The sequence below is a fragment of the Coregonus clupeaformis genome, chromosome 13 (assembly GCF_020615455.1).
Source record: "Coregonus clupeaformis isolate EN_2021a chromosome 13, ASM2061545v1, whole genome shotgun sequence".
NCBI lineage: Eukaryota > Metazoa > Chordata > Actinopteri > Salmoniformes > Salmonidae > Coregonus > Coregonus clupeaformis.
Window position 1 is genome coordinate 13,191,751 of NC_059204.1, and position 144,179 is coordinate 13,335,929.

Below are 144,179 nucleotides of genomic sequence, written 5' to 3' on the forward strand. Positions count from 1 at the left end.
AATGCACAAGGTGTATAACAGTTTTTCTCTTGTTATGTCAGTCACTGATAGTCACTCAATTAGCCCATGTCATCTAAACATTTTTAGATTGGTAAGTTAGTCTAGCGACCAGCTATCTAAACTTTTAGCAATCAAGGTCAAATTAGAACCCGGGGGGCCCCCATTGATTTTGTCAGACAGTCTAACTCAGATATCATATTAAAAACTGAAAAATATCTCTTTACCCTATGGCAAAATGTGTAGAATTTCAGGAAATTAGCTGTAAAACGACTCATTTTCCCCTCCGCCCTATGGCAAAATGAGTCGAATTGCAGGAAATTAACTCAAAAACTTAAACATTTGCATGAAATTAGTTATAAAATTGCTAAATCTTCTCTCCCCATGGCAAAATGTGTAGGAGGGGGGGTGCACGTGCGTCTGCATTCTGGAGGCATTAACGCACCACGTTAATCAAAGGCAGAGGGGAGATGAGATGAGATGAGGGGAGGGGAGAGACGTAGGGCCCCGCTGGGCGCAAAAGCAACCCCTCTGCTCCCAGCCCGTTTTAATTAGACTCACAGCAGGGGCACATTACTGACACACGTGCCACTCACGCATACACACACAAACTTTTTTTCTCTCTAGTGTGTGTGGGTCACCCTTTCGTCTCTAAGTCTCTGCTAGTGAGCTGCTGTCAAGTGGCCAACAGGGTCCCAACTCTGACCAGAGAAAATAAGACGTCCTGAGACCCTCCTTTCTCCCCAATGTCCAGTGTGTCAAAGCAGTGTGAAACAAAAGGATAGACTGCGTCATATCGCCTCATTAGGGAGCCATGGACAATTAGTGTTTCATATGACAAGGGCTATAATTTGTTATACGTTTTCAGAAAAACATGTGAGAGGAACCTTGAAATCTCACTGACCAGAGAAACAACTAAATAATGTTGATGTGCAATTTATCAGTTGCAGATACTTTTTCAAGTAGTCATTCTTAGACAGTGGTCATGTTTGGCCAGTGGACATAGAGAGGCTGCTAGCCATCTGCCCGCCTAGGGCCCTTCCGAAAGCGTTGACATTTGGTCAGGGACCTTTCACCTCTTTGTAAAATGTCACGACATCGAAAGTCACCCCGACACAAAGAGCCCTAAACCCCAAAGGAGGGAAACGTAGCTAACCTGACAGAACAGGGTCCTGCCCGCAATCCAGAATGATTCATTAGTTCAAACGTTTACTATCTACTCCTCGCAGAATGAGTGGCACGAGTGACTCAAGTCTAACTTCAGGTGTCATAGAGTGGCATTAAAAGAACGCTGGATCGAACCGTGCTGTCATAGCACAATAGACAGCCTCAACCCCAGAGCAGTACCCTGCAGGAAGTTACATTAATTGGGGACACTCAGCGAGCAAGGATAAGACCGGGCTGGAATACACTCGTTCTGGAGAAGCTCCAGTCTTTATTGCGGTTATCAATCTCTGGCACACAAAGTGAGGAGACAGCGAGTAGGCTAAGTTTCGCACGCCAGTCGCACTCATTACGACACAGTTGAAGGGTGCCGACAGCGAATTACCATGTGAAGATTCGGCAAGGTGATGTTGAAAATGGCACCCTCTCATCTGTTTCATAGATTTCAATCCCATTAGGGACTCAGTATGAATTCTCCTAGGAACTTTAAAACTGGTACTTTGGCCATCAAATAGAGCACTTGTACACTTTTAAAGCCTGAGTGGTACAAGCGGAAAGAAACGTGTCTGTCATAATCTAGGTAGACCCATTGAAGTTTTCTAAAGGTTTTCTGAAGTGTCTTTTTTACATTTTCCTAGCTATACAATGGATGTATTATCTTTAATGGTTATATAAATTACATTCGGGTACATTTTGAGTCAATAAACCAACTCAATGCCGTAGTTCAGAAGCCACAATGGACATTTGAGATGAAAACGTTCATAAATAGTTCTTACTTTCCTATACAAACCGTTTTCACACAATGCAATAATTTATCTGCAGTTCATTGAGGTGAAGAGTTCTGTCTTTCACTTTGAGTGAAAGTGACAAAGGCTCTGCAGCCACTTACCCAAACATTCTCTCCCAGAGTTAGCCCATGCAGCCAGTGAGAGTGGTGGTGAGCTCTAAGGGCAGAGCTGGGGATAAGGCTTAGGGCAGCTGCTGTGGGTAATGGCGTATTGAGCTGTGGACAGGCCTAAGGTCAGGGGGCTAGGGTCCAGCTGCCCCACACCTGGGTCCACTGGGGGGCCAAAGCCCTGCCCACTCGGGGCCACAGCCCCTCCTCCCACCACCCACACCGTGGAGTGGTCCCTTCATCACTCAGGCCCCGCTCTCACACACATCAATTGGGGGCTCGTCTTGGGCCCTTAAGTGGGACCATGCATCAAAGACGATGACCATTAGTGATCCTTCATTCACTTTCTCTCTCCGTTTTCCCCCTTTCTTCTCTCTAACTTTGACATCTCTGGATTAATTGCATTTGAATGAAGCACACAGAGTGAAAACTGATTTGTCTCAAATGGGATTTGATTTAAAATTGCTGACTAAGAGAACTGCATGTATATTTGGGAAGTAAAACGTGTACAGTATGTGTTAGAGCTACCTGATTTGTCACAGATACAGGGACATCTAACCTTCTGTCCAATTCCTTCAGGCAATGCACAAACCCTACATCCCAACCCGAGCACGCCATTCTGCCACCTCTGGTCTCCTAGCCATCCCACCCCTACGGGAGGTCAGCTCCTGCTCAGCCCAGTCAAAGCTCTTCTCTGTCCTGGCACCCCAAGGGTGGAATCAGCTTCCCCCTCATGCTAGGACAGCAGAGACCCGGCCCATCTTCAGAAAACGTCTCAAACCCTACCTCTTCAAAGAGTATCTTAAATAACACATCTCAGTCTTTTTTTTATTATATACAGTGCCTTTGGAAAGTATTCAGACCCCTAAACTTGTTCCACATTTTGTTACGTTACAGCCTTATTCTAAAATGGATTAGATAAACAAAATTCCTCATCAATCTACACACAATACCCCATAATGACAAAGTGAAAACAGGTTTGTAGAAATTTGTGCAAATATATCAAAAAAACTAAAACAGAACTACCTTATTTACATAAGTATTCAGACCCTTTGCTATGAGACTCGAAATTGAGCTCAGGTGCATCCGGTTTCCATTGATAATCCTCGAGATGTTTCTACAACTTGATTGGAGTCCACCTGTGGTAAATTCAATTGATTGGACATTATTTGGAAAGGCACACACCTGTCTATATAAGGTCCCACAGTTGACAGCGCATGTCAGAGCAAAAACCAAGCCATGAGGTCGAAGGAATTCTCCGTAGAGCTCCGAGACAGGGTTGTGTCGAGGCACAGATCTGGGGAAGGGTACCAAAACCTTTCTGCAGAATTGAAGGTCCCCAAGAACACAGTGGCCTCCATCATTCTTAAATGGAAGAAGTTTGGAACCACCAAGATTCTTCCTAGAGTTGGCCGCCCAGCCAAACTGAGCAATCAAGGAGAAGGGCCTTGGTCAGGGAGGTGACCAAAAATCTGATGGTCTCTCTGACAGAGCTTCAGAGTTCCTCTGTGGAGATGGGAGAACCTTCCAGAAGGACAACCATCTCTGCAGCACTCCACCAATCAGGCCTTTATGGTAGAGTGGCCAGACGGAAGCCACTCCTCAGTAAAAGGCACATGACAGCCCGCTTGGAGTTTGCCAAAAGGCACCTAAAGACTCTCAGACCATGAGAAACAAGATTCTCTGGTCTGATGAAACCAATATTGAACTCTTTGGCCTGATTGCCAAGCGTCACATCTGGAGGAAACCTGGCACCATCCCTACGGTGAATGTGGGGATGTTTTTCAGCGGCAGGGACTGGGAGACTAGTCAGGATCGAGACAAAGATGAACGGAGCAAAGTACAGAGAGATCCTTGATGAAAACCTGCTCCAGAGCGCTCAGGACCTCAGACTGAGGCTAAGGTTCACCTTCCAACAGGACATCGACCCTAAGCACACAGCCAAGACAACGCAGGAGTGGCTTCGGGACAAGTCTCTGAATGTCCTTGAGCAGCCCAACCAGAGCCCGGACTTGAACCCAATCGAACATCTCTGGAGAGACCTGAAAATAGCTGTGCAGCGACGCTCCCCATCCAATCTGACAGAGCTTGAGAGGATCTGCAAAGAAGACTGGGAGAAACTCCCCAAATACAGGTGTGCCAAGCTTCTAGCGTCATACCCAAGACAACTCGAGGCTGTAATCGCTGCCAAAGGTGCTTCAACAAAGTACTGAGTAAAGGGTCTGAATACATATGTAAATGTGATATTTCCATTATTTATTTTTAATACATTTGCAAAAAAATTGTAATTATGGGGTATTGTGTGTAGATTGATTAGGGAAAAAACTATTTAATCAATTTTAGAGTAAGGCTGTAACGTAACAAAATGTGGAAGAAGTCAAGGGGTCTGAATACTTTCCGAAGACACTGTATATAAAAACAAAACAAAACTTGCACTTGTCTTTTCCTACTAGCACTGACTTTGCTGACTACTTACTACGACTGTGATATGGTTGTCTCACCTATCTTAAGATGAATGCACTAACTGTAAGTCGCTCTGGATAAGAGCGTCTGCTAAATGACTAAAATGTAAATTCTATAGACATAACATTTGAGAGACTGATTGTCTAAGATTTTCGACAAAAAGCAAGGGCCATGACTGTACAACATTATTCTTTGAGACAAACATTCTTAAACATTTATTGTTTTAAAAAGTATTCCTTTGTTGTGATCGATTGATCGTACTTCCCAGTAACTCATATTGCTGCATGATAGAGGTTGTCTGTTTCCAATGCTAGCTACAAGGGTTGCTAGCAGTTGTATTTCCTAACAAAGTTGTAGCATTGACATCTGATGTGAGTATGTCATCACCCACGTGACCTGAATTTTCCACATATGATTTGCTGACTCTACCTGAGACCATGGTTGAATTAAGTCCTGCTGAGACTGAGGTTATCCTAATATGGACACAGTACAGTGGCTTACTGCAGCGACATGGCTTACGCTTGATATATCTCTTCATCTTCACTAAATGTATCGATCCCATTACAATGACAAAGACGGCAAAGTTATTCCCTTTCAGCTATCTGAAATATCAAAGACATGAGGAAATATGCTTGGCTCTGAGACAATGCGGTCTAAGACTTTGGTTCATGCTGATATAATATCATTACCAACCAATTACCCACCCCTTGATTTGTCATTCATGAGATGTTAATGAACTGTAGAATAACCCTAATTTGAAACGCTGTCTATAAAATGGTGCCCAGCTGGTGTTAAATACAGACCCTTTTGGGTCTCACAGAAATCTTCAATTGCTGATAAGTAAATAATTGTTTATCATTGTCCTATTTTCCCCCTAACGAAATAGACAGAAATGTATGGGTGTTTTCAGAAATAAACACATTTGAACAAAAGTTAATTCCAATATATAGAGATATATAGAAAAAGCAGTGAACAAATCTGCTAATTTCCTCAAATGTAGACTTCAGAAACGACATTACATTTTCATGAGAGCCTTTACAAAAAACCATTGGGAAACCATTGGACATAAAAAAAATTACATATTTGATGAGCATATATAAGTTCATCAAACGCACACCTTTGAACTATCAAGACAGCCAAGTCCCGTTCTTGACCTCTGCATCCCCGACACAGCCTCAATCCCCACCCTGCTTCACCAAGACATGAACTTGGATTCCCTCACTGCTCAGCCTGCCTCCATCCCTCCCTTCTTCCCTCTCTCCATCCCTCCCTCCTTCCTAAGCACAAAGGCATGACATGACTTTGGCCCTGACCCTGGACTACCTGACTGTTTTGTTATGAGCGGGTGGAGATCAGATGTTTTTGGTCATTACACCGCCTCTCATTAGGTTCTGGACTCGTCCACATCAAGCTAATGAGACAGTGTTTAATGTGGAGCCCAAGCTCCCTGGTGAGGGACTCGCGTGTGTTTGGGCGTGCCGGGCTGAATTACCCCCACGTCTGACTAGGGGCTGGCACCTGGGCCTCTGTCGCTCTGGGGAAGTTTAGCCTAGGGCCTGGAGCTCCCTGGGGGGAGAGAGGGCTGGACTCAGCTGGGGAAATACGCCAAGGTAAATTCTCATTGGGACGGTGTGGATGAAGGGATGTGAGGGCCTTTGTTTTTTGGGGGGGAGGACTTGACAGGGTTAGAGGGGGTCTATTGTTTGAAGACATGCGGGAGAATTCAGCGTGACTGTCCGACTTAATTGGAAAGTGGGAGGCGAATGAATTAATTTGGCGTGTGCTGTCATTTTCATTTATCTGTTTAAGTATTCATACAGCACATTGAGTCTGCCAGTCTGACATTTTGATGCATGCGTTCTAAAAGGAGCACGCAATGCTCATACAATATCATGACCTTTCTCAAACTAAAAAGCTTTTCCAGAAGCTTATTCAATGGCAAACACAACACTGTTACATTGTTCCCCTTTGTATCGCTATAATAATAATAAAACTGTAGTGGCACCAAGAACAAACCATTAGCTACCAAGAGGCAATGCAAGTACCAGTTACAACAGTGCATACTTAGTTTAAAGTTTAATTGAAGGGATTAAAAGTAGCCTTACACAACTAGCTTTTACTTATGTAAAGAAAATCAAGTAATGATCATAATATATTATTAGCCTTAAAGGGATAGTTTGGGATTTTTACAATAAAGGCATTTATGTACTTCCCCAGTCAGATGAACTCGTGGTTACCATTTGTATGTCTCTGAGTCCAGTATGAAGGAAGTTAGAGGTAGTTTCGCGAGCCAAAGCTAACTAGTGTTAGCGCAATGACTGGAAGTCTACAGAAACAGCTAGCATGCTAGTTAGCAATTGTGCAAACGCTAGATAGCAACTTCCTTCAAACTGCACGCAGAGACATAGAAATGGTATCCACGAGTTGATCTGACTCTGGGGAGGTAGATAAAGGGCTTCATTGCCAAAATCCCAAACTATCCCTTTAAGGCTAATACATTATGATCATTACTTGATTTTCTTTACATAGGTAAAAGCTAGTTGTGTAAGGCTACTTTATCAGACTACATTTAGTGTGTTGTGGTTAAAGTTTTTGAAGTTATATTTGGGTATCAGCTGAGGGTGCACATCTAAAAAAGTACCTTCGAGGTGTGGGGAGGGGGGGGTGCTCTTCTTCAACCCTGGCTGTGTGCTCGAGCTGGCATGCATACTGCAGGTGCTACAATCAGCACTGGTGATGAGCGCACGTAATGATCATTCACACCAGCTGGCTAATGATCTGATCCCGAGCACAGAGCAGAGGGAAATGAGATGAAACTGAATTTGATGTCGGGTTTGAAAAGCCCCCTAATACCGATGACTCACCCAGATAGGCTGAGGCTTCATAAAAAGCTGTGTGAAAACACCTGAAAATGTCATCTTATAAAGAGGTATGGTCAACCCTTTTCACTTACGTGCCTCATTCCTTTTCTTTTAGCACCTTTCCCTGTTCTTCATTTTCAATCCATTTATTTTTATCTCTCTTCACAATTGAGCAAATTGCACCATGCAGCCAAAGCAGAGCTTTCAAGTGAAAACACAGCCCAAGCATGCTACAGATGGTAGGACAACAAAGTGGCATTGGCCACATTGCCAAGGCTTTGGGACCCAAAGGTTGTCTTCAAACACCCTTTCAAATGAGCCCACATCCCAATTTCCAATAATTTACTACAAATGTATGGATATTTATTTTTCCATGTTTGTTTTTGCAGAATCCTTGTCCATTAGGGCATTATGCTAATAATAGCTGTGTATTTTCTGAAACTGTAGCCCTTCTCTGGTCAGAGGGAAGTGGATTGAGTAGGCTACGGAAATGGACAAGCCATCCAAAATACAATCTTAAGCAGGAAAACTCTATCTGAAACAAACCCACCCTAACACCTGCACTACACACGTCACAAACCAAAAATGGTGGCTGATTGAAAATGAACATTATAATATTCACAAGTATGATATCGTCTCTCCCTCTCAATCAAATCTCATCTCTCATGAATACCTTACCATTTTAATAAAAACACATTCATGAATAGACCATACTAAACTTAAAATTCTAATGGCACCACCAGGCTTATAATACCAGACAGCTTATAATTAGAAAGATATCAGTCAGTCTTCAAACTTCAGTTAATAAGACACTAGGTAAATGCCTCCAGTATAAACCTCATTGCCAAACCTTTTGTCCTGAACGAGTACAAATACAACAATCACCTCATTAATCTTAAATTATGTCTGCACATATATGGAGAATAATGGAGATCTCATAATGGCATATAGAAACAGATCCTAGTCTTTAGGACAGATTTGCATTCACGAATATCCAATCACCTATGGAGCTTTTAGGGCTGTCTTTACCTCTTGAAAATGTGCATTTGAGCTGCTAAACACAAGTCCATGGTTGCGTACCAAAAAGGCAGGCTATTCCCTTTATAGTGCATTACTATTGACCAGGGCTGCCTGGTCAGAATGAAAATATGCAGTATTATTCCATTGACATAAAGCACTCTTTCTGAATTCATAGCCTCTCCTCACAACCGGATGTGCAACCTGTCTTTAAAGGTTAGTCTGTCCACCTTCTTTCCTGTATCTGACCTTTACCACATATCAAACACATGGAGAGCGTCAAAAACCATGCCTACTGAAAGAAAAGGGTGGACAGGAGGATTTTCCTCCCCTCTGACCAGGTCATGACCCCTAGCCACACAAAGGGCAAATGCCCACTACTGGATAACAGCTGCCAAAGCAGTTTCTGAATTGAACGAAGTCCAATCAAACATTGTCACAAAGAAGATGAGCTCTTAGCAATGGCACACTCCACCAGGCCCATCAAAAGGCCAATTATACACACTATTTAGATTAACCGTATCTGCCTTATTTCATTTACAGAAATACTGTGCCTTCATAGAAACATAGAATGTTACATCAAAGACAATTCAGTGCAAGTCTGCCATCTTGTTAGTGTTAGCCATAACGCCAATGCAATGGTAACCATTCATTTTCAATGTGTTGTGTAGTACATTCTGGGTCAAAATATGAATGGAAGTCAATTGGGCAGTAGCTCAATTTGACTGGAACAAATTGCAAAAATCTCTGAAGCTGGAGACACTTATCTCCCTCACTAACTTTAAGCATCAGTTGTCAGAGCACCTTACCGATCACTGCACCTGTACACAGCCCATCTGAAATTAGCCCGCCCAACTACCTCATCCCTATATTGTTATTTATTTTGCTCATTTGTACCCCAGTATCTCTATTTGCACATCATCTCTTGCACATCTATCATTCCAGTGTTAATACTAATTGTAATTATTTTGCACTATAGCCTATTTATTGCCTTACCTCCATAACTTGCTACATTTGCACACACTGTATATATATATTTTTTTCTGTTGTATTTTTGACTTTGTTTTGTTTTACCCCATATGTAACTCTGTGTTGTTGTTTTTATCGCACTGCTTTGCTTTATCTTGGCCAGGTCGCAGTTGTAAATGAGAACTTGTTCTCAACTGGCTTACCTGGTTAAATAAAGGTGAAATAAAATAAAAAATAAATAAAAAAATGACAGTGGAAACTACTTTATGTGTAAATAAATTGATATAATAACCGTCCTATCGAAGTAAACTTGGGGTCATGCGATGATATGGTGTGTTGTCCTCCCACTACGACTCGGGAAAGCATGCAGTTTATTAGGCTACAGGGTAAATAAGTTATGATGAACTTCACAGGGTGGTGAAAGTGCACGGTGATGAGCTTGATGCACATTTCCAGTAAATATTGAGGGTCTTATTCTGGTGACATAGCTTACTAGGCACACTTGGGTTACACATTTAACACATAACAAAAAAAGGACGTGAAATGTTTTACATATACTTTACTCGCATAAAAAGGTTGGATGGAAACCTGGTTATTGTCACCAATCAACTGCATTACAGTTAAAAACGACTTTGACTACCACCACCGATTTCTGTATGCTAGCTATGCAACAAGATTATACAAACTGGAGTTAGCATTTAGCAGCCACTTCTTCTAAACCTGAAAAGGGACAACTTCTAAATATTATGCAGCGAAAACAGCCAAATATATCCAAATCGGACTTTAGTAACCACAGTGTGGGCCTGTAACAATACATCAATCATGACGGATTGACGAATATCCACTTTCTTAGATCAGATTTGTTGAATGTGCACCAATCCAGCATCCTCCTTCTATCCCCCATTGTCTGCATTCCATTGACCTCTTTATCGCATACAGTAGTAACTGTAGAACACACAGAAAACTGATATCTATGATTTCTAGTCTTATCAGTGATTATTACCGTTTTAAATCAATCAAATGTATTATATAAAGCCCTTTTTACATCAGTAGTTGTCACAAAGTACTTTACAGATACAGCCTAAAACCCCAAAGCAAGCAATTCAGAAGCACAGTGGCTAGGAAAAACTTCTACAAGGCAGGAACCTAGGAGGAAACCTAGAGAGGCTGCAAAAGGATGACACGCAAATCTGTGAAGCGCTCCATATTTTTAGCTTTTGTGCAGAACCCCCTAAGGTGTTTCAGATGCTAAGCTTATGGTAATGTTGCAGCAGTGTGTAGGAGGGTGATTGCAAGATGTGAGAAGTGTGTAGGAGGGCATGGGACAAAGGAATGTGTATTATTGGTGGAAAAAACAGTGTGTGTGTCAATTGTGGGGGTGCCCATGTTGCTAGGGATCAGAAGTGTCCGGTGCGAGAGAGACAGGTTGAGATTGCCAGGTTCAGAGTAGAACAGGTGTCATATGCTGAGGCAGTGAAGAGAGTAGAGGATGATGGGTCAAGGGTGAGTAGTAGGCCTAGGCCAATACAGAGTGATACGAATTTGTGCTTCAGTAAGTTTGGCTTCTTAGCATTCAATGCCATGGTTATCAATTGTACCACAGAAATTGAATGTAAATCACAGAAAATAGAAGTTGTGGTGGCAGCTTCAGAGAAGTAATTGGGTGTACGCAGGGCCGGTCCTTGCCGTTCAAAAAATGATGCCCCCCACAAAACTAGAATAGTCCCAGTAAGCAAAATGACGTTTAAAAAAATATGTCTAATAGATGGCTTTTCCAGACGTTTAAGTTAGGTAAAATTTAGGTTCTGAATGAAAGGTTAAAAGGTATTTTCCGTATGTTCAAAATACGTATTTTCCAGACGTTGAAATCAGGTACATTTTCAGTTCTGAATGAAAGTTGAAAATACTTATTTTCCTGATGTTGAAAATACATATTCTACAAACATTGAAAATATGTATTTTCTGGATGTTGAAATCAGGCTCATTTTTGGTTCTGAATGAAAGTTGAAAATAAGTCATTTATAGACGTCTATGTTTGGGCCAAATCAAGGCTGGTCCAAACTGGACCAAATCTGAACCAAACAGAGACGTCTATGTCCGTGGATGTGGAAATCAAGGCCGGTCCGGAACTGCACCAAAAAAAGACCTCCAAAAGGCGTCGGCGTCAGTCCATGCTTACTGAGGTGTAGCCTACAGTGTTGTCTGAAATTGAATTTTATGAATGCCCATCTATGTGGTAAGCCTACCGTTTGTAAAACACAAAAAAACAATGTCCGGACAGGATATGGTATAGCCTACCATGTCGGCCCACAATGGAATTTTATGAATGCTCATCCATGTGTAGGCCCACTGTTTGTAAAACAGGCCATTGTATTGGCTTTATTAGTCCTGATTCCTGTGACTAATCAATTTTGTCTATTTAAGCTCTGAATATCAGCTACCCAACTTTATCAGGAGTTATCGTGAGCCTATTTGCAATGTGTTTACACAGCAGGAAATGCAGAAGTATTTTCTTTTTCGCTATGAACAGCTTGTCAAAAGTTGATGGATACAAACTTGAAACCACTGATCATGACAATAGGGTGAAACTCCTGGACAACAGTTGTGATTGTCCATTCCATATTGTCCACTTTACTTTGACCTGTCCTGTTTTTAGGATATGTTGTTTGTTAACAAGACAGCTCTTTTTTATTTGATTGAGCGCCATTTAGGTTAGGCTATTTGATTGGTGAAACCTGCATGATGTAAAAGGTGTCCGTCTTATTACATTGTCATACATTTTATCTCCAGCCTGTAGGCTACAGAAAATACCACATACTCTTTATCAACGGGTGGCATCAGCGCTCACCTAAAAAGCCCATATTCCACTGGTTGAGGGAAATTGTCATTGTTTTTGGGCAGAATTATTTGAGGTTTTATGTGTTGTTGTTGTTGTTGTTGTTGTTGGAGGTGCGTCTTGGCCAGTTTAGCCATAGGCGGCCGCCTAATGAGTGGGCTGGCCGTGGGTGTACGAGGTTTTACTGCAGAAGAGTTACAAGGTGTGTTGAACTAAAAAAGTCCCATCCTCCCAGGGTCGTTGACCTAGTTAGGGTCAAAGTAGTGGAATGGGGTGGTGATTTTTATGAAATAGTGGTATATAGGTGTAGGGTTAGTTGTTGGTGCAATTTGTACCCTTTCCTTTTTATTTTTGTATCACACTACTACCGCACAGTAAGTGGCAGCATGCACAAACAAAACGTGCTAATTCCATGATACCAAAGAAGAAGAACCCTAGAGAGGAACCAGGCTTCGAGGGGTGGCCAGTTCTCTTCTTGCAATTAGTGGAGATTTAAGAGTACATGTGGCCATGAGGCCAGATCGATTTTTATTTGCATATAGGCTACTTTAGTAGTCTAGTAGGATAATATAAACATAGCTAGTGTTGCAATCTGTGGCTAATGTGAGCACTGCATTTTATATTAGCCCCCGAGGACGTAAAAAAATAAATCACTACCATTAAAAAAGTTTTAGACTGCTGACAGAAGCACATACATTCCCTTCTTGAAATGTCCTTTTCTAGTTCACTTTTTGGGGGTAATTATTATCTGTCGGCTGCCTGCTGGCTGCCACTATCCTTTTTTATGACACATTTCAAAATGACAAATAGGAGAAACATGTTTAATTCCAGTTTTAATACATATTTCAATACATCTGTTCACCTGCCAGTGCCACCACTATCCCGAAATGTACCCAATCTACACAAAAGACTTGTATCCCATCCCCCTCCCCTCAGTCTTTTTACGCCTGCTCCGTTAGGTTACCCTCCCCTTAGCAACAGAAGCAAGATGGCGGCGCCCAGTAACTCTGATCATTCTCCCGAGATATCGACGCCGTTAAAGATGCCGAAAACAGAAGTTCCATCACCAGAATTGGAGGATTTGAGTGACAGCAACCAATATCATTCCAATCCCTCTACACCTAATCGATTCTCACCTCTCAACGTAGGTATGACGATTTCTGGGAGCGCAGGCCGAAGTGGATCGGCCTTTGCCTCAAATAGCTTCACGGCTTGCCGAGGGATGTCGTGGACCCCATCCGAAACAAACGCCCTTATTGCGGTGTGGGGCAATGAAAGACTGACGGAGGCACGAATGCAGCAATTGGAGGTTGCAGGAACCGTTTTCTCTGGAAAGGCTCCTGGTCCCGCAATGTACGAGCGGGTCTCACGAGCCCTAGCAGAGCTCGGCTACGAAAGGACCCCATCCCAATGCAGGGAGAGGATGAAGGTAATTGGGGACAGAGTAAGCATGTTCATCTATCACATAGGTAGTAATCTATCAGATGCTTGCCACTCTTGCTAGGCAGTAACTTCGTGCTATGTTCAATCATGTGATGTTGTCCAGGGATGTTGTCAGTGCTACAGTAGCTTCCTAGCTAACGTTATGCCCATTGACTTAGCAAGCTAGCTAGTAATGTAGCTAGCTAATGTAACGATTCAACCTGTAGGTACATTTTTAAACACAGTCAGTGAATTGTCAAGCTAGTTAGTAGTTGTTTTTATCAACGCTGGTGTATTTACATACACTAGCCATGCTTTCAATTGTTTTGGGTTGCATAAAAACAGTCCGTGGCGTGGGAAGCCAGAAATGAAATATAATTCAATTTCAACTTAGCTACCGTGTGGTGGACAGGATGGTTGGTCCTTATGACGGGGGAATTTGAGACAAAATATCTGATGGATCGTATTATTAAACAGACTTTCCAAACGTGGGTCTGTTGTAGACAGTGCGGGACTTTTATTTTGACATGAGGTAAGCAGAGAGGAAGTGTGTTTACGACAGACTAGAGGTAAAGATGTTTTATAACTAACCCAAGATAGACCACAGCCTGTCATTTCCAATGGGAACAAATTAGTCATAGTGGGCAGAACAAGCAAGGAGGGCATAGCCAAGCACGAGCTATTGAGATCCTATTGGCGTGTTCGAGCATTTATTTATTTGCATATTTCCGTTAGGGAACGCCTGCTTTGTGAAGTGCGTCTGTGCAATAACTCAATTCGCCCTTGCACTACTTCTAAACCATGCAATTTTTTTTCAACTTTGGCAAAGGGTAAAGTCTACAAAACGCAGTCCACTCCGTTTGTTACAGATTCTAGTTTTGGAAACAGAAAACTGTATGGAGATCAAATGGTTAATCGATGAGAAAATCAGCATAATGTTGGCCAAAATCCATCTCGCTCCTACTGCCAGCCACTGGGCTTCCTCTCATCACCATATTTGGTAGTGAGTGGAAACGCCAACCGGATGCTTCACATTTATACATCTGGTGAAATATCTGGCTCATTGTTCTTTGTGTGCTAGAGGTCTTCTCGAGTCCAAAAGGTTGGACCCGAACCCGAAAGGACCCGAGGACAATCCAACCTGAACCCGAATGGACCCTACAACAACCAGACCTAGACTTCCGGGTCCGGGTCTAGACCAGACCCGATTGGACCTGAGTGACTAAATAAATATGTTTATCAGCCAACTTGCTCTTCTGGTTAAGGAATATGTTGGCTAGTCCTTCTATAAGTCAATAAATTCACCTTTTTAGTTTAAAATAAATATGCTATAGGCTATGCAGAGCCGCGGTAGGGTCCACTCAATCAAACAGGACCCGACCTGGACCCAAGAGAAAAGTTAGAATTTAGGACCCGGACTCGCTCAGGTCCCGGGTCGAGCCTTGGGTATTCGGGATTGGGTGGACCCATGAAGACCTCTACAACAGACCCACGTTTGGAAAGTCTGTTTAAGTAATAATGCCCTCGAAGCCGGTGTTTGGAGGATATATTGGCACGGGTGTTGAGACGAAGTCGAAACACCAGCGTCCATATCTATGGACGCGACCCTACGGCGGTCCAGAGAGGACATTTGAATCTAAAAATTATTCCCTCATTATGTCGATCACAACTTATTTATCTCATGACCACGACGACATAACAAAAGTTGTTTTGTCGAGATCACAAGATAATTTTCTCGTGATCACAACATAATAAAAATTATATATGTATATATGTTTATGAAAGACACCAAGAGACACCAAAAATACTATTTACACACTATTTATATATACTGTACATATTCATATTCTTATATACAGTGCAGTTAAATTAGATCTTTAGAAAGAGGAGAGGCGCTGTGATACAATGTTTTGTATCATTTTTTTTTTTTAACGAATCATCAGAACTAACATCAACAACATGCATGATGGTCTTTCATGATAGTCTTTCTGGTGGCAGAGTATTCCACGATGACATGGCTCTATACATAACTGAGTGACACATTTAATCTGTTTTTGGTTTGGGTACCACGAAGAAACCCATAGTGGCATGTCTGGTGGTGTATGTATGTACACTACCGGTCAAAAGTTTTAGAACACCTACTCATTAAAGGGTTTTTCTTTAAAAAAAAAAAAAAACTATTTTCTACATTGTAGAATAATACTGAAGACATCAAATCTATGAAATAACACATGGAATCAGGTAGTAACATTTATTTTATTTTATTTTTTACAAATCAAAATATATTTTATATTTAGATTCTTCAAAGTAGCCACCCTTTGCCTTGATGACAGCTTTGATCACTCTTGGCATTCTCTCAACCAGCTTCATGAGGTAGTCACCTGGAATATATTTCAATGAACAGGTGTGCCTTGTTAAAAGTTAATTTGTGGAATTTCTTTCCTTCTTAATGCGTTTGAGCCAATCAGTTGTGTTGTGACAAGGTATACAGAAGATAGCCCTATTTGGTAAAAGACCAAGTCCATATTATGGCAAGAACAGCTCAAATAAGCAAAGAGAAACAACAGTCCATCATTACTTTAAGACATGAAGGTCAGTCAATCTGGAAAATTTCAATAACTTTTAAAGTTTCTTCAAGTGCAATCGCAAAAACCATCTTCACAGCAACTTTGTCAATATGACTTGACCATGATAACTGACCATCCAATGTTACTCCTAGGAGTTCAGCTTCTTCAACTGGTTCAATGGTCACACCCTTTATGCACAACTCCAGTTGAGGTTTAGGTCTAAGAGAATGCTTTGAAACAAATACAATGCTTTTGGTTTTAGATGTATTTAAGACCAGTTTATTGTTAATTACCCATTTTGACACTGACTGTAACTCCTTGCTAAGAGTCTCAGTGAGCTCACTGGCTGTAGGAAGGCAACTGCCTTGAGGGATACCACACTGTACATATCTGATGTTAGAGAAGCTTCCATAGAAAAATTCTATTGGATAAGTAACTCTCCAACCATGTGATGGCTGGTGACGTAAAGTCATAACAGGTGAGTTTTTTTTTCTCCTCCAGATAAATTATGATCAATAACATCAAAGGCTGCTCTGAAATCTAACAATACAGCTCCAACTATCATGTTATTATCCATTTATTTTAGCCAATCATCAGTACTCTGAGTCAGTGCAGTACAAGTTGAGTGCCCTTCCCCATGTGCATGCTAAAAGTCAGTAGTTAACTTGTTCTTTAAAAAATAGCATTGTATTTGATCAAACAATTCTCTCCATCTGTTTACTAAGAACAGGCAGCAAACTGATTGGGCTGTTAGAGCTGTTAGAGCCAGCAAAGGTTTTTAGGTAGTGGAATTGCTTTAGCTTCCCTCCACGCCTTTGGACACACTCCTTTCGGCTTTGGTTAAAGACATGACAAGTAGGGGTAGCAATACATTCTGCTATCATTCACAATAGTTTCCCATCTAGGTTGTCTATACTTGGTGGCTTATCATTATTGATGGATAACAACCATTTTTCCACCTCTTCCACACAAACTTGACCAAATTCAAAATGGCAATCCTTCTTTATTAGATCTTCAATACACAAATATGATTGTTCAACGTTGTCATTTCACTTCTCAGTTTATCCACTTTACCGGTGAAATAGTCATTGAAATGATTGGCTGTATTAAAAGGTTTTGTTATAAATGACCCATCAACTTCAATTAATGATGGAGATTATTGGGTTTTCTGCCCGTACTATCATTTAACCAGTTAAATGTAAAAATGTCATCGAAAATGTCATCTACGTAATCCCCAAAAGTAATGATTTATCACGAGAGGGCCATAAACAATAACTAGTAATGCTGCATACTCAAAGAAAGGTTAAAATCTCACCTTTCTGGTAAAAATAGTTATAAATTGCTGAGGTAGTCACTTTTGAGGACACAAGCTCAAGTACACAGTACAAATATGATACAAATATTAAAATATTAAATATTTTATATGATGCATTTCCTATTCAACAAAACTGAATAAGGCTTGAAATGACATATGCTTTCTAAATATAGCATGATCAAATGTATAAAACTACTCACTATAGGATTTCACCTTCCTTATAACTGTAATAGACATATTTGTATGTTTAGTGTTAGAGAAAAAGTGCATATTTTCTAAAGGTCTCTTAATCAAAACATCGCTGTGAATGGCTCACAGAGCTCTAGCTTGGCTTCCTGAACTCGTTAGGAACTTGCCTTTCATCTCATAATAATCTTGTCTATGACAAACAAAAAGTGTATTTTGTTTAAAATCTATGAATTATTTTAGATTAATGGCTATAAATCGATCTCTGAATTGCAGTGCTTAGTTAGTGGCTGATGTAGGGTTCAGCCAGGAGTTGATGGACAGTCTGAAGAGCGAATGAAATGGTAGGAAGGTCATTGCAGTGCTAGCTGTGCCACTAGAGATCCTGGTTCGAATCCAGGCTCTGTCGTAGCCGGCCGTGACCGGGAGACCCATGGGGCGGCGCACAATTGGCCCAGCGTCATCCAGGGTAGGGGAGGGAATGGCCGGCAGGGATGTAGCTCAGTTGGTAGAGCATGGCGTTTGCAACGCCAGGGTTGTGGGTTCGATTCCCACAGGGGGACAGTATAAAAAAAATTAAAAAATAATGTATGCACTCACTAACTGTAAGTCGCTCTGGATAAGGGCGTCTGCTAAATGACTTAAATGTAAATGTAAATCCCATCTTCAAGTGGTTTCAGCTTTCACATCCTACGTCACACAGGCTCAGAAAAAATACTACTGTATCCGTTGGAACCATGGCTATCGCTCAATGCAAGCCATTTCGATCTACGGTATCCACAGATCGATTTATACGCGAAAATGTTGGTCAGAACCGGTACCAGAACCACGCAGGTCCCCTAAACAGCGGTCCGTACATCTATGACGTGCTCCAAAGTATTTTCTCATAGTTTCTTATGTCATTTATCTTGTTTTGGTAATATCTATATATATTTTAATTTTTTGGTTTAGTTTATTTATTTCTCAATTTACAGTATGTCAACAAATCACATGAGCAGCCTGACTTGTTTGCCACCTTTTTTGCATAATTTCTTTGAACCATAAAATATTTCAATTTAGCGTCGATCCAGGTGGCTCTAACAGTTCTCATAGTTAGTTTCTTAACAGGTGAATGTTTGTCAACAGTTGGCAAGAATAATTTACAAATACTCCAAGTGCTTCATCTGGATTCTCCTCCTTATACACATCAGACCAACATAAATATTTTACATCTTCAACAAAAGAGTCCTGAGAAAACATTTTGTATGATCTCTTATAAATAACTTTAGGGCCTGCCTTTGGTACTTTGGCTTTCCTTATTATTGCCACAATATTATGGTCACTACAGCCAATGGGAACTGATATTGCTTTGGAGCAAAGCTCTGCAGCATTGGTGAAGATATGATCAATACAAGTGGATGTCACAGATCCAACACTATTGGTATACACTCTAGTTGGTTGAGTGATAACCTGGGTCATGTTACAGGTGTTAGTCACAGTAAGAAGCTTCCTGTTGAGAGGACAACTAGATGATAACCAGTCAATGTTGTTGGATTGCGCAGTGAGATGGAACAGTAAATAGGCATTTCAACGTCATAGCCTTAGCCGGTGGTAACTTGTGGAATAGACACCGGCTAGAATGCGGTTTTATCCAATCAGCATCCAGGATTAGACCCACCTGTTGTATATTTAATAATACGATCCTTTAGATATTTTTTGTCTGTTTCCTCCCGTCATAATGCCCACCGGCACAGTAAGTTTTAAATGGAATTGTATTTAACTTCTGGCTTCCCACTGACTGTTTCTGTGCAACCCAATACAATTGAAAGCATCACTAGTGTATGAAAATGCACCCACATTGCTAAAAGCACCTAGATAGCTAGCAGGTAAGCTGACTGGAAGTTTGCATAAGGGTGCTGCATTTTGCATTTAGTGCAATTGTAGAGAATATAATATCCTCAGCTATTTGAATTTCAAAGCAAATAATTTCAGTAAATGAATGTAGCCATTCATTCATTTAGATCCTAGTCCTTTTGTGGGTGACTATGCCGTCTGCTGAATTTGTGGCATTGGATAGGCCTATAGCTAGCCTAATAGCTAACACTAACTTCAAGCTCTTCCTCTGACGTTCACGCACCCGTTATGACCCGCAGACGCTGCGCCGGTGCTACAGCCGAGTGAAGGAGCACGGCGTCGGCAAGAGGAAGAGTAGCTACTCCATCGAGCAGCTGGAAAAGGTGTTTGGCCAGGGAGGCTGGGACTCCCAGACGTGTGCCCCCGTCCTCATCAACAGTAGCGGCCTGTACCAGGAGATGGAGTCTGACGGCAGCACCATGGAGGACTTCTCCCAGGAAGACTGGTGCAACCAGGTGCTGGCCTCCGCCTTCCAGGAGGGAGAGATGGAAACTGGTGAGTGGTGGTGATGATGATGATGATGATCATGATTGTGGTGATGACAAAAGCAGGCAATAGTGAAGGGGTCAGCAGACTTATTTTTGTTAAAGGGGTAAATAGACTATCCAGGGAGCTGGTAGTTCTTATTAGGGGTAGCTATGGGAGTGTGAAACGTTTGGAAGCCCTGTCTTTAGTATGCAGGCTCTTCCTTCACTCTGTCAAAATGAATACTGTAGGAGTAATGAGCTTATATGCCTGTCAGGGTAGCTAGCATTTGATGTGTTCTTTTGATGGTGATAAAAAAATACTGTTCCTTTATTTCTTCAGAGGAAACACAGCCGCCAAAGAATGCCAGTGTCCCGCAGCTTCGACCTGAGCCCTCGGAGAAACTCCAGTATGTGTTTTTGCCATAGAATTAATGATACCTGATAACACTACATGTATCATGGATATAAGGTCAAAATAAATGCTTTTTACTGCCAAGATGTTATTGAAAACAAATCACTGACAGAGACTTAGTCACTGCATTATTCAATGTCCAGTCTTCATAAAAATGTATAATCTGTTCTCATTATCAACCCTCCACTGATTCCAACCTCATCTTGACCGTTCATGTATTTCTGTCCCTCTCAGGAAACAGGAAGTGATGCAGAATGTGGTGCGCATCCTGGAGTCTGTGCAGGTGAAGTGGGAGCACTTCCAGACGTGGACCGACTTCTCCCGACTGCACCTCTCCAACAAGCTGGCCATCTTCGGCGTGGGCTACAACACACGCTGGCGCGAGGACGTCTGCTACCACTACGCCGAGATCAGCTCCCAGGTGCCCCTGGGAAAGCGGCTGCGCGAGTACTTCAACCCGGAGAAGGCAGAGGGCCGTGTCATCATGACCAAAGTGCAGAAGATGAACTGGAAGAACGTTTATTATAAGTTCCTGGACATCACCATTAGCGAGGCACGCTGCCTGGAGCTGCACATCGAGGTGGACTGGATCCCAATAGCTCAGTCAAGGGTGACGGGTTGCAGCAACGGGGCCTCCCAGTACCTCCTACCTGGGGGCATCCCCAAGACTTACGGCCTGTATGCCATCGGTTACGAGGAGGTGGCGGCGGAGTCAGACTACACAGGGGAGGATGAGGTCCCAGACTCTCCGCTGCAGCACCAACACTCTGACCAGAGCTTGCCTCTGTCTGGATCGTCGGGCTCTGGCGGGTCTGGGTCCGAGAGTGTGGTGGAGGTGGGGGGGAGAGTGGGGGAGGGGGAGAAGACGGGGGCCAAAGTGACCTACTGCTACCTGGGCATCGCGGAGGAGAGGACCCTACAGCAATGTCTGTTCCAGCACTTTCAGAGCCCCGGCAAGAACTACAGCCGCAGGCAGCATTCGGCCGTCACACGCTTCCTCCAGGGGAACTGCAGTGGCACAGGGCAGCAGGCAAGGGAAGAGGGCCTCTCCATGGGCCCTGAATGCTCGGCCATCTACATCAAATTTATCGAGGTGGAGCTAGATTTCCTCTCCGCTGGCTCCCTGGTGGAATGTCTAGAAATTGCAGTTGGTTACTCCCTAAAGTACAACAACAAAGAGACGTTGTAACGCTTGTTGTTTCGATTCCCATTGACTGAAGGATTGAAAGAGGGCCAGAGGGACATGCAATATCTCTTTCCCCCAATTTATGTGCAGACCTGAGTTCAAATACTATTTGAAATCATTTCAAATACTTATTCTGGGCTTGATTGAGCTTGCCTGGGTCAATGGAACCAATAGAATAGTCGCAAAACTGCAAACCCCACCCACCTGACACTAGGCAGGTTAAAGCAAACACAAAAAATATTTGAAAGAGTTCAAATAGTGTTTGAACCCTGGTCTGGATACATGCTATCTTATCAGGGAATGTGAGAGGGAATGGCTAGTGCTGGATGCATTTCCCTACCTCGAGGATATAGCAGTGGATATATATTTATCGCAAAAAGATGGCTTGTGCGCTTGTTTAAAAACTGCCTTTACATTTCTTTGACTTTGGATGTCTATCGTCAGGTCTAAAGTGCCACAAAAAGATCCAGGGGTAAAGATCATGTAAGGAATGTGAACCAATTGAAAAGAGGGCCTAAAGGGGAAATATGAATGAATATATAAAATATTGAATCTATGTCTATATAGAAATTTATATTTAAGAATATAGAGTACCAGTCAAAAGTTTGGACAGGGTTTTTCTTTATTTTTACTATTTTCTACATTGTAGAATAATAGTGAAGACATCAAAACTATGAAATAACATATATGGAATGATGTAGTAACCAAAAAAAGTGTTAAACAAATCAAAATATGTTTTATATTTGAGATTCTTCAAATAGCCACCCTTTGCCTTGATGCCAGCTTTGCACACTCTTGGCATTCTCTCAACCAGCTTCATGAGGTAGTCACCTGGAATGCATTTCAATTAACAGGTGTGCCTTGTTAAAAGTTAATTTGTATAATTAATGTCCTTCTTAATGTGTTTGATCCAATCAGTTGTGTTGTGACAAGGTAGGGGTGGTATACAGAAGATGGCCCTATTTGGTAAAAGACCAAGTCCATATTATGGCAAGAACAGCTGAAATAAGCAAAGAGAAATGACAGTCCATCATTACTTTAAGACATGAAGGTCAGTAAATTCGGAAAATTTCAAGAACTTTGAAAGTTTCTTCAAGTGCAGTCGCAAAAACCATCAAGCGCTATGATGAAACTGGCTCTCATGAGGACCGCCACAGGAAAGGAAGACCCAGAGTTACCTCTGCTGCAGAGGATAAGTTCATTAGACTTAAATGCACCTCAGATTGCAGCCCAAATAAATACTTCACGGAGTTCAAGTAACAGACACATCTCTCAACATCAACTGTTCAGAGGAAACTGCGTGTATCAGGCCTTCACGGTCAAATTGCTGCAAAGTAACCACTACTAAAGGTCACCAATAAGAAGAAGAGACTTGCTTGGGCCAAGAGACACGAGCAATGGACATTAGACCGGTGGAAATCTGTCCTTTGGTCTGATGAGTCCAAATTTGAGATTTTTGGTTCCAACGGCCTTGTCTTTGTGAGACGCCGAGTAGGTGAGCGGTTGATCTCCACATGTGTGGTTCCCACCATGAAGCATGTAGGAGGAGGTGCGGGTGGGGCTTTGCTGGTGACACTGTCAGTGATTTATTTAGAATTCAAGGCACACTTAACCAGCATGGCTACCACAGCATTCTGCAGCGATACACCATCCCATCTGGTTTGCGCTTAGTTGGACTGTAATTTGTTTTTCAACAGGACAATGACCCAAAACACACCTCCAGGCTGTGTAAGGGCTATTTGAACAAGAAGGAGAGTGATTGAGTGCTGCATCAGTTGACCTGGGCTCCACAATCACCCGACCTCAACCCAATTGAGATGGTTTGGGATGAGTTGGACCGCAGAGTGAAGGAAAAGCAGCCAACAAGTGCTCAGCATATGTGGGAACTCCTTCAAGACTGTTGGAAAAGTATTCCTCATGAAGCTGGTTGAAAGAATGCCAAGAGTGTGAAAGCTGTCATCAAGGCAAAGGGTGGCTACTTTGAAGAATCTCAAATATAAAATATATTTTGACACTTCTTCGGTTACTACATGATTCCATATGTGTTATTTCATAGTTTTGATGCCTTCACTATAATTATACAATGAGAAAAGTCAATATAAAGAAAAACCCTTGAATGAGTAGGTGTGTTCAAACCTTTGACTGGTACTGTATATTGATGTTGTCAAGCATTCCAGTATTTGCGAACATATGACATTCAAAGAAGTATGTTCATGTTTTGGTGTTTTGATATATATATATATATTTATTTATTTTTTGGTTAATGATTATTGGTTAACACAGTCTTTGCATATTATTGTTTCCAGGTCACAGTCTTGTATGTTTGTTTACATGTTTTGAAAAAACAATAAACGGGGCACTGACCGTCATTTGCCACTCACTGATTAGTTTTAGGTTCCGGTGTGCTCATTTGTTGGTGTTGGGTGTTTATTTAAATTAAGAGGCTCCCTGTCTCTGCATATTGCCATCTAGTGACGACCTGTATGTCCTATCCTTATCAACCTTCCTTGCAGAAGAGCCAATGCTTCATGCACCACTTTAGTCACCAGATGGCAGCAGATAACAGGGTGTTGAGAAGCTACAGGCAGACGGCGAATCCCTGGCCTGCGACATTAGGTTAGTGAATCACAAACCAGCCCCTAATTTGGAGGGCATGTAGGGTCGGGATAGCACTCTATCGCCCAGGGTTTTTGCCCTAGCCCTACACAGCTGATTCTAATAATCAAAGCTTGACGATGAGTTGGTTATTTGAATCAGCTGTGTACTGCTAGGGCAAAAACCAAAACGTGCACCCGGGGGGCGGGGGGCTAGGACCGAGTTTGGGAAACCCTGCTATAGCCTGCAGCCTTGCAGAAGTGGCTATCGGAGAGTCTAAAGCAGGGGTGTCAAACTCATTCCATGGAGGGCCTAGTGTCTGCTGTTTTTTTTGGGGTTTTCTTTCAATTAAGACCTACACCACCAGGTGAGGGGAGTTCCTTAGTAATCAATGACCTTAGTTCATCAATCAAGTACAAGGGAGGAGCGAAAACCCACAGACACTCTTCCACACTGTACAACTGATTGGGTATCCCCCTTTCCCTCTGTGGAACGAGTTTGACACGTGCTCTAAAGCAGTGGTTCTCAACTGGTATTGCCACAAACCAGGTTGACTCAGTCGTGACCCAATATTGGCATCGCAAAAAAATATCGCCAAAATACAATATGGAAAACTATTTTTAATGCTACATTGATAGTAAATGTAGCAATTATATGACAAGGGAACAACATTACCACCTCTTTCATTGTCAATAATTACATTTTGCCTATATTCTTGATGAAAAATGTTAATAAACTTACTGGCTTGAGACCACAAAATCAACCAAAATAGTACTGCTCTATATTGAAAATACAATGATTGAAGGAAAAGTGTGTGTGTGTCTGTGCACGCTCACTGGCAAACGGAGTTCAAAGATGAGAGAGCTGTGCATTCTCCTTACCAGAGTTTTGTTAGGCTGTGATGCTAGCTAGTGATATTATTGGCTTTCCACTAGATGTTGGAACATTGCTGTGGGGACATTGCTGTGCTTCCATTCAGCCACAAGAGCATTAGTGAGGTCGGGCACTGATGTTGGGCAATTAGGCCTGATTTGCAGTCGGTGTTCCAATTCATCCCAAAGGTGTTTGATGGGGTTGAGGTCAGGGCTCTGTGCAGGCCAGTTAAGTTCTTCCACACCGATCTCGACAAACCATTTCTGTATGGACCTCGCTTTGTGCACGGGGAAGCACAGAATCGTCTAGAATGTAATTGTATGCTGTAGCTTTAAGATTTCCCTTCACTGGAACTAAGGGGCCTAGCCCGAACCATGAAAACAGCCCCAGACCATTATTCCTCCTCCACCAAACGTTAAAATTGGCACTATGCATTTGCGCACGTAGCGTTCTCCTGGCATCCGCCAAACCCAGATTCGTCCATTGGACTGCCAGATGGTGAAGCGTGGTTCATCACTCCAGAGAATGCGTTTCCACTGATCCAGAGTCCAATGGCGGCAAGCTTTACACCACTCCAGCCGATGCTTGGCATTGCGCACAGTGATCTTATGCTTGTGTGCCTAAGATCACCGCTTCAGCACTCGGCGGTCCTGTTCTGTGAGGCTTGTTTCTTTGCATTAGCCAGCTGAGAGATCCAAAGGAGCAATAGAACATGAACTGCAGTTTCGAGAGAGGGAATTCACATTTTTAGAGAACTGATTTTTTGGAGGTAGACTGTGCAACAATGTGTGTAGCAACAGATCAACTTACCATGGCCATTGTCTGAATAGCTTTATCAGCTGATTTGTGACGTTATAGACATTTGTACAGTCACTATTTTTTATTGTGTTCATTCGAAGGATTTGACTGTCATCATACTGTATCATGGCCTGCCCCTGTTGTGTATGCTCTCTGGCTAGCTAAATAAATCATGTATATGAACTGAATAAAGCATTTTCCACCAGCATCCAACAGTAGTTCTAAGTTTTAAGTTCACCCTTTATCGGCTAGACAACATACACATGGCCACATTCATAAAAAGTGCCATCTTTACATCATTACCTAGCAACGCACTACTACTTTTACAGATCCACTGTCTCATCTGCTCAGCCATACAACTTATAAACTTGATCTCCAATGTAAAAATAATCTAGACATTATTTCCAACATTTGCAACATTGTTATTATTATTCGATTTTCACTGTGTCCCATAATAATGAACGTGTCGGGAGTGGGGACGAGACAGCAGGGCCGGCTCCAGGCATAAGCCACATGAGCGGTCGCTTAGGGGCCCCGGCCGCTAAGGGGTCCCCGACCAAAAACTCAGTCGGGGTCTCAATTTACTGTTGAGAGTTAGAATATTTGAATACACAAGGTGGAAGTTCTAAATTTGTTGTGCATCAGCAGTTTTTCTCTTGTTTTGTCAGTCACTGACAGTCACTCAATTAGCCATGTCAGCTCACAATTTTTTGAATAGGAAGTTAGTCTAGCCAGTTACAGTGCCGTGAAAACGTATTTGCCCCCTTTCTGATTTTCTCTATTTTCTGCATATTTTTTTATACTGAATGTTATCAGATCTTCAACCAAAACCTAATATTAGATAAAGGGAACCTGAGTTGACAAATAACAAAAAAATGTATACTTATTTTATTTATTTAGTTAACAAAGTTATGCAACACCCAATTCCCCTGTGTGAAAAATAAATGGTTGTGCCACCTTTAGCTACAATGAGTGCAACCACATGCTTCCTGTAGTTGTTGATCAGTCTCTCACATCGCTGTGGAGGAATTTTGGCCCACTCTTGCTTACAGAACTGCTTTAACTCAGCGACATTTGTTGGTTTTCAAGCATGAACTGCTTGTTTCAAGTGCTGCCACAACATCTCAATCTGGACTTTGACTAGGCCATTCCAAAACCTCAAATGTGTTGCTTTTTAACCATTTTCATGTAGACTTGATTGTGTGTTTTGGATCATTGTCTTGCTGCATGACCCAGCTGCGCTTCAGCTTCAGCTCACAGGCGGATGGCCTGACATTCTCCTGTAGAATTCTCTGATACAGAGCAGAATACATGGTTCCTTCTATTAACCTCTATGGGATCGGTGTCCCGTATACGGGACGGTTGAGCTAACGTGCTCTAATGTGATTGGCATTACTGTTGAAAGTAACAGCAAACTTTCCAGGACATAGACATGGCTTATATATGCAGAAAGCTTATACTCTTGTTAATCTAACTGCACTGTTCAATTTACAGTAGCTATTACAGTGAAAAAAGACCATGCTGTTGTTTGAGGAGAGTGCACAACAACAAAAAACGTATCATGGCAACTGGTTTGAGACATTCACCTCTGAAGGTAAATAATGTACTTACATTCAGTAATCTTGCTCAGATTTGTCATCCTAAGGGTCACAGAGATAAAATGTAGCATAGTTCTGTTTGATAAAATCTATTTTTATATTCAAATGTAGGAACTGGGTTCTACAGTTTGAACCCCTGCTGTCTCTGGCTCCACACCCACCCCGCCCGGCCATCTAGATGTGTGAAAGTTAGTGTTTAAGCTAATGATCCATCATGTATGACATTCCTGGGAGTGTGTAAACTTACATTTTATATTACCATATCATTTTTGTATGTTCTCTATAGTTATGTACATGAAAATATATCAATTAACCAATTCGGCACATTTGGGCAGACTTGATACAAAATAGTCCAGTATTGCAATGCTTCACTGGATCAATCTGAAACTTTGCACACACACTGCTGCCATCTAGTGGCAAAAATCTAAAATGCTCCTAAACTGCAATATTATATTGTGGCCTTTCTCTTGCATTTCAAAGATGATGGAACAAAAAAAATAATAGAAGACATGTTTTTTTGTTTGTATTATCTTTTACCAGATCTAATGTGTTATATTCACATTTCCACAAACTTCAAAGTGTTTCCTTTCAAATGGTATCAATAATATGCCTATCCTTGCTTCAGGTCCTGAGCTACAGGCAGTTAGATTTGGGTATGTCATTTTAGGCGGAAATTGAAAAAAAAGGTCAGATCCTTAAGAGGTTAAGGCAAGTCGTCCAGGTCCTGAGGCAGCAAAGCATCCCCAAACATTCACACTACCACCACCATGCTTGACCGTTGGTTTGAGGTTCTTACTGTGGAATGCAGTGTCTGGTTTTTGCCAGACATAACGGGACCCGTCTCATCCAAAAGTTGACTGAAGTTTGCGAAAAAGCACCTGGAAGCACGTGGATGATCATCAAGACTCTTGGAAAAACATTCTGTGGACAGATTAGTCAAAACTATAACTTTTTGGATGACATGGGTCCCATTATGCCTGGAGAAAACCAAACACTGCATTCCATGATAAACTACTGAAGACTACCCTGACTACAAGTCGGCTTTCAAACCGAGGCTATGGAACTGTGCGACAGAGACACAGGGGGAGGTGAGCTGGGACTCTAGTGCGTTTCAGAAGGTGAGGACTCCGTACCCCTCTGCCCAGTCTTTTCTTCTCCAATGTGTGTTCACTCGTCAACAAAACCGACAATCTACAATTTCTAGACAAAAAATGATTTATCTTTCACCTCTGCTTTCTGTTTTAAAGAGTCATGGTTAAATGCCTCTATTCCCGATGCTGCTGTGGATCTAGCTGGTGTCCCGGAGCAGAGCAATAAATCCAAAGGAGGTGGTGTGTGTTTCTACTTAAACCAAAGCTAGTGCAATGATGTCACTATTTTGTCTAAATCATGCTCTCCAGATCTGGAATCTATTTTCATCCACTGCAAACCTTTTTATTCACCCCAAGAACCTGTGCGCACACAACGCAACAGCTACTGGCTGATCAAATCACAGAGGTGTAAAGGAAATACCCAGATTCTATTTTGACCATCATGGGGAATTTTAACCACAGCAGCCTACAACAAGAACTTCCCAGATAAACACAACTGGTGAATTGTTCAACAAGGCAAGAAAAAAATCTGGACCATGTTTACAGCACTATTAAAGGGGCACACCACACTGTCCCCCACGCTCCCCTGGGGAACTTAGACCATGTGACGCTACACCTCATCCCTGCATACAGACAGAAACTAAAAACAACCAAGCCTGTCAAACAAACGGTGCGGAAATGGACTGACGAGGCCATTGGAGAGTTAAAGGACTGCATAGACACCACGGATTGGAACATATTCAAGGACAACAATGCAAACATACATGACTACATAGACAGGCTCACATCCTACATCAGTATAATGAAACTTTTACTCTCAGAAAAGTGTACTACGCAATGTTGTTTCTCATGGTCTGAGAGTCCTTAAGGTAACTTTTGGCAAACTCCAAGCGGGCTGTCATGTGCCTTTTACTGAGGAGTGGCTTCCATCTGGCCACTCTACCATAAAGGCCTGATTGGTGGAGTGCTGCAGAGATGGTTGTCCTTCTGGAAGGTTCTCCCATCTCCACAGAGGAACTCTGCCAAAGAGGAACTCTGCCAAAATAAAGGAAACACTTGAGTAAACGAGGGATACCAATAATAAGTTATGGTGTGGGTTGCATGGTTTAGGTCCACTTGTAGATTTATGCCAAGTTGCATTGAAGCTGTTCTGGCAGCTCTATATTGGTGTTTCCTTTATTTTGGCAGTTACCTGTACAGTGAGGGAAAAAAAGTATTTGATCCCCTGCTGATTTTGTACGTTTGCCCACTGACAAAGAAATGATCAGTCTATAATTTTAATGGTAGGTTTATTTGAACAGTGAGAGACAGAATAACAACAAAATAATCCAGAAAAACGCATGTCAAAAATGTTATAAATTGATTTGCATTTTAATGAGGGAAATAAGTATTTGACCCCCTCTCAATCAGAAAGATTTCTGGCTCCCAGGTGTCTTTTATACAGGTAACGAGCTGAGATTAGGAGCACACTCTTAAAGGGAGTGCTCCTAATCTCAGCTTGTTACCTGTATAAAAGACACCTGTCCACAGAAGCAATCCATCAATCAGATTCCAAACTCTCCACCATGGCCAAGACCAAAGAGCTCTCCAAGGATGTCAGGGACAAGATTGTAGACCTACACAAGGCTGGAATGGGCTACAAGACCATCGCCAAGCAGCTTGGTGAGAAGGTGACAACAGTTGGTGCGATTATTCGCAAATGGAAGATACACAAAATAACTGTCAATCTCCCTCGGCCTGGGGCTCCATGCAAGATCTCACCTCGTGGATTTGCAATGATCATGAGAACAGTGAGGAATCAGCCCAGAACTACACGGAAGGATCTTGTCAATGATCTCAAGGCAGCTGGGACCATAGTCACCAAGGAAACAATTGGTAACACACTATGCCGTGAAGGACTGAAATCCTGCAGCGCCCGCAAGGTCCCCCTGCTCAAGAAAGCACATATACATGCCCGTCTGAAGTTTGCCAATGAACATCTGAATGATTCAGAGGAGAACTGGGTGAAAGTGTTGTGGTCAGATGAGACCAAATTGAGCTCTTTGGCATCAACTCAACTCGCTGTGTTTGGAGGAGGAAGAATGCTGCCTATGACCCCAAGAACACCATCCCCACCGTCAAACATGGAGGTGGAAACATTATGCTTTGGGGGGTGTTTTTCTGCTAAGGGGACAGGACAACTTCACCGCATCAAAGGGACGATGGACGGGGCCATGTACCGTCAAATCTTGGGTGAGAACCTCCTTCCCTCAGCCAGGGCATTGAAAATGGGTCGTGGATGGGTATTCCAGCATGACAATGACCCAAAACACACGGCCAAGGCAACAAAGGAGTGGCTCAAGAAGATGCACATTAAGGTCCTGGAGTGGCCTAGCCAGTCTCCAGACCTTAATCCCATAGAACATCTGCGGAGGGAGCTGAAGGTTCGAGTTGCCAAACGTCAGCCTCGAAACCTTAATGACTTGGAGAAGATCTGCAAAGAGGAGTGGGACAAACCTGGTGGCCAACCTCCTGAGATGTGTGCAAACCTGGTGGACAAACTACAAGAAACGTCTGACCTCTGTGATTGCCAACAAGGGTTTTGCCACCAAGTACTAAGTAATGTTTTGCAGAGGGGTCAAATACTTATTTCCCTCATTAAAATGCAAATCAATTTATAAAAATGTTGTCATGCGTTTTTCTGGATTTTGTTGTTGTTATTCTGTCTCTCACTGTTCAAATAAACGTACCATTAAAATTATAGACTGATCATTTCTTTGTCAGTGGGCAAACGTACAAAATCAGCAGGGGATCAAATACTTTTTTCCCTCACTGTATGTGCTTGTGATAAAAATGAAAATATTGATCCTCTGTGGCCAAATTATGAACTTTGAGAGTGGGCTCCTGTGGTTGATTATAAAAAATAAGAATAAAAACGTAATTTTGATTTTTAGCTATTCCATGCGAGAAATTGCCAAGAAACTGAAGATCTCATACAACGCTGTGTACTACTCCCTTCACAGAACAGCGCAAACTGGCTCTAGCCAGAATAGAAAGAGGAGTGGGAGGCCCCGGTGCACAACTGAGCAAGAGGACAAATACATTAGAGTGTCTAGTTTGAGAAACAGACGCCTCACAGGTCCTCAACTGCCAGCTTCATTAAATAGTACCCGCAAAATACCAGTCTCAACGTCAACAGTGAAGAGGCAACTCCGGGATCCTGATCTTTTAGGCAGAGCTGCAAAGAAAAGCCATATCTCAGACTGGCCAATAAAAATAAAAGATTAAGATGGGTAAAAGAACACAGACACTGGACAGAGGAAGATTGGAAAAAAAGTGTTATGGACAGACGAATCGAAGTTTGAGGTGTTCGGATCACAAAGAAGAACATTTGTGAGACGCAGAGCAAATGAAAAGATGCTGGAGGAGTGCTTGATGCCATCTGTCAAGTATGGTGGAGGCAATGTGATGGTCTGGGGGTGCTTTGTTGGTGGTAAAGTGGGAGATTTGTACAGGGTAAAAGGGATCTTGAAGAAGGCAAGCTATCACTCCATTTTGCAACGCCATGCCATACCCTGTGGACGGTGCTTGATTGGAGCCAATTTCCTCCTACAACAGGACAATGACCAAAGCACAGCTCCAAACTATGCAATAACTATTTAGGGAAGAAGCAGTCAGCTGATATTCTGTCTATAATGGAGTGGCCAGCACAGTCACCGGATCTCAACCCTATTGAGCTGTTGTGGGAGCAGCTTGACCATATGGTATGTAAGAAGTGCCCATCAAGCCAGTCCAACTTGTAGGAGGTGCTTCAGGAAGCATGGGGTGAAATCTTTTCAGATTACCTCAACAAATTGACAACTAGAATGCCAAAGGTCTGCAAGGCTGTAATTGCTGCAAATTGAGGATTCTTTGACGAAAGCAAAGTTTGAAGGACACAATTATTATTTCAATTAAAAATTCTTTCTAACCTTGTCAATGACTACATTTCCTATGCATTTTGCTATATTTCCTATTCAAACTCATTTCATGTATGTTTTCATGGAAAACAAGGAAATGTCTAAGTGACCCCAAACTTTTGAACGGTAGTGTGTATATATATATATATATATATATATATATACATACTGTATATATAACACACTGTATATACTGTATCTATTTCATTTTTATGTTTATTTTTGTATTTTGCATTAAGCCGGCCCTGGCTGCATTGTCTATTATGTATTTCCAAGGTAATGTACAGAACATGGGAGTTATCTCTTACATAATAAGTAGGCCTAGGCTGTGCAATATGCAATCATGTGTACCAATGTACCACGGTTCTATTTGGGATTATAAACTGGGTGGTTTGAGCCCTGAATGCAGATTGGCTGAAAGCCTTGGTATATCAGACCATATACCATGGGTATGACAAAAAATCACTTTCTACTGTTTTAATGAAGTTAGTAACCAGTTTATAATAGCAATAAGCCACCTCGGGGGTGTGTGGTATAGGCTATATATGGCCAATATACAATGGCTAATGGCTATATCCAGGCACTCAAAATTGCGTCGAGTGCAAGAACAGCACTTAGCCGTTGTATATTGGCCATATACCACATCACCTCGGACATTATTGCTTAAACAGAACTGCTGCACCTGTAGTGCGCTGCGATGCGTGCAGAACTCTGAGAGGGTGATGCTAATGATCACAGGTGTCGCTCTTTGAGGTGGCAGGGCAGAGTTTTCTCATGATGACAACTTTCTCCGTTTTTGATGACAACTGTTTTATCCAAATATGCAATGTCCCAAAGCGTAAACGGGAAAGTCGACGAAGGCATTTTTGTAGGCAAGCCTTGGCCACTTGCCGAAGTAGTCCACTGGAATAATTCCTTGCGCCCGATGCTGAACGCCAAACGCGAGGCTTTATCACGTCCACGTCAACTGCCGCTGAGGTCACATTGCCTGCTGTAAACTCGCTACCTCCTTGTCTTTTCTCTGGCGGTTCAAGGAAGCAACTTGAAAGACTTCACCACATTGACCAAAGTGAAATTGCGCACAGGTAACAGGGAGGCTGTATACATTACGACTGGAAACAGCGACTGTGGGTCACAGAAGGCGCATGCTGAACTATGGAGATGTATACTTCGCGGAAACTTGCCACCTTGCTGTCAATTGCATTTGTCTTGTTTTTTACAGGTAAGACAATGGTCATTTTGAGTTGAAGTAACGCATTTTCTTCTCTTAAGTGTTGGTTGTGTTTTTCAATAGCTTATTGTGGAAATTTTGCAAGGTGTTTGTAACCAAACAAAAATGGTCGAGCTGACAACACCTACAACATAGCAACAATGTTCTTTGTGACACTGAATGACAGTAGCCTACAAAACCTAATAGCCAGTAATACTGAAATGAATCATTGTATTGTCGAGTAGTGGACGATTAATGTTCCCCTATTTAGCGTTTTGATTTAAATCTGAAACACCAGTTTGTTTTCCATGGGATTTGAAACGAGTGTGTTATGCATAATTCTGCTGGCCAGGGGCAGGGAAGAATAATCCCTTTATTAGATGGACAGACAATGCCCGAACAGTGGGTTTACACTGTTTAGCAAAGTGTTGTTTCATCACTGTCAAGCATTCTAACACCCCTGAAGAAGGCACAGTGATGCCGAAACGTTGGTGTTTTTTTACCCAATAAATTACTGGGAGTTTATACAGAGTGTGCGACTCTCTTTATTTGTTTTTATAGTTTACAGTTTATTCTCCGTTAGTCAGCACCTCTACACTAGGTGATGTTCTCTGGGTGTGCGCCAGCTCCTGATTTTTTTATTAAGCATTCTATCAACAGTCTTGGTCATACTAGTGAGATTTCTCTTACAATTTAAATACAATTTTTAAAACAAACCAGGTAATGGTACTAATTCTGTGTTTATTGATCATGTAGAAAAAATCTGCCATTTGTCTATGGCTTTAGAATTGGACACAATTTTCTAATATTTGTACACTTTAACTAACCAACTATTTTAAAGCAGTAATGCTTTTGTCAAATATGTATCCTTCCTTCAGTTTATATCCTTCGTTTCCAAAACAATCACGTGCTGATGCAGGCAATCTCACCCTTAGCTTATTTCACCTTAACAAGGTGAGGCATTGCCAATAGTATTTCAAATAGTAAGGAGTATTCCAAGGACTCATTTTCTTGACACACTGTTAGTGCAATCTATCCTCACACTCTCCTATCTTGAGTATGAAGTGCAGAAAAAACTGCTAGGTAGCTGAACGATAACCCGTCAGACTTATTGATATTATAATACACATTTCTCAACATGGGTTTTCGGCCCTTACTCAGTCTACAGCAGGTGTGTCCGCTGAGGGCCAAGGCATGGGTGTGTCCCTGGAGGGCCAAGGCATGGGAGGAAATGGTTGTTAATAGCGTCCTGCTAACAGGAAGATTGCTCATTCTCCAAGCAAGCTACAGATGTAATGTGATTTAACCAAAGATTTCTGTTATCCATCACTGTGAGTTTCAGGTTAGGTACTGTTTGGTGTAGCACAGACAATTTTCCGACCAACCTTAAAGGGAAATGTCATATTCATCATCTCCAGCACCACCCCAACATCAACATATTTGAAAATTGCGTGTTTCTATGTTTTGTAGTAAAAAATATAGAGGAAGATAAGGGTTTCCAATGACTACATCGGTGTGCATCCTGATTTTAACCAATTATGAGTAGGCATTGCCTACTAATTGGTTGATGTCATTGGAAACACTTATCTTCCTTTATCATTTTTACTGCCATTTTCACATGATGTTGGGGTGGTGCTGGAAATGATGAATATGAAGTTGAACATTTTAGAAATGTCCCTTTTAACTAGGCAATACATCTTCATTCTCGATTTGGCCAAAACCTGTATCTTCTAAAATGTCTGTGTCTAGTTGCAGGTGGTGCGTTTTGAATTTAGAAAATGCTCCATTATTAAAATATATATATTTTTTTGCTCCATGAAGTAATCCAACAATGTGTACGCCGCCATCTTGTCTATTTCAAATATTCTCTCGTTGACCTAGACAGGTGAGTGTCATCATGACATGCGGCACTTTGGGGTGGACCCACCTGTCTCGCGGAGCAAACATTGTTGGACACGTACATTTTAGGAGATGCATGTGTGGCCGACTCGGTTGGTCTAAAATTCTGTGCTACACCAAACGGTACCTAACATGTAACTCCCAGTAATGGATACCACAACTCTGGTTAGATCACATTATCTGATGTAACAATCTTTAGCCATCTCCTGGCATGCCTTCATCCCCATGGCTGTGTTTCATAATTAGTCATGTAAGGAATTTAATTGTGTTCTCTTGAAAACAGGATAACCTGTGGGGGTGTTTTATTGCCTTTTCAATCAAATAATTGAGTAATGGGTAACGTAAATTAGTTTTGTGTATGAAGTTGGGAAAACCTAGTGTCTTGGAACTGATGTTTGGAGTTAAAGTAGGCTACGTTAGACTAATGAGTATTGTAAATACACTCCTGCACAGTGTGTGTGTGCCAGCATTGTTGTTTTCATGGCAGCTTCTTGCGCAATTGGACATTTTTAGAATCTAGGTTTGTTTAATTTTAAACTTTACCCTGCTCTCTGTTCTTTCAACACAGCAGTACATGTTGCCATGTCAGGCGCTATAAAACATACAGTAATCATATTTCATAGGACCATCACATGGTGTTAGTTACATTGTCCCGAGATACCTAAATCAATTAGGATTGTCAAGTCAGACCCTAGTCATTTTGGTTTAGCTCATTTGAATTCCATTAGTCTCCGTTCAATTGGTTGAGTACATAATTGTGTTGTAATTATTTAAATGACCTTGTGGTGTTTCCAGTACTTTACAGAATCTCATTCCGAAAATAAATTAGTTTAATTTCTTTTCCCCACTACTTGATGTCCCTGGACTTGTTTTTCCTAATTACAGAAGTGGATGGGTGGGTCAAAGGAAAGCTGTACCAGTATTGTTACACTTGAAGGCTTTTTGCTCTTTCAGTCGGATCGCAAGAGGTGGCTCAGGGTTATCTGGATAATTTGGATCGGTAATTTATATGGAGAATATACTTATTGAATAATTAGACCTAATTTCAATGAACTTTTTACTTTCTCATTTTTATGTACAATAAAGGATTTCAATTCAAAATGTTATACTTGTTAGATGATGTGTTAGTGAGATGGAACAAACAACACGCTGGTTGATGACACCAATACAGTCCTAACATAAACTGACAGTGCACGAGCAAATGTTTATATTACCCAGCTCGACGATAATGACTACCCTCATTAATGTTTTGCCAGAATGATGTATCACTCCCCTGTTTCTAGAGACATTGATTTGACATATGTGCAATAAAGTTGCACATGTTCTGTGTGTGACATCGTAGACCATGTGTGGAAACGGAGAACAGGCTTTGGTGTGTGTGAACACCTGATAAGCCCAAACTACAGGTCCCTTATCGAACCTGTTGTTCACAGCCATGGTGTATGGAGCCCACTTTATCCGAGAGTCAAGCCAGTCTCCGTGCAATTAATCTTCCATTCCAGACACCCCATCCCTGGGAAAAGAACATCTTCATTTGTTTTCCAGGTGTACTCCACAAAGGATTGACTTATTTAACAAGATCATCCCACAGGCTTGACGAGAGGAGACGCCTCCCTGAAGAGTGTCATGGGCAATAATTCCCAGTTTACCTACTTCAGTGCCTTTTTTAATAGTGAGGAAGATGTCCACAGCGTGTGTTGGTTCGAGGGCAGCCAAGTGTCCATTCCGCATCAGAACACTGCATGCCTTTAAGCATGGTTCCCCAACTGGCGGTTTTATTTGGCCCTCCAAGCTTTCTGAGTACCCCAGCCCCCAAAAAATAAGACTTATTTTTAATTGTTTGGGACATAAGACTGTAAAAACACCAGGAAATCATCTCCATGTTATTTTAATTTAAGAAATCGGTTCCCGAGTATTCTCACACATAATAGAGACACATGATCGTATACAAATCAGAGCATATGAGCGGAGTGGAGCGGTGAGAATCTCAGCTCCTCACTCACGGAGCTGTTCACCCCTCCGCTCCCCCCGCTCAAAGCCACATCAGGCCAGTCCGCTCATTATCGCTCAGCGCTCAACGCAGTTTGCATCGCGCTCCACTCAAATCGCCCCCCGCTCACTCCAAAAAAGGAACAAAATCTGCATGTATTTCACTTTTAGCTTAAACCACAGCCTTACTTTATCTCCCCGAATTTGTTGCATACAGACTCATCTCGGATTATCCATTCTGTCTTGAAACGGGGATCTAACACTAACGCTAAAATGAGATGTTAATCAGTATAGTATATTCCATAGCGAATTGACACGTTGTTTGCCAATGTTTCTGCAAAAGCAGCGATGCCCATTGGAAGTGCAGCGTGAGTGTAATCGGTGAGCAGGGATTTGATTTCTGTGACAGCAGGGAGGATCATCCCCAGGTTCCCCAGCTCCTTCTGCATTTTGTCTGTGAGGTCTGCTAGTGGTGTCAGCACACTGACAAGGTGCGTCAGCTGCCGTACTTGATTCAGGGTGATGTTAGCAACATTAGACTTGAGTTTGTTTTACCATAACGGGTCTTTTTTGGAACAACCGGATGAACGACTGAATCATCCGCAGCTGGCTGCTCCATCGAATGGCGCAGGCATTTGTGGGGCGGACACCTAATTGGTCGGTTTCCTCTGTGCTCTTGCGTACACTTTTCACCAGGTGCCCGACTTTCACTAACAGCCTATTAATGTTGTCGTGCTTGTTAACGGCGTTTTTGATCGCCAGCTGAAGCATGTGAATGGGGCATCTCAGATGTAAATTTGACAAAGTAAAGTACTGATTTATCATAGTTTCTTGGGGGAGTGTAGCCCGGTTGAGCTGCGCTGGCGAAGTGTTGCATCCCTTCGCGTTCTCCTTTACTCAGCGGTTCATAGTCCATGAAAATCATTTCAAAAAATGCTACATCCAGCTCTCTTTTTCTCTCCCTTGTTATGGTTGGGCCTTTGCGTGCAGTGAATAAACTTTTGAATTCCTCAACCCTTTTCTCTTGTTGCTGCTGCTGCTCCTCTCGCTCTATAAAATACAAATTAATGGACGACACAAATTAAATTAAACAGATGGATTCTGGGTCAGGCTTGAGCATGCTTCAGACTCGTGGTGTGAGCGAGCGAAATTGGAGCGGGACATAGGGCGACGCTCCGTCCTTTTAAAAATGCCGCTCTGCGCTCTGTTCAAAATCCGTCCGCTCACGCTCCACGCTCGCTCCCGCTCCACTCCGCTCATATGCTCTGATACAAATGTAAGCAAGGTTTAAAATGATTACGTCTTAGTCAAATATTATATCTGCTTGGGCTTCTTGCGGTCAATTTCCAGTCTACAAATTATTTGTAATTATGGGGGGGGCACATTGTTCCCCTGTCAATCCCACATCCCAAGATACCCCCAAAGACCACTGAGGGGAGGACTCTGGAATGCTATCTGTCAAAGTTATAACAACTTTGCCTTCTCTCTAATTGCGTATTTCTTAAAATATGGACTGGAGGCTTGCTAAAGGCCAAGTGTTTAGAGCCTGGATTACAAACTCAATTTGAAGTCACTGGTCCCTTGTGTGGGACTCGAGCAGCTGGTATGCTTTTGATTTGTCACAGGGGATTGCGGATTTATCTGGACTATTGTTACAAATGTAATGACTAAGAACAACAACCCATGTCACTTGTTCTGACAAGGTGAAATGAGGGTTGTCCAATCTGGAGCCCAAGAGAACCGTGGACAGTTGTAATCCTGTGTATTGCCTCTGGCATATACAGTGAGCTCCAAAAGTATTGGGATCGTGACAAATTTTTTGACACATAACGGTGAGTGAGAAAGTTAGACGCACAAATATCATACTCCCCTGTTATTGCAATGGTAAGAGGTTTGCATGTCTTGGGGATATTTGTGCGTCAAACTTTCTCTCTGTCAATTGGATTTTGAAATGTTATAGCCTACAATCAAAATAGATTTTTTTCTCCCAGAGTGCGGGTAGAGAGGAAGGGAGTGAGTGGCTCGCTCATCACAGCAGCAGGCCCCAGCAAAACAAGGGCAGTGCAGATACTTTTTAATTACGGGAATCATGAGGTTAATGCACATTATTGTTTGACCAAATCATGGTGTTAGCCTCTCCCCAAAAATTTGACCGTTTGAGTGAGGTGACTATGTAGAATGTGCAGCTCGCTCTGATGTGACCAATTACATTTTTTTACTCGCACAGCCAAGTCAAATGATTGCAAAATGTGACTAAATGATCGCAGTCTGGAGCCCTGCTATAGTGATCTCTGATCCACAGAGGGGAGTGAACGTGGGCAGAGGGGGAGGGGGCAACCTTTTAGAATGAAACTCAGCCCAACCAGTTGCTTCTGCCACACAGGCCATCCCCCGGGCAGATGCCTCAGACAGACATCACTTTCCTGCTGCTCTGCTCTACGACTCCCGGCATGCACTGTCCCATGAGGAACTGCAGACTCCAAGCTGGCCAGGGGTCATGAGAAAAGCAGTGGGCGACTTTCCCAAGTCCCAAAACTGCTCCTGGCCTATGGACTCCCTTAAAGACACACACACTCTCCCCTCTCTCTTTCTCACTCACCCTCTCTACCTCTCGCTCTCCCTTTCCCCATTCCTCTCCATCTTCCTTTCTGGAAGAGGAAATGGCCTGAGCCAGCTCTACAGATGGGCAGTGGAGGGCTGTGCATACTATAGCTTTCATAGTATTGCCCCAATAAGTGAATGACTGCTGTGTGTTAAGAAACTCTCCTGAGAAAAATGTTATTGTATATTGTTTGCATATAGAGGACAGAGAGTTATTGAGTCTCATGCAATGTTTATTTCTCATTTTATGGCTAACAATTTATTTGTCCCTCAGTATGGCATTGTATGTCCCTCTGAAGAAGACAAGCAAATGGAGATATTTATAGATGGGCTATACTGGTTTTGAAACGGCTCTTCTGAATCATAACAACGAAATGTCTTGTAAAATTACATGTCAAACCCACAGAATAATTTCAAACAATATGTGAGGGCAGTGTAGTAGGTCATTGACAATCTGGTTACTAATGACTATTTACACATCTCACTAGCTGGTGCCTGGCTCTGCCCACATCCATGCTTGTTCTGCGCACTATGATTAATTTGCTCCCATTGGAAACGACAGGCTGTTGTCTATATTGGGTTAGTTATAAAAATGTTTGGCAACGTCTTCGAAAGCCCCCGCTAGCTACACCAGAGCCTTACATGGAGGAGGGAATAGCATTCCAATAGTGCTGGTGAATCTCTCTCTCTCTCTAACAAAAATAGTTTCATTAGGCCCTAATCTATGGATTTCACGTGACTGGGAATACAGATAATGCATATGTTGGTCACAGATGCCTTAAAAAAAGAAGGTAGTGGCGTGGATCAGAAAACCAGTTAGTATCTGGTGTGACCACCATTTTCAGCATGACAAATCTTCACATAGAGCTGATCAGGCTGTTGATTGTGGCCTGTGGAATGTTGTCCCACTCCTCCTCAATGGCTGTGCGAAGTTGCGGGAACTGGAACACGCTGTCGTACACGTCGATCCAGAGCATCCCAAACATGCTCAATGGGTGACATGTCTGGTGAGTATGCAGGCCATGGAAGGACTGGGACATTTTCAGCTTCCAGGAATTGTGTACAGAGCTTTGCGACATGGGGCCATGCATTATCATGCTGAAACATGAAGTGATGGCGGCGGATGAATGGCACGACAATGGGCCTCAGGATCTCGTTGCTGTATCTCTGCATTCAAATTGCCATCGGTAAAATGCAATTGTGTTCGTTGTCCATAGCTTATGCCTGCCCATACCATACCACCACCATGGGGCACTCTGTTCACAACGTTAACATCAGCAAACCACTCGCTCACACGACGCCATACACGTGGTCTGCGGTTGTGAGGCCACTTGGACGTACTGCCAAATTCTCTAAAACGACGTTGGAGGCAGCTTATGGTAGAGAAATTAACGTACAGTTATCTGGCAACAGCTCTGGTGGACATTCCTGCAGTCAGCATGCCAATTGCACACTCCCTCAACTTGAGACATCTGTGACATTGTGTTGTGTGACACAACTGCACATTTTAGTGGCCTTGTATTGTCCCCAGGTACAAGGTGCACCTGTGTAATGAACATGCTGTTTAATCAGCTTCTTGATATGCCACACCTGTCAGGTGGATGGATTATCTTGGCAAAAGAGAAATGCTCACTAACAGGGATATAAACAAATTAGTGCACAACATTTGAGAGAGAGAAGCTTTTTGTGCGTATAGAAAATGTCTGGGATCTTTTATTTCAGCTCATGAAACATGGGACCAACACTTTACATGTTGCATTTTTTGGGGGGGTTCCGTGTGTGTGATCTGTGAAATAGATCAGAGGGATTTCCAGAGAACCAATCTACTCCACTCTTAACAAATTGATAAATACGCTTTGCCGATACCACCCAGATTCGTTGTGTATTGCAGTATGAGCACTGCAGCAGCCACCACCATATCCACACTATTAAGTCAAGCCCTTCAGGGCAGAGTGGATGCTGTATTTTCCTAGTGAGGCGGAGCAAGTCATCAAGAGGCACTGTGGGTAAAGCCCCAAGGGTCACAGCGCTGTGCTCCACTCCCGTCATACACCCTCTACCTCCCACACATCTGTATACCACACACATACACATTCCTCAGCCCAACACCTCCATAGTCAGTAGCATCTCGCATGTCTTCCACACCTGTCACAGCAGGCCCGTGCCCCTCCAGCCTCTGCCTGCCCAGCAGAACTTTACCCCAGGGGGGACAGGTCCACCTGTCAGCCTCACCCCACTGCCTCCCTTCTTTCTCCCTCTCCCCAGACGGCTGGAGCTCAAGCGTCTCGTCAGCACATCTCAGGTCAGCCAGGAGGTTAGAACAAGTAGGCCTCAATACACTGAAAACAAGCTGGGAAAGGAGGTGAAAGCATGTATTGTGTGTGTCCGTACGTACGCACGCACTGTGCGTGTCTTGGTTTGTGTGTGTACGCGTTTTATATATAGATCCGTAGGCGAGCCTTCACTTTGTTGCCTTAACCTTTTATTTGCTCTTACCACCCCTCCAATCATCCTCTCAGCCTTCCCATGGTGCTGTGTAATTATAGGGTTTTTGGTCACACAACAGTCCTCCGGAGCCATATATTTTGATGATGGCTCGGAGGTGCAGCTTTCTCACTTCAAACTGTAATTGTTGTTTATGTAAGGCATCCCCCAGAGTGTCAGTGTGCTGTACACACATTTTATGTGCTCTTCATGCAGAAACGTATGAAAGATGATATCTCCATTTCACAATTTGTCAATCTCCCTCCCTGTCATTGTCATCTGAGAATTGTCATAATTAAATCATACTCTTTAGCTCTACGCAGAAGTGACTGCAGCCTTGAGATAAAACATGGAATGATAATCGAATTAGGAACCTTGAGTGTGTTGGTTGTTCCCCAAAAAATTCTCACAAAAATAGTATTGTGCAAATGTCATTTCCATGACCCTCGCCAAATGGAAGTGCTTGATAAGCTGATTTTGGACCCAGAAGTCACTTTGTCATCACTCGTAGTAGACAATACCCCACCAGCATTAAATGGCCATTAAAGGCATTGATTTTGAGGACTATATGCCACTGGGGTTGACTTTTCCATCACTGTCCCCAACTGTTTATTGTCAACGTTGCTATGGCCCCTTTCAGCTTTGAATGGCCATGTTGGCTTCAGTAGCTTATAAAAACTGTCGGCAAAATAAATGTCTAAACTAAATGCAAACTATGCTATACCTTGTAAGACTTTGCATTAGCATAAAGCAGTGATTCCCAAACCTCTCGTTGAACGTTTCCTCCTCCCCTATATCTTTATCTGCCTGGTTTGTCCCCTTCAGCTGGCGATTGAGAAATGTCCCCTCGTGTGGCAGTTTCTTGCTTTTTCTGTTTGCATTTACAGTAGCCTACAAAGGCACAGCACCGTACCACACGGAGAGCGCCTCCATAATCTCTCTGGATGTCTTTGAAGAGGTAGAAGTTTTAAACTGAATGCTAAACAGGATCTATCAGGATTAAGTCTGGAGGCAGTCTAGATTAGCGTGACTTCAATGTTTTTCTGGCGGATGGAAGGAATATATGTAAATGCCACTTTTAACCAACCTCTGTACAAATAATACATTTCCTTGAGGGGAAACTATCCACCTTGAGCTTGGGGATTCAAAAATATGCATAAGATCAGTAGGTAAACGGGTGTACTCTGCTACTATAGGTTTAGACAGCCAGAAACGGTGCTTAACTTGTACATTACAAATGCTTTGTACTGAGCCGAACAGTTTATGCAAAGACAAAGTATGATGGTCGACCATTTGTTAGTCTCAACATGGTCATTGACGTTTTGAAACTTCATTAGTGACTGTTCATTACAGCCATTGATTTCTCAGGACGTTACGATCCATGGGAGTCATGTCCATTAACCTACCATTAAGCACAGTTAGCTAGGTTAGTGGGCCACTCAGTTTTGATCTTGTTTGGCTTTTCCACACCAACTCTTTGCCCTGAAATGTATCCATGACACAGTATTTGACCTGGTCTCAGCCTCTACCTAGGACAGACCTGTCGTGACCTGTGATGCTGCATAATTGCACTCACTTTGAGATGAGAGAGGCTTGACTGTGATGCTTGACAGCAAGTAGTAATACTCACATCACCAGAAGATGGTTTGGTTTTGACTGTTATACTGAACTGGGCAGGAGGACGCACGCATCCACGGACACACACAAACTCTGAACAGTCTCACAGATCCATGTGAGGAAAAAGCCCTGTAGAACTGCAATGCAGTAATCATCCAATTGACATTCAGAGACTAACTCATAATCAGTCCCCATAACGCTCTTTGCATACACTTCTGCTGTTTGCTCTTCCAGTGCAAACCACTCACAACCAGTGACTCAGTTTCATTTTGCCCATGTCCTCTCGGATGACACGACTGGCTGTGTCATACTTTTCCTTTTAATCTCCTCCCTAATCACTCTGTCTCCCCACCTCCTCAGCGGTTGAATTTGTCACCGAAAATAATAACCTCCCATCGCAGTTAATAACAACACACATTTTTTGATTCCTCACGAGGATTCCTAACTCGCAACGGCGTTACCCCCACCCCGTGACATTACCTGTCATCAAAGAAGACTAAGGAAGACATCATATCGCCTCATTTCTTGAGAAGAGGAGAAATGATCAGGCCCCTAACAGTGCTAGGAGGCTCATCGCCTCATCAGTCTTTACTGCCAGTCAAAAAAAAAAAACGACAACCAACAATATTTTTTTCCTTGGCAAGCTATCGATAATTCAGTCTAATTACCCCAGCCTGGTGGTTATGAGCCACTTGACCGAGCGACGCTACTCTTTTTAGATGAACTGTTTCACCTGCCAATCACAGAGAACACGGCTACTATGTCTTTCTTTGGGAATACTGATTAAAAACAACAGGGATCAAAGGCACATAATGTTGCTACTTTCATGTGTCGATAGACTGTTAGACGAACTGGTAGTCCATTGTTCTTGTTGAGTCTTATCATTATCGGACATTGGCTTGTTTTCCCTGAAGACTTCAAAGTTGGGTGTACGGTTATACACGGAGTGTACAAAACATTAGGAACACCTTCTTAATATTGAGTTGCACCTACTTTTGCCCTCAGAACAGCCTCAATTCGTCGGGGCATGGACTCTACAATGTATCAAAAGTGTTAAACAGGGATACTGGCCCATGTTGACTCCAATGCTTACCACAGTTGTCAAGTTGGCTGGATGTCCTTTGGGTGGTGGACCATTCTTGATACACATGGAAAACTTTTGAGGGTGAAAAACCGAGCCGCGTTGCAGTTCTTGACACACTCAAACCGGTGTGCCTGGCACCTACTACCCTACCCCGTTCAAAGGCACTTAAATATTTTGTCTTGCCTATTCACCCTCTGAATGGCACAATGTCTCAATTGTCTCAAGGCTTCTTTAACCTGTCTCCTCCCCTTCATCTACACTGATTTTTGAAGTGGATTTAACAAGTGACATCAATAAGGGATCATAGCTTTCACCTGGTCATGGAAAGAGCAGGTGTTCTTAATGTTTTGTACACTCAGTGTATAGTTGCTGGAGCACATGTTATGGGATCTGATTTTGTTCTTGTGGCAGTCTACTAGTTTGTAATGTTTAGTTAGCCCAGACCCTTGAGATGTATGTTGACTTGAACATGGCTTCTGAAGGACCCGCTGAGTGTCCATTCTACTGAGTCAACACACACACAGACAATCCCTCCTGAGCCCTCTCTGTTGAGATCGGAGAGACTAATAATAGTGTAGTATTGTCCCAAAGTGAACGGTAAAAGTCTTCAGAGTTTAGGAGAGACGAGAACCTGCACAGACCATGTCCAAGGTCCTGTAATACAGTAGCTAGTTCACACTGGAGCTGAGAAACCTCCGAGCTGGTGAGAGGGTGGACTAGCAGAGAGGTGTGTGCATGCGCAGAAGATACACTGAGATATTGAGCTGGAGGTTTGCCTGTTTAATCGAGCCTGTGAGGATTAGGCTGGGATTATGCAGGAATTGTGGCGTATCAGCAAATTAGCTCGCTGGGCTTTAATCTGAGAACGGGTCAAAACTGGGCCACTCTAGTGTTTTTTTTTTTTTGGGGGGGGGGGGCTGCTGTGTGTAATGATATAATATTAGGGGGATGGGTAGTGTCTACTGTGTAATCTTATGATGGTGGATGAGACAGCCCGGTCCAGTTTATACGTTATTATTTTGTGGCTTAACATTGTTCTGACTTTATATCGCTAGCCAAGTCTTTGTTATTGTCATCCTCAGACAAAGGGATAAAATACTTAAACGCATCTAGTATTTTACAACTGTTGCATTTCAGTGAACCTAATATGAACTCTCCAATAAAAATGACATTGAAATGACCTCCCAACGCAATGAGGATACAGTGTGCTTTAGCAGCCCTAGCCTCACATGTTCTAAAATACAGATACAAGAAGGCTCTCTAGTCCACCATTACCTAGAGACCGGTGAAAGATGGGGGGAAAAAAGGAACACCATGGATATCACTGCTGAAAATGGAACAGAATTAGACTAGTAAGCCTTACCACCGGAGCCATACCTCATGAATACCATTTTGAGAAATGAACGGACGCATAAATTATCTATTTTCCCTAATTTTTGAAGTGAATGAGAGACCGTCTTGTCAGTACTGGCTGAGATAGTTCCAGTAGTGTGAGCAGCAGCCAGCGCAGCCCTTATGAACCCTGCTCGGAGCAGATAAGTCATAGACCCATGAAGGGTGGAGGTGGCCACGTCAGCCCACCGAACACCTAGCACACTTCTCTGTTTCTGGTGGCAAAATGTAAGGGACATCTCATGCCATTCACATGACTGTGCACCTCTGCAGCCAAAACAAAAAAAGATTTAAAACATCTGACACATGACTTATTAATGCCTCAAAGATGTGCAGACGGGAAGGCAAGTTGCTTACCCAACTCATTTACAACGTACTGAATCTAGCATAGCTAGCACCTCCATTTTTTTTGTCCCTGTGTGTCCATTGCAATCACCGTTCAACCGGAGGAATAGGCATGTGCATTTTCTGCCTGCTCTGCGGGACACAGGTTGAGCTAACAGGCTGCAGACATCGTCTTACATTTGCCCATGCCATGCTTCACTCTGTACCAGAAGCCTCTGGGTAGATGCCAGTGTATTACCACACTTAACTTGCACACCAAAGGACTTTTTTTTTTATGTAACCGAAACACTCAAAGTATATTATACTCTATTTACTGTATATATTGGCTTTTTGAGGTAATGTGATGGCAGGCAATTTGCATTGGTTTCCCAATGGACTCCCTATAGGTTTGTGGTGAACATATTTCTTCACATAGCCTACTGTCATGGAAAGAGGTTGAATGGATATGATAGGTTATTCTTCTTTGTCTCTTTAGGAATAATATCTGAAATAAGACAGGCAAACAATCCAGTTCAAATGTGGACTATTCAGAGGACAAATTCACGTTTTGAATTCCTGAACTGATACAATTTCCCCATTCGCCTTGCACCATCGCTAACTTTTGACCGCTGCTCTCGTACATATTATATAATGTGGCCATCACTTTAAAGGTGTGTAAAGGGGCTGGTGGGGTGTATCTAGGCTGTGTAAACTTAATTCACAACCCTCTTCGCTCGACTAATCCCTCTCCATTAGTGAATTGTTTGTTCAGTGTGTAGGCGTGTGGGGCAAGGCCCCAAATCCCCACGGGACTTAGGAGGGCTGATCCATGCTACTCCCACTTCCCACATCTGAGGGGAAGGAAGATATGGCTATCATGATCGCCCATCAAGTAATTGTAGCCTCGACACCTATGGATGTTCCTGCCTGCTCTCTCGCTCAGAGAGGATAGACATGGTGTATAACAAGACGAACAATCAAGACACTTTGAGCGAGAGAAAAAATTAGCGCTTTATAGAAGTCACCACGACACGGTGACATCCAAAATGGATGGTGAATGCATGTAGTATAGTAACTGTTATATATTATGTATTTTATTTTTTATGACACGTTGCGTTGCGGTCATCTGCTCAGTGGACAGCTTTATAAGTTATTGTTTTAACCCTCTCCTTTATAGACCTCTATCGCGCTCCCTCACTCGCTCTGTCTGTGGCCATGTCATGGTAGAGGAGAGGAGGTTGTGGTCCGTTATGTCCTTGTCTTTATGGAAGTAGATCTTCAGGCCGGGCCTTATAGTTCTGTGTTGTTTTTCGCTACACAGGAACGTCAGACCACTCAAGAGAACGAGAGGGCCTTTTCAGGAGCCCCATGCATTATTACACAGGCATAGTGACCGCGCCACACGGGCAGAACTCGGCACCAACACCAGGATGAGGGAGAGAGGTGTGTGTGTGTGCCCACACATTTTACAGGCTTTTAATGGGGGTCCTAGATATGTATTGACTTTCCCCTCTCCTGCGGTCATCTCATTCGCTTTTGGTGTGTGTTGTGTGTGTCAAGAGAAACTACTTTGAAGGCCCATAGCATTTCCATCTCAACCCAATAGCCTAGACTCCCTTGTGCGGAGGGAAGAGGACTTACAGTGCCTTCAGAAAGTATTCAGACCCCTTGACCTTTTCCACATTTTGTTACATTACAGCCTTATTCTAAAATGGATTAAACATTTTTTGTGTGTGCAATCTACACACAATACTCCATAATGACACAGCAAAAACAGGTATTTAGAAATGTTCGCACGTTTATTAAAAATAAAAAACAAATACCTTATTTGCATAAGTATTCAGACCCTTTGCTATGAGACTTGAAATTGAACTCAGGTGCATCCTGTTTCTGTTGATCATCCTTGAGATGTTTCTACAACTTGATTGGAGTCCACCTGTGGTAAATTAAATTGATTGGACATGATTTGGAAAGGCACACACCTGTCTATATAAGGTCCCACAGTTGATAGTGCATGTCAGAGCAAAAACCAAGCCATGAGGTTGAAGGAATTGTCTGTAGAGCTCCGAGACAGGATTGTGTCGAGGCACAGATCTGGGGAAGGGTACCAAAACATTGAAGATCCCCAAGAACACCGTGGCCCCCATCATTCTTAAATGGAAGACGTTTGGAACCACCAAGACTCTTCCTAGAGCTGGCCGCCCGGCCAAACTGAGCAATCTGGGGAGAAGGGCCTTGGTCAGGGAGGTGACCAAGAACCCGATGGTCACTCTGACAGCGCTCCAGAGTTCCTCTGTGGAGATGGGAGAACCTTCCAGAAGGACAACCATCTCTGCAGCACTCCACCAATCAGGCCTTTATGGTAGAGTGGCCAGATGGAAGCCACTCCTCAGTAAAAGGCACATGACAGCCCGCTTTCAGTTTGCCTAAAGACTCTCAGACCATGAGAAACAAGATTCTCTGGTCTGATGTAACCAAGATTGAACTCTTTGGCCTGAATGCCAAGCGTCACATCTGAAGGAAACCTGGCACCATCCCTACGGTGAAGCATGGGGGTGGTAGCATCATGCTGTGAGGATGTTTTTCAGCGGCAGGGACTGGGAAATTAGTCAGGATAGAGGGAAAGATGAACGGAGCAAAGTACAGAGAGATCCTTGATGAAAACCTGCTCCAGAGCGCTCAGGACCTCAGACTGGGGTGAAGGTTCACCTTCCAACAGGACAACGACCCTAAGCACACAGCCAAGACAACGTAAGTCTGAATGTCCTTGAGTGGCCCAGCCAGAGCCCGGACTTAAACCCGATCGAAAATCTCAGGAGAGACCAGCAAATAGCTGTGCAGCAACGCTCCCCATCCAGCCTGACAGAGCTTGAGAGGATCTGCAGAGAATAATGGGAGAAACTTCCCAAATACAGGTGTGCCAAGCTTGTAGCGTCATAACCAAGAAGACTCTGTGCTGTAATCGCTGCTGAAGGTGCTTCAACAAAGTACTGAGTAAAGGGTCTGAATACTTATGTAAATGTAATCTTTCAGTTTAGTATTTTTAATAAATTTGATAACATTTCTAAAAACCAGTTTTGCTTTGTCATTAAGGTGTACTGTGTGTAGTTTGATGAGTAAAACATTAAATGTAATCCATTTTAGGGGTCTGAATACTTTCTGAAGGCAATGTACATGTAGCGATGTGATTCCAGTCATACAGAACTGAGTATAGAATTCAGATACACTCTAGTTGATCTGAATAACCGGTGATTGGGGAAAGGTAGATTTTTTTATTTTATTTTTTTCGAACTTTCCAATCACCGATAACAAACAAGGTTGTTCTGACCTCAGATTCCCATCATCTCAGAGCAGTCCCGCCTGGTAGCAGTTGTGATCGCAACACTACGATAACCTCTGCAAATGGCTCCCAAAAACCCAACCTAGCGCCTTGATCACACCGATTAGCATCATTGTGCAAAATGGTACGCAGCAGCATCTGGAGATGTGTGCAACAAAAGTTCAACATTCACCTTCTGCTACCATTTCTGTCAAGCCGTCTACGCATACAGTTTGACGCGTATGTTCGATAAATCCAACGTATGCACCACACAGAACGCACTGCAACGCAATGCTGCAAGGCAAACGCAGCGTTCCATTGGAAATGAATGTACTTCTGGTGTACCAAAATGCAATAACTCTGTCGGTGTGATCGAAACGTAAGTTGTTGATCTAAAATGGGTGTCAAATTCATTCCATGAAGGGCCTAGTGTCTGTTTTTCCTTTTAATTAAGCCCTAGACAACCAGGTGAGGGGAGTTCCTTACTAATTAGTGACCTTAATTCATCAATCAAGTACAAGGGAGGACCGAAAACATGCAGATACTCTGCTCTCCGTAGAATGAGTTTGACACGTGATCTAGAAGGCTGGCACATTGCATACGATGTCCATACCTGTAAGCTTAGAAAGCATAAGTGGGGAAGAGTCCCTCCGGAGTGCATTGTCGAGCAACTCGCTGCTCTTGCCATACATAAATTATGTGGTTGGCCACGTAGCCTCTCAGCTAGCTAGCATCTCTTAGAGCCTCTCATGCCTTTGACACAACCACAGTCCCCCCTGTGTGCATTCAGCAGAGAAAAGACTGGTGGTTACTGGTGCCCAAAGATTACGTTTTCCCCTTTGTTTCTAAAAACTGCACTTAGTTTGGTCAGGGTGTTGTATTCTTATTAATGCAGGTACATTTGTCTGCAGTTTGGGGATATTACTTACCCATCCAAAAGTTTACACCTAGATATGACATTTTAGTGCTTTTGTGCCCTTCAGACAGACACTTCAGACTCTTTTGGTATTTATGTTCAGCTGTTAAAATGGTAGCTTAAAGGCTTTAAATGTTCACCTTGGAACATAATTGTTAGGATGACTAAACTTCCCAGCTTTTGCAATCCACACAGGGACCAGATTTGCACTTATTTGTTCATTGCAGGTCAGACTGACCGAGGTAAGATGAAGAGAACCGGTGAGGCTGAGCAATACCTAGGGATTTGCTGAGCTATCTAACAGAGTCGAACAGTGCTATCAGTTACCTACTGCCCGCCCCACGCCCTTCTCTCTCAACACTGTTGTGTACAATCACTGTTGTGTACAATCACTGACTGGTGTTAAGTGTTTGTTAAGCACCTATCGAGTATAGGCTACTGTATTACAGCTGCTCTATTACGATGTAAGATCTAACTTGGCCCAAAAAGTGTTATGCCATCTGTTAACACTGCAGAAAATTCATTTAACTCCAGGTATTTGTAGGCCTAGATATCACATGATCATGGCATGTGTGTGCAATGTGCATTGCCTTATAATCAGGAGAGTTCAGAAGGCTAAGTGAGTTTTAATCAGGGTTAATGTGCAATTCACCAGAGGATTCATTGACCACTTGTTCACCCCACCCCATGAATAGTTAAATTCTATTAGACCTGTCATAAACCAAATACCAGATCCTATTTGGTACTACATGTATGTACAGTACCAGTCAAAAGTTTGGACACACCTACTCATTCATGGGTTTTACTTTATTTTTACTATTTTTTACATTGTAGAATAATCGTGAAGACATCAACTATGAAATAACACATATGGAATCATGTAGGAACCAAAAATAGCCACCCTTTGCCTTGATGACAGCTTTGCACACTCTTGGCATTCTCTCAACCAGCTTCACCTGGAATGCTTTTCCAACAGTCTTGAAGGAGTTCCCACATGCTGAGCACTGGTTGGCTGCTTTTCCTCCACTCTGCCGTCCGACTCATCCCAAACCATCTCAATTGGGTTGAGGTCGGGGGATTGGGGAGGCCAGGTCATCTGATGCAACACTCCATCACTCTCCAGACCAAAGGACACATTTCCACCGGTCTAATGTCCATTGGTCGTATTTCTTTGCCCAAGCAGGTCTCTTCTTATTATTGGTGTCCTTTAGTAGTGGTTTCTTTGCAGCAATTCGACCATGAAGGCCTGATTTCACGCAGTCCCCTCTGAACAGTTGATGTTGAGATGTGTCTGTTACTTGAACTCTGAGGCAATTTCTGAGGCTGGTAACTCTAATGAACTTATCCTCTGCAGCGGAGGTAACTCTGGGTCTTCCATTCCTGTGGCGGTCCTCATGAGAGCCAGTTTCATCATAGCGCTTGATGGTTTTTGCGACTGCACTTGAAGAAACTTTAAAAGTTCTTGAAATGTTCCGTTATTGACTGACCTTCATGTCTTAAAGTAATGATGGACTGTCATTTATCTTTGCTTATTTGAGCTGTTCTTGCCATAATATGGACTTGGTCTTCTGTATACCCCCCCTTACCTTGTCACAACACAACTGATTGGTTCAAACGCAATAATAAATAAATAAATTCCACAAATTAACTTTTAAGACGACACACCTGTTAATTTAAATACATTCCAGGTGACTACCTCATGAAGCTGGTTGAGAGAATGACAATAGTGTGCCAAGCTGTCATCAAGGCAAAGGGTGGCTATTTTGAAGAATCTCAAATATAAAATATATTTTGATATGTTTAACACTTTTTTTCGGTTACTACATGATTCCATGTGTGTTATTTCATAGTTTTGATGTCTTCACTATTATTCTACAATGGAAAAATTGTAAAAATAAAGAAAAACCCTTGAATGAGTAGGTGTGTCCAAACTTTGGGCTGGTAGTGTATATTGACATAAGTCTTTTCACATCATTTGTTATTCTGAAGAATCCAAGCCAACGGACAACAAATTGCACCGCCTTTTTGGTTGCATTTGTTTCAAATTTTGAAGGGGAGAAAAAAACGAGAGTGGTAAATAGAATAGTGAAATGTTCCGGAGCAGAGCCGATCCCCTGGGCTGTCTATAAGCAGGAAAACTCTGCGTCCTGGCCTTTTCCTCTTCCCTGACACTCCACTTCCCCTCCCGGCAGCCTGGCAGTCCCAGATAAACTCCCGGGAACATTCTTCCATTCCGCCGCCACGCACAATTCCAGCCGCACTCCGATCCCACCCCCGATAACGCAGAACGCCTTTCCTCCCAAATAAATACATCTCTGGATTCTCAACTTAACGCAATCTCAATAAAGGGGACTGCTGGTCTGGACCAGAGTGTAAGCACCATTGAAGTCCCATTGTAGCTGGAGAAACACATCCTGGGGTTTCTGTGATGAAATTTTGAAAAGCTGGGATCTGAGGGGTAATTGTGTGGATTGGGGTGAAGAGCAACAAAAAAAAGTATTCTTTGCCCAGATGGAGGCTACCAATTCAGAAGTCATCAGTCTGTCTGTGTCCCAGTTTTATCATATGTTGCACTGGAATGAAATATTCCCTCACAACTCTGAACTACATTTCCTACAGCATATCAGTCTTTCCTAGTAGATAATACCACTAAACATTGTTGGTAGGTTAGTCATTCCCGTGAAGAAATGACATTCCGCCAATTGTTTATGAAAAGATGACAAACCACTAAACTTAAGGATGGAAAAACCATACTCTGAGCATGACTTTGTCATAGGATGGCACAGCAAAACCAAACAGCAGTCTATTCATTTGATCAGTTATACACTGAACAAAAATATAAAAGCAATGTGCAACAATTTCAAAGATTTGATTGAGTGGTAGAGAAATTGACATTCAATTCTCTGGCACCAGCTCTGGTGGACATTCCTGCAGTCAGCATGCCAATTGCATGCTCCCTCAACTTGAGACATCTGTGACATTGTGTTGTGTGACACAGCTGCACATTTTAGTGGCCTTTTATTGTCCGCAGCACAAGGTGCACCTGTGTAATGATCATGCTGTTTAATCAATTTCTTGATATGCCACACCTGTCAGGTGGCTGGATTGTCATCGCAAAAGAGAAATGGTCATTAACAGGGATGTATACAAATTTGTGCACAACATTTGAGAGAAATAAGCTTTTTGTGCTTATGGAACATCTCTGGGATCTTTTATTTCAGCTCATGAAACATGGGACCAACACTTTACATGTTGCGTTTTATGTTTAGTATAGAACCATGAACGTCCAATCACACAAGCTTTGAAAAGGAAACATGAACCCTGATGCTGCAACCCAGCACCATGCCCTATCCTTCCTGCAACTGGATACCCTTCTTTGGGGGGGGGGTGAGGCAGGGGATAACTCAAGTCCTACTTTCAATGTCTATTGTCTTGTGGGAAAAGAGCTGGTTGACGCCAGAGAGACTGCCAATGCTCGTCATTCAGCACGGTGACGGATTCTGTCCCAAATAGCACCTTATTCCCTATTAGTGCAATACTGTTGACCAGGACCCATAGGGCTCTGGTCAAATGTAGTGCACTATATAGTGAATAGGGTGCCATTTGGGGCGAAACCACAGGCTCTTAGGAGCTGGGCCTGGACTCAATGGCCTCATCTAGAAACGTGAGGGGGGGCCTTACCTGGATAGGAGTAGAGCACAACACGGTTCCCTTTCTATCTGGCTCCCCATCAGACTACCGAGCCTTTAGGAATCTCTTTTCAATTAAGCAGCTCAGAGATTCAGTATGTGAACCCAGAGAGGGAAGGATCTGGAACATCTCTGCCTCCCAGCCTTACTTTATAAGAAGATATCATGTTTGACATAACTTTGATGTAGTTGTGGGTTTCATGTAGGCCTACCTGGTTATACTGAAATAGTGCACAGTAAACATTCACCGTTTGGCTACTCCTCGTAATTCCTTTTATCAGTTCAAAAACACCTCAGACCTTCAACCAAGACATCACTTGCTGTATATTCCGTGCCAAGCTCTAACAGTCTTAAATGGCAGGTGTTAATATTGCTGGCTGTTTGTGAGTTCTTTCTCTGGGCATGTTGACTGTCAGTCATTTGGTGTATTTATAGCCGTGTGTGTTTATGTGTCTGCATGCATGTGTATTTTTTTGTCAGGCTGTGTGTGTGGCGCGTGTGTGCGTTTTTCATGGGAGTCATCACTAAGTCATATTTTCCCTCTGGCCCGTGGTTCCGCCTTTCTTTGGGGGCCTTACCTTCAGAGTGGGCTTTGAAAGCTGATGGGATTAGAGCGTGGCGAGCAGGTTTAGCATGGGCCCAGCACTCCCCATCTCACCCAATCTCCAAGAGTGCGACAGGACTGGGTGCAGGGAGGGAGGGGGTGGAGCTGTGTCACCAACCCGTGTGCCCACACACCCCTTATCTCACTTGGTGCATCTAATCATCTTTCATCAAAGCAATATAGTCCTCTGTGCCCCCCCAATCTCTCTGGGTGTCATACACTGTCACTGTGGAAATAGTGCCTTCAGAAAGCATTCACACCCCTTGACTTTTTCCACATTTTGTTGTTACAGCCTGAATTTAAATTGAGATTTTTTGTCACTAGCTTACACACAATACCCCATAATGTCAAAGTGGAATTATGTTTTTCTATTTTTTTTACACGTTATACTGAACAAAAATATAAACACATGTAAATGGGTTGGTTTCATGAGCTGAAATAAAAGATCGCAGAAATTCTCCATAAGCACAAAGAGCTAATTTTTCTCAAATTATGTGCACAAATTTGTTTACATCCCTGTTATTGAGCATTTTCTCCTTTTATCAAGATAATTCATCCACCTGACAGGTGTGGCATATCAAAACGTTGATTAAACAGCATGATTATTACACAGCTGGGGACAATGGGCCACTCTAAAATGTGCAGTTGTGTCACACAACACAATGCCACAGATGTTTTGAGGGAGTGTGCAATTGGCATGCTGACTGCAGGAATTATTTGATGCCCACCAGAGCTGTTGCCAAAGAATTGTGTTTGCGCCTACTTAGGTGAGCCCAAGTCCCGGTTGGCTGAGAGCCAACTGTAGCCAACGCCTCGTTTCACTCCTCCTTTGCCCCATCCCTCCTCTCCAGTCGTCTGCCAAAATCTCCTCCTGTCCCTACATCCTCTGAAACGTAGACGGATTATAGTGAGCCCAACAGCATGATGACCTTTTTACCTGGGCCCCTGGTGCAGCCTTTCCTCCCTTATGACTTCTCCACTGTCTGTCGCTCACAGTCTTACATATTCATATTATTACACACGCTTGACAATCAAGTGCATCATCCACTGATGTATTGAATAGCCTGTTTAGACAGACAAGTCTGGTTTTGATATAATGGAGATTGTTCTTTAGCTCATATCACACATTCTTTGTGGAGGATTTTGTCATTGTTGATATTGTTACATGACATCTGCATTTCCATCTTGCGGTATTTGCTCCATGGTATCACATTGAGCAAGTGCTTCCCTTCTTTCCCCCTGATGCTTAGCTATGATGTCACTTCCTGCTGTACCACCCTCAGTGAAAGGGTTCATTGGATAGTGCCGTCTCACAGCAGCTCAAGGCCGGGATCGTATTGAGTCAACTCAATCTCCTGCTGGTGCAGACAGCTACTCAAACTGTGTAATAATCAACCCTGCTGGATCCAGCTTATTTCACAAGCATCAGGCTGTCATTGTATAGTTAGTCAAACAGATGTGTTTGTGTGGTTCAAGGGTCCTATAGTCAGAGCTTTGAATGGTGGAAGATACCACTGGAAAAGTGTTCATGCACCGCACTCTTATAGTGTAGTGTACAATAGAATAGTGAACAATTGTAGCACCTCATCTTGCTCACCAGCGTCTGGTGGCTGACGTGAGAACCGACCGACTAGGCATATGAACATGGCAATGACCAGTCATATCTCCCATAGCCATATCGAGGTCTCCTAGCAACTCGGCACAAGCATAGTTCCCCTGTGGTATATCTGTAATGAGCTGCATGTACCGAGCAGATTTCAACCCCCCTGTGTAACCTTGTCTAGAAACGCTAATATGTCTTTGTATTATTACATGACGTGCCTCAAACGCTTCATATGCAAAAAAAATTGGCCCATATCCCCCCCAGACATCGAAAGGCCACTCCAGCTGTGCTCACCAAAATTCGACAGATTTGCTTATCTTTTTCTGAATGTTCAGTGGAGTTGTGTATGAAAGCTAAGCCCTGTTAAGAGTCCTAAGTAGGGTTAAGCAAATGCCTCCGGTGTGCTTGGCGGTGAACGGACAACTGCACATTTCAGCCCAATACAGCAGCTCTCTCAAGGTCAAAGCTACATTACTGTGAAAATTACTTTTTTCTGAGGGGAAAAACGCTTGCCACGCCGAAAACCTCACAGGCAGACGTGACTCCCAAATGGAAATTGTGATGTCCAGAGCATGTGAAGCATGTTTGTTTTATAGGCACTAACAATCGGCAAACGTTCTTGTCAACCAGGGATTTGTAAAAATCTGTCAGGTTTGAAGTCTGTGTTTCTACTCGTTGTGGAATGTGTTCAAAGTGTTTGCTATAACGGTGCTGACATGAGGTCATGACAAAGGAAAGTGCTACTTGCTTAGAAAAGCGATTGTAGAGTAAACATTGAGCATTTCTGAATTGATCCTTCCATACCTTTCACAGGTTACTATGACTCCTTTACACTCAATCTATCAACCAGCCTCATGACAATTTCCATCAAAATATGCAACAATGTCCAACTCGACTGACCCTGAGTAAGGAAGACTCATGCATTTGTGGGCCTCATACTCTTTGCTTATTTACTCCATGGGCCTCAGAGATTTCTATCTTTGGCTGCGTTGTCATTGTTGGAGGTCAGCCAAAAAACGGAGACATTGAGCAAATTTATATTTTTCCATAAACAATTTGTCGCAATCCAAAGATTCCGCCAATAAGTGGCTCTTTGAATCCACGCGAAGACATAGGAACCGGCCTACTTCTTCTCAAGCATACATTTCTCAGTCAGATGGACGAACATACATGGTTGCCTATTGATTTATTGACTGTGGGCTTCTCACATGGAACGGACCACCACAAACCAGTGGTGACAATGAAAGGGGAACATTTTCCACTCAGCCAGCCTCAGGGGCAGCAGTCGCAGCGGATGAGAAGGAGAAGTTCCCAGTTTGTGGAACGTGACCTTCAGAGGCAGGAAACATGACCAGAATTTCCGGGAAGTCAGTTCTCTCTCTTAAGACGTGCAATGGGACCAGCAGCCTCCAGGCTTCTGTTTGTTTCTTATGACCCCTTCAAGGGAACACACAATCTCTCCAATTAGGCCCCCAGACTTAAGAAGACAATGCCTTCATGACCGGAAGAGACCAGACCTTATCAATGACTGTTTACTTCCAAATATGGTATCATTACTCAAGAGTTCCCTCCGATAGGCTTGGTAAACACATTAGAACTGTAACCTCGCCATTTCAAATTCCCCTGCCAATTATTGTTAGATTTATTAGAGTAGTCATTCCATGTTCTCTGTGTGTGTGGTATATGTTGTCATGGGCTAGTTTAAGAATGGGTTAAGAGCTCGAATCCCTCTGTGAAATCCCCCCTCTGTGAAATCCGGGCCAGTGTGTTTACAGAAAGCGTCACTAAACCGATCTGACGGGGTGTGGGGAAAACGGCTAAGTCCTCAGAGAGTGTAATGTAATCCAGCCCCAATGATAATTTGCCTCTTGTCTCAGTTGCACTGTAGATTGTGGCATTTCTAATTTTAGTCGCTCGTAACACCATAACCTGTCTATATTTAGCCTCTCAATTTTGAGGCTTAAACCTCAGCTTCCTCCCTTACAAAAAAAAATTGCAGTCAGTGCAGTATAACTGCAGTATGCTACAAATACTGCATCCAAAATACATATTTTAATTTTTTTACTGCAGTTATTCTGCAATTACTTTTTTTGTATGGGATATGAAAACATTTCCAGTGGCATTATTACTTTTTAATCTGCGCAACCAGTATGTTTCTTCTTTTGTTCGAGAGGGGGTGAAAAAAGTTTACCGCAAAAGTGACATCACAGATGGCTTCTATGGGTGTTATTAGCATGTTGAACAGCCCCAATTAGTATTGCTACACCAGGCCCGTGTACTCGCTGCTATTCGAGTGAGCCGTTATCAGTCGCCACGTCAAAACAAGATTAATGCCTTTAATTCCTCACTCCGCCTTTATCTTTGATATTGAATTCCTCCTCTCCCGCCTTATCAAGGGTGTGTAAGTCAAGCCTCTTAAATATTTAACACCTCATTGTAATTCTTAATATTTCTGTAAGATGGAATCAAGGTCTGACGTAGCTGCTGTCAAGAGTATAGTAGTATAGCATACCATAATCAAGCTGAAATAGTTTGGCGAGTGGAGTGCTAGCCTAGTTTTGTAGTTTTCTGTATTCCTGTGAGCGCTAGGAGTAATAAGCATTTGGCTACATGGACATGCCAAGGCCATAGACCACATATGGTGTTTTGTGGTCTGGTGTTCCCTTAGGTATTAGCCACCTTGGCAAGGTGATTATGCTGATGTCACGACAGTTGGGCAGTCCTCATACATTCCTGCCTGCTTTGAACTCTGTTCTGGCAGCCACAGGACTCACCTGAGCCCCCTCTCTGAGGTCTGTCTCAGTGGTCCTCCCTGCCAAAGCCTACGCCAACCTTTCACTCCTTTATCAAAGACTCATCTTTCTGCTACTGCCCATTTTTACCACGATAGTACCTGCGCTCTAAAGACTGTTCGCTCTGCACTGACCCTCTACCCACTACTGATCTCTCACTAGACACTCCTAACCAGAGGTTGCGTTAAGATTTTGGGCTGAGGTTGGCGGAACTGCCTTGCAAATGGATATGCTTTCGGTAACCACACTGTTTGATAATCAGCAGTGATCATTTATCTATTCATTTTTTTCTCCCTCAGATGAACTCCATTCTACTGCATCCCTGCCTAATGTAACCCTTTCCCCCTCCACCTAAACCCCACTCCTGTCCCCCATAAGTCCTCTATCGCTGTCATACATATGTCAAGACACAATCAGCTTCCCTAGTGACCACTTTGATCCCGACCACCCCTACCCGACACCAACCATGACAGCCCTGATGACACCTGCCAGATAATCCCAGCCAGAGTTTGATTCAAGTAGAAAAGTTATCAGACACACGTGTGCACTCACAGAAACGTACACAGTATCTATTTTACTCACACACCCACTCGCTCTCACACAGCACACTACTTCAGATATTGAAGGCAGTGGGTTGAGATGTCACAGCTCAGGATTCATCATGGCTGTAATCCAACCTGTCCTGAGAGGATTGTGTCACCTGCCACCTTTCAGTATTGTGCAGATTGATCTCCCCGTCTGTCTGTCGGATCGGATCCCAGAAGAGATCAGATGGCGCTGTGCAGGCCTGGTGATGCTCCAATCCATTGCCTTACGACACCAGGGCATTTTTCATCACCATGGACTGAGACATGGCAGCTTGTTTCAAGATTAAGCACATGGGCTTAAAAAGGGGTGTAGTTGAGGTTGTCTGTCTACCTTGAATGTTCAACACTAAAGTGTGCATTGTGTTCCTTTACTTGACATTTTGAGTAAGACGCAGGTTCTTTTATCTAGATATTGTACATTTTTACACAATCCAATCAAAAAGTAGTTACAGATCATATGGATTAGTGCTGTAAGTATTGTGCCAAGCTGGCAATTAATTATTATATTTATGTATTTTATTATTTGTTATGCTTTTACAGTTCTACCTTTTTCCCCAGTTCCTACACCGAATCAGTGCAGGATACATTTAGCCCATCATGATATGACATCACAGGCCGCCATTGTAGAACAAATGTGAGGTAAGTTACCGGAGGACTTGGGAGGAAGTCGTATCATAGAATGCCTGTTTTGAAGCCAGGTGTCCACAGCTGTGTGTGACTAGCTGGCTTCCTGTCTGTCACTTCCTTCTTGACTTGTGCTTCTCTGCCAGACTCTGCTAATTCTGGAGCACGGCCCGATCCTGTGCTCCCTATCAGAAGGCCCAGGTTTTTCCTGTGCGCCTCTGTCTACACAATGTAAAGGAAGTGTGTGTGTGGGGTGGGGGGGGGGGGTTCTTTCATTTTGGCCCTGTGTAGAGGATGCTGACTTCTATGCTTTGCAGTAGATCTGCAGCACTCTACTCAAAACCCTTTCCTCTCAAATGAGTAATCTTCTATCAGGTCTTAGCAAAACCCATGTTTCTTGTAACTCTTACTATTGAGTGACATGATCATGTGAAATGGTGTATTGTGTGGTCTTTGAGGCAACCTTCCCATTCTTTGGAATGGAAACAGAGGTTTTGCTTCCACACCATCATCATACTTACTTATCGTCATCGGATGAATATAGCCTATTTGGGGATATGAAGGCTTTTTGTTATCTATGTCTATACGAAGACCCTTAAGCTTCGGAAGTCTATACTTGATTTCCCTCTACCAATATACATCATTACAAGCGCTCGGTAATACCCTGTCTCTCACTCTGTCCCCCCAAAAGACCATCCCAATCAGATCCAACTCAAAGCTGTCATTACCGCTTCAATTAACCTCAACGTCTCTGTGCTCAGAGCTCCTCCAGGCTCAGCCTCTCTCTATCTTTATCAGCCCCGCACATCACCGCCTACAGACACACTACGCTACGCATGCACACTTCCTACGCATGCACACTACGCCAGGCATGCACACTACGCTACTTATGCACACTACGCTACGCATGCACACTACGCTACGCATGCACACTGCTACGCGTGCACACTACGCTACGCATGCACACTACGCTACGCATGCACACTACGCTATGCATGCACACTACGCTACACATACACGCTAGTACGAACAGTCACACACAAGTAATCTCTCACTCTCACACACACACACACACACACACACACACTTACATGTACACACACTCACACTACACACAAACACACTTACATTTACAAATACACTAGCACACATATGCAGTAAACATGCACGCACACACAACAAATGGTGTCCTCGCCCCTGCAATTAAACTAATGACTCTAACATTATGATTTTTTCTTATCTCTCTCCACTGGATGGCTGTACAGATGAGCCAAGGAGGGAGCAGGAGAAACTGTTTCTGCGAGATAGGTCCAGCACGTTTTTTCTCAAGTCTGCTGTTTCTTTTAATTATACTGGAAGTCAGGGTGCTGGGAACAAGAGAGCCTTATCAGATGATAAGCAAGTCTTCTTCACAGTCTGTTGCCCAGAAGTGTGTGTGTGTGTGTTTGGATGGAAGTGTTTGGACAGACTACAGTAGGTTGCCTGCTGGCCTCACTTCTGCATGGTTATTGCATAAAAGTCCAGTCATCTCACACAGTTTAAATAACAGATGTCTATCAGATAGTCTTCTGATTCTATCACTCCACCAGTCTGTCACACTCGGAGTGTGTGTGCTGTTAATCTTCTCTTGTATTCCCTGATCAATATTTAGACCTAGTACTAGCATTACGTTGCTCAGACAGTATGTACAGTGAGGGGAAAAAAGTATTTGATCCCCTGCTAATTTTGTACGTTTGCCCACTGACAAAGGAATGATCAGTCTATAATTGTAATAGTAGGTTTATTTGAACAGTGAGACAGAATAACAACAAAAATCCAGAAAAACGCATGTTAAAAATGTTATAAATTGATTTGCATTTTAATGAGGGAAATAAGTATTTGACCCCCTCTCAATTAGAAAGAGTTCTGGCTCAGGTGTCTTTTATACAGGTAACGAGCTGAGATTAGGAGCACACTCTTAAAGGGAGTGCTCCTAATCTCAGCTTGTTACCTGTATAAAAGACACCTGTCCACAGAAGCAATCAATCAATCAGATTCCAAACTCTCCACCATGGCCAAGACCAAAGAGCTCTCCAAGGATGTCCGGGACAAGATTGTAGACCTACACAAGGCTGGAATGGGCTACAAGACCATCGCCAAGCAGCTTAGTGAGAAGGTGACAACAGTTGGTGCGATTATTTGCAAATGGAAGAAACACAAAAGCACTGTCAATCTCCCTCGGCCTGGGGCTCCATGCAAGATCTCACCTCGTGGAGTTGCAATGATCATGAGAACGGTGAGGAATCAGCCCAGAACTACACGGGAGGATCTTGTCAATGATCTCAAGGCAGCTGGGACCATAGTCACCAAGAAAACAATTGGTTTACACACTACGCCGTGAAGGACTGAAATCCTGCAGCGCCCGCAAGGTCCCCCTGCTCAAGAAAGCACATATACAGGCCCGTCTGAAGTTTGCCAATGAACATCTGAATGATTCAGAGGAGAACTGGGTGAAAGTGTTGTGGTCAGAAGAGACCAAAATGGAGCTCTTTGGCATCAACTCAACTCGCCGTGTTTGGAGGAGGAGGAATGCTGCCTATGACCCCAAGAACACCATCCCCACCGTCAAACATGGAGGTGGAAACATTATGCTTCGGGGGTGTTTTTCTGCTAAGGGGACAGGACAACTTCACGACATCAAAGGGATGATGGACGGGGCCATGTACCGTCAAATCTTGGGTGAGAACCTCCTTCCCTCAGCCAGGGCATTGAAAATGGGTTGTGGATGGGTATTCCAGCATGACAATGACCCAAAACACACGGCCAAGGCAACAAAGGAGTGGCTCAAGAAAAAGCACATTAAGGTCCTGGAGTGGCCTAGCCAGTCTCCAGACCTTAATCCCATAGAAAATCTGTGGAGGGAGCTGAAGGTTCGAGTTGCCAAACGTCAGCCTCGAAACCTTAATGACTTGGAGAAGATCTGCAAAGAGGAGTGGGACAAAATCCCTCCTGAGTTGTGTGCAAACCTGGTGGCCAACTACAAGAAACGTCTGACCTCTATGATTGCCAACAAGGGTTTTGCCAACAAGTACTAAGTCATGTTTTGCAGAGGGGTCAAATACTTATTTTCCTCATTAAAATGCAAAAACATTTATAACATTTTTGACATGCGTTTTTCTGGATTTGTTTGTTGTTATTCTGTCTCTCACTGTTCAAATTAACCTACCATTAAAATTATAGACTGATCATGTCTTTGTCAGTGGGCAAACGTACAAAATCAGCAGGGGATCAAATATTTTTTTCCCTCACTGTACTTACAGGGAATCTTTTGTGGTGAGTCATTTTAATGTTTCAGCCCTTAGTGCCTACTGCTTTGATTTGGAGACCCTGATCCCCGTTCTGGGGCATATTCATTAGGGCATGCAATGGAAAACATTTTGCAATGGAAAACAATAATTAATATTTCTTATTGGTAGCCCCTCCCTGTTTCCGATCTGCTTTCTTCCGTTTGGTGCCTGGTGTTACTGGGTGACATTTCCCTGGAGCCCGTTTCATGCTTTATCTCCATGAGAATTGTGAATTGCGCTACTACACCCATCCTATTCGATGTGCCTCTCTCTCTCTCTGTAGCTTGTCCAATCCGCTTCAGAAGAAGTACTTTGACTGTATCGCCGAACAGTAATCATCAGATCCACTCAATTGATATCTCCCCCTCCCTCCTCTTTCATTCCCTCCATCCCCCCTTTTCCTCTCTGATGTGCGCGTGGATTCATCTTTTGCTTTGATTATTATCGATATTCCCCTGCATTGGGGACAATTGTAATCGTCACAACGACATAAGATAAGTTCTTTGAAAGTGATTTTCTTCACGACTTTCATACAGGCTCTAAAATAACTTCCCCCAGTTCATCTTCATCATCGTCGTCGTCGTCATCATCATCATCCAGGGACATGGATGGAATATTCCTACAAAGTTACTCCCCATTAACTTTTGAGCTGTTCATAAGGTGGGTGAGAGTTAAATGGGTGCCTCCCTCCAATTAGCTTTAGCTTTTAGCATGAAAGGACGCTATATAAACCAGCACCTCCATCAAAGAGCTAGCTACAGATTTATCTACTGGTAGGATTCTGGAGGGAGTAAACAGGACCTAGCTACAGCCCTTCCTGTGATTTGGGCCTGTTTACATGAGACACACACACTCTGCTGTGGGAGGGGACAAGCTCAGTGTACCACCGGGCTCTTGAGTGCCATCCTGCACACTCACAACACCCCCCCCCAATCACTCACACACACATGTCACGCATGCTCAAAACCTCTCTCACCGTCACACACTAGGGCAGGTTTACCTGCATTTAAACCCACTGACAACCTTCTAGCGCTCTGATACTCAACTCCAAATGCAGGTGCTCTCACATTACCTTATGTCATCACTGGACACACACACGCATGCACCCTTATCCCATGTGCCTGTAGAAAGTATACACTCCCCTTGCACATTTTTCCCGTGTGTGTATAGCTTAACCCATATTCTCCCGGTACTTGTCACCTACATTACTACTGTAAGCCATTGTGTAACCGCTAGCGCTCTATTCATACCTATTTCCCCAGGCTGTCTGTGTGGAGATTGATGATAACCCCTCGCAGCCACAAGGCTCTGAAATTAATGACTCGTTAAATCAGGCTCAGTAATGTTACTCCCCACACACACACGTCATATCAAATTTTGCGTAGATAAAAAAATGTCATCCACAATGAGCAATGTTCCATCTCACTGCCGTCAGTCATGATGCAATATTAAAAGCCGATCCATCAAGGAGTGTGAGTGGATTTAAAGAACCTCAGCACAGCTGGAGAAAGAAAAGAGATTGAGTCAGTCCCACCACCCACTAACCTCTCAGGGTCAACAGGGGCAAATGTCTACCTGTCCTGGGCTAGATTCATCTTCACTGCTGCAAACCTGCCCCTAGACGGAGGCTGTCCTAATATGGACACCATTCTTACTCCCATTCATTATCCATTAATCACACACCTCTGTGGTCAAGAAGGCTATAGCTTCTCAATGAGATCCTTGTTGGAGAAAATTGACTTCATATAAGTCTTAAAGCTGGAATCCTTAATTGAAACAATAACAAAGCGTCACCCGCCAGTGTTTTGGTAAAAAGCTGAGGGATGCACCTGGAGAAATGTAACCAAATTCAAAGCAAAGGCTATTTATGCAAGGACTGACCATCCATGATATCAAAAGTATAGTTTTTAACCATGTTTTGAGGCTATACAGTGTTAGTTTACTTTTACTTTGTTTACAAACATTGGAGTATAACAAGCTTATATTTTGGGTATGAAAGTTAAACTAAGCTCATGAAGGATGTATATACACTACCAGTCAAAAGTTTGGACAACTACTCATTCAAGGGTTTTTCTTTATATTAACCTTTTTCTACATTGTAGAATAATAGTGAAGACATCAAAACTATGAAATAACACATATGGAATCATGTAGGATCCAAAAAAGTGTTAAACAAATCAAAATATATTTGAGATTATTCAAAGTAGCCACCCTTTGCCTTGATGACAGCTTTGTACACTTTTGGCATTCTCTCAACCAGCTTCATGAGTTAGTCACCTGGAATGCTTTTCTATTAACAGGTGTGCCTTGTTAAAAGTTAATTTGTGGACTTTCTTTCCTTCTTAATGCGTTTGAGCCAATCAGTTGTGTTGTGACAAGGGGGGTATACAGAAGATAGCCCTATTTGGTAAAAGACCAAGTCCATATTATGGCAAGAACAGCTGAAATAAGCAAAGAGAAAGACAGTCCATCATTACTTTAAGACATGAAGGTCAGTCAATCTGGAAAATTTCAATAACTTTTAAAGTTTCTTCAAGTGCAGTCGCAAAAACCATCAAGCGCTATGATGAAACTGGCTCTTATGAGGACCGCCACAGGAATGGAAGACCCAGAGTTACCTCTGCTGCAGAGGATAAGTTCATTAGAGTTACCAGCCTCAGAAATTGCAGCCAAAATAAATGCTTCACAGAGTTCAAGTAACAGACACATCTCAACATCAACTGTTCAGAGGAGATTGCGTGAATCAGGCCTTCATAGTTGAATTGCTACAAAGGACACCAATAAGAAAAAGAGACTTGCAAGAAACACGAGCAATGGACATTAGACCAGTGGAAATCTGTCCTTTGGTCTGATGAGTCCAAATTTGAGATTTTTGGTTCCAACCGCCGTGTCTGTGAGACGCAGAGTAGGTGAACGGATGATCTCTGCATGTGTGGTTCCCACCGTGAAGCATGGAGGAGGAGGAGGAGGTGTGATGGTGTGGGGGTGCTTTGCTGGTGACACTGTCAGTGATTTATTTAGAATTCAAGGCACACTCAAACAGCATGGCTACCACAGCATTCTACAGCGATACGCCATCCCATCTGGTTTGGGCTTAGTGGGGCTATCAGGATGTGTAGGGGCTATTTGTCCAAGGAGGAGAGTGATGGAGTGCTGTATCAGATGACCTGACCTCCACAATCACCCGACCTCAACCCAATTGAGATGGTTTGGGATGAGTTGGACCGCAAACTGAAGGAAAAGCAGCCATCAAGTGCTCAGCATATGTGGGAACTCCTTCAAGACTGTTGGAAAAGCATTCCAGGTGAAGCTGGTTGAGAGAATGCCAAGAGTGTGCAAAGCTGTCATCAAGGAAAACGGTGGCTACTTTGAATAATCTCAAATATATTTTGATTTGTTTAACACTTTTTTGGATCCTACATGATTCCATATGTGTTATTTCATAGTTTTGATGTCTTCACTATTATTCTACAATGTAGAAAATAGTAAAAATAAAGAAAAACCCTTGAATGACTAGGTGTGTCCAAACCTTTGACTGGTACTGTATGTTATATCATAACTTATATAGCATAACACTCTTAACCACGGCAGGTAGCCTGGCGGCTAAGAGCATTGAGCCAGTGACCAAAAGTTCGCTGGTCATATCCCAGAGAAGGCAAGGTGAAAACATCTGCTGTTCTGCCCTTGAGCAAGGCAGTTAACCCCCAACAACAACTGCTTCCCGAGCGCTGATGATGTGGACGTCGATTAAGGCAGCCCCCCGCACCTCTGTGATTCAGAAGGGTTGGGTTAAATACGGATGACACATTTCGTTTGAATGCGTTGTTGTGCAACTCACTAGGTATCCCCTTTCCCCTCTCTGACACTCGACTCCTGTCACTCCAAATGCAGGTGCTCTCACATTACCTACAGCCTAGATACTGTTGCTGTCAAGGTCCTCCCCTCCAGTGAGGTTCTCAACCTGATATTTGACAGTCAGCTCTCGTTTGAGGCCCATATCAAAAGTATTACCAAAGTATAATTTTCCATCTACGGAACATTGCCAGGTTACGACCTATGCTATCACAACCTGCAGCTGAGCGACTCGTTCACACCTTTATCCCGTCTGGACTGTTGTAACGCTCTTTTTGTTGGCGCATCTGCCAAGTGCCTAAACAGGCTACAATAAGTCCAGAACTGTGCTGCACGTGTCCTCACCCACACCTCCCCCTGTGAGCACATCACTCCACTGCTGTTCAACCTCCACTGGCTCCCCATATGCTCACGCATCAACTACAAATTCCTGGTTCACACCTACCAAGCTATCCACAACTCTGTACCCAAGTATCTGTCTGACCTCATTCTATCCTCCTGCCCCACACGCACCCTTTGTTCCTCCGTGTCCATCTCCCTTCAGCAGCCCCGCAGCACACACACTCTGTCCTCCATTAAGGCACAGCTCAAGACCATGCTGTTCAGAAGAGCTTTCAAGGACCTCTGCTAATTCTGTTCTCATGTCTTCCGGATCTGACGACACCTGTATATTGCTTTGATTATTTTCTGTGTTTTGGATCGTTGTTATTATTATTTTAATTAAATGTATTATTTATTATTATTCATGTCTTCACCATATTCATACCACACCGCTAACTATACTGAACAAAAATGTAAATGCAACATGTAAAGTGTTGAAATAAAAGATCCCAGAAATTTTCCATATGCACAAAAAGCTTTATTTCTTTCAAATTTGGTGCACAAATTTGTTTACATCCCTGTTAGTAAGCATTTCTCCTTTGCCAATATAATCCATCCACCTGACAGATGTGGCATACCAAGAAGCTGATTAAACAGCATGTCACAACACAGTGCCAAGTTTGCCTCTCTCACTCTGGCCACATCCTTTTGAGTGGGCAGGATTTAGTGTAAAGATCCACCTTGCCCAAAAGGCCAGCCCAGGGCGGTTCAGGGCCAACCCCCAAACTGAAACACAACACAAGCAGTGGGGTGGCCGATGAGCCCTTTTTAAGAGGATGTGCAGGCAGTCGAGTCTCCATTGACGATCAGGATTTTCCTTATCTGTCATCTGGCGAGCTTCTCACCTTCACCTTATCCCGTCTCTCGCTCTCCCTCCCTCCCTCTGTCCTGTTGTACTGAAAGGGAAACTGTCATTTCATTGAGAGTATACAGTTATAGTATGGCTGTTCATATTTGCTGTTTGGGGGTGGGGAGGTGGGAAGATGGAAGGTTGTGACTGCAATTAAGTGTGTCTAGTTAGATGTCAATCATTGCCTGCTTATTTAATAGAGGTTGCCTCAAAATACATTTTGTATATGTGATCTGAGCACAACCTTCTGGAGATAAGATTGTGGATTATGACATCCAATTAAGAATCCTCTGGGTCATTTAAAATATACTGATCAAAAATAAACACAACATGCAACGTTTTGGTCCCATATTTCATGAGCTGAAATAAAAGATCCCAGAAATGTTCCATATGCACAAAAAGCTTATCTCTCTCATATTCTGTGCACAAATTTGTTTACATCCCTATTAGTGAGTATTTCTCCTTTGCCAAGATAATCCATCCACCTGACAGGTGTGGCATATCAAGAAGCGGATTAAACAGCATGATCATTACACAGATGCACCTTGTGCTGGGGACAATAAAAGGCCACTGAAATGTGCAGTTTTGTCACACCACACAATGCCACAGATGTCTCCAAGTTTTTGAGGGAGCGTGCAATTGGCATGCTGACTGCAGGAATGTCCACCAGAACTGTTGCCAGATAATTGAATGTTCATTTCTCTACCATAAGCCGCCTCCAACGTTGTTTTAGAGAATTTAGCAGTACGTACAACCGCAGACATTTACATTTACGTCATTTAGCAGACACTCTTATCCAGAGCGACTTACAAATTGGTGCATTCAACTTATGATAGCCAGTGGGACAACCACCTTTTTTTTATGGGGGGGGAGGGGGGGTAGAAGGATTACTTTTATACTATTCCAGGTATTCCTTAAAGAGGTAGGTTTTCAAGTGTCTCCGGAAGGTGGTCAGTGACTCCACTGTCCTGGCGTCGTGGGGGAACTTGTTCCACCATTGGGGTGCCAGAGAAGCGAATAGCTTTGACTGGGCTGAGCGGGAACTGTGCTTCCGTAGAGGTAGGGGGTAGGAGGCCAGAGGTGGATGAACGTAGTGCCCTCGTTTGGGTGTAGGGTCTGAGCAGAGCCTGAAGGTACGGAGGTGCCGTTCCCCTCACAGCTCCGTAGGCAAGCACCATGGTCTTGTAGTAGATGCGAGCCTCAACTGGAAGCCAGTGGAGTGTGCGGAGGAGCGGGGTGACATGAGAGAACTTGGGAAGGTTGAACACCAGATGGGCTGCAGTGTTCTGGATAGGTTGTAGGGGTTTAATGGCACAGGCAGGGAGCCCAGCCAACAGCGAGTTGCAGTAAGTGCCTGGATTAGGACCTGTGCCACTTTCTGTGTAAGGTAGGGTCGTACTCTGCAAATGTTGTAGAGCATGAACCCGCAGGATCGGGTCACTGCTTTGATGTTAGCGGAGAACGACAGGGTGTTGTCCAGGGTCACGCTAAGGTTCATTGCACTCTGGGAGGAGGACACAATGGAGTTGTCAACCGTGATGGCGAGATCATGGAGCGGGCAGTCCTTCCCCGGGAGGAAGAGCAGCTCCGTCTTGCCGAGGATCACCACCTCAAGCTTAACCGACATCCACACTGATATGTCTACCAGACATGCAGAGATGCGATTCGCCACCTGGTTATCAGAAGGGGGGAAAGGAGAAAATTAATTGTGTGTCGTCTGCGTAGCAATGATAGGAGAGACCATGTGAGGATATGATAGAGCCAAGTGACTTGGTGTATAGAGAGAATAGGAGAGGGCCTAGAACTGAGCCCTGGGGGACACCAGTGGTGAGAGCACGTGGTGCGGAGACAGATCCTCACCACGCCACCTGGTAGGAGCAACCTGTCAGGTAGGACGCAATCCAAGAGTGAGCAGCGCCGGAGATGCCCAACTCGGAGAGGGTGGAGAGGAGGATCTGATGGTTCACAGTATCAAAGGCAGCAGATAGGTCTAGAAGGATAAGAGCAGAGAAGAGTTAGCTTTAGCAGTGCGGAGAGCCTCCGTGACACAGAGAAGAGCAGTCTCAGTTGAATGACCAGTCTTGAAACCTGACTGGTTTGGATCAAGAAGGTCATTCTGAGAGAGATAGCAGGAGAGTCGGCTAGAGACGGCACGCTCAAATAGTTTTGGAGAGAAAAGAAAGAAGGGATACTGGTCTGTAGGTTTTTTGAGGAGGGGTGCAACTCTCGCTCTCTTGAAGACGGAAGGGACATGGCCAGCGGTCAAGGATGAGTTGATGAGCGAGGTGAGGTAAGGGAGAAGGTCTCCGGAAATGGTCTAGAGAAGAGAGGAGGGGATAGGGTCAAGCGTGCAGGTTGTTGGGCAGCCGGCCGGCCGTCACAAGTCGCAAGATTTCATCTGGGGAGAGAGAGGGGAGAAAGAAGTCAAAGCATAGGGTAGGGCAGTTTGACTTAATAAATGAGGATCGGATGTCGTCAACCTTCTTTTCAAAATGGTTAACGAAGTCATCCACAGAGAGGGAGGAGGAGGATTCAGCAGGGAGGAGAAGGTGGCAAAGGGCTTCCTAGGGTTAGAGGCAGAGGCTTGAAATTTAGAGTGGTAGAAAGTGGCTTTAGCAGCAGAAACAGAGGAAGATAATGTAGAGAGGAGGGAGTGAAAAGATGACAGGTCCGTAGGGAGTCTAGTTTTCCTCCATTTCTGCTCGGCTGCCCGGAGCCCTGTTCTGTGAGCTCGCAATGAGTCGTCAAGCCACGGAGCAGGAGGGGACCGAGCCGGCCGGGAGGATAGGGGACATAGAGAGTCAAAAGATGCAGAAAGGGAGGAGAGGAGGGTTTAGGAGGCAGAATCAGGAGATTGTAGGGAGAAGGATTTAGCAGAGGGAAGAGATGATAGGATGGAAGAGGAGAGAGTAGCGGGAGAGAGGGAGCGAAGGTTGCGACGGAACATTACCATCTGAGTAGGGGCAGAGTGAGTAGTGTTGGAGGAGAGCGAGAGAGAAAAGGATACAAAGTCGTGGTCGGAGACTTGGAGGGGAGTTGCAGTGAGATTAGTAGAAGAAGCATCTAGTAAAGATGAGGTCAAGCGTATTGCCTGCCTTGTGAGTAGGGGGGGACGGTGAGAGGTTGAGGTCAAAAGAGGAAAGGAGTGGAAAGGAGGCAGAGAGAAATGAGTCAAAGGCAGACGTAGGGAGGTTAAAGTCACCCAGAACTGTGAGGGGTGAGCCATCCTCAGGAAAGGAACTTATCAAGGCGTCAAGCTCATTGATGAACTCTCCACTTTAGAAAAATATAATTGTTGTAAACTACAGCGGTTCAATGTTTTCTAGGAATAGACTCTAACTTAGTTTATTCAGCTAGCTAACTTGGTACAGTATTCTTCTGTGAAAACCGCCCAGGGCACCGTATCCTATGACGCCATAGCTAACTAGCATGCTAGCTTCCAATAACACGGTTTAGCACCAATACTCGGTTACAACAAACTACCAATAGTGTGTTAACACGCTAAACAGATCATTTGTGTCCGTGTCTAACGTTGTGTAAAGTTTTGGGTTAGTTTTGACAGTTTGAGTGAGTACGTCGTCAACTTATTCAGCCAGTTAGTTAGCTAGCTAGAATAGTTAGCATATTAGCTAGCCATTGCTCTCTGTCAACGAACCAACCCCTCCTCCCACGGTATGAAACACACAGAGAAAGCCAAGCTAACGTTTACTAGTCACCCGTGTCTTGAATTCCTTTTGATCGACTCTGGTTACCAGTATGTAAAAATAAAATACAAATAAATGTAGGTTATACTACTGTTAGCTAGTTAAGTATAAAGCTAGCTACTGAATCGATTTAGCCAGTTCGCGTCTGTCCCAACGGAGAGAAAGCGTCTCCAAACCAGCACACACACATACACACACACATAGCCACACTGTGCAGATATACACATGCAGCGGGTCCTCTTATTAGTTCGACACACACACTGCTAGCTGACTCCTGCCTTCACAGCCACTAGAAGGTACAGCAGCAGGGGGGAGAATCTCAAGAAAGAAGAAGGGCATTAGGCCGGCTAAAACCCTTGTGGAGGGAGAGAGGCTAGAAGAGGAGAGAGGGAGGATTAAAAAAGGGATGGAGGAGAGCTTCTCTACTTAATGACAGCAGGCCGTTGTAGACTCTGCCCCCCTGCACGTCCCTCTGCTGGTTTATTCCCCCTTTACTGAGGCGTCTTAGCAAGGATGGAGGGATGAGAGGAGTGCTTGCTGCCAGACTCTCAAACAGCGGGAGGGGTCACACACACACTTGGCTTTACAAGAGGGGGCAAAAGACATTCACTAGACTGAAATTCTGCTAATTATAGCAAGCATGCATTAAACACACACACACACCCCCTCCCTGTAATCATGAATATAAACACATGGACTCCACTCAGAGAGCACCTTTGCTTCTCACATCTGCAACCCACTATGCATTTTTCTTCTGTTAGAGTGATGAAATGATACTCTAAAGGATTATGACATTTTAAGACTGTTTATATTGTTCTATTTATCAATGTATCATGTTTCTGGAGGGAACTCAGTTGACCATCATCTTTAGTTTGTGAATAGGGTTTACCCACCTATTATGCTACATGCATTACCTACACACCTTCTTACCCACTGCACTCAGGGTTTTGTATTGTGTTTGTATACGAACCAAGGAAGATTACCCCTGATTTGATAAATAGTTATCTTAAACTATACTACTGTGTAGTAGATGGACTTGTGAGATTTCTATGACCACATTTACATGCATACAGTATTCCGGATAATAGCTTGTATCCCACTTAAGGACTTATTTGGGATAATGCGAATGCTCCTAATGTTACTGTATCTTTGACAGTGTTATGCAAGCAGACAACCACATAAAATATGTACCCAAGATGAACTGAAGACTTATCAGAAACGTGATTCATCGTTTTCTCAGCTTTCATGTCCTTTAAAACCAGTCACACTGATACCATTTGGACATTGGTCCTGTGCAAAATCTTTCCACTGTTTTGGAGATATTGCGTTTTCTCCCCGGTCCCTAAATGAAATAGACAACTTTACCTTGTTAACTAGATTACTAATGCATTCATTCTATTGATGTGAAACATTATTCTGGTGAGCACTACTTTATTTGTAGTGTTCTGGGGCAACAAGTTATGACAGAGAAGATGCATGTATCAAACTATGGTTGACAAGTAAACCAAATGTCTAAAATGGCCTACCAAATGTTGGAAATTATAATCAGAAACCTGTCTAAATTAGGGGTGACAGTAGCCAGTAGTAAATTAATTATAGTAGGCTACATTATGGAATTATGGTTGATCGAACTGCGCAGGTAGCCTACTTTTTGAAGTGATTTGTTTGACAATCAGATGAAAACATAATCACACAACACCCATCATCTTCACAGACCGCAAAAACAACAGTAAACGGGATAAGATGTTTACATGCCACAGTATCCAGTCTTTGATCAGCATATCCCAGGCATCTTATCCCGGTTTCTCATAACCGTGGTACAGGCTTTTTCATGTTATTGTAAACGGGATATGATGTTTATATGCGTCAACTTAAAAACAGAATACTTGAGTATCCCGAAAAATAATGGGATATTGGTGTGCATGCGAACGTGGTCATTGTTTCAGCGCATTGGTGCTCAGTGCCAGGTAATGCGTATCTGCTGCCCCCACCTGGTCATTTGGACACATTGCAGTCTGTCTCTGGCCATGTGGTTCTTATTGAGTAAATCTCCATTCAATCAGAACAGGCAGAGGACTGGGCTGATTGGTGATTGGGCATTTTACAACAATTTACCCTTGTTTGTGTTTTGGAGGCATTTTTATCATGTCAGTTATGTGAAAGATGGCTTCTGTGTTTGTGATAATAAGATTAGGAGTTTAATCTAATGAATAATCGAAATTACACTGGAAATAACTTAACCCAAAACAAACAAGTAACATTGAAAGGGCATCTCTTCCATCGAATTAAATGTGATTATTTCAGCACACTATTTAAGCAATAAGTCACGAGGGGGTGTGGTATATGGCCAGTATACCACCGCTAAGGGCTGTTCTGAGTCACAACGCAACTCGGAATGCCTGGATACAGCCGTTAGCCATGGTGTATTTTGGCCATATACCACAAACCTCCGAGGTGCCTCAATGCTATTATAAACTGGTTACCAACGTAATTAGAACAGTGAAAACAATTCATACTTTCTCTTCTTTTGTTTGCTAAAGACGCGACCCAGTCGTTAGTTCGATTAATTCTATATTTAAGGACGTGACCCAGTTGTTCATTCTATATGTTCCGTTGCCATGCTCCTGGCAACATTCTTATACCTTGCGTGCTAGCTAGCAAACTAGCTACGGCTAACAGTCACGACCTCTGCGCTGCAGCCAGAATAACAGCAAAGTAGCTGCATTTGCATTTGTTTAAGCTGTTTTCTATTGATATTAATTTGGTACATGCATAACAATGAGCTGATGAGGCCCAATTTTGTCTGGCATAGTGCCTTCTTGTCGAGGTTCCGTTGCCATGCTCGCTGCCAACGTTCTTATCCCTTGCTTGTGAGCCAGCTAGCTACGGCTAACACAGTCCCGACCTCTGCAGCCAGAATAACAGCAAGTTATCTGTTTTCTATGGACATTAATTTGGATACATCCATAACAATGAGCTGAGAATGCCAGATTTAGCCTGGCATAGCTAGAAAGGTTTGCCTTCTCGTCAGGGCACTCGTCAACACTGACTGTTAATGACGAGGAGATCGCATTGCATATCAAACACACTAGGCTAGAAGCTAGCTAAATAGTTTGTTGCTAGCAAACCTACCAATATGGCAACCGAATAAAAAAAAATATAAGTTATTGAAAAACAGCTGGTCAAACTAGAAACGTGCGAAGATTTGACAGCATTGAGCGTCATGACTGCAATGAGGACCGGAGAAATTCATGTTCATCACTCACCATGTCAGGTCATCAGATGCTCCAAAATAAGAAGTCTCTGCAAAAACAAATCAATGCTGGAAGTTTTTCCTTGTTGAACCTGCGTTTACAATGTATTCCATTTCAATTTGTGTGGTTGTTGGTTTAGCTTTCTGTAACTTGTAAAGCCTAAATCAGCTGGAGACCTCTGAGACAGCCAGACACCCATCCCCTTTAGAGATTGAACATTGTGATTTAACTCTCGGAATTCAGAGAATTGCCAGGAGACCATGATATATCCACCACAGCATATACTGTAGCTACCACTATTCCCATGGCCTAGCAAGCTGCTCTGTAAGAAGCCCCAAAGCTGGGATAATTAAGATCCAATGCTAGCTATTTTTCGTTACGTCATGATGTCTATGTAATTCCCCAAGCTCAATACAATATCACCCCTACAAATAAAATAATAATGGGAAAGACGATTCGCCATAGATAAAGAAGGGAATAGAACTGCGTGAGTGGATTGGATGTGTGTGTGTGGACGCGGGTGTGTGCAGGGTGCCCCGAGTGTGCCTCGGACTGAATTGACTGACTCATTTCGGCCAAGCTGGTGAACCAGACAGGTAGAGATTGATCCACTTCCTTTTTTTTCATATTTATTCATGTTTTTTATTTCACAGTTGATCCAATTCCAACTGGACAACTAAGTGCTGCCTGGAGTCCATTTCTACCCCTCTGCTTCAATGACATCATGAGATGTCTTTTCTTTTTCTTTTTTACTATGTGGGTTGGTCGCTGTGACTTGTTGGGACCAAGTGACCATCTAGCATGGGGTTTGTTGTTATGAAGAACACCTCCCCAAGTGCTTGTCTGTTTGGATATTTTACCATCTTTGGTTGGTAGGAACAATTGTTTCATAATGTTTTACAGTGTTATGGATTGTGCGCAAAGTGGATGTGTCCTTGAACTGTGGATGTGTCCATTAAACCCCTACAACTCATCCAGAATGCCGCAGCCCGTCTGGTGTTCAACCTTCCCAAGTTCTCTCTCGTCACCCCGCTCCTCCGCACACTCCACTGGCTTCCAGTTGAAGCTCGCATCTGCTACAAGACCATGGTGCTTGCCTACGGAGCTGTGAGGGGAACGGCACCTCCGTACCTTCAGGCTCTGATCAGTCCCTACACCCAAACGAGGGCACTGCGTTCATCCACCTCTGGCCTGCTGGCTCCCCTACCTCTGCGGAAGCATAGTTCCCGCTCAGCCCAGTCAAAACTGTTCGCTGCCCTGGCACCCCAATGGTGGAACAAGCTCCCTCACGACGCCAGGACAGCGGAGTCACTCACCACCTTCCGGAGACATTTGAAACCCCACCTCTTTAAGGAATACCTGGGATAGGATAAAGTAATCCTTCTACCCCCCTTTACTCCAACCCCCCCCCCCCCAAAAAAAAATATTAATAAATAAATAATACATTGTAAAGTGGTTATCCCACTGGCTATGTAAGTCGCTCTGGATAAGAGCGTCTGCTAAATGACGTAAATGTAAAATGTAAATGTGGTTGGCAAGCCTGTGATGGCTTATTATTGGTTCCAATAGCTCTGGAAAATAAAGAGTCAAATAATTATTTTGTCCATACTAAGCATTGTCATTTTTTGTTTTCATAGCTGTTTTTTTACAGTATGAGGGATCTCATGAGGTAGATTTCTTGAAGGGTGACAAATTTTGCACTGACAATCAAATTAAATGTGGCTTGTCAACATTTTGACTTGGGTAAGTGTCAGTCTTGTTTTTGTGTTTTGATATGAATGTGGACTGTAAATGTGATTGATGCCTCTATGTCCACCTATAATAGGTCTACGAGAAGACGTTTTGATATGACATGTTTTAAGTGCTTGTCAACAAGCCACAATAGCTACAGCTTTTCCTTATCAAAACGTATATATTTTATCTTGATATACTACAAAAATAGACTCAAAAAACATGCTTGCAGTGTGTGAAACAAAAGCTTGACTGGTTATCAATTTAAACACAGCTTGGGAAAAGCATCTCTTATTGTTCAGTGCATTTTTTCCTTTCTGCCAGAAACACTCAACTGCTTTTAATTGAATAAAGCCCCTGTGTTTTGCAATCTATTAAGCCAGATAGTCACAACCACACTCGGACAGGTTCCTTAAGTAAGTACTCTGTTTTCCCCCTCCTCCTCCCAATGTCCATCCTCCAGGTGTGCTGGCCCAGATCCAGACGCCCCAGAGGATCATGGAGGTGATTGAAGGTCAGAAGGTGGTGCTGCAGGCCTGGTACAGTCCCAGCTTCAGCATTAGCAAGAACACCGTCCTCTGGAACTTTGTAGCCAATAACTCCCTACTGGTGAGTGTTTGGGATCTGTTTTGTTCTATGTGTGGTGGCCTTTAGCATCTGTGCTGATCATCTGACGATTTAGGGTCGCCCTTGAGACACGCACAGTAACTTGAACTTTCGCACCAAACATTAAGGCAATGGCATATTTGCGCAAAGTTAGTTTGTGCGTCTTAAGTTGGGATGTGTGAAGATCCCTTTGATCATGCAGTGGTCATGATTAGCCTGTGGCTGCTGAGTTCTGTGACATCATAAGTCTACAATATAATGTCCCAGAGGCCAGTAAGGTACCTGCATTAGTGCTGCATACCAGTTAAATACTTCCTTGTCAGAAGTATTTTATACATGGAAGTTTATTTTTTGTAAAAATGAATCAAATCTGTATTATTTTTTAAGTCAACTTAAAATGATGAATGTATTACATTTTGTTAGGGTTTAATTTCATGTTTAACTCAGACTTGTGATAATTATAATTTGTCTGTTGATTATTACAGATATGTTTGCTCTTTTGTGCAGTTTTTGATTAAAAGCTCCCAACTACAACTGAAAATCTTACTTGCTTAGCCATCTGTGGCCGTAACGTGGGGATTATTCTCATGAAGGATGTTGACTGCTGTTAATCTGGCAAAGCTCTTCCTTTGGAAACACTCAGAAATGAATCAAATAAAAGGCTTAGCACTCCATCTATACAATATATTTTACCCGTAACATTTCAGAAAATTAGGCTATCAAGTGATATGACTAACCACTTGACAGAGTTTCTATTTTGGGGTTAGGTTGGGGTTAACCCTTTACAAAACCAAAACAAATTTTGGCGGAAGCGGGCAGTTGGCCATAAGGCTCTCATCTGACTTTGATTTTCAAACTTGCATCCACAGACAACACTATGTAGGGACCTGCATGGGCTTGTATTTGCTTATTCCATATTGTTTTACAGTAGTATACAGATGGACCAAGTCCCAAAGGGGATAAAACAAAGACAAAAAAAATCCTGTTTGAGTCTAGTAGTTACCATTCCACTACAGTAGCACTCACCAGCAGTAGATTGGGATATTGCAGTTATTGGCCTGAACAGAGCAAGCTGCTTTGGCTAAAGGCCCAGTCATGGAACGGTAGTCGGATTTAACTACAGAATGTCTGAGTTGTGCGCCTTTATCTCAACTCTGAATCGGCCTGTTAGTCTTTAGCTCGAAAGGATAATTCTGTCTTGCTTGTTTGCATAAAGATCTATATGATTTGAAAGACAATGTGGTTTTATCTTCTAATGTCTTTGTCATATTTTAAAGTACTCTACTTCTATTCATACTCCAATGCACTCAATATTGCCTTGTCATGGCTCTATTAAGAACATAACATTAGCTAAGAGAACAGCTTAGTAATGGTAGACTACATGGTGTAAAATAAAGAATAGGCAAAAGGATATTCTAGGGAGCTTTTCAACAATCTTCATGGCTCTTGTCCCCTCCATCCAACCCACACAGATAATCTCCTACACCCCAGACTCGATCAGTTTAGGCAGCCCGCAGTTTGGGGAGCGCGTAGGCTTCACAGCAACCATGCCCTCGGCCAACCTGTCTCTGTACATCAACAACACGCAGGAGTCGGACTCAGGACGCTACTTCTGCCAGGTCATCATCCCCGGGGCCCATGGCCTGACCGGAGAACTTACCCTCAACGTCATTGGTAAGGACGAGGAGACCCCTTATGTAGTTATTGTAGTCATGCAGTACGCCATATGTGTATTCTTATGAGCTGTACATGTAGAATGAGGCACGCATGTACATATACAGTGCCATCAGAAAGTATTCATACCCCTTATTCAAAATGTTGTTAGAGCCTGAATTCTAAATGGATTAAATTGATTGCCTTCTCTCACCCATCTACACACAATACCCCAAAATGACAATGTGAAAACCATGTTTTTAGAAATGTTTGCTAATTTATTGAAAGTGAAATACAGAAATCGAATTTCCATAAGTATTCACATCCCTTTGCTATGACACTCCAAATTGAGCTCGGGTGCATCCAATTTCCTTTGATCATCCTTGACGTCACTACAACTTCATTGGAGTCCATCTGTGGCCAATTCAATAGTTTGGACATGATTTAGAAATATACACACCTGTCTACAGTATATAATGTCCCACAGTTGACAGTGTAAGTCAGAGCAGAAACTATACCATGAAGTCCAGGGAACTGTCCATAGATCTCAGAGATAGAATTGTGATGAGGCATATATCTGGGGAAGGATATACAACAATTTCTAGAGTGTTGAAAGTTTCCAAAGGCACAGTGGTCTCCATCATTGAGGGATATATCCCCCAATGATGGAGACCACTGTGCCTTTGGAAACTTTCAACACTCTAGAAATTGTTTTATATCCTTCCCCAGATATACAGTGGGGAGAACAAGTATTTGATACACTGCTGATTCTGCAGGTTTTCCTACTAACAAAGCATGTAGAGGTCTGTAATTTTTATCATAGATACACTTCAACTGTGAGAGACAGAATCTAAAACAAACATCCAGAAAATCACATTGTATGATTTTTAAGTAATTAATTTGCATTTTATTGCATGACAGAAGTATTTGATACATCAGAAAAGCAGAACTTAATATTTGGTGCAGAAACCTTTGTTTGCAATTACAGAGATCATACGTTTCCTGTAGGTCTTGACCAGGTTTGCACACACTGCAGCAGGGATTTTGGCCCACTCCTCCATACAAACCTTCTCCAAATCCTTCAGGTTTCGGGGCTGTCGCTGGGCAATACGGACTTTCAGCTCCCTCCAAAGATTTTCTATTGGGTTCAGGTCTGGAGACTGGCTAGGCCACTCCAGGACCTTGAGATGCTTCTTACGGAGCCACACCTTAGTTACCCTGGCTGTGTGTTTCGGGTCATTGTCATGCTGGAAGACCCAGCCACGACCCATCTTCAATGCTCTTACTGAGGGAAGGAGGTTGTTGGCCAAGATCTCGCGATACATGGCCCCATCCATCCTCCCCTCAATACGGTGCAGTTGTCCTGTCCCCTTTGCAGAAAGCATCCCCAAAGAATGATGTTTCCACCTCCATGCTTCACGGTTGGGATTGTGTTCTTGGGGTTGTACTCATCCTCCTTCTTCCTCCAAACACGGCGAGTGGAGTTTAGTCCAAAGAGCTCTATTTTTGTCTCATCAGACCACATGACCTTCTCCCATTCCTCCTCTGGATCATCCAGATGGTCATTGGCAAACTTCAGACGGGCCTGGACATGCGCTGGCTTGAGCAGGGGGACCTTGCGTGCGCTGCAGGATTTTTATCCATGACGGTGTAGTGTGTTACTAATGGTTTTCTTTGAGACTGTGGTCCCAGCTCTCTTCAGGTCATTGACCAGGTCCTGCCGTGTAGTTCTGGGCTGATCCCTCACCTTTCTCATGATCATTGATGCCCCACAAGGTGAGATCTTGCATGGAGCCCCAGACCGAGGGTGATTGACCGTCATCTTAAACTTCTTCCATTTTCTAATAATTGCGCCAACAGTTGTTGCCTTCTCACCAAGCTGCTTGCCTATTGTCCTGTAGCCCATCCCAGCCTTGTGCAGGTCTACAATTTTATCCCTGATGTCCTTACACAACTCTCTGGTCTTGGCCATTGTGGAGAGGTTGGAGTCTGTTTGATTGAGTGTGTGTGCAGGTGTCTTTTATACAGGTAACGAGTTCAAACAGGTGCAGTTAATACAGGTAATGAGTGGAGAACAGGAGGGCTTCTTAAAGAAAAACTAACAGGTCTGTGAGAGCCGGAATTCTTACTGGTTGGTAGGTGATCAAATACTTATGTCATGCAATAAAATGCAAATTAATTACTTAAAAATGATTTTCTGGATTTTTGTTTTAGATTCCGTCTCTCACAGTTGAAGTGTACCTATGATAAAAATTACAGACCTCTACATGCTTTGTAAGTAGGAAAACCTGCAAAATCGGCAGTGTATCAAATACTTGTTCTCCCCACTGTGTGTATATATATATATATATATATATATAACTACCCAGACTCTGTCTGGAGCTGGCCGTCCAACCAAACTGAGCAACCGGGCAAGAAGAACCTTGGTTAGGGAGGTGACCAAGAGCCCAATGACCACTCTGACAGAACTACAGAGTTCCTAGGCTGAGATGGGAGAACCTGCTAGAAGGACAACAGTCTCTGCAGCACTTCACCAATCTGTGGCTTTATGGGAGAGTGGCCAGACGGAAGCCTCTCGTGAGAAAAAGGCACATGACAGCACATCGGGAGTTTGGAAAAGGCATGTGAAAGACACTGAGCATAAGGCAAAAGATTATGTCGTCTGATGAGACAGAAATTGAACTCTTTGGCCTGAATGCAAATGGCTATGTCTGGAGAAAACCAGGCACAGCTCATCACCCGTCTAACACCATCCCTACCGGGATGCATGGTGGTGGCAGCATCATGCTATGGGGATGCTTTTCAGCGGCAGGGACTGGGAGACTGGTAAGGATAGAGGGAACAATGAACGGAGGCAAATACAGGCAAATCCTTTTATTTATGAGAACCTGCTTCAGAGTGTCCTTCTGGCAGGACCTTAGACTGGGGTGAATATTGACATTCCATCAGGACAATGACCTCAAGCATACAGCCAAAGCAACGCTGGAATGGCTTCAGAACAAGAATGTGAAAGTCCTCGAGTGGCCCAGACAATGCCCAGACTTGAATCCCATTGAAAATCTGAGGAAGACTTGAAGATTGCTGTTCACCGCCGTGTGCCATCTAACTTAACAGAGCTTGAGAAAATCTGCAAGGAAGAATGGGAGAAAATCCCAGAATCCAGATGTGCAATGCTGATACAGACATACCCAAGACGATTCAAAGCTGTAATCGCCGCCAAAGGTACTTCTACAAGGTATTGACTCAGGGGTGTGAATACCTATCTAAATGAGATATTTCTCTATTTAATTTTCAATAAATTAGCTAAATTGTATCAATTTTGAATTCTGGCTGTAACACAACATGTGGAATAAGTCAAGGGGTATGAATACTTTCTGAAAGCACTGTATATGATCAAACGCTAACAAGAAGGCACACACACACAAACATATACACACACTTACAGATGTGCTCTACTTGCACATATACCCGCATACAGTACATGCGCACCCACATACCTGTACACACATGTTCCTGTATGTATCTTAACACAATAGTTACGCTGTTTGCCACTACCCTAAATCCTAAACATTATTTTATCTATCATTATTCAAATGACTCTAATTTAGCATCTCATCACAAAGTTCAACTAACCATCTCCCAAACCTCTATCCTATATCTCAGTCCCTCCTGCTGTCCCAGAGTGCTCTCTGTCGGGGAAGCCAGTTCTGAAAGGCAACGTCACGCTGAGCTGCAAGTCCAAGTCAGGCAAGCCCATCCCCATGTACAAGTGGCATAAGACCAGCCCCACGTCTGAAGTCTTCTTCTCTCCCATGCTCAGTGAGTAACTAACTGCAGTCTGACATCTGAAACATGGCGGTCAAGCTTTAGTAACCAACATCATAAGCAAAACCTTTTGGTTACTCAGATATACAGTGTATTTATTGTAAATGTCCTGTATTTCAGGGAGAGCTTGCTTTCTTTCTGCAATTTGATAACTTTGAACTTTGAGAGTACTGTAATAGAATGTTGTTCAGCCAAGTTGTTGTACACACGTAATGTGAGTTGCTCTGGATAAGAAATGTGTACAGTATGTACCATAAGCAAACGTAATGACAAAGCAGAGGGTATAATTTAATGACAAAGCAGAGGGTTTAATTTAATGACAAAGCAGAGGGTATAATTTTGACAATGGCAAAGGGATTTAAAAAAGTTACATGTGAATTGAGGCAATCAGTAGGCAATCAGGTCTCACTTTACATTAAGTGTCCTAAAGTTACAGGTACTATGTATTGTGTAACTACACAACCAACCGGGTAGAATGGTTGTGAGTGTGTTGTATCAATCTGTACTTAGTAATAAACTATACATACGTATGTGGCTACCATGTATCTATGTGGATTTAAGGACACTTAATGTGAAATGGAACAGGCAATCAAAAGGATTGTGCATAAACAAATCGGAGTTTCAGTTGGCATATCTGTGACATTGTTCTGTTTTTGTTTTGACTTGGAGATTTAGGGGCTAATCTGTTTGGGACTAGATTAAAGCACACATGAGGTTGAATCCTAATGTGACTCTGCTCAAATCACACAAAAAATCACAAACCCATAATCAGTGTTCCCATACTATTTCCTCTCATTTATGGAGTGCAAGAATTGGATAAGTATCCCACATTGTTTGGTAAAAAAAAAAAAATCTGGTTAGTAGTGATTTAATGATAAGGAAAAAGCGCATATGATCAATGCACAGTGTCCATATAAGGACAGCCGCAGTAATGACAGGACTGACAATGCTGTCCTAATATGGACACTGTATGGGTGTCAGTGGAGGCTCCTAGGAGGAGGAAGGGGAGGACCATCCTCCTCACTTTCACTTACTTAGCTAGCGAATGAAGCTAGCTAGTTTAGCCTACTCAAACACCCGGCTCAAACCGAGAGGGATGCTATGTTAGCTAGCTGGTTATGGCTATCCAACACTGGAACTCTTCCAAGTCAAGGTAAGCTTTTGGTTTTATTAATTTATTGCTTCGAGGCCCGCCTGTGTAACTGCTTGCTGCTGACTGTACACTGTACTGCATAATTGTATGTGGTTTACTAGCACATTAGTTCTAATAGCTATGTTAACTGACGTTAATATGGTGACAACTATGTAGGCTGTTTGTAGCGGTTATGATATGAAGGTTTGGCTTGGAAACTTTCTTTTCGCCCTCGTCACAGAAAGCTGATGTGTTGTGCACTGATGTTCACAAGCGAAGGGAAAAGGTGAGCGAAGGAGAGCGAGTAGATGCGAGAAGGAATACAATGATGAAAGGGATCATGCTGTTATGTGGCTGCTATGAAAGTGAACTATATTTGCATGTGATCAGGAATGTATTCATTCCGATGATTCTGTTGAAAAAGGTTTCTTAAGCAGACCGAAACGGGGATAAACATACCTGAATTTGTCCAATAGACAATCTCATTTGCACACCCTAGATCAGCTAAATGCAGGCAAGAGTGTGCAAGGTGATATTGAATGTGTCAATGTCTGTCACCTTGATTGCTCAAATGTACCTTGACCTGTGCACCTACCTACGTTGTAAACTTTCATTCATAGGCTAGGTTGTAGCAACCTCATGATAGGTATAGGGAACATTAGAGTATCATGTAGTAGCCTAAACCTATCGATATTACATTGAGCTGGGTGAATGGAATATGAATGACAGTCATCCAATATGCTGTAATAGAAATAAGGCCATGCTTATAAAAATAAAAATAGTCCTCCCTCATCTTAAATGGCACGACCACCACTGATGGGTGTGTGTCTGTGTGTGTTACAGATGAGAAGACAGGCACCCTGAAGCTGAGCAACCTGAGCAGCAACATGTCGGGGAAGTACATGTGTTCGGCCAGCAACACGGCCGGCACAGAGCGATGCTACATCAACCTGGAGGTCATCACCTGTACGTACTGTTATAGTACAACACTGGACACACAAGACTCACTATACGCTATGTGGGCCAGTCAGAATGTAGAGAAATGTGCTTCTTAAAACAGTTGACTCCTGGTACGTGAAATGGCTTTGAAAACCAGAGCATGTAGATACCAGAGCAAGTAATTAAGAAATGCATTTTAATTGGGACTGATGCACTGCCCTTCACTTAAATTGAGTTTTCCTTCATCTAATGTGCACCAAAAAATAATAATTGTAATGCACATTTACCGTTTTTAGATATTGTGTGTGTGTGCGTGCGCGTGCGCACTACCAGTCAAAAGTTTTAGAACACCTACTCATTGAAGGGTTTGACTTTATTTGTACTATTTTCTACATTGTAGAATAATAGTGAAGACATCAAAACTATGAAATAACACATGGAATCATGTAGTAACCAGAAAATGGTTAAACAAATCAAAATATATTTTATATTTGAGATTCTTCAAATAGCCACCCTTTGCCTTGATGACAGCTTTGCACACTCTTGGCATTCTCTCAACCAGCTAAAGTCACCTGGAATGCATTTCAATTAACAGGTGTGCCTTGTTAAAAGTTAATTTGTGGAATGTCTTTCCTTCTTAATGAGTTTGAGCCAATCAGTTGTGTTGTGACAAGGTAGGGGAGGTATACAGAAGATAGCCCTATTTGGTAAAATACCAAGTCCATATTATGGCAAGAACAGCTCAAATAAGCAAAGAGAAATGACAGTCCATCATTACTTTAAGACATGAAGGTCAGTCAATACGTACATTTTCAAGAACTTTGAAAGTGCAGTCGCAAAAACCATCAAGCGCTATGATGAAGCTGGCTCTCATGAGGACCGCCACAGGAATGGAAGACCCAGAATTACCTCTGCTGCAGAGGATAAGTTCATTAGAGTCACCAGCCTTAGAAATTGCAGCCCAAATAAATGCTTCACAAAGTTCAAGTAACAGACACATCTCAACATCAACTGTTCAGAGGAATCAGGCCTTCATGGTCGATTGCTGCAAAGTAACCACTACTAAAGTACACCAATAAGAAGACAAGACTTGCTTGGGCCAAGAAACATGAGCAATGGACATTAGACTGGTTGAAATTTGTCCTTTGGTCTGGAGTCCAAATTTTAGATTTTTGGTTCCAACCGCTGTGTCTTTGTGAGACGCGGTGTGGGTGAACGGATGATCTCCGCATGTGTATTTCCCACCGTAAAGCATGGAGGAGGTGGTGTTATGGTGTAGGGGTGCTTTGCTGGTGACACTGTCTGTGATTTATTTAGAATTCAAGGCACACTTAACTAGCATGGCTACCACAGCATTCTGCAGCGATACACCATCCATCCCATCTGGTTTGGGCTTAGTGGGACTATCATTTGTTTCTCAAGTGAGTGATGGAGTGCTGCATTAGATGACCTGGCCTCCCCAATCCCCCGACCTCAATCAAATTGAGATGGTTTGGAATGAGTCGGATCGCAGAGTGAAGGAAACGCAGCCAACAAGTGCTCAGCATATGGGGGAACTCCTTCAAGACGGTTGGAAAAGCATTACAGGTGAAGCTGGTTGAGAGAATGCCAAGAGTTTGCGAAGCTGTCAAGGCAAAGGGTGGCTATTTGAAGAATCTGAAATATAAAATATATTTTGATTTGTTTAACACTTTTTTGGTTACTACATGATTCCATATGTGTTATTTCATAGTTTTGATGTCTTCACTATTATTCTACAGTGCATTCGGAAAGTATTCAGACCCCTTCCCCTTTTCCACATTTTGTTATGTTACAGCGTTATTCTAAAATAGATTGAATTATTAATTTTTTCTCATCAATCTTCACACAATACCCCATAATGACAAAGCGAAAACAGGTTTTTAGAAATGTTTGAAAATGTATAAAAAAATAAAAAACGGATATCTAATTTACATACACTACCGTTCAAAAGTTTGGGGTCCCTTAGAAATGTCCTTGTTTTCGAAAGAAAAGTAGCATCAAATTGATCAGAAATACAGTGTAGACATTGTTAATGTTGTAAATCGCTATTGTAGCTGGAAACGGCTGATTTTTAATGGAATATCTACATAGGCGTACAGAGGTCCATTATCAGCAACCATCAGTCCTGTTCCAATGGCACGTTGTGTTTGCTAATCCAAGTTTATCATTTTAAAAGGCATGGCTTGGTTTTTGCTCTGACATGCACTGTCAACTGTGGGACCTTCATATAGACAGGTGTGTGCCTTTCCAAATCATGTCCAATCAATTGAATTTACCATAGGTGGACTCCAATCAAGTTGTAGAAACATCTCAAGGATGATCAATGGAAACAGGATGCACCTGAGCTCAATTTCTAGTCTCATTGCGAAGGGTCTGAATACTCAAAGTTTCTGGGAGACTACAGTATAAAATATATAGGACAAAAAATGCAATTAAGCTTCTTTAAAGGAAACATCAATAGAAAAGGGACGTTGGTTGGTGCTGCTCTGTTAATTCATTGACATTTAATTTAGAGGTTTAATTGTATTTTTTGTCTGTACGCTATCTTTACACTGCCACAAAGAAGACAGAGCTCTGCCTAGTCATTTAAAAACACTTAACGGTCACAGGCTGCTGTACTTTTACTGTTGGGTTAAGAGAGCTGGGTATCGAGTGAATGTAAGAACAAAATTAATGTACAAAAACATGCTGCTGCTGTAGTTTTATTATCGTTCGGACCGCAAAGGGTAAACTACTACAGCGTCTAAACAGTGTATTTTATTTAATTTCCCCTGGAGAGTGAAGGTACTATACCACAGATCTGTAGTGCAAGTGTGTTAATGTTGTGTGTATGTGCGTTTCCCCAGCGACCAACGCGGGGATGATTGCTGGGGCCACGGTGGGCTCTGTGCTGGGCTTAATCTTCATCATCCTCTTCCTCGTTTGTCTTCTGAGGAGAAGAAGAGACTCTGAGGATGACCTGGCCAATGACATCAAGTTAGACTCACCTTCACTATTGCTGTGTGTGTGTGTGTGTTAATTGTGATTGATGTGCACATATTTGTATACGATACAAAGAACATACCGTATGTATACTGTTGTATACCTGTGACCATGAAGGTGTGCGTGTGCCATATGGATGTCAGCCAGTCTCTCATCCCTTCTTGCCCTCCTCTCCACCCCTAGGGAGGACGCTCAGGCGCCCAGCCGCGTCTCGTGGGCAAAAAGCGGCGGCTCTGGCTCGGACGTAGTCTCCAAAAGCGGCACACTCTCCTCCATCACCACCACCAACAGGCCCCACCAGAGGGAGCCCCCATCCCAGCACCACCTCCAGCAGTATCCCCAGCACCCTCCCTCCGACACCGCCTCCATCATCACTGCCACAGGCAGCGTCTCTGGCTACCGCCTCGGGACGCGTCATGGAGCCTCCACACCCACCCATGGCCACGCCCTGCCAGGCTACGGCTTCAACACTACTACAATCCTGCCCCGCGGTCAACCGGCTAATTCTGCAGCACCCAGTGCCAATGGTAGCCCCAGAACACAGCACCCACAGACCTATACCCAGCCCCAGGCAGTGCCTCCGGCCCCGCGCCCGCCACCTCTGCCCACTGCCGTGACCGCGTCCAACATCTCCCGCATGGGAGGGGTTCCCATCATGGTGCCAGCTCAGAACCAGGCCGGCTCGCTGGTGTAGCACCAGTCTGTCATGTTGCAGTGTCCCTTTACCCTTCAACTGTACTTACTCACATATATTTTAAAAAGGAAAAAGAGCATTAACACTTGAATTGGCCTTCGAAGGTGGAGCATTTGACCCGCTCAAAATGCAGTGAGATCATTGGTAAGACCTTAAAAGAGACTGACTGAGTTGCTACACAAGGCAATTTTATTTAATAAAGTATACGGAAGTACATTTTATTTAAATGATTTTTATACTCATTATGTATACAAAATATGTATCTGGATTTCATACATTTGTGCGGTATTTAGTTTTTTTTCTATTGTACATTCAATCAGTGTATTTTTTACTTCGTTTTCCAATGCAACTATTTTCAAGTCATCGGTTTTTCTCTGACAAGATTGTATTCACTCGATCTACCACGTCCTATCAAGGCCATTGTATGATGTCACTTTGAAAACGGGGACTTGACAAGATCTCATGACGCATGGCACACACTGATGTGCAGCAAGAACAGTTAATGCGTAGATCCCCCGATTTACTTCTTTGTGCATTCCTGCAGATAGATATGACAACTAGATTATGAAGGACCAAATTAGTTTGAAGAACAGCATGTTATTCATTTTATTCTATCTATTTTAACTTCTCAAATGAGTATATTAGTGTAAAAATATGGTGGACTACTGCTGAATACCTGCCTAGCATCATGCAGTTAAGAGAATAAAATAACAGGGCATACTAGATTGAACATTTGCTACTACATTTTCTAAATGTAAAGTACACTTTTTGCCTTTTCATGTTCCTTGTATCAAACTTCATGCCAATTCTCTTTAGACACAGCGCTTAAAACGTAGCTATTTTACCGCATAGGAATATCTTCTCATATATTATATAAAATACAATTTGACACATTTTGTCAATTTCATGGAATTTAGCGGGTAAGAAAGTGGTTATATGGTTACACAATTGAGCTGTAATGATTTTGGGTCACTCTCTGCAAGGAAATTGTAAATAATATATTTATTTTGCTTTCAATTGTATTTGAGGCTATTCGTTGACACTTGTGACTGACTGGATACAAAAGCAAAGAGTTTCTACTTGTCAACATCCCAAGCTGACGACAAGTGTATTGATGGATATAGACCCAAAAGGCGTCAAATCAAATGAGTAAGATGAGGCACTTGTTTGAAACAAGGCATAAAAGAGAGTACTTAGGGGAGTGGGGTAAATTGAGCAGTTTGTTTACATTCAGAACCACTCCGTCAACGGAAATATGGTATTCTTTCTAACAAAGATGTCTACATATACAGTGAGGGAAAAAAGTATTTGATCCCCTGCTGATTTTGTACGTTTGCCCACTGACAAAGACATGATCAGTCTATAATTTCAATGGTAGGTTTATTTGAACAGTGAGAGACAGAATAACAACAACAAAATCCAGAAAAATGCATGTCAAAAATGTTATAAATTGATTTGCATTTTAATGAGGGAAAGAAGTATTTGACCCCTCTGCAAAACATGACTTAGTACTTGGTGGCAAAACCCTTGTTGGCAATCACAGAGGTCAGACGTTTCTTGTAGTTGGCCACCAGGTTTGCACACATCTCAGGAGGGATTTTGTTCCACTCCTCTTTGCAGATCTTCTCCAAGTCATTAAGGTTTCGAGGTTTACGTTTGGCAACTCAAACCTTCAGCTCCCTCCACAGATTTTCTATGGGATTAAGGTCTGGAGACTGGCTAGGCCACTCCAGGACCTTAATGTGCTTCTTCTTGAACCACTCCTTTGTTGCCTTGGCCTTGTTTTGGGTCATTGTCATGCTGGAATACCCATCCACGACCCATTTTGTCATGCGTCTGGTTGTAGCGGTAGGATGGAATCAGGCGCAGGACACAGAACTATAATAGCGAAGTTCTTTACTGGAACAACAATAGCAGAGCAAATCCTCCACGCAGGGAAGAGCAAATACCGGCTCACCAAAAGACAGCAAAACAACGAACAATCACGCACAACATAATGAGGGAACCAGAGGGTAAAATAGGGAACGAAATTAACATAATGGGTAACAGGTGTGCTCGTGTGCTCAATACAGACAAGACAAGTGTAACACAGAAAACATCGATCGGTGGCAGCTAGTACTCCGGTGACGACGAACGCCGAAGCCTGCCCGAGCAAGGAGGAGGGGCAGCCTTGGTTGAATTCGTAACAGTACCCCCCCCCCCCCCTCCTTGACGCGCGGCTTCAGCCGTGCGCCGGCACCGGCCTCGGGGACGGCCAGGAGGACGCGGAGCAGGGTGAGTCGGATGACGACGATGGAACTCCCTCAACAGGGAGGGATCGAGGATGTCCCTCCTGGGAACCCAGCTCCGAGATACTGCAGACCCCCCACCCGACGCCTCAAATCCAGAATGGAACGGACCGAGTATGCCGGTGCCCCCTCGATGTCCAATGGGGGCGGAGGAACCTCCCGCACCTCAGACTCCTGGAGCGGACCAGCTACCACTGGCCGGAGGAGAGACACATGGAACGAGGGGTTAATACGGTAATCAGGGGGGAGCTGTAACCTATAACAAACCTTGTTCAACCTCCTCAAGACTTTAAAGAGCCCCACAAACCGCCGACCCAGCTTCCGGCAGGGCAGGCGAAGGGGCAGGTTTCAGGTCGAGAGCCAGACCCGGTCCCCCGGTGCATACACCGGAGCCTCACTGCGGTGGCGGTCGGCACTCACCTTCTGACGCCTGGTAGCCCTTTGCAGGCGTACGTGGGCAGCGTTCCAGGACTCCTCCGAGCGCCGAAACCATTTATCCACCGCAGGTGCCTCGATCTGGCTCTGATGCCACGGTGCCAGGACCGGCTGATAACCTAATACACACTGAAAGGGAGACAGGTCAGTGGAGGAGTGGTGGAGGGAATTTTGTGACATCTCTGCCCAGGGGATGTAAACTGACCAATCCCCCGGCCGGTCCTTGCAATATGACCTCAGAAACCTACCCACATCCTGGTTTACTCTCTCCACCTGCCCATTACTCTCGGGGTGAAACCCTGAGGTCAGGCTGATCGAGACCCCCATATGGTGCATGAACGCCCTCCAGACCCTTGATGTGAACTGGGGACCCCGATCAGACACTATATCCTCAGGTACCCCGTAGTGCCCGGAAGACGTGTGTAAACAGGGCCTCCGCAGTCTGTAGGGCTGTAGGAAGACCGGGCAAAGGAATGAGACGACAGGACTTAAAACCGATCCACAACGACTAGGATCGTGGTATTCCCTTGCGACGGGGGCAGGTCCATAACAAAGTCCACCGATAGGTGTGACCACAGCCGTTGTGGAACGGGGAGAGGTTGTAATTTCCCTCTGGGCAGGTGTCTAGGTGCCTTGCACTGGGCGCACACCAAACAGGAGGAAACATAAACCCTCACGTCCTGAGCTAAGGTAGGCCACCAGTACTTCCCACTAAGACAGCGCACTGTCCGACCGATGCCAGGATGACCAGAAGAGGGTGACGTGTGAGCCCAATAGATCAATAAATCGCGAACATCAGACGGAACGTACACACGACCCACTGGACACTGGGGGGGGTAGTGGGCTCCGTGCGTAACGCCCGCTTGATGTCCGCGTCAACCTTCCATACCACCGGTGCCACCAGACAAGAAGCTGGAAGTATGGGAGTGGGCTCCCTGGACCGCTCCTCTATGTCATACAACCGGGACAGAGCGTCTGCCTTAGCATTCTGGGAACCTGGTCTGTAGGATAGGGTGAAATCAAAACGTGTGAAAACCATGGCCCACCTTGCCTGGCGAGGGTTCATTCTCCTCGCCGCCCGTATGTACTCCAAGTTGCAGTGGTCAGTCAAAATGAGAAAAGGGTGTTTTGCCCCCTCAAGCCAATGTCTCCACGCCTTTAGAGCCTTCACAACAGCTAACAGCTCCCGGTCCCCCACATCATAGTTTTGCTCCGCCGGGCTGAGCTTCTTTGAGAAGAAAGCACAGGGGCGGAGCTTTGTGGGCGTACCCGAGCGCTGAGACAGTACAGCTCCTATCCCATCCTCGGACGCGTCCACCTCGACTATGAATGCCAAGGAGGGATCCGGATGAGCCAGCACAGGAGCCGAAGTGAACAGTGCCTTCAGGTGACCAAAAGCCCTGTCCGCCTCCGCTGACCACCGCAGGCGCACCGGTCCCCCCTTCAGCAAGGAGGTAATGGGAGCTGCTACCTGACTGAAGCCCCGGATAAACCTCCGGTAGTAGTTGGCAAACCCTAAGAATCGCTGCACCTCCTTAACCGTGGTTGGAGTCGGCCAATTACGCACGGCTGCAATGCGGTCATTCTCCATCTCCACCCCTGACTCGGACAGGCGGTGTCCTAAGAAGGAGACGGACTGTTGGAAGAACATACATTTCTCAGCCTTGACGTAAAGGTCATGCTCCAACAGTCGACCAAGCACCTTGCGCACCAGAGACACATGCTCGGCTCGTGTAGCGGAGTATATGAGAATATCATCTATATACACCACTACACCCTGTCCGTGTAGGTCCCTGAAAATCTCATCGACAAAGGATTGAAAGACTGAGGGAGCATTCATCAACCCGTACGGCATGACGAGGTACTCATAGTGCCCAGAAGTGGTACTAAATGCCGTCTTCCACTCATCCCCTTCCCGGATACGCACCAGATTGTACGCGCTCCTGAGATCCAATTTGGTGAAGAAGCTCGCCCCGTGCAATGACTCTGTCACACTAGCAATGAGAGGTAGTGGGTAACTGTACTTTACAGTTATCTGATTGAGACCTCGATAGTCAATGCACGGGCGTAAACCTCCATCCTTCTTCTTCACAAAAAAGAAACTCGGAGGTAGGGGAAGTGGAGTGCCGAATGTATCCCTGTACCAGAGATTCGGAGACATATGTTTCCATAGCTGCCGTCTCCTCCTGTGACAGAGGATACACGTGACTCCGAAGAAGTGCAGCGCCCTCCCGGAGATTTATCGCACAATCCCCCTGTCGATGGGGTGGTAATTGAGTCGCCTTCCTTTTACAGAAGGCGAGAGCCAAATCGGCATATTCGGGGGGAATGTGCATCGTGGAGACCTGGTTTGGACGGAAACACCTACACACCTCCCCGAGCACTGACGTGACCATCCCTTGAGAGCCCTCTGTTGCCACGAAATATTGGGGTCATGAGTTGCTAACCAGGGAAGCCCCAGCACCACGGGAAACGCAGGCGAATCGATCAGGAAGAGACTGATTCTCTCCTCATGACCCTCCGGCGTTTCCATCCGGAGTGGAGCTGTAACCTCCCTAATCAGGCCAGACCCTAAAGGGCGACTATCTAAGGCCTGTATGGTGAAGGGCACATCAACAGGCACAATAGGGATCCCTAATCTACGTGCAAACAGACGGTCTATAAAATTCCCAGCTGCGCCGGAATCTACAAGCGCCTTATGCTGGGAATGTGGGGAAAAGTCAGGAAATCTAACACACACACACACATGTGAGCAACAGGGAGCTCTGGGTGAGTTGGGTGCTTACTCACCTGGGATGGTCCACCAGGGCCCTGCCTGCTGCCTCGACTCCCTGAGGACCCTTTCCAGCACTGACCAGCAGTGTGTCCTCTGCGGCCATAGTTGGTGCAGGAAACAGTCCCCTTACCGGTCCCCCTTACATCAGCACCTCCAAGCTCCATGGGTGTAGGTTCGGAAGTGCTGGGGGATGGACTGGACGGACCCTGATCCGGACGACCGCAGGTGGCCAACAGGTTATCCATCCGGATAGATAAGTCTATCAGCTGGTCCAGGTTAAGAGTGGTATCCCTGCAGGCCAGCTCCCGACGAACGTCCTCCCGTAGGCTGCATCAGTAGTGGTCTATCAGGGCCCTCTCATTCCATCCCGCGCTGGCTGCCAAGGTTCTGAAGCCCAATGCGAAGTCCTGTGCACTCCTCTTCCCCTGTCTGAGGTGGAACAACCGCTCTCCCGCCGCTCTCCCCTCCGGTGGATGATTGAATAGAGCCCGGAAATGGCGGGTAAAGTCCTCATAGCGCACAGACTCCGCATTTATACCTCCCCACTCCGCGTTGGCCCACTCGAGTGCTTTCCCCGACAGACAGGAAATGAGGGCGGACACACTCTCGTATCCCGAGGGAGCCGGGTGGATGGTTGCCAGGTAGAGCTCCACCTGGAGCAGAAACCCCTGACACCCGGCAGCTGTTCCATCATATGCCCTCGGGAGCGAGAGCCGAATCCCACTGGCACCAGTGTTAGAATGGGTGGACAGCGACGTGGGGGGAATTGGAGGAAAAGGAGATGTTGGGCAACCTCCTCTCTCCCGTCGCTCCATAGTGTTCAGAACTCGATCCATAGCTGTGCCCAAAGTTTGTAGCATGGTTGAGTGCTGCTGGATGCGTTCCTCCTCTGAGCTTGAAGGAATGGACGTGCCTGCTGACTCCATTACAATGGTGCGTGATTCTGTCATGGTACTGGGTGTAGCGGTAGGATGGAATCAGGCGCAGGACACAGAACTATAATAACGAAGTTCTTTACTGGAACAACAATAGCAGAGCAAATCCTCCACGCAGGGAAGAGCAAATACCGGCTCACAAAAAGATAGCAAAACAACGAACAATCACGCACAACACCATGAGGGAACCAGAGGGTAAAATAGGGAAACAAAGTAACATAATGGGTAACAGGTGTGATCAATACAGACAAGACAAGTGTAACACAGAAAACATCGATCGGTGGCAGCTAGTACTCCGGTGACGACGAACGCCGAAGCCTGCCCGAGCAAGGAGGAGGGGCAGCCTCGGCTGAATTCGTGACACATTTTCAATGCCCTGGCTGAGGGAAGGAGGTTCTCACCCAAGATTTGACGGTACATGGCCCCGTCCATCGTCCCTTTGATGCGGTGAAGTTGTCCTGTCCCCTTAGCAGAAAAACACCCCCAAAGCATAATGTTTCCGCCTCCATGTATGACGGTGGGGATGGTGTTCTTGGGGTCATAGGCAGCATTCCTCCTCCTCCAAACACGGCGAGTTGAGTTGATGCCAAAGAGCTCGATTTTGGTGTCATCTGACCACAACACTTTCACCCAGTTCTCCTCTGAATCATTCAGATGTTCATTGGCAAACTTCAGACGGCCCTGTATATGTGCTTTCTTGAGCAGGGGAACCTTGCGGGCGTTGCAGGATTTCAGTCCTTCACGGCGTAGTGTGTTACCAATTGTTTTCTTGGTGACTATGGTCCCAGCTGCCTTGAGATCATTGACAAGATCCTCCCGTGTAGTTCTGGGCTGATTCCTCACTGTTGTCATGATCATTGCAACTCCACGAGGTGAGATCTTGCATGGAGCCCCAGGCCGAGGGAGATTGACAGTTATTTTGTGTTTCTTCCATTTGCGAATAATCGCACCAACTGTTGTCACCTTCTCACCAAGCTGCTTGGCGATGGTCTTGTAGCCCATTCCAGCCTTGTGTAGGTCTACAATCTTGTCCGTGACATCCTTGGAGAGCTCTTTGGTCTTGGCCATGGTGGAGAGTTTGGAATCAGATTGATTGATTGCTTCTGTAGACAGGTGTATTTTATACAGGTAACAAACTGAGATTAGGAGCACTCCCTTTAAGAGTGTGCTCCTAATCTCAGCTTGTTACCTGTATAAAAGACACCTGGGAGCCAGAAATCTTTCTGATTGAGAGGGGGTCAAATACTTATTTCCCTCATTAAAATGCAAATCAATTTATAACATTTTTGACATGCGTTTTTCTGGATTTTTTTGTTGTTATTCTGTCTCTCACTGTTCAAATTCAAATAAACCTACCATTAAAATTATAGACTGATCATTTCTTTGTCAGTGGGCAAACGTACAAAATCAGCAGGGGATCAAATACTTTTTCCCCTCACTGTATATCCGGATGTTGTGTATCCCTGGGGTAAGTTGAGCCATGGGACAGGGTATGTTAAGCCGCCTACAATTTTGTGTGCTTAATGAAATATTACCATAACTTTTTTTAAACCATGTCCATCTTTATTTCCCAAACACAATTCAACAGAATCACAATCGTTTTTTTTTTGTATATTAAACTTTTAACACTGGCTTATCACCTAACAAACACTTTTTGCAAAAAAAAATTTAACATAGGCCAGGCCCTGTCACCTCATATCCCAGCGATAATGCCTTGCATTACGCCTGGGAAGGAAACACTTAAACTTGCCATTGGCTCCACCATTGCCTCAATTTACCCCATGGCCATTGGCTCAATTTACCCCAAAGCAAACATTTTGACTATATTAGCCCACACAGCTTCAAGGATGCATTTTCATGCTAGGTTTAGGACCTCATATTGAAGCTTATAGAGACCCCAGCTGATTTATAGAACAATATAAAAATTATCTACTTTGGTTCAGATACAAGAATTATGAAACCTCTAACACAATAAATTGGACATAACTTTCCACTTTTTCCATGTGGTTTCTTCCTTCAGACTCCATGAAATTATGACCTCTTAAATATTTGTTCAAGTGATACATGTTGTGTAGGGTTTCCTAGAAACAAGGTTAGTTCAACTTACCCCTTTTGCTGAACATCCAACTCTCCCTTATTGTTCAACGATGATTAGGTTCAGTTTCGTATATATTATTGACTGCTACCAACCTGACCCTGCAGTTTGATTTGATAAAAGTGATTTGGCTATGTCACTGATCAAACTACCCTTGAGTCAATCTGGTGTTCTTTGATAGCATTTACTTTTGCAAGACTCTACTGTCAAGTTTTTACCCTTTTGTCTTGATTGCTGTATTCAGGCATGTCTGTGTGTAGCAAGGTTATGAACAAGACACTTGTAAGCGATCCAAGAAACTAAATGTTGCACTCAAGACTACCCTTTAAATATGAGGAAGTGGAGGTTTGTGTCACTAAATCAGTGGACTGGTTTGTATTAATGGCTGGATTGAAATTAATACAACAGTTTCAATGAAGCATGTCGTTTTTGCTTCTAACCCTACCCTCAACATCAACCTCTATCACTTGAGAATAGCTATTGTCAGTAAACTGGAGCAGAGAGAGACACTGTCTTGTGTCTGTTTTATGCACACAGAAGGTCAGGCTGGGAAGAAAAAAAATACATATGCCAAAAAGGATTATCCACAACATCAGATGTGTGTGCTGTAACTTTGAGTATGGAGACTTGCTCAGACTCAAAACAACATACAGTATATGTAGTAGTATTCAATGACAAATTATTTTGTATTAAAGGGAAAATATGAAGACTGGCCTTTTTATTTTGTGATATTGTAATGTATATGCATTATGTAACACAGGAATAGAATTCAAAAAGAGAAATTAATTAAATAAACATTGAAAGGTACAGAACATTTTATAAATACTAGCTTAGTTTTAACTGATAGTGGAACATGGAGACACTGATGGCCAAAGTTGTGCTAATTTGCGTATATATGCTCAACCATAGACCACTATGTGCATGAATTTCTTGAGTTACAAGAAACTTTTATATACATAAAAGTTTATCAATTTTATTAAAATATGAATTGTGTATAATAAAACATTTATATAATTGATTTATTTTACCTCCTGGAGAAAGCATTACAATTGTATGGTCCAATAACCAAATCTCAAACAGGAAGAGTAACAATGCAAAATGACTTATTATTATGTATTGTATGCAGATCCCAGTTGTTTGAAGGTTTACAAAATGATGGGCTGAATCTTGACATGGAGTATGATTTTGTTGACGGTGAGTGTCACCACCCTGTGGCCTAAATAACATTGCAGTTTGTGTTCACTCCTGCCATCTATGGGTTGTAAAGATTATTGCATGAAAAGGGTAGGGGAAGACATCAAATTGTATGGATTCAAAGATGAGACCAGGTATGACTAGATATGAAAACGTACTGAAATGGATTCAAATATAACACTCAGGACCACTATTCTCAAAGGAGATTCTCAGTTGAAAGAGCTTTTGAGTCCAGGACTAATCGGTGTCTGGGAAACCGACCTTCATTGCATTGTGTTGCCTTGATTCAGTCAGCAGAGGGGAGGGACAAAAAAAGCACTTCTGGCACACAGTTTCAGGGTAGCATGTTTATTTGAACTTGTGATCAGCAATGTAGTATTCTCCTACAAGGCTCAAAGGAATTCATAAATATGTATGCCTTATTCAAATGAGCCCATCTCATCAGTGACAAACTCCATGATATAACTCCATGTGGCAGAATGGGGTGACACATACTCTGATTATTCATTAAATAAAAGTATAAAATGAACAAAACAGTATCATGACCTATATCAAATATAAGATCACAGTAAAATAAATTATCAAATAAGCACTGGATATTCAAACATTATTGGCTGAAATAACAAAAACATTCAAATATACAGCACCCGTAATAAGCTACAGTACTAGCATGGCAGAAAAGGTAAATGGCTTTTTTATTCAAATGAGTTAGGTTTATGTCCTCGAATAATGAGAGAACTGTTCAGGCCAAATTTCCTACATGTAAGTGAAACCCATCACTCTATAATCTTTACAATGTGGCATTTGGGTCGACAGACAAAATGGCATCAGAACCAAACCCCTTTGGGCCTGAGGTACAGTGAAGTAAAACTTAGCTGTGTGAATATCTGATAACATCAAATCATCTCTGTAAAAAAATTAAAATAAAACAAACTCATCCCTGTATAACTGTGTGGTCACTGGACAGTATTTGCTTGTCATGCTCTGAATAGAGATCAGTTAGTCAGTTCTTCAGTGGGGGTACAGTGGCCCCATACAGTAGTATTCAGGAGGCAGCCATTTTGGCTCTGGACGGATCTTAGTATGCAGGAAGGACAAGGTGAGCTCAGCAAAAGGCAGTAGTTTTATTAGATGAGTAAGGTACAATGTTTTAGATGGTAACGATCCATGGCTGACAATGAAAGCAGGGGGAGCTCATGCAACTTGGATGGGAGGAGGGGTGGAGGGTTGCCAGATTGGAGAGTCCTCTCCAAAGTTTCTGTCAGACAGCAGCCCATGGCTTGAATTCTTTAAGTAGGACATAGCACTGGAGAAGAAAAAATGATTGATAATTAGGGATACTTCAGTCATCGTTATAATAATTATCAATGTTCTTTGTCAACTGTGCTAATCAAATTAGAAAAACGTTATCATGAGCCTGTATTTTTATTCAGACACATTTCACAAGTTCAGACAGGAAACACATTCATTTAACAATTTATTAGAAAATAGATGGCAACACGTGGTCTTGGCGTTAGGCTCTGCTCCTTCAGGGGAGCTCACTGCCAGATCCATGTGTCCATTATTACCATTAAAATACAGGCAGTGAGCGAGATATAACAATCCCCCTGACGGGAACAAAATGCTTGGCGAATATATTGATAAAAGTCTATTTGTCCTAGAGAGATTTATACGATTATTAAAACGCCACACCAGGGTAAGCCTACACGAAACACATCCCTTACTTAAGGGTTTCTAAAACAAACTATGGGGGAAAATGAATGGTGGAAAAAAATGAATGCAAACACTCTATGTAAACACTCGAGTTCCCCATCTGAACTGGCTTAATTATTAATTATTATACCAGTGGAATAGCCCCTTTAGGTACCATGTATCAGGTTATGTTGTACTTTCCACTTTTGTGTACACTTTTGTTGACCCTTACTTGGACAATACACTGTAAATGCATTCCCTTACACTTAAAGTAATACCTATGTAATGTTAAGTGTTTATAAACCTAATAAAGCAATAGTTACCTTTTAATATGTAGTCAGTTAGCAGTGTAGGCACCTTCTCACTGTCCTCCTTCATGGCATAAAGAACTGTGGGGAGAAAAACAAAGCAAGGTGGCTCTTAGCACTGAGTATAGCACTGCTGGGCAAGTTACCTAACAGACAGCACACAGACTAACCAAATTGAAAATTATGTTTGTACCAAACTATATGAGCAAAACTAACTTTAAGGGTAAATGTATCTAAGACAGCGTTTACCAAACTCGGTCCTGGGGACCCCAAGGGGTTCATGTTTCGGTTTTTGCCCTAGCACTACACAGCTGATTCAAATAATGAACTCTTCATCAAGATTTGATTATTTGAATCAGCTGTGTTGTGCTCGGGTAAAAACCAAAACTAGGAAAACTACCCATTAGCTTAGAATTACATTTTATTTCCCTGCCTACTTACTATTGGTGATCATCTGAAGGTCGTCCACAGTTGGAGGAGTTGCTTTCTTCTCATATGGAATTACCGTATTTAGATACTAAACAACGAAGACAAAGAGAGACGGTTAGGGAAGAAACGTAGCAGTGTTGAACCCACATGCTTCATTGTAGATTTAACACACTGATATACTTGGTGGCTAAGAGCTGTAAATGCTTAAGTGTCTGACCTGTTTGTCCGTCCCTGTGCTGCCAAATGTCTGTCTGATGCCTGTCTGCAGGATGTTGGAGAGACCCTCCATACTGAAACGCTGGAACACAGACAATCACTAGCGGTGAGGAACAACAACCCTCTGTCATCACAACAGATTTAGTAACACTTTCTATGAGACAGCTTTCTTGTGATACATTCTAAATACATTATAGCATTTCTCTATGCATTTATACAGCTTATACGGAGCTATTATGAATATAGTTTGCATATTAGCCTGTTTTGTAATGGATGTAACCCAACAGCATTTATAAAGGCTGTTAATTTAAAAGGAGCAGTTATGAATGCTTATGATATTAAAATCAGACATCACCACAGGTCAATGGTATATTGACTGGTTGTGCATTATGATGAGGGCTACAGTAATTGACTCTAGCCTCCATTCCTACATTGTCATTACTAAATAGATAGAACTACCATGGTATTGGACAGGTATGTTGGTTAATAATCTGTTCCTGGATATGGACGGGCTGGTCTATGCTGGAACTGTAAGAAATCATATGGTCACTTCCTCTGTGAGTACTCTGTCTGTTGTTCTTCCCGTAAGTGCAGTTAGTTAGGGCCTAATGGTCTCTAGGTCCATTATCCATGTCGATGTGTGAGGGAGAGAGAGAGAGCTGTCTGGCTTGGAAATGCATGTGAATGGACATTAACGCACAGACACTCATGCGTAAGCCTCCCTCCCTCAGTGCTAACCTTCGTAGGCATGGAGGCGGGTTTGGGGTCTGTGCAGGTGGTGGTCGTAGTAGTAGTACCACCAACCACGGTCGTGGTTATCGCGTTACCCTGCAGACTGAGGCCCTTGTCGACCCGGCGCCGGCGCTTGCCCGTGTCCCGCTGCTCCTTCTGGCGGTTCTGCACCTCCATGAGGGCCGTGATGAACGTGTTCTTCACCTCCTTCTCAAACTCCAGCTCATCACGGCGCGCCAGCTGGGTGACCAGCTCCTCTGAGTACTCCCTGATGGCCCCCTCCACCCGGCACAGCAGCTCCACCAGGGCCGAGCTGGGCATCACACTCAGGCCTGGAGGGAGAGAGAGGCATGGAGGTCAGGTATGGAGCTACATTAGCCTGGAGCCCAGCTCTGCATTAGCTGAATAGCCAAATCCTATGGTCATTGTCACAAACAGACAGACCTGGGACCAGGCAAACTGACATAGGCCTGGAGAGAGAAGGGAGGAGGGGAGGAGACGTTGGTTGTAATCAGGTATGGAGCTACGCTACATTAGCCAGTTGATCCCAGATCTGTTTGTGCTGTATAACCAACTCTTACAGTCGTTGTTACTAATAGATCTGGGACCAGGCTAATTGTACATAGAGGTGAACAGAGATTCAATATGCATAATGTTATATACTGTAGAAGGGATATCAAATTCCTTCCCTTGAGGGACAAAGTACTGCTGGTTTTCATTACAATCTGACCTCAGACCTGGGGCATTAGGAAGAAGTGAACTCTCTGGCCAAACAATGACATAAACTGCTAAGGAAAAAAGAAAACCTGTATTCATAAAACATCTCAGAGTAGCAGTGCTAATTTAGGATCAGGTTCCCCCTGTCAATGTAATCATATTCATTGATATATAAAAGGCAATACTGATCCTAGATCAGCATACTTTGAGACACATACTTTGAGACACTATGAATACGGGCCCAGTACCACTTCAGGCCTCAAGGGCAGGAATTGAATAGTCCGGCTGTATACATACAGTCAGTGATGTATATTCATGGATGCCACGGGAAGCCAGGCTTCCCAAAACAATTGACCAATAATAAAATAAAAATTACTAATAATAGTTTTTCTTTCGTCTCTCTGTGTTTCATAATTTTCCTTCAATTCGCAAGAGGAGAAAGCATCCGACGAGCGAGCGAAACAGCGCCCCTCTGTCTCTCTACATGTAGGCCATTTATCTGATGCTGTCTGGTCCAAACAACTATGAAATTGTTGCCGCCGTAGCATTGAAGGCAAGGGAAGCCAGCGAGTATCTGGTCTCCCTTGAAAAAAAAAGTATAAACTATTTGCCAATCAGCGTTGAGCTAAACTGAGTGAGCTCAACTGTGAATGGTCCTGGCGCACCCAAAAAAGTGTCAAGTTGAAATGGTGCTGGAATAGTGAAGGCAGCTGCTGTTTTATGCGACTTGCAGTAACTCTCTGCGGTTCTAAATCAATAGTTGTTTAGTGGTCCGAAAATGTCGGCAACATTAACTTGCTTGATCATGCTGTACATGCAATATGCTTTGTGGACTTCACTGGACAGAGGTTGCTATCCGGTTTTGTGATAAAACAAAGGTGTGGTTGAATTTATTCTGCCACTGTGTCTTCTTATTTCTCGGCCTTTAGGCCTATATACCACAGTCGCAAGGCATATGAATTAATAGGTTATAGAGCAAACAACGCAATTATCACAACACATAGGTTGTAGTATGTCTTTTTTGTGGGGGGGGGGGCTTGGCTTCCCCAGTGATTTTACTCACGCACCGCTACTGCATACAGTATATGAATAGATGACATAAATGGGAGGAAAGTGGGATGATATCACCTGTATGTCACCTATTACGTTTTTCATTAGCCTTGACATTACATTCTGAGAAGAGGAACTAGCCTTTGACTGTTTCTGTGACTGGGTGATGCTGTCCAATATTACTACTATTTTTGGAAGTCAACACACACACACACACACACACACACACACACACACACACACACACACTAAGTAGGACAAATAAAAATATGTCTCATGCAGGGGAGCCACATGGTCACACAATATGTCTTTCCACAGGGAACACAGGGAAGCATATTGAGTGTGTGCCATGGTCCTCAAATGATCGACTCATACAAAAAATGTCTGCTGCAGGTTTGTCCAGTTATTCATCCTATATTCACCATAGAGGCTAAAGACTGATGAAAGATCCAGATGTTTACTCTGGTAAACTGATAAGACAACCATATTGTCTGAACTATGACCCCTCACCCAATCAAAGTCCTATAAGCAGGGCGGTAGTCTACTGAGCTAAACCCTTGCCATTAACTCAAGCAAGTTTACATATTTTTGTCTCGGACAAGGTTTCTCATTAGCCGCTACAAGATATATCAAAGGTCACTTAATTTTTATACACTGTTCTATGAACAGGAAATTGATTTTGGAAAAGGTGTCTGTCCACAACTTCAATTGAAATCTGAATTGGACCTTGAATTGCTTAAATTGTCACTTTCTTCTGTTAATTTAACTCCTTGGTACAGTGGATATAAAAAGTCTACACTCTCCTGTTAAAATGCCAGGTTTTTGTGATGTAAAAGAATGAGACAAAGATAAATAATGTCAGAACTTTTTCCACGGTTAATGTGACCTATAATGTGAGCAATTCAATTGAAAAACAAACTGAAATCTTCGAGGGGGAAAAATGAAAAATAAAAACCTTACAATAACCTGATTGCATAAGTGTGCCCTCTTATAACTGGGGATGTGGCTGTGTTCCGAATTAACCAATCACATTCAAACTCATGTTAAATAGAAGTCATTACACACCTGCCATCATTTAAAGTGACTCTGATTAATCACAAAGTTCAGCTGTTCTAGTAGGATTTTCCTGACATTTTCTTAGTTGCATCTCAGAGCGAAAGCCATGGTCCGCAGAGAGCTTCCAAGGCATCAAAGGGATCTCATTGTTGAAAGATATCAGTCAGGAGAAGGGTACAAAATAATTTCCAAAGCATTACATATACCATGGAACACAGTGAAGACAGTCATCATCAAGTGGAGAAAATATGGCACAACAGAGACATTACCAAGAACTGGACGTCCCTCCAAAATTTATGAAAAGACGAGGAGAAAACTGGTCAGGGAGGCTTCCAGGAGGCCTACAGCAACATTAAAGGAACTGCAGGAATTTCTGGCAAGTACTGGCTGTGTGCTACATGTGACAACAATCTCCTGTATTCTTCATATGAAGGGGCTATAGGGTAGGGTGGCAAGACAGAAGCCTTTTCTTACAAAGAAAAACATCCAAGCCCGGCTGAAGTTTGCAAAAACAAACATCAAGTCCCCCAAAAGCACGTGGGAAAATGTTTTATGGTCTGATGAAACCAAGGTTGAAATTTTTGGCCATAATTCCAAAAGGTATGTTTGCGCAAAAACAACACTGCACATCACCCAAAGAACACCATACCCACAGTGAATAATGGTGGTGGCAGCATCATGCTTTGGGGCTGTTTTTCTTCAGCTGGAACCGGGGCCTTAGTCAGGGTGGAGGGAATTATGAACAGTTCCAAATACCAGGCAATTTTGGCACAAAACCTTCAGGCGTCCGTTAGAAAGCTGAAGATGAAGAGGAAGTTCACCTTTCAGCACAACAATGACCCAAAGCACACATCCAAATCCACAAAAGCATGGCTTCACCAGAAGAAGATTAACGTTTTGGAATGGCCCAGCCAGAGCCCAGACCTGAATCCAATTTAACATCTCTGGGGTGATCTGAAGAGGGCTGTGCACAGGAGATGTCCTCGCAATCTGACAGATTTGGAGCGCTTTTGCAAAGAAGAGTGGGCAAATATTGCCACGTCAAGATGTGCCATGCTAATAGACTCCTACCCAAAAAGACTGAGTGCTGTAATAAAATCAAAAGGTGCTTCAACAAAGTATTAGTTTAAGGGTGTGCACACTTATGCAACCAGGTTATTGTGAGTTTTTTATTTCCCCCCCTCAAAGATTTCAGTTTGTTTTTCAATTGAATTGTTCACGTTATAGGTCCCATTAAAGGTGGAAAAAGTTCTGACATGATTTATTTGTCTCATTCTTTTACATCACAAAAACCTGGCATTTTAACAGGGGTGTGTAGACTTTTTATATCCACTGTATATGTGACTTGGTGTTTAACCCTTGATTCAACCTTAGTTTTTGTACACTAACCTTCATAAGAGGGCATGTTGTTATTGGAGGCCTGGGACAGCTGTCTGATCTCTTCCAGAAGGGATGGGTTGGTCTTGGGTGAGGAGTGTCCACTCTCCTCCTCGTCCTCCTCCTCTGTCTCACCAGGGTCCGGAGAGTTCTCCATCATCTCAACTATCTCCTCAATGACCTTGGAGAGAGATGGAGGGAGGGTGGGAGGGAAGGTAGATTAATACATACACTCTCATAAACAGCAGTCAGACTCTGAGTCACCAATAAGTAAAAAACGAATGGTCATCAGGCATTTATTATTCATGTACAGTAGCCTATGCTATAATGCAGAAGGGAGCTACTTGAAATAAATAGTCTTGCTATACTTTTCGCCTTGGCCTTTTTAACCACTGTTATTACAGTATATGGGGGAGTTAATGTATTCTACTTTTGTATGTTTTAAACTGTCTAAATTAGCTTAAAGTAACTGTCCAGAGAGAATCTCACATTTAAAAGTTAATATTCTGTTAACTCATACCCAAATAATGTTGTTGACTCATCCTTTATTCATATTTGTGGCCAAAGCATAAATTGGAGAAAAAATACTTACAAAATCCCACCTCAAGCTTATATCTCAAACAGACCATTTAAAAAATGCTTGCTATTTCCTCATAGATGATGATGGCCAATAAGCGGTCTACTCGCATGAATAATTTTAATGACCGGTATATGCCAACACCATTCTGTTGTTGGGGTATGCCCGCACCATACCAACACAGAAAAGCTGCTTTTTAACATACTTAATTACAATGTTTTGGAAGGAAAACTATTTAACTTGTGTTGTAATTAATTATGGGTCATATTTCATAGAAATCTGGAAACAGTAGACAGTTACTTTAACTAAACCTAGTAATATACTTAACTGGAAGTCCTACCAAGTCCTTTGCATAACAGGAAGTACATGTGTCTGTAGTCACCTGATCAGCAGTGAGGAGAGGCTCCTCACTCAGGCAGTTGGCATTGTCGTTCTTCTCATTCATCTCCTCCTCCTCTTTTTCATGAATCTGGAGAATGCAAGAGAGAACGAATGAAACCATGGAAACCCATTCAGCCACATTTGTGCTAGCTTAACTTCTTAGTATTGGAAACAGAAACCATGGAAACAAGGTTTATAAATAAGAGTACAGAAAAGCCATTCACCCATGTTGGATTTATCTTTCGAATATTAGCATTGGCGTTTAGGAAGCTAGTGAACATGGTCCAAATATGACCCCATTATCCCCCTCTGCTTTTCATCTGAAAATACAATTTATTACCCTCGAGTTTGGAAGCAAATTTGAAAGTGTTTGAGTTATGCTTAGTCACACTCAAATTGCCCCAATTCTATCTATTGACCATTGACTTTCTATTTTCTAATTGACTGCTTTTGATGCTCATTTATGCCATTGGCCTCACCCCAGTTAATCCCTACAAGGATATAATTCAGTAATAAACTAAACCGGGGGCATGGAAGACTAAATGCTGATGGACTGCTTTTCTATGTCTGGAGAGTCGCTTATAGCTTCCTGCTGGGGACTGTGTGTCTGCGTATTGACCCTGACCCAGTGCCTGTGCCTTGACCCTGACCCAGTGCCTGTGCCTTGACCCTGACCCAGCTCTGTGCCTTGACCCTGACCCAGCCCTGTGCCTTGACCCTGACCCAGCCCTGTGCCTTGACCCTGACCCAGCCCTGTGCCTTGACCCTGACCCAGCCCTGTGCCTTGACCCTGACCCAGCCCTGTGCCTTGACCCTGACCCAGTGCCTGCAGTTGCATGCGACAGCAGACTAGGGGAGGAGAGGGAGAGAGGGTGGAGGAGGAGGGTGGTTGATTGACGGATACTAAGTAGCACGCAGTCAAGGCAGCTCAGCCTTGATTTTTGGTGTCAGGTCAGGTGACGTCAGCGCCACAACCACAAGGCATGAATGAACATCCAGCCAGCCAGCCAGCCTGCCAGCACACTCTAGCTAGCATGTTTGCTAAAACTTGATCTCTTACAGCATGTCGTCCCACATTGCCTCACTAAAGAACACACTGCAGTCAGTCACACATGAAAGAGGTGTTCTAATATCCATTCAAATAAGTCTAAAGATCTAATGAAAAAATTTATTTCCAAGATGTTGTCTCAGAATGTTTCAGGTCTTTCCAGTTGAGAAGAAAGGAGGTTGGAAAATGGAGAAACATGATTCTTACGATGACCTTCAAGTATTTTGGAGTATATTGTAGAGCGTTACCTCCTGATCGGAGAGGTTGTCGTTGAATCCCTCTGAGTTGGGGTCGTCCCAGCTGGAGACAGAGGAAGGGACGTAGTTATCCATCAGCGCATCCCACACACTGAAACATGGACATAACAAACACACATTCAGTCACCAACACCGCAACACAACAAAAATACAGAGATGCAAACACACTTAGCCACCAACATTGTAACAGGACATCTCATACACTGCAACACAAGACAAACACTCAGTCACCAACATTGGAACGATCAGGACATCCCACACACAACACAGCACAAAACACTATCAGTCCTCAAGGCTGTAACTATCAGGAAATAGGCTCTTTTTGGGGGCATAAAATGGTAATTCCATAATAATCCAAAATCCAGTGGTGGCTTGTGATTTTAAAAGAATGAGGAGGAGGATGGATTACATCATGAAGAGGACCATCCTTCTCTTCCTCCCTAGATGACCCTCCTCTACCCAAAATCATGTTTGATAGAAATTGTCAATTGTATATCTGCAGCTATTTCCTTCTATCAGTGTTCCGTTGAACATTCGCAGAGAGTGAATGCAGAGTAAGAGGTGTTCACATGACATTATTGTGCTTCATTCTCATTTGTTGCTCTTTTACTTCACTCTGTTTTGGGCGGTCTCTCAATAATTATGTCCCTGAACTTGTCAACATAATTAATCAAATCAAAATGCACATCAAAATCCTCCCTATTGCACTCCAGGCTGCAATGCACACAGTCAACTAACAATAAAATAAAAACTCAGTTTACAAATTTTTTACAGGTGTCCAATGTGAATAAGTATAGATAAAAACAGCCCCTTACAGCATTGTGCAGGTCCTCCTCCAACTATAAGAACCTCGGTCCAATCAAGGCTTTAGCCTTGTGAAAATGACCAGAGTAGAACTCTCCCTTTGTTTCCCCTTTCTTTGTTTTTCCCCCAGCTTGGCATGGCACCCACACCCTACCCTCCTCTTAGTGGCACTGCCCAGCCATGCGCCATGCAGGAAACAAGCAGCCATTCATCGGGACTCATGACCTCAGAGATCATGCCTGATGTGTTGTCCACACACACACACACACACACACACACACAGACACTAGCTGGTACAGCACCGTCCCAAATGTTTGCAAACCTTTAGTTAATCTGGCCCTTAGATTGAACCAATCATTCTATCAACTGTGTTGCATAACATAAATAATGTATAAACTATCAAATTAAAACTAAAATAAAGCTTACAATAGATAAATGTGCATTTGTTCCTTGCATCACTACAAGGATAAGGATAGGGGAACCAATTTCAAAACATTCAAATCAGACGCATCATATGATGCGGTTTCTAACTCTGTAGTGTACTGTAGAATACAGTAGATCATCAAATGCAAAACAAGGTCATTAATGCACGCCCACATGCTAACAATAGTATCCCCAACATACATCTTGTATGTCATTGATTTTATCATCAATACTTTGTCCTTCGGTCCTATGCACTCTGAATATGGATCAATTGGCATACCCAAGGGCACCTACAACCAAGCTATTTTTAGCAAGAGGGTTTATTTCCACCCAATGCGAGAATGTCTATGTTTCCGCTTCAGAAGCAGTTGGCGAATGGGAGTGCTAGCTGCCTGCTGGTAGAGGCAGCGACAGACCAAAAGAGCGTTAAAAAATACATTTAATAATTCAAGGCCTATACCGACTGTAGACTGCTGGGATGGGCAGTGTCACACGGGTGGTTTGTGTTTTCGTGTTTTTTGCTGGTGGACGATTTGGTTGCTGTGAGGTGGGCTGAGTATCAGGATCTGAGAGCCGGGTCATGAGATATCTAGTGGTATCGTTATTAAAGTAGTGGTATATCAGCCAATGCTCTGTTTAGCTGATAGCTGTGATGACTTTTGGTATTCTATCTAAACTTTAATGAATGCATAGGTGTAGTGTTAATAGCTACTCCCCTGTAGCTCAGTTGGTAGGGCATGGCGCTTGCAACGCCAGGGTTGTGGGTTCGTTTCCCACGGGGGGCCAGTATGAAAACTTTATGCACTCACTAACTGTAAGTCGCTCTGGATAAGAGCGTCTGCTAAATGACTAGAATGTAAAAAAATAGCTGCTCCTTTCACACCATACCCAGACTTGAAATGCTCTGTTTGCAGTAAATAGTGTGCCTTATGAATGGGATTGCATGGTCACAAAAGTATGCAGTGTGAAGACAGAAGAGGAAGACATCATCAGAAATGATGGACTACCTAAACAAGCAAGCATTGACCAATGATTTGTTCAGAAGATTGCTGCAAAGGATGTGCCATATTATAAAAAGAATACTGGGGTGCATTGTACAACCCAAAAGGCAAGCAGCTGAAGTGAAAAATAATTTCCCTGTGATACACCATTTGTATCTTTCACTCTTATCACAAAAGCACAGACCCTTTATGCTGAGGTCAGACTTATGCTTAAAAACCACAAAGGTGGTGGACGATACTCACTCTTCATCCTGCAGCCGCTCCTCGTCCTCCTCGGTGTGGGACTGGTTGCGCACGGGGGCCAGGCCTTCCGTCTTGGTGTTGTAGTTGTGGAAACAGACATTCAACTTCTCGTCAAACTCATTGACCAGGTCCTCCATGGACTTGAAGCTCATCATCTCAGAGAAGTTCTCCAGTTCGGAGAAGTCCTCACGGGTGATGGGGGCTAGGGGGGCCATGGGGGCCAGGGGGACGGTGCTGTAGGGGGGTCGGCTGATGGGCATGTCCTCTACCCGGCAAGGCCTGAGGTCCTCAAACTCCTCATCCAGGCACACAAGCGGGGCCTCCATGGTGGGTGTCCCCAATCACAAGTCAATGACAGAGGAAGGAGCCCTAGGATAGGAAAGGAAGGGACAAAAAATTGAAAACAACATGGACTTTACAGGGGGTTGCTTTTTTCAATTTGTGTCATTAAATCATTCTCCAGAAACATTGTCAATACCACTGACCCAGAAAAGACAAAGCATTTCTGGGTCCCAGCCCAGACACCAGCACTTCAGGTCTCAGGAAGACAGTAGCGATGCTAACTCGGCCATCTGCTACATCAGCAGTAGCACATCTGATTCAGCAAATAATGGCTTGGTGGTTAGTTGAATCAGGTGTGCTAGTGCAGGGCTGGAGTAAAAATACTTGACTACATGCTAAATTCACACTTTTGGTATCTGGAGTAATTTCAATTGGACATTTACCAATAAAATACACATATAAATGTTGCAGCAAGTCTAGAATGGCAAAGTCCCCCCCAGACAAAGAGGAAGGGACTCAGCTGGACCAGGAAAGACACAGTCCCCCAGGGAGCCAAAATGGTAGTCGGGTTTCCTGGTTAACTGCAGTTAATTAAGCAATACTGGTGGGATTTTAATTGATGAGGAAAGGGATTCAGGGACTGATAGTCATTATAAAGACAATACAGTGGCCACCCATTATGTTGTCTTAAGAGCGAAACTCAACAAAAGAAAGGGCATATCTAGCCCTAAATTTAGACAATGTGCTAATTATAGATTTTATCGCTGTGGCGAATTCTGTGTCACAGCAAGATGGTACTAAGCACCATGAAACTTGGGGAACATTGTTCAAGACGGACACTTACCAACTTAAGCACAAATCCTAAACACTTAAATCTACAGTATATGAGGTCATATAGCTATAATAATCAGACATCCTCAATGATGAATTACTCTGTATGTAATTCTTGTTCTTACTATCCTGGTAAGAATGGAGTGATCTGTACGAAATTAACAACAACAGTTGATTCTTGTGGAAGACTGTTGGATGAAAGTTGTGTTTCAGTCCAAGTTCTGACACAGTGCAATTATAGGAGTGAGGGCTAAAGGTACTAACGTTTTTCCTGGATCTTTGCCTATAGCCAGGGAGTGGCGTGAAAAGGAATCCATTTAAACCAAGATTGTGTAAGCGTCTTCCTTTCTCTCCATCACATTACTCAGCAAAGTGCCACTTCATCAAAAGACAGATTCTTTAGCCTCTCCTCTCTCTCTTTGTCTCTCTGTCTCTTTCTCCCATCATACCCACCGTTATTTTCTGCAGAGTAGCCTCTGAGTATTTATTCATATAGCATCTCAGAGTTGGAATGCTGATGTAGGATAAGTTTGGCCTTTTCATACACGTCGACTCAGAGCATCCCAAACATGCTCAATGGGTGACATGACTGTTAAGTATGCAGACCATATAAGAACTGGGACATTTTCAGCTTCCAGGAATTTTCTGCATATCCTTGCGACATGGGGCTGTGCATTATCATGCTGAAACATGAGGTGATGCCGGCGGATGAATGGCACAACAATGAGCCTCAGGATCTCGTCACGGTATCTCTGTGCATTCCAATTGCCATTGATAAAATACAATTGTGTTCGTTGTGCATGCCCATACCATAACCCCACTGCCACCATGGGGTTTACATCCGCAAACCAATCGCCCACACGACGCTATACACGCTATCTGCCATCTGCCCAGTACAGTTGAAACCGGGATTCATCCGTGAAGAGCACACTTCTCCAGTGTGCCAGTGGCCATCGATGGTTACATCGCTGAACTGCAGTCAGGTCAAGACCCTGGTGAGAACGACGAGCACGCAGATTAGCTTCCCTGAGACAGTTTCTGACAGTTTGTGCAGAAATTCTTCAGTTGTGCAAACCCACAGTGTAATCAGCTTTCAGGTGGCTGGTCTCAGACCATCCCGCAGATAAAGAAGCCGGATATGGAGGTCCTGAGTTGGCGTGGTTACACGTGGTCTGCTTTTGTGAGGCCGGTTGGACGTACTACCAAATTCTCTAAAACGACGTTGGAGGCGGCTTATGGTAGAGACATTAAATGTTGTAAGAGATATTTGCAGCTTTTCATGGCTACATAAGAAGCTTTCAGCTTTTGTTAGTTCCTAATCCATGTACTAATGAACATCTTGCAGGTGGATACAAAGAAAATACTGAAAACAGCAGAAAATAATTTTGTTCTGATAGACTGCCATGAAATCACGAAGGTAGGCTGAGAGTGACAATATGAGTGTTTGTGTGTTTATGCGCATGTGAATGTATATGCATTGAGTGTAATGGTGTGCACGCATGTGTGTATGTACAGTGGATATAAAAAGTCTACACACCCCTGTTAAAATGCCAGGTTTTTGTGATGTAAAAGAATGAGACAAAGATAAATCATGTCAGAACTTTTTCCACTGTTAATGTGACCTATAATGTGAACAATTCAATTGAAAAACAAACAGAAATCTTCGAGGGGGAAAAATGAAAAATAAAAACCTTACAATAACCTGGTTGCATACAGTGGGGAAAAAAAGTATTTAGTCAGCCACCAATTGTGCAAGTTCTCCCACTTAAAAAGATGAGAGAGGCCTGTAATTTTCATCATAGGTACACGTCAACTATGACAGACAAAATGAGAACAAAAAATCCAGAAAATCACATTGTAGGATTTTTAATGAATTTATTTGCAAATGATGGTGGAAAATAAGTATTTGGTCAATAACAAAAGTTTCTCAATACTTTGTTATATACCCTTTGTTGGCAATGACACAGGTCAAACGATTTCTGTAAGTCTTCACAAGGTTTTCACACACTGTTGCTGGTATTTTGGCCCATTCCTCCATGCAGATCTCCTCTAGAGCAGTGATGTTTTGGGGCTGTCGCTGGGCAACATGGACTTTCAACTCCATCCAAAGATTTTCTATGGGGTTGAGATCTGGAGACTGGCTAGGCCACTCCAGGACCTTGAAATGCTTCTTACGAAGCCACTCCTTCGTTGCCCGGGCGGTGTGTTTGGGATCATTGTCATGCTGAAAGACCCAGCCACGTTTCATCTTCAATGCCCTTGCTGATGGAAGGAGGTTTTCACTCAAAATCTCACGATACATGGCCCCATTCATTCTTTCCTTTACACGGATCAGTCGTCCCTGGTCCCTTTGCAGAAAAAACAGCCCCAAAGCATGATGTTTCCACCCCCATGCTTCACAGTAGGTATGGTGTTCTTTGGATGCAACTCAGCATTCTTTGTCCTCCAAACACGACGAGTTGAGTTTTTACCAAAAAGTTCTATTTTGGTTTCATCTGACCATATGACATTCTCCCAATCCTCTTCTGGATCATCCAAATGCACTCTAGCAAACTTCAGACGGGCCTGGACATGTACTGGCTTAAGCAGGGGGACACGTCTGGCACTGCAGGATTTGAGTCCCTGGCGGCGTAGTGTGTTACTGATGGTAGGCTTTGTTACTTTGGTCCCAGCTCTCTGCAGGTCATTCACTAGGTCCCCCCGTGTGGTTCTGGGATTTTTGCTCACCGTTCTTGTGATCATTTTGACCCCACGGGGTGAGATCTTGCGTGGAGCCCCAGATCGAGGGAGATTATCAGTGGTCTTGTATGTCTTCCATTTCCTAATAATTGCTCCCACAGTTGATTTCTTCAAACCAAGCTGCTTACCTATTGCAGATTCAGTCTTCCCAGCCTGGTGCAGGTCTACAATTTTGTTTCTGGTGTCCTTTGACAGCTCTTTGGTCTTGGCCATAGTGGAGTTTGGAGTGTGACTGTTTGAGGTTGTGGACAGGTGTCTTTTATACTGATAACAAGTTCAAACAGGTGCCATTAATACAGGTAACGAGTGGAGGACAGAGGACCCTCTTAAAGAAGAAGTTACAGGTCTGTGAGAGCCAGAAATCTTGCTTGTTTGTAGGTGACCAAATACTTATTTTCCACCATAATTTGCAAATAAATTCATTAAAAATCCTACAATGTGATTTTCTGGATTTTTTTCCCTCAATTTGTCTGTCATAGTTGACGTGTACCTATGATGAGAATTACAGGCCTCTCTCATCTTTTTAAGTGGGAGAACTTGCACAATTGGTGGCTGACTAAATACTTTTTTCCCCCACTGTAACTGGGGATGTGGCTGTGTTCAGAATTAACCAATCACATTCATACTCATGTTAAATAGAAGTCATTACACACCTGCCATTATTTAAAGTGACTCTGATTAATCACAAATAAAGTTCAGCTGTTCTAGTAGGATTTTCCTGACATTTTCTTAGTTGCATCTCAGAGCAAAAGCCATGGTCCACAGAGAGCTTCCAAGGCATCAGAGGGATCTCATTGTTGAAAGATATCAGTCAGGAGAAGGGTACAAAATAATTTCCAAAGCATTACATATACCATGGAACACAGTGAAGACAGTCATCATCAAGTGGAGAAAATATGGCACAACAGAGACATTACCAAGAACTGGACGTCCCTCCAAAATTTATGAAAAGACGAGAAGAAAACTGGTCAGGGAGGCTTCCAGGAGGCCTACAGCAACATTAAAGGAACTGCAGGAATTTCTGGCAAGTACTGGCTGTGTGCTACATGTGACAACAATCTCCCGTATTCTTCATATGAATGGGCTATGGGGTAGGGTGGCAAGACGGAAACATTTTCTTACAAAGAAAAACATCCAAGCCCGGCTGAAGTTTGCAAAAACAAACATCAAATCCCCCAAAAGCACGTTGGAAAATGTGTTATGGTCTGATGAAACCAAGGTTGAACTTTTTGGCCATAATTCCAAAAGTTATGTTTGGCGCAAAAACAACACTGCACATCACCCAAAGAACACCATACCCACAGTGAAGCATGGTGGTGGCAGCATCATGCTTTGGGGCTGTTTTTCTTCAGCTGGAACCGGGGCCTTAGTCAGGGTGGAGGGAATTATGAACAGTTCCAAATACCAGGCAATTTTGGCACAAAACCTTCAGGCGTCCGTTAGAAAGATGAAGAGGAAAATTCACCTTTCAGCACGACAATGACCCAAAGCACACATCCAAATCCACAAAAGCATGGCTTCACCAGAAGAAGATTAATGTTTTGGAATGGCCCAGCCAGAGCCCAGACCTGAATCCAATTGAACATCTCTGGGTTGATCTGAAGAGGGCTGTGCACAGGAGATGTCCTCGCAATCTGACAAGATTTGGAGCACTTTTACAAAGAAGAGTGGGCAAATATTGCCACGTCAAGATGTGCCATGCTAATAGACTCCTACCCAAAAAGACTGAGTGCTGTAATAAAATCAAAAGGTGCTTCAACAAAGTATTAGTTTAAGGGTGTGCACACTTATGCAACCAGGTTGTGAGTTTTTTATTTTTTATTTTTCCCCCTCAAAGATTTCAGTTTGTTTTTCAATTGAATTGTTCACGTTATAGGTCACATTAAAGGTGGAAAAAGTTCTGACATGATTTATCTTTATCTCAATCTTTTACATCACAAAAACCTGGCATTTTAACAGGGGAGTGTAGACTTTTTATATCCACTGTATGTGACATTTGACCTTCACCTTAACCAATGGACCCAGGTGATGGAGATGTTATCCTACCACTATTTTGCTCCCTGCCTGGAGCCAAAGCACCCACAAACCACCAAGACCAAAAACAACCAATCACAGAATCTCATCAGATGTCCTTCAATACAATGTAACCAAATAGCTGTCCCCATTTTACACTTGCAAAAACAACGCTAGCACACTGACTGGAGAACAAATCAATATTTGTTGTTATGCCAAATCCATTGCCATAATTTCATTCCATAAGATCTTATGGCTATAAAATAAAAATATATAATAGATTTTTAGACATATTTGGGACAATTCAATTGATATAGCGATGGGTGGGTCATATGGTTGCATTTATCTCAGAACAATACAAACACATCTTCTGCTATTCATATTCATATGGGTGTGTGGCTGCCTGCCGAAGCCTCTCCCATAATATGAAGATGTTTACATCTATTACTTTCATTGGCTACATGAGAACATGCTTGTCAGTTCCCATAGCCATTATGGAAGAAAATGGATTTGGGGGAGGAAGAGAAGAGAGAGGGAGAGGATGAGGGGACGAAGATATGGAAGACAAGACCATGGTTACATAAGAGGGAGGGAGGGAGATGATGGAAAACAATGATGGAGGGAGGTGGAGAAGGATAGATAGAATGATAGATTACCTGCAGTAACTGTGCCTCCTGTAATATGGCTTAGAAACAGAGAGACGGTCCCTCCTAGGCAAGGCAGATCTGCACTACGCCACCTTCCTCTGCAAATCCCAACACTGGCCAACCAACAGCAACTACAGTCATTCTGGAGACTGGAGAGAAAAGAAAGAGGGAGAGAGAGAAAGAAAAATGACAATGTCCGGTGCTGTTCTGTCCGTCCCTTCTCCTCCACTAACACACAGCCCCCTTGCTTATCTCTTTCCGCTGGCAGCAGCCCGTTGTTTTCGAATCAGTAAGCAGCCTCAGCCTCAACCTTACTTAGAGAGGAGAGAGAGAGCCTGTGCATTGCTTTCTCGCTACAGCACCTGCCTGCCTGTCTGCATGACGGAATCGTCATCCCCCTCTCCCCTCCTCCTTCTTCTCCCCCTCTCCCTTTGTCCATACCTCCCTCCTCCCCCTCCCTTCCCCCCTCCTTCCAAGGCTCAAAGCCCTCAATATTAATGAGGAAAAGGGCAGGGGGAAGGTGAGGAGGTGAAGGGAGAAGCAGCTGCACCATGTGTGTACTGTAGAGACCAGGCAGAATGTGTCCGCCATGGCTACATTATTAGGTTGTCCTGTAACCTGCTACTTATCATTCTATGGGTAGAATGGCAGGGAAGCTAGCTTCATTGACCAGAGCCTGTGAATACGTTAGCTAGGCTGATTAGCATTTGGCTGATTAACATTTTGACAGGGACAGAGTGCTGCTGGAGCGGAACAGAGCTGAAAGGAGGGACCCTGAGATTGGTGGTGATGGTTAGCTTGCTTGCTAGCCTGTGAAGGAAGAAGCTTGTCATTTTTGGTCCCACCTCTATGAGAGCAGTAAGGGGAAGGACATCAAAGAAACCTGCCCTTGTAGTGCTACTAGTCCCGTGTAGCTCAGTTGGTAGAGCATGGCGCTTGCAACGGCAGGGTTGTGGGTTCGATTCCCACGGGGGACCAGTATGAAAAAAAATGTATGCACTAACTGTAAGTCGCTCTGGATAAAAGCATCTGCTAAATGACTAAAATGTAAATGTACTACACTGAACATTCAAAACATTAAGAACAACTGCTCTTTCCATGACATAGACTGACCAGGTGAATCCAACTTAAAGCTATGATCCCTTACTAATGTCAGTTGTTAAATCCACTTTTTAATCAGTGTAGATGAAGGGGAGGAGACAGGTTAAAGAAGGCTTTTAAAGCCTTAAGACAATTGAGACATGGATTGTATACAGTGCGCCTTCGGAAAGTATTCAGACCCCTTGACTTTTTCCACATTGTGTTACGTTACAGCCTTATTCAAAAATGGATTAAATTGTTTTTTTCCCCCCTGATCAATCTACACACAATACCCCATAATGTCAAAGCAAAAACAGGTTTTTAGAAATGTTTGCTAATTTATTAAAATAAAAAAATTGAAATATCACATTTACATAAGTATTCAGACCCTTTACTCAGTACTTTGTTGAAGCACCTTTGGCAGCGATTACAGAGTATTCTAAGGTATGACGCTACATTCTTGGAACACCTGTATTTGGGGAGTTTCTCCCATTCTTCTCTGCAGATCCTATCAAGCTCTGTCAGGTTGGATGGGGTGCGTTGCTGCACAGCTATTTTCAGGTCTCTCCAGAGATGTTCAAGTCCGGGCTCTGGCTGGGCCACTCAAGGATATTCAGAGACTTGTCCCGAAGCCACTCCTGCGTTGTCTTGGCTGTGTGCATAGGGTCGTTGTCCTGTTGGAAGGTGAACCTTAGCCCCAGTCTGAGGTCCTGAGTGCTCTGGAGCAGGTTTTCATCAAGGAGCTCTCTGTACTTTGCTCCGTTCATATTTGCCTCGATCCTGACTAATATCCCAGTCCCTGCCGCTGAAAAACATCCCCACAGCATGATGCTGCCACGGGAATGGAACCATGCTTCACCGTAGGGATGGTGCCAGGTTTCCTCCAGACGTGACGCTTGGCATTCAGGCCAAAGAGTTCAATCTTGGTTTCATCAGACCAGAGAATCTTGTTTCTCATGGTCTGAGCGTCTTTAGGTGCCTTTTGGCAAACTCCAAGCTGGCTGTCATGTGCCTTTTACTGAGGAGTGGCTTCCGTCTGGCCACTCTACCATAAAGGCCTGATTGGTGGAGTGCTGCAGAGATGGTTGCACTTCTGGAAGGTTCTCCAATTTCCACAGAGGACCTCTAGAGCTCTGTCAGAGTGACCATCGGGTTCTTGGTCACCTCCCTGACCAAGGCCCTTCTCCCCCGATTGCTCAGTTTGGCCGGGCGGCCAGCTCTAGGAAGAGTCTTGGTGGTTCCAAACTTCTTCCATTTAAGAATGATGGAGGCCACTGTGTTCTTGGGGATCTTCAATGCTGCAGACATTTTTTGGTACCCTTCCCCAGATCTGTGCCTCGACACAATCCTGTCTCTGAGCTCTACGGACAATTCCTTCGACCTCATGTCTTGGTTTTTGCTCAACTGTGGGACCTTATATAGACAGGTGTGTGCCTTTCCAAATCATGTCCAATCAATTGAATTTACCACAGGTGGACTCCAATGAAGTTGTAGAAACATCTCAAGGATAATCAATGGAAACAGGATGCACCTGAGAACAATTTCGAGTCTCATAGCATTTCTGTTTTTTATTGTTAATACATTTGCAAAAAAATCTAAAATCCTGTTTTCGCTTTGTCATTATGGGGTATTGTGTGTAGATTGCTCATGGGAAACAAGTATTTAATCAATTTTAGAATAAGGCTGTAACATAACAAAATGTGGAAAAAGTCAAGGGGTCTGAATACTTTCCGAAGGCACTGTATGTGTGCCATTCAGAGGTTGAATGGACAAGACAAAAGATTGAAGTGTCTTTGAACGGGGTATGGTAGTAGGTACCAGGCGCACTGGTTTGTGTCAAGAACTGCCTTGTTGCTGGGTTTTTCACGCTCAACAGTTTCCTGTGTGTATCAAGAATGGTCCACCACCCAAAGGACATCCATTCAACTTGGCACAACTGTGGGAAGCATTGGAATCAGCATGGGCCAGCATCCCTGTGGAACGCTTTTGACACTTTGTAGAGTCCATGCCCCGATGAATTAAGGCTTTTCTGAGGGCAACTCAATATTAGGACGGTGTTCTTAATGCGACAGAGAGAGACAGAGGGAGAAAGAGTGAGACCGAAAGGCAGTGACAGATTGAGAAAATGTCAAACAGGCAGCAATACACCTTGTGGCATTCAGTCCACCATGCCAGAAGACAAAGACGGTTGTGGAGGGATTGCTGCCAACTTGGTTTTTGTCACCCTGTGAGCTACAGATGGCTTTACACACACCCACACAACGTAAACCCACTGAGCTCCTCGTCAGTCCCTGGCCTGTTCCCTGTCCCTAATCCCTGACTGGGTTTAATCTGATTCTGTGGTGGAGATGAAATCCCCTTTGAAAGCCACATAGCCGACATAGGAATAGAAACACGTGCTCATGTAATGGCTTCACACACTATTATAAAACCATGGGAGCACAGATACAGACACATATGGCCATGCCATGATCTCTCTCTTGTACAGTTGGGCTATACTCTTCTGCTAGCACCCTAGCTGGTTTCCCATATCAGATTAGCATAAATCTGTTATGGGGCTAATGCACAGTGTGTATTGTCGATGACTTGATGTAATGTTATGGAGTTGAGTGTCTAAGCGTAACATCATCACCGTAACACCATCGCCTTGGTTTCTCTAATGACTGCCTCGCCTGGTTCACCAACTACTTCTCAGATAGAGTTCAATGTGTCAAATCGGAGGGCCTGTTGTCTGGACCTATGGCAGTCTCTATGGGGGTGCCACAGGGTTCAATTCTTGGGCCAACTCTTTTCTCTGTGTATATCAATGACGTCGCTCTTGCTGCTGGTGACTCTCAGATCCACCTCTACGCAGACGACACCATTTTGTATACATCTGGCCCTTCATTGGACACTGTGTTAACAAACCTCCAAACGAGCTTCAATTCCATACAACACTCCTTCAGTAGCCTCCAACTGCTCTTAAACACTAGTAAAACAAAATGCATGCTCTTCAACCGAACGCTGCTTGCACCCGCCCACCCGACTAGAATCACTACTCTAGACGGGTCTGACCTAGAGTACGTGGACAACTACAAATATCTAGGTGTCTGGTTAGACTGTAAACTCTCCTTCCAGACTCACATTAAGAATCTCCAATCCAAAGTTAAATCTAGAATCGGTTTCCTATTTCGCAACAAAGCCTCCTTCACTCATGCTGCCAAACATGCCCTTGTAAAACTGACTATCCTACCGATCCTTGACTTCGGCGATGTCATTTACAAAATAGCCTCCAACACTCTACTCAGCAAATTGGATGTTGTCTATCACAGTGCCATCCGTTTTGTCTCCAAAGCCCCATATAATACCCACCACTGTGACCTGTACGCTCTTGTTGGCTGGTCCTCACTACATATTCGTCGCCAAACCCACTGGCTCCAGGCCATCTATAAATCACTGCTAGGCAAATCCCCGCCTTATCTTAGCTCATTGGTCACCATAGCAACACCCACCCGTAGTCTGCGCTCCAGCGGGTATATCTCACTGGTCATCCCCAAAGCCAACACCTCCTTTGGCCGCAATTCCTTCCAGTTCTCTGCTGCCAATGACTGGAACAAACTGCAAAAATCTCTGAAGCTGGAGACGCTTATCTCCCTCACTAACTTTAGGCATCAGTTGTCAGAGCACCTTACCGATCACTGCACCTGTACACAGCCCATCTGAAATTAGCCCGCCCAACTACCTCATCCCTATATTGTTATTTATTTTGCTCATCTGTACCCCAGTATCTCTATTTGCACATCATCTCTTGCACATCATTCCAGTGTTAATACTAAATTGTAATTATTTTGCACTATAGCCTATTTTATTGCCTTACCTCCATAACTTGCTAAATTTGCACACTGTATATTAATTGTATTTCTGTTGTATTTTTTTGATTTTTGTTTTGTTTTACCCCATATGTAACTCTGTGTTGTTGTTTTTATCGCACTGCTATGCTTTATCTTGGCCAGGTCGCAGTTGTAAATGAGAACTTGTTCTCAACTGGTTTACCTGGTTAAATAAAGGTGAAATAAATAAATAAATAAAGTAACTTGTCGATCAGAACCTGGTAATGGTCACCTAGTGCTTAGGTTACACAGTTCCAATGTTCCCCTACCCACTGTGGCAAAGTCATACAAGTGACAATGAGCTTTTATTGTGTGATTTAGTGTGCTTATTTGAAACTAGACAAATATGAGCAATAAATATATCTTAGTTTCTTTCCCTGATATGACCTGGGGTGTATTCACTTGGAACCAAACAGAAACAAACGGACCGAAACGGAGAGGGACTTTCCTGAATTTGTCCAATAAGAAACTCTAATTTTCATTGCAAAACATTTTACTACGGTGTGCACTAATGAATACTCCCCAGAACATATGAAATATACTTTGTTTCAAAAGGAAGGAAGGAAAGAAAGTTCAAATATATTTCCAAACTCCAAGACACCCAAACATCACTCCAAATTAATCTGAAAGCTATGGCCTTTTCTCAATTGTGCTTACATCCGTCCTCTCCTCGACTCCTCCGTCCTCCTCTCCTCCCTGACCCGGAAACTGATAAGTGGTCACTGTAGGAGAGTATCAGTTTGTTAATAGGTGAACGAAGGAGTTTGCTCCTCTCCTTGACTGCCTCCTCCAGTGGAGGATACACAGATGTATCCTACCGCAGAAGAGTTTTGAAATCCGCCACACCCCCTTTGAATCAACTGTGGTTTTCTCGGAGGAGAAAAGCATGCACACATTTAAAAACGATACACTACTTATCCTTCTATCTATAAAATGTCTAGCACAACTAACTACATTTCTTTTGTATTTTGGGACCCTCCTCTGTAAACGTAATTTGCCTGATAACGTTAGTGGAGATTCTAATTTCATACGAGCACATTTGATCCCACGTTTCCTCTCCTCGCCTCCTCTCCTCATTTACCTTTTACCTTTTTCAAAAGGAGGCGAGGAGAGAACGGAGGATAGGACACAAGGAATAAGGGTTGGAAAATTCTATTAACTTTCCCAAAATTCACAGATTTTCCAGAAATCCTGGTTGGAGGATGCTGGATTTCCTTGCTTATTCCCTTCCGGGAATCTTCCAACCGGGATTTGTGGAAAACAAGGGAATTTAGGGAAAGTTACTGGAATTTTGCAACCCTACGAGAATCAAGTGAATCCAATTGAGATTCTCCCTAAACTAAGGTGTCTCTTGACTCAACACTTCTTTTGATCATAATGTTGATTGTTCTCCTACAGTCCTGTGATTGGATATTGTTTTTGGAGGATTTGACATATCCAAAGAATACCCTCAATTTCACCTCTACAAGTTCGAGGCTTGGTAGTTTGTTTTGTGAGTGTGGTCTTTAAATATTTTTTTTTCATTCTTTGGGATTCTTCCATTATGCAATTTCTGTGAAAGTTTAGATTTAGATGTTTTACTTTTCTATGAAAATATGGGATAATGGTATGACAGTTGATAGTTGAGTTTCCTTAAAATGTTGCCTACCACAAATGTTTGGACTCAGTCTCAATGGCTTCCAGGGGCCTTGGTTCCCCGCCTTTAAATGGATAGTTCACTTTGTTGAATGCATCGCTAACTGATAGCTGATACAATCTGTTTCCACATTCTCCAAAAATGCTAGCCAGAAGATTATGGACATTGCTTTATAATCAGATAAGAAACTTTAGAAAATCCACCTGAATGTGAAGAAATTGGAAAATCATTTAAACATCTGTGGAGTTAAAGATCATCACCTTAATTATCAATCAACTATTATTCGTTTCGGTTTGTGAGTAACTGCTTTGTTGAACACTACTTTTTTGACAATGAGTGAATCTAGTTAGCGTTTCAAAATGATTGCTATTCTGTTGGCTTCCACATCAGCAAGTTATGAGTGGCACTTATTTCATCTTCAACAACTGTCTTGCGTGAAGGGAGCTGAATTGCGAGTGTAAATTAGTGAGTTAAATGAGCTATATAAGAGATAGAAAGAAAGAGGGAGAGAGAGAGAGAAAGAGCGAGAGGGAGATAGAAAGAGAGGGAGAGGGCGATAGAAAGAGAGGGAGATATAGGGAGAGGGAGATAGAAAGAGGGAGAGGGAGATAGAAAGAGAGGGAGAGGGAGATAGAAAGAGAGGGAGAGGGAGATAGAGGGAGATAGGGAGAGGGAGATAGAAAGAGAGGGAGAGAGAAAGAGAAAAAGAGAGAGAGAAAAAAGCAAAAGAGAGAGTGTGCAAAATGGTGTGAGTGGTTGGAACCAGGCAGACGGGAGAGTGTGAGAGAGAGACAGAGATCTTTGCCAAGCTCAATGGCAGAAATGACATCATCACTCAGGAGGCGCTGTGCCCACCTGCTGGGGTAGAAGGGGGTGTGTGAGGCACGACATCAGACAGACAAACAGAGACAGACAGACACATTACACGTATAAATCCTGTAATTTTTCTATTAGAGGGCTCCACACTTAATCCGTTTGAGGGGCAAGATGTGTCTTTTGTGTATGAAAATGTCTATTACTGTCAATATATTGCCAATCTTGGGTGAAATTTTACAGGACAAACTGTAGAGTGGATAGTGTCTTATGTCATTATAAAATATCCAGCTGTTAGCATGCATTATTGATGTGATAGAATGGTTCTATATTTATGTTAGTCCGTTATAGTTTGTTAAATGGCTTACAGAAACGAAATAACAAAATGTAGAGCTATCTTTGCTAAATACGTTAACTTGAACCCATTTGCAGTCCACATTGTTCTAAGTAATTGCATGGCTTCAATAGCATTCACACTGATACAGGGGCTAGGCCTACTGTAAAGTGCATTATGGCTGAGCATGGACATGCCAAACATAGTCAATAAGCAAGATTAAATTCATTATTGATAAGGCCTAAAAAGATACGAATAATTCTAATCAAATTCTAAACAAAACAACTTGTTTTAAATATGCTGTCACACTTACAGGCACAATCATTTTATCCCTTTATTGACAGTCTTGACTACTTCGCAATTGCATTGGGCAGACAAAAAATAAGCCTTAATTGAGAGGAGGGGAGGCTATGCTTGGTTTTTAATCAAATAAAACGAAATTGAAAAAAACATTAGTTTTTTATGTTTCTAAATATGAAGTACAAAGGCACCAAAAGCACATTAGGCTACTCTTGTTCCATGTGCATATGGGCAGTGTACGTCACGGCTGGATAGGCTGCGTTTCCTCTGTCAAAATGCATACCATAACCAACTGCGTTACTGCTAAAACCAGCTTTTGGTTGGTCTTGAATATCCCTATCGGCGCTGCCTGAAATTAGCACTTTGGATCATGTTTTTAAGGACACCTAAAATATATCCACCCCGCCCATATTAGCGCATACGAGCTGATATAAGACAGGTCAATTGCAGAACCTGACGTTAGGGCTGGAAATTGCAAACTAATGTGCATTTGACTCTAGGCCCCCCTTAACACCTACCGAAAATAGAGCCCATTGTTTTCCGAAAACAGCATTCCCCCATTATAGTGAATGTGAAAATGGCAATCTTCGTGGTCGATCTTTGTGTAAATACATATTTTGAAGAAGATCATGGTACCAATAATAGCTTCTATTACACCAGATGTATGTCCTTGAACCGATTATTTTTAAATCGCACACTGAAGAAGTTATAAGGATAATTCAGTTGCTACTGGTAGTCTGCAGTACCCTGGTCGGCCATCAACTTGAGTTACTCAATGACAGAGGGCAGCACTGAGCTAATCTGCAATGTCACTTCCTGGAGTAGCTCAAACTGCGCATGTTATGTCTACATAAATCTCCCCATGAGACACCATCTTAGTCGCTCAAATCGACTTCATTTGCTTCAAATGGTGGTGAGGGTCAACAACAACACCTCCACCACGCTGACCCTCAACACGGGGGCCCCTCAGGGGTGTGTGTTTAGTCCTCTCCTGTACTCCCTGTTTACCCACGACTACGTGGCCACGCACGACTCCAACACCATCATCAAGTTTGCTGACGACATGAAAGTGATAGGCCTGATCACCGACGGCGATGAGACGGTATACAGGGAGGAGGTCAGAGACCTCCCAGCTAGCACATTTGGTTCCTTGGAAGTTGTGGGAACGTACGATTTTGGTTTCCCATTGGTCCTGGGAAGGAAGCCAATGACCAGTAAAACTGAATGTTTTTTAAATGTTCTGAGAACTACTATGGTTCCCTGAATGTTTTCCTGGGAGGTTTTATTAAAGAACCTTAGAAACGATGTCCGTGGCCCTGCTAAAATCGAATTAGCGTAATACAAAAATCCCCATCAAAATCTGTCAGTTTAAACTAGAGATATGTTTTTTTTTCCATTGGCTGCGTCTCTATCAACTGCATCCGCCGATGTCGCCCTTCTGCATCTGCAGTGAAAGGTGGCAGAGCTAGAGCGGTGTTTGTCAGACCATGAGACATCCCGAAAGTTGGTCTTCTCACAAAAACGTCTGTTGCGTCTGAACAGTTTGTCCCATAAACTATTATGACCACTCTATGGAAAGTCGTTACATCCGATCTGCCAACTTCTGTATCAAATCAAATTTTATTTGTCACATACATGTGTTTAGCAGATGTTATAGCGGGTGTAGCGACATGCTTGTGCTTCTAGCTCCGACAGTGCAGTAATATTGTCACGCCCTGGCTCTGGGGACTCTAGTATGTTGAGCCAGGGTGTGAGTTTTCATTGGGTTTTGTTCTAGTTTAGTATTTCTATGTTGGCCAGGGTGGCTCCCAATCGGAGACGGCTGTAGCTCGTTGTCTCTGATTGGGAGCCATACTTAGGTAGCCATTTGGCATTGTTTGGTGTGGGATCTTGTTCCAGTATAGGTTTGTGTTAGAACCGAGGACGTCATGTTATCGTTTGTTGTTTTTGTTCGTGTGTTCATTCTAATAAATAATAAAAGTATGTTCGCCTTCAACGCTGCGCCTTGGTCCTCTGTATCCGACGATCGTGACAAATATCTAACAACTAATATCTAAAATTTCACAACATATACCTAATACACACAAAACTAGTAAGGAATGGAATTTAAGAAAATATACATATATGGACAAGCAATGACAATGACAGAGCGCAATGGACTAAGATACAGCAGAATATTATAGAATAGAATGCAGTATATACATATGAGATGAGTAGTGCAAGATATGTAAATATATCTTGGATTCCCGAGTGGCGCAGTGGTCATTGCTTGTCCATATATGTATATTTTCTTAAATTCCATTCCTTACTAGTTGTGCCACTAGAGATCCTGGTTCGAATCCAGGCTCTGTCGTAGCCGGCCGTGACCGGGAGACCCATGGGGCGGCGCACAATTGGCCCAGCGTCGTCCAGGGTAGGGGAGGGAATGGCCAGCAGGGATGTAGCTCAGTTGGTAGAGCATGGTGTTTGCAACGGCAGGGTTGTGGGTTCGATTCCCACGGGAGGCCAGTATGAAAAATAAAAAAAAGAATGTATGCACTCACTAACTGTAAGTCGCTGTGGATAAGAGCGTCTGCTAAATGACTACAATGTAAAAAAAAATATTAAAGTGACTAGTGTTCCATTTCTTAAAATGGCCAGTGATTTCAATAGGCAGCAGCAGCCTCTAATGTGCTAGTGATGGCTATTTAACAGTCTGATGGTCTTGAGTTAATTTTTCATTCTCTCTGTCCCAGCTTTGATGCACCTGTACTGACCTCACCTTCTGGATGACAGCGGAGTGAACAGGCAGTGGCTCGGGTGGTTGATGTCCTTGATGATCTTTTTGCCATTCCTGTGACATCGGGTGCTGTATGTGTATTGGAGGGCGGGTAGATTGCCCCTGATAATGCGTTTAGAAGACCGCACCACCCTCTGGAGAGCCCTGCGGTTGCGGTAGGTGCAGTTGCCATACCAGGTGGTGATACAGCCCGACAGGATGCTCTCAATTATGCATCTGTAAAAGTTTGTGAGGGTTTTAGGTGCCAAGCCAAATTTCTTCAGCCTCCTGAGTTTGAAGAGGCTCTGTTGCGCCTTCTTCACCACACTGTATGCGTGGGTGGACCATTTCAGTTTGTCTGTGATGTGTACACCAAGGAACTTGAAGCTTTCCACCTTCTCCACTGCGGTCCCGTCGATGTGGATAGGGGGGTGCACCCTCTGCTGTTTCCTGAAGTCCACGATCATCTCCTTTGTTTTGTTGACGTTGAGTGAGAGGTTATTTTCCTGGCACTGTCACACCCTGGCTATGGGACTCTAGTTGTTGAGCCAGGGTGTGTTTGTTCTATGTGGTGTGTTTCTATGTTGGGGGTTCTAGTTCGTCTATTGCTATGTTTTGCCTGAGTGACTCCCAATCAGAGGCAACGAGTGTCAGCTGTTGGCTGGTTGTCTCTGATTGGGAGCCATATTTAAACTGTATGTTTTCCCTTTGGGTTTGTGGGTTTTTGTTCCGTGTTGGTCATTGTTACCAAGGACGTTACGAGTCGTTTGTTGTTTTGTTTGTTGTATACTTTATCACTGAAGATAATAAATATACAATGTTCGTTCAACACGCTGCGCATTGGTCTACTTCTCTCCCTGACGATCGTGACAGAAAAACCCACCAAAACTGGACCAAGCAGCGTGTCCAGGAGCCATCGCCAGGGGAATCGCTTGCAGATCTCCGTGGCAACCTCGACTGGGTCCAGCCTTGTAAAGAGCAGAGTGGATGGACTTGGGAACAGTTGAGGAAGAGTCTCGACTGGGTCAAGCCAAAGGAGGAGCAGAATGGCTGGAGTTGGAAGCAGGAGAGCGAGAGTTGGGCGAGAAATATAGAGGCCTGGCCCACGGGGAAGAGAGACCCCCAGAAAATTTTTAGGGGGGGGCTAACGCCGTGGACGACGGGCCAACAGGAGACCGCGGCAGAGCGGCCCAGCGGATTGGCAGAGGAGGCCGCCAGGTTACGGGGGCCACTGGTCGAAGAGGGGGTGGAAGATGTAGAGGCACGGCGAGAGGTACTGGCGTGTGTTGCCAGTCCGGTCCGGCCCGTTCCAGATCCCGGTGTAGGGCCAGTGGTGTGTGTCCCCAGTACGGTCCGGTCCATTCCTGCTCCCCGCACCAAGTCAGTGGTGCGTTTCGTCAGCCCTGTCCGGCCCGTTCCTGTTCTCCGCACCAAGTCTGTGGTGCGCGTCGCCAGCCCTGTCCGGCCCGTTCCTGCTCTCCGCACCAAGTCTGTGGTGCGCGTCGCCAGCCCAGTCCGGCCCATCCAAGCTCCCCGCACCAAGTCAGTGGTGCGCTTCGTCAGCCCGGTCCGGCCCGCTCCTGCTCCCCGCACCAAGTCAGTGGTGCGTTTCGTCAGCCCGGCTCGGTCCGCTCCTGCTCCCCACACCAAGCCAGTGGTGTGCGTCGTCGGTCCGGCACGGCCCGTGCCTGTTCCACTGGTGCCTTGTCCGGCACCGGTCAGATGCGTTACGCCGGAGCTAGAGCAATCCGCTCCATCAGTGTGCAGTCCAGCTCCGGCCAGCGGGGCCAGACCCGGACCAGGGGTACTTTGGGGGTTGGAGAGGGAGTGGGGATCAGGCCCGGAGCCGGATCCGCCGCCAAGGCGGAGTGCCCACCCGGTCCCTCCCCTGTGGTATTTAGTTGGCGCGGTCGGAGTCCGCGCCTTTAGGGGGGGGTACTGTCACGCCCTGGCTCTGGGGACACTGTTATGTTGAGCCAGGGTGTGTAATTCTATGTTTGTATTTCTATGTTGGCCTGAGTGACTCCCAATCAGAGGCAACGAGTGTCAGCTGGTTGTCTCTGATTGGGAGCCATATTTAACTGTCTGTCTTTCACTTTGTGTTTGTGGTTTCTTGTTCTTATTTGGTTTGTTTATGTAACCAGAGACATCACGTTTTCGTCTGTTATTTTGATCGTGTGATCATACCCTAATAAATATAATATGTTCACCTTCAACGCTGCGCATTGGTCCTCCTCCTTAGACGATCGTGACAGGCACCACACTCCCAGAGCCCTCACCTCCTCCCTGTAGGCGGTGTCGTCATTGTTGGTAATCAAGCCTACTACTGTTGTGTCGTCTGCAAACTTGATGATCGAGTTGGAGGCGTGCTTGGCCACGCAGTCATGGGTGAACAGGGAGTACAGGAGGGGGCTGAGCACGCACCCTTGTGGGGCCCCAGTGTTGAGGATCAGCGAAGTGGAGATGTTGTTTCCTACCTTCACCACCTGGGGGCGGCCCGTCAGGAAGTCCAGGACCCTGTTGCACAGGGCGGGGTTCAGACCCAGGGCCTCAAGCTTAATGATGAGCTTGGAGGGTACTATGGTGTTGAATGCTGAGCTCTAGTCAATGAACAGCATTCTTACATTGGTATTCCGCTTGTCCAGATGGGATAGGGCAGTGTGCAGTGTGATGGCGATTGCATCGTCTGTGGATCTATTGGGGCTGTAAGCAAATTGAAGTGGGTCTAGGGTGACAGGTAAGGTAGAGGTGATATGATCCTTGACTCTCAAAGCACTTCATGATGACAGAGGTGAGTGCTACAGGGCAATAGTCATTTAGTTCAATTACCTTTACTTTCTTGGGTACAGGAACAATGTGGGAACAGCAGACTGGGAAAGGGAGAGATTGAATATGTCCCTAAACACACCAGCCAGCTGGTCTGCGCATGCTCTGAGAACGCGGCTAGGGATGCCATCTGGGCCGGCAGCCTTGCGGGGGTTAACATGCTTAAATGTCTTAATCACGTCGGCCACAGAGAAGGAGAGGCCACAGTCCTTGGTAGTGGGCCTCGTCAGTGGCACTGTGTTATCCTCAAAGCGGGCGAAGATGGTGTTTAGCTTGTCTGGAAGCGAGACGTCAGTGTCGGCGACGTGGCTGGTTTTCCTTTTGTAGTCCGTGATTGTCTGTAGACCCTGCCACATACGTCTTGTGTCTGAGCTGTTGAATTGCGACTCCACTTTGTCTCTATACTGATGTTTTGCCAGTTTAATTGCCTTGCGGAGTGAGTAGCTACACTGTTTGTATTCTGCCATATTCCCAGTCACCTTGCCATGGTTGAATGCGGTGGTTTGCGCTTTCAGATTGGCGCGAATGCTACCATCTATCCACGGTTTCTGGTTAGGGTAGGTTTTAATAGTCACAGTTGGCACAACATCACCTATAGACTTCCTGATAAACTCAGTCACCGTTTCAGTGTATTCGTCTAAATTATTTTCGGAAGCTACCCGGAACATATCCCAGTCCGCGTGATCAAAACAATCTTGAAGCGTGGATTCCGATTGGTCAGACCAGCGTTGACTAGTCCTTAGCACGGGTACTTCCTGTTTGAGTTTCTGCCTATAGGAAGGCAGGAGCAAAATGGAGTCGTGGTCAGATTTGCCGAAAGGAGGGCGGGGGAGGGCCTTATAACCATCCCGGAAGTTCGAATAGCAATGGTCGAGGATTTTGGCAGCGCGAGTACAACAGTCGATATGTTGATAGAACTTCGGCAGCCTAGTCCTCAAATTTGCTTTGTTAAAATCCCTGGCTACAATAAATGCAGCCTCAGGATATGTGGTTTCCAGTTTGCATAAAGTCCAGTGAAGTTCTTTGAGGGGCGTCGCGGTATCGGCTTGAGGGGGGATATACACGGCCGTGACTATAACCGAAGAAAATTATCTTGGGCGATAATACGGTCGGCATTTGATTGTGAGATATTCTAGGTCGGGTGAACAAAAGGACTCGAGTTCCTGTATGTTACTACAATTACACCATGAGTCGTTAATCATGAAACACACACCTCAGCCCTTCTGCTTCCCGGTGAGATATTTATTCCTGTCTGGCTGAACCGTTTGGGCTACACACTAATACCCCTCTGTGGAAAGCTGAGTCTCTCACAAGCCCCACAAGACTAGTCTGAAGGTAGCCGGCTACCAGTTTAAAAAATGAATGGAAGTATATATGGAGATAGTATAGTGCCTAAAATAAGGGGTTAAATACATCAAATATACAGTGGGGAGAACAAGTATTTGATACACTGCCGATTTTGCAGGTTTTCCTACTTACAAAGTATGTAGAGGTCTGTAATTTTTATCATAGGTACACTTCAACTGTGAGAGACGGAATCTAAAACAAAAATCCAGAAAATCACATTGTATGATTTTTAAGTAATTAATTTGCATTTTATTGCATGAGATAAGTATTTGATACATCAGAAAAGCAGAACTTAATATTTGGTACAGAAACCTTTGTTTGCAATTACAGAGAACATACTTTTCCTGTAGGTCTTGACCAGGTTTGCACACACTGCAGCAGGGATTTTGGGCCACTCCCCCATACAGACCTTCTCCAGATCCTTCAGGTTTCGGGGCTGTCACTGGGCAATACGGACTTTCAGCTCCCTCCAAAGATTTACTATTGGGTTCAGGTCTGGAGACTGGCTAGGCCACTCCAGGACCTTGAGATGCTTCTTACGGAGCCACTCCTTAGTTGCCCTGGCTGTGTGTTTCGGGTCGTTGTCATGCTGGAAGACCCAGCCACGACCCATCTTCAATGCTCTTACTGAGGGAAGGAGGTTGTTGGCCAAGATCTCGCGATACATGGCCCCATCCATCCTCCCCTCAATACGGTGCAGTCGTCCTGTCCCCTTTGCAGAAAAGCATCCCCAAAGAATGATGTTTCCACCTCCATGCTTCACGGTTGGGATGGTGTTCTTGGGGTTGTACTCATCCTTCTTCTTCCTCCAAACACGGCGAGTGGAGTTTAGACCAAAAAGCTCTATTTTTGTCTCATCAGACCACATGACCTTCTCCCATTCCTCCTCTGGATCATCCAGATGGTCATTGGCAAACTTCAGACGGGCCTGGACATGCGCTGACTTGAGCAGGGGGACCTTTTAATCCATGACGGCGTAGTGAGTTACTAATGGTTTTCGTTGAGACTGTGGTCCCAGCTCTCTTCAGGTCATTGACCAGGTCCTGCCGTGTAGTTCTGGGCTGATTCCTCACCTTCCTCATGATCATTGATGCCCCACGAGGTGAGATCTTGCATGGAGCCCCAGACCGAGGGTGATTGACCGTCATCTTGAACTTCTTCCATTTTCTAATAATTGCGCCAACAGTTGTTACCTTCTCATCAAGCTGCTTGCCTATTGTCCTGTAGCCCATCCCAGCCTTGTGCAGGTCTACAATTTTATCCCTGATGTCCTTACAAATCTCTCTGGTCTTGGCCATTGTGGAGAGTTTGGAGTCTGTTTGATTGAGTGTGTGGACAAGTGTTTTTTGTACAGGTAACGAGTTCAAACAGGTGCAGTTAATACAGGTAATGAGTGGAGAACAGGAGGGCTTCTTAAAGAAAAACTAACAGGTCTGTGAGAGCTGGAATTCTTACTGGTTGGTAGGTGATTAAATACTTATGTCATGCAATAAAATGCAAATGAATTACTTAAAAATCATACAATGTGATTTTCTGGATTTTTTAGATTCTGTCTCTCACAGTTGAAGTGTACCTATGATAAAAATTACAGACCTCTACATACTTTGTAAGTAGGAAAACCTGCAAAATCGGCAGTGTATCAAATACTTGTTCTCCCCACTGTATATATTTTCCTGATCTTTCTGATATCTCTCAGATATAGGACAAACACTAAAGAACAAACTTTATTTTGATTTTTTGGGGGGACTTTCTGTTTATCCATGTATGAAGCTGTTATTCAATGCATTTCTATGAGCTAATAGCAGTAAGGCCAAATTCAATGTTTCATTAAAAAATATGCATTCGGAAAGTATTCAGGCCCCTTGACCTTTTCCACATATTGTTTCGTTACAGCCTTATTCGAAAATGTATTAAATTGTTTTCCCCCCTCATCAATCTCCACACAATACCCTATAACGAAAAAGCAAAAACTGTTTTTTCGAAAATTTTGCAAATGTATTAAAAATAGAAAACGGAAATATCACATTTACATAAGTATTCAGACCCTTTATTCAGTACTTTGTTGAAGTACCTTTGGATGCGTTTATAGCCTTGAGTCTTCTTGGGTATGACGCTACAAGCTTGGCACACCTGTATTTGGGGAATTTCTCCCATTTTTCTCTGCCGATCCTCTCAAGCTCTGTCAGGTTGGATGAGGAGCGCCGCTGCACAGCTATTTTCAGGTCTCTCCAGAGATGTTCGATCGGGTTCAAGTCCGGGCTCTGATTGGGCCACTCAAGGACATTCAGAGACTAGTCCCGAAGCCAGTCCTGCGTTGTCTTGGCTGTGTGCGTAGGGTCGTCCTGTTGGAAGGTGAATCTTCACCCCAGTCTGAGGTCCTGAGCGCTCTCGAGCAGGTTTTCACCAAGGATCTCTCGGTACTTTGCTCCGTTCATCTTTCCCTCGATCCTGACTAGTCTCCCAGTCCCTGCCGCTGAAAAACATCCCCACAGCATGATGCTGCCACAACCATGCTTCACCGTAGGGATGGTGCCAGGTTTCCTCTAGACGTGACGCTTGGCATTCAGGCCAAAGAGTTCAATCTTGGTTTCATCAGACCCGAGAATCTTGTTTCTTATGGTCTGAGAGTCCTTTAGGTGCCTTTTGGCAAACTCCAAGCGGGCTGTCATGTGCCTTTTACTAAGGTGTGGCTTCCGTCTGGCCACTATAAAGGCCTGATTTGGTGGAGTGCTGCAGAGATGGTTGCCCTTCTGGAAGGTTCTCCCATCTCCACAGAGGAACTCTGGAGCTCCGTCAGAGTGACCATCGGGTTCTTGGTCACCTCCCTGACCAAGTCCCTTCCCCCTGATTGCTCAGTTTAGCCGGGCGGACAGCTCTAGGAAGAGTCTTGGTGGTTGCAAACTTCTTCCATTTAAGAATGATGGAAGCCACTGTGTTCTTGGGGACCTTCAATGCTGCAGAATGTTTGTTGTACCCTTCCCTAGATCTGTGCCTCGACACAATCCTGTCTCGGAGCTCAACTGACAATTCCTTCGACCTCATGGCTTGGTTTTTGCTCTGACATGCACTGTCAATTGTGGGACCTTATATAGACAGGTGTGTGCCTTTCCAAATCATGTCCAATCAATTGAATTTACCACAGGTGGACTCCAATCAAGTTGTAGAAACATCTCAAGGATGATCAATGGAAACAGGATGCACCTGAGTTCAATTTCGAGGCTCATAGCGAAGGGTCTGAATACTTATGTAAATAAGGTATTTCTGTTTTTGTTTTTTTATAAATGTGCAAACATTTCTAAAAACCTGTTTTCACTTTGTCATTATGGGGTATTGCGTGTAGATTGAGGATGTTTCTTTTTTAAAAATCAATTTCTGTAGTGACGCCTCAAGCACTGAGATGCAGTGCATTAGACCGTTGCGCCACACAGGAGCCCAAGTTCTTTAAATAGAACCATGATGAAACCTAGTGGAAACGTTATGCTGAAGTACTAAATTCCCACAGAAGAACGTTGTTTCTTAATGTTCTCTGAACATTCTGAGAATATGACTTTAAATAGAACCATGATGAAACCTAGTGGAAACGCTATGCTGAAGTACTGAAATTCCCACAGAAGAACGTTGTTTCTTAATGTTCTCTGAACATTCTGAGAATATGACTTTAAATAGAACCCTGATGAAACCTAGTGGAAACGTTATGCTGAAGTACTGAAATTCCCACAGAAGAACGTTGTTTCTTAATGTTCTCTGAACTATTTGAGAAGATTCCCAATTTCAAACCAGTTGGAGAACATTCCTAGGACATTACCAAAAATGTAATTAAGTGTAACCATGTTTTACCTTTTAGGAAACATTCTGTCAAAGTAATGAAATACTGAGAAAATAACTTTTTTTGTGAAGTTCCTTAAATGTGGTGAGAATTTTCAAAACCCAAGCAACTATCCTGCACCATTCCCATAACGTTGTGGGAAGGTTGTATGCAAAATAACCATAGGACAACCACCCTCTCACCAAGCTCTAAGAAACGTGATACAGTGCTCTTGACTTATTCCACATTTTGCTGTGTTACTGCCTGAATTAAACATGTATTAAATATTTATTTTATTACCCACAATACCCCATAATGACAAAGTGAAAACATATTTTTGATTTTTTAAATATTTTTTTGAAAATGAAATACAGAAATATCTCACTTACACTCCTGAGTCAATACTTTGTAGAATCACCTTTGGCAACAATTACAGCTGTGAGTCTTTCTGGGTAAGTCTCTAAATGTTGGATTGTGCAACATTTGCCCATTATTCTTTTCAAAATTCTTCAAGCTCTGTCAAATTGGTTGTTCATCATTGCTAGACAACCATTTTCATGTCTTGCCATAGATTTCCAAATAGATTTAAGTCAAAACTGTAACTCGGCCACTCAGGAACATTCACTGTCTTCTTGGTAAGCAACTCCAGTGTAGATTTGGCCTTGAATTTTAGGTTATTGTCCTGCTTAAAGATAAATTCATCTCTCAGTATCTGGTGGAAAGCAGACTGAACCAGGTTTTCCTCTTGGACTTTGCCTGTGCTTAGCTCTATTCTGTTAATTTGTATAATACAAAACTCCCTAGTCCTTGCCGATGACAAGCATACCCATGATGCAGCCACCATCATGCTTGAAAATATGAAGAGTGGTACTCAGTGATGTGTTGAATTTGCCCCAAACATACAGTGGGGAAAAAAAGTATTTAGTCAGCCACCAATTGTGCAAGTTCTCCCACTTAAAAAGACGAGAGAGGCCTGTAATTTTCATCATAGGTACACGTCAACTATGACAGACAAAATGAGAAAAAAAAATCCAGAAAATCACATTGTAGGATTTTTTATTAATTAATTTGCAAATTATGGTGGAAAATAAGTATTTGGTCAATAACAAAAGTTTCTCAATACTTTGTTATATACCCTTTGTTGGCAATGACACAGGTCAAACGTTTTCTGTAAGTCTTCACAAGGTTTTCACACACTGTTGCTGGTATTTTGGCCCATTCCTCCATGCAGATCTCCTCTAGAGCAGTGATGTTTTGGGGCTGTCGCTGGGCAACACGGACTTTCAACTCCCTCCAAAGATTTTCTATGGGGTTGAGATCTGGAGACTGGCTAGGCCACTCCAGGACCTTGAAATGCTTCTTACGAAGCCACTCCTTCGTTGCCCGGGCGGTGTGTTTGGGATCATTGTCATGCTGAAAGACCCAGCTACGTTTCATCTTCAATGCCCTTGCTGATGGAAGGAGGTTTTCACTCAAAATCTCATGTTACATGGCCCCATTCATTCTTTCCTTTACACGGATCAGTCGTCCTGGTCCCTTTGCAGAAAAACAGCCCCAAAGCATGATGTTTCCACCCCCATGCTTCACAGTAGGTATGGTGTTCTTTGGATGCAACCCAGCATTCTTTGTCCTCCAAACACGACGAATTAAGTTTTTACCAAAAAGTTCTATTTTGGTTTCATCTGACCATATGACATTCTCCCAATCCTCTTCTGGATCATCCAAATGCACTCTAGCAAACTTCAGACGGGCCTGGACATGTACTGGCTTAAGCAGGGGGACACGTCTGGCACTGCAGGATTTGAGTCCCTGGCGGCGTAGTGTGTTACTGATGGTAGGCTTTGTTACTTTGGTCCCAGCTCTCTGCAGGTCATTCACTAGGTCCCCCCGTGTGGTTCTGGGATTTTTGCTCACCGTTCTTGTGATCATTTTGACCCCACGGGGTGAGATCTTGCGTGGAGCCCCAGATCGAGGGAGATTATCAGTGGTCTTGTATGTCTTCCATTTCCTAATAATTGCTCCCACAGTTGATTTCTTCAAACCAAGCTGCTTACCTATTGCAGATTCAGTCTTCCCCAGCCTGGTGCAGGTCTACAATTTTGTTACTGGTGTCCTTTGACAGCTCTTTGGTCTTGGCCATAGTGGAATTTGGAGTGTGACTGTTTGAGGTTGTGGACAGGTGTCTTTTATACTGATAACAAGTTCAAACAGGTGCCATTAATACAGGTAACGAGTGGAGGACAGAGGAGCCTCTTAAAGAAGAAGTTACAGGTCTGTGAGAGCCAGAAATCTTGCTTGTTTGTAGGTGACCAAATACTTATTTTCCACCATAATTTGCAAATAAATTCATTAAAAATCCTACAATGTGATTTTCTGGATAATTTTTTCTCATTTTGTCTGTCATAGTTGACGTGTACATATGATGAAAATTACAGGCCTCTCTCATCTTTTTAAGTGGGAGAACTTGCACAATTGGTGGCTGACTAAATACTTTTTTTCCCCACTGTAGGTGTTGATGTCTACCTTGATGGAGGGGCAAGTAAGAGAGAGAGATTCCTAGATCTGTATGTACCATTGTAGGACTTTTCTAACGCAGAGGAGGAAGATGGCACCACTTCGGCGGAGCATTGTTTTGTTTTGTTTGTGTGTTTTTGGAAGCAGGGAATATTGGTACGCTGATAGGAGACAATCCACAGAGAGATGGTGATAAATGGAAAAGGACTCTGCATGATCATAGAACTAGCGAAGGAAGAAGGTTCATGCATCATCACACAGTCTACACCAACGGAGGTATGGATAGAGGGGAGATTGAACAGGTATCAGGTCAACCACTGCAACAGATGGCTACGAGGAAACTGACGATTAGAGATGAGGATACTGTTGATGACAATTATCAGGTGATGGAGGACGAGGTTTGAGGAATGATACTGATGAGATGTGGGTTATGGCTGATTACCTCAGTGGAGGAACAGAGCTATAGACCTCCAATAATTTCAAGATTTTCCAGATTTTTTCAGGAATCAACTGGCTGTCATTCCATTTGGTTATATGTATTTAAAAGGTTTATCTAATAGAAATTGGGAAGTATATTAGGAATTGGTATTAGGAATAATTGTTAAAGCATAATAATTTGTCATATGGTGAATGTTTATATGGAGTATTGGTTTAGAAATGAAATCAATTAAACTGTTGTGTTTTTGTCTTCTAGTGAGGTAAATACAGATGGTATCTTGATGCATAATACGGGATAATTTGGCATAGAATGGTGTGTACCTATATATAAATAAAAGTAACAAATTATGAACCGGCTGAAGATGAATATCAGAGGCATTGAAGATGTTTTTGTAAAATACCACTTCTACATGCAACTGGTTTACAACAACCAATCGAAGATATCAAAGGATTTTCTCATGTTTTTATATCGAAGGAGTGGGAAAGGAGTTCACCATTGAGTGAGAATGGAGAAAGATCTGTTCAAATGCAACATTTCTCATGTTGTTGGTATAATGGTTGGCAAATGGAAATGACATTGAGGTTGTGGAGTTGGTGGTGAATCGAATGAGACATTGTAGTTGTGACATTGTCATGGGCAAGTCATTTTGAACTATGAAGCTGTCTGAAGAACATAATGAAGAGACGCCAGAAGATTTAAGTGCCGGGAGGAATAAAGGGGTTGCTTGTTGATAATAAAATTGGATTTATCTAAATTTGATAATTTGGGTAGTAGGTATATACACTGCTAAATTAATAGTATTAGTAATGCATTGAGATAATTATCTGTAATTATTATCAGGATGAGGAAAGTCATAATTGAATTATGAATGTTTATAATGTATACATTCTGAAAGTTGTAATGGAAGTTGAGGTGAGGATTGTGAATTAAATCATGAATATGTTGATTAATTGGGTTAAAGTATTAACATATTAGTAATGATATCGATTTGAAGTATTGGGTGATATTGATATGGATGTTTAAAGTGGTAAATATTTATGTTGATAGGCAAGTACTTAATTGGTTATTATCATGGGGTTATGACATTTTCATATGATCTGAACTTGGTTGAATTATTAAAGCAGGAATAGTTTAGGGATGTAATGATTTAACAGGGAGTGATAATAGAGTGTTATAATGTGTATGTCATATTAGGAATAATAGGAGAACAAAGTCGGAGTTGAATATTGTATATTTTAACAATCATGGGTTTTTAAGAATTGGGTCGGAGATGTTAATCATTAGAATGTGTAATTGATAATCACATAGCAGTGGATGCTATTATAGTAAGATTAGGAGGATATGGTAATTTGAATGCTGTTGAAGTCTTTTCATTCAGATGTTCATTGGCAAACTTCAGACGGCCCTGTACATGTGCTTTCTTGAGCAGGGGGATCTTGCGGGCGCTGCAGGATTTCAGTCCTTCACGGTGTAGTGTGTTACCAATTGTTTTCTTGGTGACTATGGTCCCAGCTGCCTTGAGATCATTGACAAGATCCTCCCGTGTAGTTCTGGGCTGATTCCTCACCGTTCTCATGATCATTGCAACTCCATGAGGTGAGATCTTGCATGGAGCCCCAGGCCGAGGGAGATTGACAGTTCTTTTGTGTTTCTTCCATTTGCGAATAATCACACAAACTGTTGTCACCTTCTCAACAAGCTGCTTGGCGATGGTCTTGTAGCCCATTCCAGCCTTGTGTAGGTCTACAATCTTGTCCCTGACATCCTTGGAGAGCTCTTTGGTCTTGGCCATGGTGGAGAGTTTGGAATCTGATTGATTGATTGCTTCTGTGGACAGGTGTCTTTTATACAGGTAACAAACTGAGATTAGGAGCACTCCCTTTAAGAGTGTGCTCCTAATCTCAGTTTGTTACCTGTATAAAAGACACCTGGGAGCCAGAAATCTTTCTGATTGAGAGGGGCTCAAATACTTATTTCCCTCATTAAAATGCAAATCAATTTATAACATTTTTGACATGCGTTCTTCTGGATGTTTTTGTTGTTATTCTGTCTCTCACTGTTCAAATAAACCTACCATTAAAATTATAGACTGATCATTTCTTTGTCAGTGGGCAAACATTCAAAATCAGCAGGGGATCAAATACTTTTTTCCCTCACTGTACGTGAATTGTTGGGGTTAAGTCATGTCACTTACCACAAAATAAAAAATAAAAAAATGGATTGTAATGATGTCATAGTATTGTGAGGACAGAGGTAGAGTTACGAGATAAGTGGTTTGGTGTCATGAAGTCTACATTCCTTATGTCAAGGTAGATTAGTGATGTTTAGGATAGCATGAGTGATGGGCAGGATAGTGACTTGGGGTAAAGAGTGATGAACATCAAAGACAGCGAGTGCCCATGGAGACTTACCAGATGTATGCCAAGAAGAGGGTAATAGAAGGTATAGAAGGTAGAGTGTTTCCTTTGTTCAAGTTAGTTCAACTGACGATGGGCAAAGCCATGTCCGTTTGTTAGATGAACCCACGAGCTCTTGATCCAATAAATACTTGGTATAAATTATTGCATCTTGAACTTCTCAATACCAGAAACTCATCATAACACATTGTGTGGGTTGTTGTCTTACAGTTGATGTAGCTTGTGTCATTGGAGCTAATCATGATGATTAGTGGGTGTGGGTTATTATTATTTCACTTTCCATCTCCTTTTGTCTTTCCACTATCATCAAGCTGTAATGATAGACATTTTAGAAAATCTACTCTATCTGCACAGCTTTTCAGGCAACCACCATAGCAGGAATGCTGTGATACAAAATCAGCTTTCCCAGTGCAAAGAAGGGTGGATATGCTGTGAAGCCTGTGAAGACAGACCAAAGAAGGGGGGGTATGCTGTGAAGCCTGTGAAGACAGACCAAAGAAGGGGGGATATGCTGTGAAGCCTGTGAAGACAGACCAAAGAAGGGGGGGTATGCTGTGAAGCCTGTGAAGACAGACCAAAGAAGGGTGGATATGCTGTGAAGCCTGTGAAGACAGACCAAAGAAGGGGGGGTATGCTGTGAAGCCTGTGAAGACAGACCAAAGAAGGGGGGATATGCTGTGAAGACAGACCCAACATCTACTGTAAGTCATAGTTATTCATTTAAAATCAATTGAGCATTTCAGGCACACACATTCCAAATACAAACATTTAAAAGTTTGACCAAAAAGGGCACAACCAAATATTGCATATTTAAAATGGAGTACTTCAAAAATACCAGAAAACACATTGTAGAATGAGTAGATCACTACATAAACGAATTGATTGCATCATAACATAATAATTAAATTGATTACCCATTTAACAAACATTTCCCTTTTCAAAAACATTACAGGCTACATAGACAGGCTCCTGGATCTCCTCTTCAACGAGGTCACCCTTGATCCAGTGCCGTATATGGGGAAGCTGTGCGAGCTGTCCATCCTAGGACCCCTGTCTGCCCAGTGTGAGATGCCTGACAAGGAGGAGGCCATAGCTGGATGAGTCTCCCGCTTCAATCTTGGGGATGACTGAAGCCAAGTGGGTGACTGAAGTCTGCTTGATTGAAGCGGGGTACATGGGTCCCCCTCCACTCCCATTCCCCTCCCCATCAATCTCTGTAGTTGGTTGCATTTCCTAAAGCCTAAGTAATTAACTTTTACGTGATATGA

At 43.4% G+C, this 144,179-nt stretch overlaps 3 protein-coding genes across 6 annotated transcripts; 2 read left to right on the plus strand and 1 right to left on the minus strand.

Moving 5' to 3' along the window:
* The first annotated feature begins 13,185 nt into the window (after nucleotides 1-13,185).
* Nucleotides 13,186-22,306, plus strand: LOC121580193 (myb/SANT-like DNA-binding domain-containing protein 2). 2 transcript variants are annotated; one of them, XM_045224558.1, is made up of 4 exons: nucleotides 13,186-13,646; nucleotides 19,825-20,080; nucleotides 20,393-20,459; nucleotides 20,699-22,306. In XM_045224558.1, exons 1-4 carry the CDS (start codon nucleotides 13,191-13,193, stop codon nucleotides 21,651-21,653), a joined length of 1,734 nt encoding a protein of 577 aa, XP_045080493.1. In that variant the 5' UTR covers nucleotides 13,186-13,190; the 3' UTR covers nucleotides 21,654-22,306. The 2 variants fall into 2 exon arrangements, with proteins under 2 accessions (XP_045080493.1, XP_045080494.1); XM_045224559.1 differs by having other exon boundaries at nucleotides 13,186-13,631.
* A 10,527-nt stretch (nucleotides 22,307-32,833) lies between these two features.
* On the plus strand, nucleotides 32,834-91,557 carry LOC121579315 (endothelial cell-selective adhesion molecule-like). The gene is made up of 7 exons (XM_041893806.1): nucleotides 32,834-33,765; nucleotides 78,839-78,984; nucleotides 80,454-80,655; nucleotides 84,298-84,453; nucleotides 86,435-86,557; nucleotides 89,398-89,527; nucleotides 89,717-91,557. Exons 1-7 carry the CDS (start codon nucleotides 33,699-33,701, stop codon nucleotides 90,225-90,227), a joined length of 1,335 nt encoding a protein of 444 aa, XP_041749740.1. The 5' UTR covers nucleotides 32,834-33,698; the 3' UTR covers nucleotides 90,228-91,557.
* An 8,725-nt stretch (nucleotides 91,558-100,282) lies between these two features.
* Nucleotides 100,283-119,162, minus strand: LOC121579316 (fasciculation and elongation protein zeta-1). 3 transcript variants are annotated; one of them, XM_041893808.1, is made up of 10 exons: nucleotides 118,783-119,162; nucleotides 112,262-112,630; nucleotides 109,782-109,833; nucleotides 108,487-108,573; nucleotides 107,540-107,708; nucleotides 103,334-103,659; nucleotides 102,597-102,677; nucleotides 102,392-102,467; nucleotides 101,966-102,031; nucleotides 100,283-101,256 (listed from the first exon to the last, which is right to left on the minus strand). In XM_041893808.1, the coding sequence occupies exons 2-10, from the start codon at nucleotides 112,585-112,587 to the stop codon at nucleotides 101,240-101,242; spliced, it is 1,200 nt and encodes a 399-aa protein (XP_041749742.1). In that variant the 5' UTR covers nucleotides 112,588-112,630; nucleotides 118,783-119,162; the 3' UTR covers nucleotides 100,283-101,239. The 3 variants fall into 3 exon arrangements, 2 of the variants coding, with proteins under 2 accessions (XP_041749742.1, XP_041749741.1); XM_041893807.1 differs by having other exon boundaries at nucleotides 109,782-109,881; XR_006002893.1 differs by lacking the exon at nucleotides 100,283-101,256 and having other exon boundaries at nucleotides 103,423-103,659; nucleotides 109,782-109,881.
* Between the last annotated feature and the right edge of the window lie 25,017 nt (nucleotides 119,163-144,179).

What these genes read in the sequence shown, in the direction of transcription:
- LOC121580193 (XM_045224558.1), top strand. Translation starts at nt 13,191, where the DNA reads ATGGCGGCGCCCAGTAACTCTGATCATTCTCCCGAGATATCGACGCCG. An exon ending in TGAAGGTAATTGGGGACAGA is followed by an intron (nt 13,647 to 19,824) that starts GTAAGCATGTTC and finishes TATGACCCGCAG; the next exon opens with ACGCTGCGCCGGTGCTACAG. An exon ending in GGAGGGAGAGATGGAAACTG is followed by an intron (nt 20,081 to 20,392) that starts GTGAGTGGTGGT and finishes TTATTTCTTCAG; the next exon opens with AGGAAACACAGCCGCCAAAG.
- LOC121579315 (XM_041893806.1), top strand. Translation starts at nt 33,699, where the DNA reads ATGGAGATGTATACTTCGCGGAAACTTGCCACCTTGCTGTCAATTGCA. An exon ending in TAGCCAATAACTCCCTACTG is followed by an intron (nt 78,985 to 80,453) that starts GTGAGTGTTTGG and finishes CAACCCACACAG; the next exon opens with ATAATCTCCTACACCCCAGA. An exon ending in GACCTGGCCAATGACATCAA is followed by an intron (nt 89,528 to 89,716) that starts GTTAGACTCACC and finishes CTCCACCCCTAG; the next exon opens with GGAGGACGCTCAGGCGCCCA.
- LOC121579316 (XM_041893807.1), bottom strand. Translation starts at nt 112,587, where the DNA reads ATGGAGGCCCCGCTTGTGTGCCTGGATGAGGAGTTTGAGGACCTCAGG. An exon ending in CAACATGCCCTCTTATGAAG is followed by an intron (nt 103,660 to 107,539) that starts GTTAGTGTACAA and finishes CTCTCCCTCCAG; the next exon opens with GCCTGAGTGTGATGCCCAGC. An exon ending in CCTTCAGATGATCACCAATA is followed by an intron (nt 102,032 to 102,391) that starts GTAAGTAGGCAG and finishes TTCTCCCCACAG; the next exon opens with TTCTTTATGCCATGAAGGAG.